Source organism: Erpetoichthys calabaricus, chromosome 14 (genome assembly GCF_900747795.2).
Source record: "Erpetoichthys calabaricus chromosome 14, fErpCal1.3, whole genome shotgun sequence".
In the NCBI taxonomy this organism is placed as follows: Eukaryota; Metazoa; Chordata; class Cladistia; order Polypteriformes; family Polypteridae; genus Erpetoichthys; species Erpetoichthys calabaricus.
The window spans coordinates 81570161-81714339 of NC_041407.2; the positions used below are offsets into that span (position 1 = coordinate 81570161).

Here is a 144179-nt window from a genome sequence, read left to right on the forward strand (position 1 = left end):
TTTGCCTTTCCATCCTTCCATTCCTCCATCTGCCAAACCTTTCTTTATCCTGAGAGGGTTTGCAGGGAAGCTGACGCCTATCCTAACAAGCATAAGAGCAAGGCAGGAACAACTCCTGCAGGGTGCCAATCTATTGAAGAACAAACACACACACACACAATTTAGCATTGCCAGTCCACCTAACCGGCATGTCTTTGGACTGTGGGGTGAAGTTGGAGCACCGAGAGAAAATCCATGTGGACACAGGGAGAACATGCAAACTCCATGAAGTGAGCATCCAGAATGTGAACTGCAGCCCCCTTATTGCAAGGTGGCAGTGCTACCACTGCACCTCCATGCCACCCTACCTTTATTGATTTGCCTGTTTATTTATATACTTAATTTTGGATGAAAAATTCCTCCATGCAGGAACAATCTTAGATCCAGCAAGGCAGGTCATCTCAATCTCAACCCATGTAATTAAATCCATTGTTCCCCACAAAAGTACAGAAATCTGAAAGTCAGAAAGTACAGAAATCTGAGTTAACAAGTCAGCGTGTGGTGCCCTTTCAGACATTTTATTTAATTTCTATACAAAAACCATCTATCCATTTTCTGAAACCCTCTTTATCCAGAGTAGGGTCACTGGGAAGCTGGAGCGTATTCCCTAGAACAATCCCTAGATAGTGTGCCAGTGCATCTCTCCAAGCAGGGTGCAACCCAGGATGTACCCCAGCCTCTTTGTTGTGAGGCAGTAGTGCCATCACTGAGCCACTGTGCCAACCACACCATTCAAGTAGGCATACATTGGACTTCTTTCAGAAGGGAAACCAGGACACTCAGAAAATGCCAATGCCAACAACTGAGAGAACAGGTAAAGTTTATAAATATAAGGGACCAGGAATCTGCTGTTTTAGAGCTGCTGAACAGGGTCTTTGAGAAGATGGAGCCTATCTCAGCCAGCGAGCACAGGGCACAAGGCAGGGACAATCCCCAGATGGGATGCCAGACCATCACAAGGTGGGCCACTGTTTAGCAAAGAGCCACATCATTCTGTGAAGGGGCCTCTGCATATGGAATGGGTTCTTTGGGCTTTGGAATGATTCCCAACATGTGGACAAAACAGAAATCTTTAATATATAGTAGGCTACCTAGCAGGATATGACAGATAAAAAAATTGAACTTTTCCTATGTTCTTCTATGCAGCAAAAGTCCTTTAAAAATCAGGAACCCATTGGTATTTCACAAATCTGTTACGGATCTAAACACATTAAAGTTCTTTCTGGAACCTTCATGTGGATTATTCTTTTGAGAATCAAAAATGGTTCCCCTATGGCAGCACTCTGAAGGACTGATGTGGCATCTTTATTTTGAAAAATGTATGCATGTCTTTGAAGGAAACCAGAGCACCAGGAGGAATCTCAACCGCTCACGAGAAGAACATGCAAACTCCATGCATGTTTCCTGGGACGCAAACCCCTGCCTCCTTGTTGTAAGGCAGTAGTGCTACCACTGTGCCGCCCTTTATACATCCAAGTGAGCGAGTGGAGAACATGCCAAGTGAGACGCCATCCAGTGTTAGACTCAAATTGGGGCCTCCTAAGGTTACAGCTGCCTCAGGAAGCATCGCAGAAGGGATGGGTGCTTGAATCTGGACACTATTTCAAGTGTTGTATATCCAAAATAGTGAAAGCATCTTTCCCCTTTTTTCTCAACACGTGAAATATTGGTAATTTGGTGAGATATAAACTTTTTATTTTCTGCGGTCAACAAGCTACAGTCTGGAGACAGACAGGTAAAGCTCCAGCGATCAAGCTGGGTGAGTGTTTGGTAAGTAAGCCAGGTACCATCAGTATTTATTTGCTATTTTAGGAATTTATTCTAGAAACCCTAATTTTCAACAAATCTAGTTAAAGTTCCTTCCTATTTCACAGCATACTCGTTTATCAATTATTCTCCCATCGGGGGACTGTGGCATTTCCTCCACATGTGTTGGCTCTGTTCCCATTTGTTTTGCAATTTTTCTGGGCTATTGGCCTTTAATCCTCTTTTCTTTCTGTTACTTCAGAGTCTCATCCCTTTTGTGGTTTCTATCTCCATGTCTTACTTCACTCACACCTGTACTGCACGATTCTCAAGTGTTCAATGAACAATTAAATACAAAAGGGTTAATTAGCGTATGTGTGTGTGCGTGTGTGTGTTTCAGTTATGATTCCTCCTCCTTGAACCCAGGGGTCCTCAATCACAGTCCTGGAGGGCCGCAGTGGCTGCAGGTTTTCACTCCAGCTAGTTTCCTAATTAGAAAGCAGTCCATGCTGATAATGAAACTTGGTATTGAACTATTTAGCGTGTTAATGCTTGCAATCATCCAAGAGCAATTTTAATTGCACTGTAGAGTTTCCTTCTGTGAGAACATCATCCATGTGTTTTGTGGTCCAGAATAGATTTAAACTTAATGGTCCTTGCAATTCCCCTCTCATTCTTTCTAAACATTTTTTATCACAGATACTTCATGGTTAGCACATTAGCTGGAGAGCTGCTGGCTTATTGGTGATCTGCGTCTCATTATTAACTAATGTCTGATTAAGAAAGCAGGCAACAGTTAAAACTTAAATGCAGCTGCTAAAATCTAAAATAGGCAATTAAGGGTTCTGAATGGTAACAGGCAAGAGAAAGTAAAATTAAGCCCAAAAAATGTATTGCTTTAGTAGTAAATAAAAGGGTTTTAAAGTGAAAATCTGCAGCCATAGCAGACCTCCAGGACTGTAATTGAGGACCTCGGATCTACAAAGTAACTAAAATTTGTCTTTGATGAATAAATGGCACTAACAAGGCATAGAGTTGAACACCAACTTTCATTATCAGCAAGGGCTGAGTTCTAATTAGGACATTGGCTGGAATGAAAACTTGTACCACTGCGGCCTTCCAGGACCATGAATGAGGAACCCTGCAATAGTGCCAGTTTAGGCATTGGGTAATAATAATGTTAGGGACGGGATGGATAGAATTGGCCTTCCTGGGTTAATGGCTTCGTTAGAAGGAAGCTACAGCCACAGAATCTAAAGGGAGCTTGTGCAGAGAACACACATTGTGTACTAAAGCAGCAGTCCGCTGCGCATTCAAACTGTGGGTGTTCAGCCATCGTGGAATCATTCTACTTGCTACTGTCATTCTTATTTATACCTGCTCTATTTCTTAATTTGGACCATGCAACTAAAAACCCTTAACAAACAATTTCTAAACAGAATTTTATGGTCAACTATTAACTTCAGGTGAAGGATACTTTATGAAAACATCAGTGTTGCAATAAGGCATGAAGTCCACTTTTACAAAGTTGAATGTCAAATATAGGTAGATAGGGAAATTGCAGAGTTATAGCTAGAGGCCTAAAAAGACACAAACATACATATAACAGGAATGATCATAATCGTAAGTATGTTAAAAAGGAACAAATACACATAAAACAAGAATCTAAAATATAAATCTCAATGTGTGTGTGTGTGTGTGTGTGTGTGTGTGTGTGTGTGTGTGTTTGCTCTTTATAGAATCCCAAACCTTTGGTTCAATCTCAACAAAAGTTTGCACAAGTATCTCACTTTGCCAGGAGTGACAACAGACTACTGTTAGCTGCCTAGGAAGCTTGCATTAGTAATCCATTTAGTTAGCCAATAAAAGGTGTCATTTCACCCTACTTTCTCCAGTATCAATGTATGGCTAACACGGTACAACACTCTATTGCAACAGACTACTGCGGAACCCCAAATTTAGAGCCTGGTGGGTACCTTAGCGAAGGTGGGCGGTCCTTTCTATTACAGTGAGTTTTGGGGACAGTACCTTTGGCAGGATTTTGAGTTGTAAAATATATGAAATGAATGCCATTTGTCATTGTAGGTTACACTTTCAGAAACACCATTTATAGAAGTTAGATGATTTACCCAGACAACGCTGAATGCTGCTGCTCGTTATCTATAAGTAAATTAACAAATTGTACGTATCTACTAAGTGTAAAATAAGTACAATTGCTCCTGTTTATTAGTTACAATGTCACAGTGCAGGATATCATGCATTGGCACACAGCATCATTGCCTGCTGAGATGTCTATCAGACCAGCTCAATATCAGTCAGTACGCACAGAACAAGACCACCTCTGCTGAGAAGTGACTCGTTATGAAGCCTGATGGCTGAGTGTAGGAATGACCTTACAAAAAACTCCTTGAAGCAATGCAGTTGTCTTAGTCTGCTGCTGAAGGTGCTCCTCTGTTTAGCCAAAGCCTTATAAATGGGCTGAGCAGCTTCCTGAGAGGTCGTCTCTTCTACTAAACAGAAAGGGGGCCAGTACAGTTCCCTGTGGGACCTCTGTGCTAGTCATGCATATGTGTTCTTAAACCACACAAACTATGGTCTACCACTTAAGTAGTCCGTTATCAAGGACACGATGCTTGCATCATCCCACAATGACCAGATCTTCTCGCCATTAGAAACTGCTATTACTGTATATTACACCAGAAAAGGAACCCATTGGACCTAGTTAATAAAATGATGACACATATTTCTATTTCATTTAAATAAACAGTTTCAGCGGAAAAGAAATTTATACATTTGGTTCTCATTTCTTGTTATTAGAACCTGATAAATTATGTTACCTGTTTCAATTTAATTGAATTAGGTTGTCCCAATTTAATCCAAATATGCAGATCTAACGTTCAACTTTCTTTGTGCATTAGCTGGTCATAAGGTAAAAAGCCGCTCGATTGGTTATTACTAGGTCATTTTTTTTCTTTTTAGAGTTTCCAACCATTTAATGTAGTAAAATTTCTATCAAAAGCTGACCCAAAAAAGGCCGGCAACTATACGATCAACTATACCAAATAATACAATTAGTAGATCTGGAGTGTATAATTTTTTTCCAAATTATTGAAGACACACAAGCCTAAAGTTTCTGTATGAAGCAGAAAAAGAGCTAAGAAAATTGATCCCAACACTTTTTTGAATTATGATTGTGAGTCATATTGTGTCCTGGCAAGGCAAAGAAGATTTTACCTGCAATCTGGTCAATTTGCAATGAGACTTTTGCTGTAATTATACATCCTATTTCCTTCTCGGCTACTTTCATGTTTTAATTACAATTAGAAGTTTATATATATATATATATATATATATATATATATATATATATATATATATATATATATATATATATATATATTCCCCCAAAGGGCACTGTTTAACATCATTCCCTTGGTTTATTCTTTCGGGTCTGTTTATAATATTTGAACTGTATTGATAATAGAAGTCTCTCACACAACAATAGGCTTCATAGCTATAACTCCTGGCAAAATTTGAAATAAGGGTTAAAGCTATTATATGTAATAATATAATACCTTACTGTAAGACTACAAAATGACAACAAAAGTCCAGAAGCCACGTCTCTATGACAAAACAGTGAACTTTGTGGGACTCAATCACAAATTAAAGAGGAAGAAAGTATTCTCTCACCTAACAGGTCTAAACACCAAGATAGTATTTTTACAGGAGACCCACTTATTAAGCAAGGACCAGTTTTGGTTGCAAAGAGATTGGACTGGCCAAAAATTCCAATCCAGCTAAACAAAGAAAACTAGAGTTGTGGGAATCGTAATTCATAGTACAATTTTCATTTGTAGTATCTGATGTAGTATTTGATCCTGAAGGCCAATATGTGATAGTGATGGAAAATTAATTCAATTGTAAAGCGACTTTGATAAATATCTATGCATATCTAACGTATTTGCATTCATTCCTAATGTGAACACTCATAAAATTATAATGCCCAGAGATTTTAATTGTGTTTTAAATCCAGACCTGGATAGGTCTTCAGCTACAGTGGTGATAACATCTAACACTGCAAAAACAATTATTCAGTTTGTAATTGACCACAACTTATCAGACCCATGAAGATTTCTAAAGCCATACTCAATAGCATATTCCTTCTTCTCACCAGTACATCATTGTTGCTCAAGAATTGATTATTTCTTTATAGATACAGTAACAATTTTTTGCCCATGATCAAGACTGAAAATACAACGCTATTATCTCCAACCATGCCTCTCTAATCATGGAGCGCTAATCATTATGCCCCACATACTCATCTCACTGCTGGCATCTTAACCCACTGTTATTAGCTGACAAGAACTGTACAGAACTTACGTATATCCAAGCAAATTGATTTTTTTAGAGACAAATGCATCCTCAGAGGTCTCTGCAGGAATACTCTGGGAAACTCTAATGGCATTTTTAAGAGGACAGACTATTTCATATCTCTCCCACAAAAATACATTGAAAACCACAAAAGCATCAGAGTTAATCAGTGAAATTACCAGAATAGATCAAGAACACTCCATGTTCCCAAATGAGGCACTTTATAGGAAAAGACCGGCTTTGCATTTAGAACTCAACCTGTTGACAACAAAAGAAATAGAACAACTCATTTTTAAATCAAGACATCATTACTGTGAACACAGGGAGAAGGCGAATAAAATCTTAGTTCAACAAATCCACAAGCAGGAAGTTCGCAATGCTATATCAGTAATTACCAACACAGAGACAAAATCATTGACCATGAAAATATAATGCACACATTTAGAGACTACTATAAGTCCTTATATTCTACTCAGTTTAAAGAAGACAAGACACAATCTAATGCATTTTTCGATGCATTACAGATACCACAGCTAGATACTCTCAGTGCAGAGGAATTGGATAAACCTCTGACACTCTCAGAATTACTAGACACTATAAACTCACTTCAGAGTGGGAAAGCAGCAGGTCCTGATGGCTATCCTGCTGAATTTTATAAAAAGAAGTCAATTAAGTTAGCTCCCCTCTTATTAGCAACATTTATAAAAGCCAGAGACAATAAAATTCTACCTCAAACTTATCGGCAAGCATTAATTATTGTCTTTCCTAAGCAAAATAAGGACGTACAGTGGTGTGAAAAACTATTTGCCCCCTTCCTGATTTCTTATTCTTTTGCATGTTTGTCACACAAAATGTTTCTGATCATCAAACACATTTAACCATTAGTCAAATATAACACAAGTAAACACAAAATGCAGTTTGTAAATGGTGGTTTTTATTATTTAGGGAGAAAAAAAATCCAAACCTACATGGCCCTGTGTGAAAAAGTAATTGCCCCCTGAACCTAATAACTGGTTGGGCCACCCTTAGCAGCAATAACTGCAATCAAGCGTTTGCGATAACTTGCAATGAGTCTATTACAGCGCTCTGGAGGAATTTTGGCCCACTCATCTTTGCAAAATTGTTGTAATTCAGCTTTATTTGAGGGTTTTCTAGCATGAACCGCCTTTTTAAGGTCATGCCATAGCATCTCAATTGGATTCAGTTCAGGACTTTGACTAGGCCACTCCAAAGTCTTCATTTTGTTTTTCTTCAGCCATTCAGAGGTGGATTTGCTGGTGTGTTTTGGGTCATTGTCCTGTTGCAGCACCCAAGATCGCTTCAGCTTGAGTTGACGAACAGATGGCTGGACATTCTCCTTCAGGATTTTTTGGTAGACAGTAGAATTCATGGTTCCATCTATCACAGCAAGCCTTCCAGGTCCTGAAGCAGCAAAACAACCCCAGACCATCACACTACCACCACCATATTTTACTGTTGGTATGATGTTCTTTTTCTGAAATGCTGTGTTCCTTTTACGCCAGATGTAACGGGACATTTGCCTTCCAAAAAGTTCAACTTTTGTCTCATCAGTCCACAAGGTATTTTCCCAAAAGTCTTGGCAATCATTGAGATGTTTCTTAGCAAAATTGAGATGAGCCCTAATGTTCTTTTTGCTTAACAGTGGTTTGCGTCTTGGAAATCTGCCATGCAGGCCGTTTTTGCCCAGTCTCTTTCTTATGGTGGAGTCGTGAACACTGACCTTAATTGAGGCAAGTGAGGCCTGCAGTTCTTTAGACGTTGTCCTGGGGTCTTTTGTGACCTCTCGGATGAGTCGTCTCTGCGCTCTTGGGGTAATTTTGGTCGGCCGGCCACTCCTGGGAAGGTTCACCACTGTTCCATGTTTTTGCCATTTGTGGATAATGGCTCTCACTGTGGTTCGCTGGAGTCCCAAAGCTTTAGAAATGGCTTTATAACCTTTACTAGACTGATAGATCTCAATTACTTCTGTTCTCATTTGTTCCTGAATTTCTTTGGATCTTGGCATGATGTCTAGCTTTTGAGGTGCTCTTGGTCTACTTCTCTGTGTCAGGCAGCTCCTATTTAAGTGACTTGATTGAAACAGGTGTGGCAGTAATCAGGCCTGGTGGTGGCTACGGAAATTGAACTCAGGTGTGATACACCACAGTTAGGTTATTTTTTAACAAGGGGGCAATTACTTTTTCACACAGGGCCATGTAGGTTTGGATTTTTTTTCTCCCTAAATAATAAAAACCATCATTTAAAAACTGCATTTTGTGTTTACTTGTGTTATATTTGACTAATGGTTAAATGTGTTTGATGATCAGAAACATTTTGTGTGACAAACATGCAAAAGAATAAGAAATCAGGAAGGGGGCAAATAGTTTTTCACACCACTGTATTACAATTAGCATCATACAGACCAATCTCACTTCTGAATAACAATGTTACGATACTCTCTCTTCTAACCAGAAGGACTGAGAAAGTGCTTCCTTCAGTAATATCACAAGACCAAACTGGATTTTATTAAAGGCAGACACTTAGTTACAATCTTAAAGACCTGCCCAAGCAAATATAAAGATCTTTTCACCAAAATTTTGCTGTCTTCTTGGAAAAACTTAAGCAAAACATGCATAGATGGTCTACCCTCCATCTCACTTTAGCAGGGAGAAATAACAATGTCAAGATGCATATCCTTCCTATGTTTCTGTTTCTATTTTAAAACATCCACATATACATTAAAACTTTTTTTTAAGATTCAATTATAACTTAATTTATTTGGAATTTAAAACATCTACATGTCCAAAGGGCAACCCTACAATGACTTAAAGCAGAAGGTGGCATGGCTCTACCTAACTTTCAGTTTCATTACTGGACTGCAAATATACAAGTTATAAAAACCTGGACATTGACACAAATAGATTAACACACACAAGTTTGGTCCGCAACACAAATAAAATCCTGCAGTACTTCTTTATATTCCTTGCTTTGTACCCCAGTAAATACAAGTTATCATCAGTAAACTAACAACCCAATTGTCCTTCATTCATTCAGAATATGGAACCAATGTAGAAAGCACTTCAAGATAGTGAAGCTTTTATCTGTGGCACTTCTACACAATAACCACCTTTTTCCACTCTCTGAAACTTACACAGTTTTTAATGTTTGGAAAACTTACGTGAATAAATCATTAGAGATTTGTACATAGATAATGTGTTTGCATCCTTACGAACAATTACACTCCAAATTTAGTTTCCCATTAGCACAATTTTTCCACGATCTCCAAATTAGAAACTTGGCTAAATGAAATCTGCCCAATTTTCCTCTCCTCCCTCCCATTTCTATTCCAGAAGAGATATTGATCAGTCTTAAGGGTTCAGACAACATTTCTATAATATATAAAAACATTTTTAAGTCCATTCCTGTCAAAGACCCCAGAGTACAGTGGGAAAAGGATCTCTTACTCAACATTTCAGAAAAGGAGTGGAAGACAGCCATGCACAGAATTCACTCGAGCTCCAGATGTGCGAAGCATACAATTATTCAACTTATAATCTTTTATCGAGCACATCTGTCTCGTTTAAAATTGTCCAAAATGTTCACAGGGCAAGATCCAATCTGTGAACGTTGCAATCGAGCTCTAGCCTCACTAGGCCAAATGTTTTCTTCTCACTTAGAGGATCTGTTCATAACTTTTTTAAAACCTGGCAGGATCTAATTAGTAACATTTTAGAAAAAGCTTTTATATTGGGGAAAAAGGATTCTCTTCCCTCTTTTCTACTCTTAAAGTTTTACTCTGGCTTTTGACCTTCCTCTCGTTCTCTTGGGTGGAGGGGGGTGAATTTAGTTTTGCTATGTTTGACGTTACTGTTTGGAATGTTACATGCTTTAATAATTTCGATAAAAAGACACATTCATAATCACAGACTATCACAGTTTAAACACAGGCAGTAAAGTAGCTGTCCTTGGCTTAAGTCCAAAACTTGTAACTTGTGTCACTTGAAACATACATGAAGACTTTTGAAACCTTATGAAAATATCACTTGTAGGAGCCAAAAAAAAAACAATTTCAGATTAAATATGTTTTAAATGGTCCTCCCCTATTGCTCATGTGTTCAACTGCAGTGAGCTCGTTTTTTCAGGATCTTCTACTCTGGAGGTTGGACATTTCATCTTTAGTTAATGAATATTACCAGCATTCCATATGGTCCTGTGTATGAAATGAAAGATGTTCAAAGTCAGGATATATCTGGCTGTTTAAGTCCCACTGAGACACAAAATGGAAATAATTTTCATATCTATAAATAACCGCTAAAAAAAGTTTATATAAGAAAATTTTAACTCTGATTAAAGTAAGCAACATTCATTCTATGCTTGGCCATGTGAATGTTTTGGTTATTTACATCCCTTCAAACCAGCTGGTAAGACCTGTAGTTTTCATACCACTCGAGCTTTTATTTTGTGCATTTTACCTTTAATGAAACTCTGTTAGACTTCATTTGGATTCCATTTGGACACTCTGTGGATATACTGCACCTTTACAACAGTCTGTAGTAATGGAGTCCTTAGGTATATCAGTGCTCCATGCAGAAGGAAGACTGTTTTGACAGGACAGGAGGGTGGCTTTCATAAGTACATCAGGTGACTGGAACCCTGGGTACTGTTACAATGGGATGGCACAGTTCACTCATTACACAAGACTGAATTACATACCTATTCCATTGAATGGTTTCCAAGAATTCAACCTGTCACAATAGAGCAAGATTTATTAAGCACTGAATAGCTTTAGACTTTTATCAATATATTGTAATTTAAGTACAGAATATCTGGATCAATTCACTTCAAATATTTTATGAGAAATTGACCAAAGGATTCACAACTCATATCTATGAGGATACTTCAGTAACTAAGTAAACTCAACTATTGCTTTAAGACTGAAAATTAATGGCGTCAGGAAAGTGCTTATTCAAAATGAGCTCACCATGACTGAAAAAAGGCGTCACTGGGAGTGCAGCTGGATGATAAATTGGACTGGACTGCCAATACTGATGCTTTGAGCAAGAAAGGACAGATCCGACTATACTTTCTTAGAAGGCAGGCGTCCTTCAACATCTGCAATAAGATGCTGCAGATGTTCTATCAGACGGTTGTGGCGAGCGCCCTCTTCTACGCGGTGGTGTGCTGGGGAGGCAGCATAAAGAAGAAAAAACACCTCACGCCTGGACAAACTGGGGAGTGCATCCTGTTTCCCCTGATCATCCTTGAAATGTTTCTGCAGCTTAATTGGAGTCCACCTGTGGTAATATCAGTTGATTGGACATGATTTGGAAAGGCACACACCTGTCTATATAAGGTCCCACAGTTGACAGTTCATGTCAGAGCACAAACCAAGCATGAAGTCAAAGGAATTGTCTGTAGACCTCCGAGACAGGATTGTCTCCAGGCACAAATCTGGGGAAGGTTACAGAAAAATTTCTGCTGCTTTGAAGGTCCCAATGAGCACAGTGGCCTCCATCATCCGTAAGTGGAAGAAGTTCAAAACCACCAGGACTCTTCCTAGAGCTGGCCGGCCATCTAAACTGAGCGATCGGGGGAGAAGGGCCTTAGTCAGGGAGGTGACCAAGAACCCGATGGTCATCTGTGGAGAGAGGAGAACCTTCCAGAAGGACAACCATCTCTGCAGCAATCCACCAATCAGGCCTGTATGGTAGAGTGGCCAAACGGAAGCCACTCCTTAGTAAAAGGCACATGGTAGCCAGCCTGGAGTTTGCCAAAAGGCACCTGAAGGACTCTCAGACCATGAGAAAGAAAATTCTCTGGTCTGATGAGACAAAGATTAAACTCTTTGGTGTGAATGCCAGGCGTCACGTTTGGAGGAAACCGGGCACCGCTCATCACCAGGCCAATACATTCCCTACAGTGAAGCATGGTGGTGGCAGCATCATACTGTGGGGATATTTTCCAGCGGCAGGGACTGGGAGACTAGTCAGGATAAAGGGAAAGATGACTGCAGCAATGTACAGAGACATCCTGGATGAAAACCTGCTCCAGAGCACTCTTGACTTCAGACTGGGGCGACGGGCCATCTTTCAGCAGGACAACGACCCTAAGCACACAGCCAAGATATCAAAGCAGTGACTTCAGGACAACTCTGTGAATGTCCTTAAGTGGGCCAGCCAGAGCCCAGACTTGAATCTGATTGAACATCTCTGGAGAGATCTTAAAATGGCTGTGCACCGACGCTTCCCATCCAACCTGTTGGAGCTTGAGAGGTGCTGCAAAGAGGAATGGGCGAAACTGGCCAAGGATAGGTGTGCCAAGCTTGTGGCATCATATTCAAAAAGACTTGAGGCTGTAATTGCTGCCAAAGGTGCATCGACAAAGTATTGAGCAAAGGCTGTGAATACTTATGTGCATGGGATTTCTCAGTTTTTTTTATTTTTAATAAATTTGCAAAAACCTCAAGTAAACTTTTTTCATGTTGTCATTATGGGGTGTTGTGTGTAGAATTCTGAGGAATAAAATGAATTTAATCCATTTTGGAATAAGGCTGTAACATAACAAAATGTGGAAAAAGTGATGCGCTGTGAATACTTTCCGGATGCACTGTATGTATTATGCATAACTGGATTCAATGCTCTTTTCAATACATGTTTAAACATGCAAGCAAAAATAACACTTTAGTGAATAAATGTTCTGAAAATTGTAAAAATCAACATACCTGAGCTAAAGACAATTCCACTAATATGCATTAGTTTGCTTTTAATATTATAGTGTTACTACTGTATCTAAACAAAACACCTTCTCTAATGCAGAATATTCCATCACAGTTTATAGATAAAGGTAATTTTTCATATCCTGAACTTTGATGCAGATTATGCAAATCACCATGATGCCTAGAATATCTGTAGAATTCATATGAAGAATCAGTGGACTAAAAATCCACTATTGCGAGCCGATAGAAAGTATGATTAACAACAAGATTTAAAGAAATATATGCCTGCGTTGGAACAACAAACTAATTAAACACGGTATATTTCTTTGTTTAAAATATGATTATGAATTTGCTTGGAATTAAACACCATAAAAAAAACAAGAAAAAAAAAGTGTGGGTCATGAAGAATAGAATTCCTACATAACCTGAAACACGAAGGCAGACGCCTCTTTACCAAATGACTATAGACCAGTGGCACTTACATCTTATATTATGAAGTCCTTCGAGAGGGTGGTCCTGGACTAGAAGAGTCCTCTTGAGGTAGACCACCTAAACCCTCTGCAGTTTGCCTGTCGTATAAAGATTGGAGTGGAAGATGCAATTATCCAAGGCTCACAAGGCTTACTCTCACCTGGACAAAGCTGGCAGCACTGTAAAGATTCTGTTTATTGATTTCTTCAGTGCCTTCACTACCATCCAGCCATCACGGTTAAGGGGTAAAAATCAGAGATACGCAGGTGCATGAGCCTGTGGTATCCTGGATAATTTACTATCGCTCAGGCAGATCACAGTTTGTGAGGCTCAAGGATGTGTTTCTGATACCGATGTGAAACAGAGTATAGGATGCACATAGAGAACTTTGTTTCTTGGTGCAGAAATAACTGTCATTAACATCAGTAAAAGCAAATAACTGATTATTATTGACCTTCACCACACCAAACAGCCTCTATGTCTGGTCACTTTTCAGGGAGTGGATGTGGTGGTGCTCCACATCAATAACAGGGTGGACTGGTCTCATTACACGAAGGAGCTATTTAAGAAAGGGCAGAGAAGACTGTTTTTTCTTTGGAGACTCCATTCCTTGTGACATCTTTCACATCTTCTATAACTCTGTGATGGCCAATGTGATTTTCTATGCTGTGGTGTGCTGGGCTGGTAACATCACTTCAAGACAGGCCCACCGAATCAACATCAGACGTCAGGACATTTTCCACCTACGTTATTGATGTATTTTAAAACATACAGGAATGTTTTGTTAATCAGGTTATTTTATCATTTAATATATTAAAGCACACTACAAATATTTTCCACTTGTGTGGACTACTTGTCTGTAGACACTGTTAAGACAATGGCCTAAAAATATTACAAAAACTGCATACCAGAAACGCAGTACTCAATGAGCGATTCAGACTTCTTGTTGAAAGTGTAAATTGAAACTCCACTGGCAGCATCACACTTCCTATGTAACTAACACAATTTTCAAATTTATAGTGTTATAACAAGTTGTACCAACTGCTTCTTAACATTCTTTACAAGAGGTTCTTATTTTTTTTTAATTTACAAAACACTAATCTTACGATAAATTAATGTACAGTATTGTTTGTTTTAGGCTCAATTTCACAGACTAAAGCATGACTTTCTCTAATGTAACCTCTTGCGTCTTGAAGTCTCTTGGAGGCTATGTAATGGTGTGACTTTAAACCCTTTAAGTAATTCAATGTTTGATTTGTAATAAATGAATAGTCCTGAAAGCTTTTAGTTAGCATGGCCTCATGATACAAACTGTCTTACTTAGCCACATTTCCTGCAGCATATAAAGTGGCCTTCACATCACTTGAAGCATGGGGTGTCAAATTTAAGAAATGCAAACAGAACAGGAGTGAATCGAGTACTTTAAAAATATTTGAAGACGTATTGATTGTTATTTCTGTTGAGCCACGTTTCTCTTAAACAAGACAAGTCACAGGTAATTATTTTAAAAACAGAATACAAAAATGAGATAAAAATATTCCCAAAACCAAACTATGAGCCCACAACCATTTATGAATTGTGAGGTAAATGAGTCACTGAAGCAATCCCTGCTTTTTATTCTAGAGCACTCAGTTCTGAAGTTGATTTGAAGCCATTTTTACCAATTAGCTGTAAAGCAAAGCAATACAATTCCAATATTCTTGCAATGTTTACAACTTTGTAGTGTCCCAGAGTCACCATGTTTCCTAATACATGTCTAGCAAAGTAATTGGGGTTCAGGCATAACGACAACTGTTAGACTTCCCCTTTTGCTGTTTTTCTAGGAATCAGATTTGTTCTCAGCGGCAGCAGAGCATCCACCCATGTGTTAGGCTTCTCAATCACAGCTTTCCATACGTCAGTCTCCTCTTCAGTTGAATCCATCCAGGTCACAGGCTGTCCATAACTAACACCTAATGGTACAGTGAGAAGACATATGAATTCAAAGTTACAAATGCAACTAGACGATAAGGATTTGCAAATTATTTTCTTATTGGGAGTCTAAAAACAGGTCCCATATTTGAGATGGCACTTTCATGACAAAATATTTAAATGTAAACTGAAGAAAAATGAACAAAGCTGATTGTAATTCCTATATTTAAACTACTATCTGGTAAACTAATTAAGAAAGGTACCTGTGCCCAGACTAAGGCGCACACCCCCAAGTGCCTGACTGCTGAAGGTTTCGTGTTCCCATACTGTGAACTCGGCACAGGCTTCCTTCAGATCTTCTGCCTGGAAACCATCATACACCATAGTGTGATTGTAGACTGGGCTCACACTGTTCTTTATTACACGTGTTTTCTGACGGCTATGTTTGCTATCATCAGGAAGCACATAGCTGTGTTAAAAATAAAAAAATAAAAAACATGAGTTAATTCATTTTGCATGGAGCAAGTACCATAGGTGTCATGCAAAAAAAAAAAAAATCAGTAAAAACAAATTATTAATCCGTGTGAATAAATTATTCATCTGTTTGAACGAATTATGTAACTCTTTTAAACAGATTATTTTAATTTTTTTCCTTGACTCTTATTTCAGTAGTATGGTGCTCCGTTCCATATTTTGTTTGAACAGATTATTACTATTTTTCCACCTTGCTGTCCAGTTCTTATTATGGAGCCTGGTACACAGTTCAGTGAATTATAAGTGAACTGTAAGGTGTGTTAACATCACTGAACTGGAAGAGAAACTAGTCGGAAAACCAGTTTGAAAGGGTTCTTTTGAGGAGTCCCAAAACAAGTTTCAAACACAGGAGAAGTTATGGAGAGCACAATGGATTTATGGAATTTTCTCCAAGAATGTGATATTCTGGAGTCATTGGTGGAAACATTAATAGAAGAAAAGGTGATCTTAAAATCTAGTTGATATGGCACTAAACAGAACTGAATAGACTAAAACTTCTGTCTAGCTATACTCCTCCAGTTCTGGTTCACTAAACTGCATACCAGGAAAAAAAATAGCTACTGAAATAAGAACAAAATTAAACAAATAAACCATTCAAATAAATCACATAATTTGTTTGAACAAGTTTAGTAACTCATTGGAATGGATTAATAACTCGTTCAAACATATTTTTTGTTTGTTTTTTTTTTTTGCTTGACACCTGCAGGGCTCCATAATTTTTACTTTGACAAAAACATTTGATTATTTTTCATCAAGAAGAAATTGCAAATGGTTTCATATTCAGTAATCGTATTAGAAAAAAAGTTCTCTTATAGCTTATTTAGTCTGCAAAAAGGATTACAAAATAACTTGCTTTACTCACATCTGCACTTAATTCAGGCTTCTTGATATCTTGAAGTGAAAATTAAAAAATGAATGTGGAATTTAAAGTGTAGCTTTGAATATGGCCAAGGGGTGGCCTGTACTAAGTCAACACCATGTTGGCATTCTTTGCAAAATGTTTTAAATAGTAATTAGTTACTTAAATCTCAAAGATGTTGACATAAAAGTAATCACTAGTAATTTAAGTTTGTAATTGTCTGGTCTTGCTGTTAACGGTCACATTTGCCAGTTAATTTTCATAGTAATCATTGCATACATTTATGTGCCCTTCAAGTTTGTGTGGATAAGCAAAGAACTATTTGTTAAAAGAAAAAAGGCATCCCTCTACAAAAGCCTTAAAACTTAACTTACTGAATATGTCCTGCTCAGAGCAAAGAATTTTGCAGAGTATTTATTCAGATCTCGAAATTGCACACATATCAGAAAAGTATGCATTTAATTTGTTTGAGCAACTATTTTTTAAATTTATTTTTGTATGTCTGTGTATCCTCTTCATTTCTTTCCCATTCTCATTACATAAGAACCTTTCACCCCAGTGCATAGTTACTGGTAGCTAACGTCACGTAGTATAATTTGAGAGTAATCATGGTAATTTTTAATTTTTTAATTCTTTTGCATTTATATAGCGCTTTTCTCACTACTCAAAGCGCTCAGCAATTGCAGGTTAAGGGCCTTGCTCAAGGGCTCAACAGAGCAGAGTCCCTACTGGCATTTATGGGATTCGAACCGGCAACCTTCCGATTGCCAGTGCAGATCCCTAGCCTCAGAGCCACCACTCCGCCTGTGGTATACTTTTTTCCTTGTGAAAATTACATTTTTCAAAGAGTTTAGACAAAAAAAAAAACCCTGATCTCATACTATGTTGCACTATGAAAATGAGGGAATGTCTACCATTACTGTTTAACTTTACCTCGAGGAGCAAGAACACACCACCTGCTAAAGACTGAGGGTGAGAGAAAAAAAGAAAGACTCAAAGAGACAGAAAGAAAGTGTAAAACTCAAAAAGTACATCAAGCTGGAGAACTGGCAACTGGTAGCATAGACGTGGGAGATGTAAAATAAGGCTTACAGAGGAGTCAGACTTGCTACTACTACTGCTGAAAAACACGGGCATATCTATGGATGAGGACTCTTTTTTCCCATGAGGCTGTCGTTTGTGTTACTGACGGGGACAATTGCTCTAGCTATCAGTTACGGAATTCTGCAGACATTTTTACATTTTCAAAAATTAAACTGGAAGCAGCAATCAGAGTCAGAATGACCATTGATCTTGTCAGTTGCGGCAGCACACTGCTTAGTGGTGATGCCACAAAACTCAGTTGACTGTGTGGAGTTTGTAGACAGATGTCTCAGCTTTCCATGGAACTACAATCAGAATGTTTACTTTTACGTGTTATAGTAAGGTGATGGATGGGAACGATAGACACTGCATGTTTTAAATTTAATGTTCACATATGGGTATGTGCATGTGTTTGCTGCCAAAGTCCAAAAAACATGCAGGTTAAGTGGATTAGCGTTGCTAAATTGAATTTAGTGTGTGCATGGGGGTTCTATCCTTTGATGGACCAGCACCCTGTCCAGGTGTTGTTCTTGCCTTGTGCCCTATGACTGCTGGGACAGGCTCCAGCTTCCCCGCACCCCTGCCCTAGAAAAGCCACTTAGGAAGATGAATGATGAATGATATGTGTATGTTCAAGCCATTTTAGCTGAAAGGCTAAATTATGTTAAACAATTACAGATGTGTGCTTTACTTTGATAAATTCTAATTCAGAGCTTCAGAGCTTTTGAATTAGAGCCTCTGATTTAAATTATGGCATCTGTGATATTGGTTGTTTCTTCCATGAATACACTACCCATGGCAGTCACTGAGAACAAGCGGACATGTCAAGAATCTATGATAAAAATAAATAACTTTCAACTGTATTTTGCTGTCATAAATGCATCTCAGAAAAGCAGAAATGATGCACTACTGCCACGTTAGAGTGGACATATTTGGTTCATGTTTATTCTTGTGCCTCCTACAGGGCTATTGTTAGGATGCTGAGAAGTATGCATTTTTTAAAGTTAACATGTTTTCCATGATAGTGAAACAATAATTCCACATTAATCTTTTAACATTTTACCAGTTTACTTATTAAGATGGAATGTGCAACAATCTAACATTCATGGTGGTGCTATATTAAGCTATGCTAAATGTGACATTTCAGAGAGACGCCATCTTTACCATTCTTAAAGAACTCACAAATAGATAGCACCATTAGTCTAGTCTGAAGCTAAATGAAAACGGAACTGTGCAAAACGTCCCCAAAATTCGTTCAGCCACCACTTGCTCAAAAAAATACTCAGCCAGCTCCCTGTTCTCTTTAAATAGAGTAGGAATGCAATGTATTTTGGGAAGTGTAGCTCTCTTTACACACAACATACTGCTTTGTCAACATAATCCCACTAAAGACATAAGGTCATATGATGTTTGCAAATGAGAGCTCACTCACCCCATTAATTTTATTTTGGCTGTAACTGACATGGGGGCAACATCATTTTATAGCAAATGGTAGCACCTTTACAAAGCTTTATCTGTTGGAAGTTTGCATGCTCTGACTTCAGTCAGGTATCCTAGTTTTCTTAGTATTTCCCCAAAGATGGCAGAAGGATTGGCGACGATGAGTTCACCCCTGTGACTGTTAGTGCAGACTGCACATGTGTTAAGATGGACTGTCTAGCATGCTTCTGCCTTGTTCTCTGTGTTATAGCCCAGGGGTAGGCAATGTCAGTCCTGGATGGCCGCAGGTTTTCGTTCCAACCCAACTGCTTAATTGGAAATCAATCCTTGCCAGTCTCAGACATCATTTAATTTTATGGCTTGTACTCGTTAGTCTGCAATGTTACGAGGATCTTATATCGTAGTGTTTTTCCTTTCCAAGGATATCATCCAAATGATTTGAAGCCTAAAATGGATTGTTTGCAGTCTGTCACATTTTTCTCGTAAGTGTTTTATTATGCCAGATAGTGCACAATGAATCCACACAGGTGTGAATGGATAAAATGTTAAATAGAGAACTGCTGGCTCCTTTGTCATTTGCATCTTATTGCTAATGAGGAGCCATTAAAACACTGAATGCAGCTGTTTAAGACTAAAATAAACAATTAAGGGTGGGCAACCTTAACAAGTGAGACCACTAAAAGGAAGCACCAAAATGTCTCTTGAGCTATAACAGCTTCCTAAGCAATAATGGATTTCTCTTTAAAAAACTGGGTTGGAACAAAAACCTGAAGCCACTGACATTGCCCACCCCTGTTATAGCCAATAGGTGCCGTGTAAGCTATGTGTTACACAGCAAATTAAAATAAGTAAGCAGAAGCCTTATTTAGGTTCAGGTGGAGTTTGCTAAATACCAACCTTTTGACAAGAGAATCCAATGAACCTCCTTGCGGAGACACTATGCCTTGTGCTTCCTTCACCCAAATATGAAGTTCACCAGTTTGAAGAAAACCAGTCTCTAAATACAGAGAATGAAACATCATGTAAGACATAATGAAAACTGACTACAGATTGGCAGAATTAAATATTAAACAATACTTTTTGCATAACATTATAGTACTAGGGTGTTAGCCATTATGAATGTAGAGAAAAGCCAAGCAAAATGACACCTTTTATTGGCTAACTAAAAAGATTACAATATGAAAGCTTTCGAGGCAACTCAGGCCCCTTCTTCAGGCAAGATGTAACAAATTCTATTCCCAAAAAAATAACCTACAGTATATATATTCAAGGAGGGTATTTCCGGTCTTGAAGGGCAACAAACGCTGCAGGGATCTGTCCCAATAAATTTCTTACATTAGTTTAATATCAGTCTTGCTGTTTCTTAACTTCTTTGTTCAAATGGATGACTAAATGTAGCTCTCTTTTAGAAATTAAGAATAATGTTAGACTCATAAAGACACCAGCTACTGCCCTGACTTTAGTGCACAGAAGTCTTTTAATTATCTACTTTTTCATTTTGTTACAGTCATTTGCTGGTCAAGAAATTTAAGGTCTTTATTATTTTTTTTTGAAAAGTAACAAGCACACATACCAAAACATTTAAATAAATACAATGTTTCATTCATCAAAAGAAATGGTTTCTAATTAAAAACAGGTCTGAACATAAGACTTGCCTCCTTCAAGGACTGCCTGCCCCTGCTGAATTTAACTCAAAAGCTGTATAATTAACAGGAGAATGCAGTGACTCCATCAGGTGATGGATGACATCAATGCTGTTAAGTAATGAAACCTGAATTTAAGCTGGTTCAATGGAACATGATTTTTGCTTAATCGAGAATGAAGATTAAAGGATCAAATACATAAAATTAGGCACAATGGGAAACGGATTAACAACATATCTAAATTTTACACTGCAGATGATACAGTGTTGAATACTTGATACAATGCAGCAAAGCATGGCAGAAGTCAAGCCACGGCAAACAGGGCTCTACAAGTTAAAAAATATTTTTCCTATTGTAATGCACTTCACCATGTTCACCAGAAGATGGCATCTGGGAGCACAAATGACATGAATGCGTGTAAAGCACTTATTTGGGGAACTTCTCATGAAAATGGGAAATACACAATATCACTCAGTTTGCAGAATTAGTCATTACCTGCATTAATATAAAGGTTGCTTTACTAAACAGAAATACAATTAGCTAGTGAATTCCATATGTTTGATGCATGTTGCACAACATAATACAGTACTGGCATTTAAACATTTTGGTGTGCTAGAAATCTGAGTTATAAGACAGTGGCTACTGTACATTTACATGGAACCTAGTATTTAATACCAGGTCACATAACTCATTTATAATGAAACATCTTGAACTAAATACTGTGATCAGTGTAGAGCATCCATATTAAGTTTGAATAGAATTCAATTCTAATTAAAGAATTAAAATCTAATTGAACTGAAAGTTTATCCATCCAACTCTTATGGAAACCAGTTAATCCCGCCATTCACAGTCACAGAAGCCGGAGCTCAGATGTTACTACGTGTAATTCATCCTACACTTGTTCAGAATGACGTATGGGTTTAAATGGGTAAGGTGAAAGGGGAGTAAAGGACATTTTCAAATCTATCCATCCATTATCCAACCCGCTATATCCTAACTACAGGGTCACGGGGGTCTGCTGGAGCCAATCCCAGCTAACACAGGGCGCAAGGCAGGAAGCAAACCCCGGGCAGGGCGCCAACACACCGCAGATTTTCAAATCTATTAATTACTAATTTAGATCTAGTCCTTAATTGTAATTTGTCCTCCTGAGAGAAGAAGGACATTGGGTGTAGTGCTGCATTGGAAAGGAAACATATAGTCAAAGGCACTACAAAAGATTTATGTGAGAGTACATAAACAGCATGAAAAATAAGAATTCTGAAATTCCATAAATGCATAGCCCACTTCATTATTAAGGGAAACTATTCTACACAGCAGCGAACAGTAATATAAAAAATGTTGTGTAACATTAAATTATTTCATGAACCTGAGCACTGGTTGTAGCAGGTTGCTGTAAATTCCCATGTCCGTCTCCAGCTTCTGCCAAGCTGGCAGAATGCTGTTAATTGGCATCAACCATAGTTTATGCACTGCACAACTAAATATTTAAAGTGTATCATTAATTACTCTCAAAGATTAAAAGATGTGTACTCAAGAAGAAGAAACTGCTTTACACAAAGGTGCAACTGGACTGGGATTTGAACCCAGGTGTTTGGAACATTGAGACCACAGTATTAGCCACTTCCCATAATGCAGTTAAATGTCAATTAGTTACAGTATATTTTATCCTTATACCCATTTACAAAGTGATTACATGAAATGAGCAATTAATGTTAATAAAAATGTTTTCTTATATTTTCCATTTATTTTAATTGTTCTCAGATCTCAGGCAATGTTGTAACAGTGAATTTTCTATTACAGGTATTACTTGCAAAGTGCTTATTTCTATAGTAACTTGTTAAAATCAAGACTGCTATGTTTTACTTTTAAAGTATGCTTTTCCCCTAAAAGCATGGCCTTAAAAATAAAACATGCAAACACAGTGTAGTACACATTTTACAGCATCCCGCAAACCATATACAGTAAAAGGTATGCTCTTAGGTTTTTACATGAAATTAAAGCTTAAGTTTGATATTTTCCAGGTTGAAGTTATTTCTTCACAAACGTGGTATATATGTATTTTCCATTTTATACATTTTTTTTTAAATATTTGCCCTCATTGGCGCTATACAATAGAGATTAATAGGGCACAGAGCACCATCAGGAAAAAAAGTGTAGGCATGTATGGGGACCAGTGCTGTACAAACAGCAAACAATATTAAAACATCTATGAAAAAAAATCTACTTACTTGTGTAGCATAATCTAGTTCTATGCTTGCAATGTCCCACACAAATATATGTTTGCTTAAATATTGTTAAATAAACCACTTCCGGAAAATCCTCTCATGAACTGTTAGGCAGCGCATTCAGAAGGATTGAGGTTTTAAATTAAAGACCCGCCTCTCCCCTAATTTGCTGGTGGTTAAACCACAACGCTGTATTTTTGGATTTTTAAATGGTAGTTTGTGAAACTGCACCACTGATTTGACCTGTTTATTGAAACGCCTCAGATATTCACAAATGCAAGAAACAAACTGATCAGCCATAACCTTAAAACCACTGTCAGGTGAAGTGAATAATATTGATTATCTCATTACAAAGGCACCTGTCAAGGGGTGGGATGTAATGGCTGCACATGAACATTCAGTTCTTGAAGGTTGTGTTTTAGGGAGCAGGAAGAATTGGCAAGCGTAAGAATCTGTGCGACTCTGACAAAGGCCAAATTGCAACTGCTAGACAACAGTAGCAGTGCATCTCCAAAATGACAGGTCATGTGGGATGTTCCCAGTATAAAGTGGTTAATACCTACCAAAAGTATTCTAAAGAAGGACAACCCATGAACCAGTGACAGGGTCATGGGTGCACAAGGCTCATTCATGCGTATGGAGAGTGAAGGCTTGTCCATCTGGTCCAATACCACAGAAGAGCACCATGGGCAGAAATTTCTGAAAAACTTTATGCCGGCCATGACAGAAAGGTGTCAGAACACCAAGTGCATTGCAGCTTGCTGCATATGGGACTGTGTAGCGGCAGACCACTCAGAGTGCCCATGCTAACCCCTGTCAACCTCTGAAAGCACCTACAATGGGTATGTGAGCATCAGAACTTGACCATGGAACAATGGAAGAAGGTGGCCTAGTCTAATGAATCACATTTTCTTTTAGATCATGTGGACAGCTGGGTGCATGTATTTCATTTACCCAGGGAAGAGATGGCAGCAGGATGTACTATGGAAAGAAGACAAGCTGGTGGGGGGCAGTGTGATGTTCTGGGCAATGTGCTAGGAAACCTTGGATACGGGCATTCATGTGGATGTTACTTTGACACATACCACCTACCTAAACTTTGTTGCAGACATTGCACACCCCTTCATGGCAGTGATATTCTATGATGGTGGTGTCCTGTTTCAGCAGGATAATGTGTCATACCACACTGCAAAAATTGTTCAGGAATTGTCTGAAGAACATCACAAAGAGTTCAAGGTGTTGACTTGGCCTCCAAATTCCCCAGATTTGCATCTGATTGAGAATCTGTGGCACGGGCTAGAAAAACAAAATAAATCCATGGAGGATCTGCTGCTAATGTCTTGGTTCCAGATACCACAGGAGACTTTCAGAGGTCTTGTGGAGTCCATGCCTCGAAAGTCAAAGCTGCTTTGATGCTGTGGATGACAACAGTATTTTCTGTTTCATAATAGTTTCACTTGCTTTTCTTTCCAAAACGCTCACCTCTCTTAGACCACAATCTGCAATGCTGGCTGATATGGTGCATAAAGGCAGCCAATGAAGGAGTTATTACTTGGAAGGACTACTGTCTGTGAGATTTGTGGGTGTGTGGTGGTGGCGGGAAGTTTGTGGGATTTTAGATCTTCAGTTTTATGCTTGTTTGAGCATGCACCCCAGCTGTTCACAAGAGATTTTTTTAGTTCATTTAACAATATTTCATCCACAATAGTTGTTTTTGGTAGGTTATGAGCATATGATGACTGGATATCTGACATATGGAATAGGTGAGACGAGTAAATTGAGATTTTTTTCACTGACATTTTGAATATTGTTTGCCATTTGTTCAGTGTTGGTGACCATAGAAGCATATTGTGTCAGGAACATAATTATCTCTCTGTCTTCTTCTTCTTTCTCGGCATGATTTTTTGCTTCTGTTCTATATAAAAATATGACCTTAAATTTTTTTCTTGACCATTACTACAGTTGTGTAAATAACATATAAAAAATAATTAATTTTTGGGTGAAGTATTCCTTTAATACAGAGACACCACTGGTACAAGTACTATGTACACAAGAGAATACACTTGAACTGTTTGACATATGTTGTATCTGTTCTATTAATGATATTTCTGAGGACAAACAATCACTAAAGATGAGATGTCTGAATATATAAAAAAGCATTCAGTAATGAAAAGACATATTCTGAAAAGTATCTGTATCTTGAGAGCAAAAGAGAAATATCTACTGTAGTATAAAACATGATTATTTACCTCCTGAACCAGCAGGCATAAAGTTCAGCGACAGTGAGATCTTTCCTCTGAATCTAATGGCATCCGGAGACATTTGTATCTGCATGTTCATTATTTAGAAAATTATAAAAAGTTAATAATATTAAAACAAACACTTCAACTGAAGAAACATTAGTTAAATATCTTAAACATGCAAAAAAAAAACAATTAAATGCTTTAAATATTGCAAATACATATATATTTAATCCTCTTCTGAAGCCATAATTGCCAAACTTTTTTTGCTACTGCAAAATTTCAAATAAACATTTACAGCTTTATAGCCACTTTCTGGAAAGATGTGTAAACACAGAAACAAAATTAACAAACATTAGAAATTACATAAGAAAGACAAAATGTAAATTTAAACATGTCAACTCACTCGTGGATGTAGATTGTACCAGTTAGGCTGAGTGTCTCTGGTATCCCAATTTGCCAGAGGCACTTCCACCTCCCCCAAAAAGACATTGCGTCCCAAGGATTCGCTGTGCCATACGGAGAGGTTGAGAATCCGTGTTCTGAGATCTAGCATATTTATTTTATACTGTTAAAAAAAACAGAAAGTCTCTTTGAAAATGCACTATCGTGGCTCTCAGAGCATAAGCAGTGGAATATACAAGAAATATCAGCTTCTAGGATTGGTAAAATGATTTTACCACAATTTCTGTACATCTGAATAACTTAAGATAATGTGATGTAAGATACTGTAATACCGACTGACTTAGACAAACTGCAGTGATATATTAAGTTTGCAACTTCTCATTTAGGCACCTTTTCAGGTTGAAATACTGTTATTTGCTGACAGCTTACTAACCCTACAGAGTTGTACTTTACTCTGAATTAATGTGCAGTCACCAAGACAAAAACAATAGTAACAAAACAAGTAAGAAAATGCATGTATGGCATAATATCCAAGTGCATTCAGAGACTTGGGTAACTGTTTTAAAAGTTCACTACATCCTAGAGTTAGAAACCACAATTTTGTTTATCACATATTTTTGTAAATGTTAGTCATATTAAAAAACAGCAGTGATAATAGAAAGTGACTACATGTATCAGTAGATTATTATTATATTCTTTAATACAATTTCACAATATGTGTGCTTAAAAATGGAGACCAAATAGGTTGGGCTGAAATTTCATGAGCTGCAGATCCCAACTCAAGTGATTTGGTATTGTTAGTTGTTGGCTGTGGAGTGCTATGGCCAGATGTACTTCAAATTTCATAACCATAATATTTTTCAAGATGTAGCCAATAGACATTTAAAATCTGTGTTGAAATCTCAAGAAAAAATCGTTGGTTACATCCAAAAATAATAGCAGATCATTGTGGTGCTCTGCCGATAAATTATAGTGTCTGAAAAATATTAAATCATTACCATCCACAGACAATGTAACTGTGAGCTTGTTTTAGTATAATGGGAATATATAAAGAGTCCGCAAACCATGATTAAGGAACTTGTTTCCTCTTTCATTCATTTCTACATAAGTTAGGCAGCTTGAATTTTTTACTTTGTACGCTCATGAATAATGTGTAGAACTTAGGTTCTGTGTCAGAGGTTTATATCATTTAACCACTAGGAGAAGTGAGCTGCTGTGACAGAGGTTTGTGCCGGCTACTCCAAGGCCTCAGAAGCTGCTTTTACAGCTGGTATATCAAACAGAGCACTCTCCTCTGTAGCTGTTGCACTGTTTTGCTCTAAGCAGCTATTGACTGAGCAAAAGATGTAAATATAAAAAAAACAACAACTTGAAGTAATCTCTCTCTTAAAGTAAATTAAAATTAATAAAAAAAGTAATTGGGAAGTCAAGCAAAATGACACCTTTTATTGGCTAACTAAAAAGATTACAATATGCAAGCTTCTGGAGCAACTCAGGCCCCTTCTGTCTGAAGAAGGGGCCTGAGTTGCCTCAAAAGCTTGCATATTGTAATCTTTTTAGTTAGCCAATAAAAGGTGTCATTTTGCTTGACTTCTCAGTACATTCATAATGGCTGACACAGTACAACACCCTAGTACTAAAAAAGTTATTGAAATTGAATGGAATGTTACTATGTTTTAAGATGGGCAAGTCTGAGAATTCGAAAATGTTTTTCTATGGGAAGTTTTGAAATATCAAAACTTTATACAGCACACTGTATTTGAGATAGCTTAATGCAAACTTAACTTTTCCAATACATTTTCTTGAAAACTGAATGTCCAAATAAAAAAAAAATCAGCAGGGAGCTGAGTTATTTCATGTAGACAGATAGACATAGCGACCACAGTAGGTGCCTATCACATTATACTGTATACAAATGCACCTAAATGTATTCTACTAGTTTTGTGCAAGAAGACAAAATCTTACATTATAAATTGAATTACTTTTGTCTGTTATAGGTGGTAAGAAGTTATAAATAGTTTGGAAAATGATTCTTATATTTTGTTATGAAGAGTGTAAAATGGTCAATTGCTTTCAATTGAAAACTAGAAGGAAAATTCATGTACCTTAAGGGTCTCATTGTAGGTGGGATTAACAGTCTTTTTCTTAATGGAGGTTTTTTTCTTGCTTTGAGATGATTTGTCTGGGAGCAGGTAACTCTTCACATAGCTGTCATTTCAAACACACGTATTACTCAAATGAACATAAAAAGTGTTACCAAAGCTCCATAGAATACAACTCAAATATCACTAGAAAGAATAATATACCCCAAGATACTTCCACAACTCTGCTCACAACCAGTAGTATACTTTCCTAGACCCGAGCATTTGTACTCTGACACTCTTTAAAGCATAGTCTTACTTTTAAGTTTATCATTCCATGAGAACATATATGTTGACCAGAATTACACAACAAAATGAATATTATATTAGTATTGGCTGATTGTGAATTTCCCCTTGGGGATTAATAAAGTATCTATCTATCTATCTATCTATCTATCTATCTATCTATCTATCTATCTATCTATCTATCTATCTATCTATCTATCTATCTATCTATCTATCTATCTATCAAAGGGCGTTATCGCCCCTGGATCACTAGATGACAGCCCCCTTGGGTTGCAGAGGTGCCTCGGACTCCCACGGAGCATCATGGGACTTGAAGTTTGCCAGCTCAGCCCTGTTGGGTTCTGTGGGTGCCGCCAGGGGGTGCTGCAGGGACTGCAGGGGCCTACATCACTGGGCTTCTGCCTCACCCAGAAGTGCTTCCGGACTACGCTAATGGGCCATCAGAAGTACACCCGGGTGCAGCATAACAGAAGCCTGCTGCTTCACGCTTCCCCCCCTCCCCTCGGTCCACAGCCTCTGTCTTGGATTAGTGCGAATAATCGCTCCTGCAAGCGAATTGTGATACTTAGCACGACGAGAGAAACTGCATAATTAACCATAATGTTCAAGTAAATTATAGAAAAAAAAACCCGATCTAAATCTGTTAAGTAGTTCTCTCGTGAAAAGCGGACAGACCGACAGACGTTGGAGTTTATATATACAGTATAGAGATGAGAAAAGTAACACTTTTTTACACTTCTGCTCCTAGATTTTTGATCTTTTGAATGTATTCTCGCCTATTTCAATAACAAAATGACTCTTAGACAACACCATATAGTAATGAGGTTTAAAAATCCCACTTCCTAACTATTTTGAACCTTTTTTCCATTCACCAAGCTGTATAGGGAAATTACTAAAACTTTGCAATTCACAAATCATAAAAGGCATCACATTTAATCAAATGCTAATTGAATTTACTTTAAAAGTTATAAAGAAACAAGGAAATCTTGTCTTAAATTATTTAGCATTAAATAAATATGTTCCCTTAAAAGCAACCTTTTGAGGAAATAATATCACATCAGTTTGCTTTCACATTAGAAAATAACCTAGTAAATATGTATTTTACTTCCTGTTGTTAACCTAATTTTTAATTTTATGACTCTTGATTTTTTAACTGCATTTGGGTTAAAGTCTTGAAAAAGACAAAATGAAACAAATATGCCATAGCAACAACTATTTAGATGTAATTTTACTATATAAGTAGGTTGAATAATTTATTGTGACCTGCGGTGGGTTGGCACCCTGCACGGGATTGGTTCCTGCCTTGTGCCCTGTGTTGGCTGGGATTGGCTCCAGCAGACCCCCGTGACCCTGTGTTCGGATTCAGCGGGTTAGAAAATGGATGGGTGGATGAATAATTTATCACTGAGGAAATGATGACCTTTTCATAGTTCACATACAGAAATATAAAAGTGAATATAAAATGTACTTAACTGTGATGTAATCTTACTGTTTACACATATGCCATACAATACAAAGCATCTCTCAAGACCATGTGTACTAATGCAAAGTAGAGTTCAACCTTTGTTCCTATCTCTGTGTTTCTATGCTTTAAATAAACTGCATACTGGAGAACACTGCATATTTTATTGAACTTATGATACTGAACTGTGTTCATGGATGATAAAGACCTCTGAATATTATAAAAACAACTCACACTGATACTGAATGAATAAATGTGCTCTGTCAGTTTAATGAGCATTATCTGGATTATCAGGAAATCTTCCTCCATCATTTCCACCACTTCCATCTTGTGCTGCCGAATAAGTGGTACTGAAGAATACTGTTTGGCTAGAAGTTTTTTAACAACATTAAGAAGACTGGGAACCCAGTTCTAACTCCCGGCCACAGCAGTAGCAATAAATAATGAGACACATATTTAATACTTGAAAAGTAATGTGGAGATAGATTGTAAAATGATTTATTTGTTCAACTGTCCTGGTTTTTCATACTTCATATAGATTCATAATCTGAAGGGCACCATGGTGGTGATGTGGTTAGCGTTCCAGTCTCATAATTCCAGACTCGTGTGTACAAATCCCTACCCAGGAACTGTCTATATGAAGACTGCTCATTCTCTGACTGAACATGAAGGTTTTCTCCAGGTACTTCTGCTTCTTCCTAAACCTTTAATGTACTCTATATGATCTATCAATTGCCAGCTTTAAACTCACTCTATATCAGTGTGCTCTGTACCTGAATAGAGCTGGTCCCCTTTAAAACTAAAGCTGATAGAATAACCCCTTTAGAAGTCATACACATGATCCTTTTCATATGCAACTGATACATAACTAAAAATTATGTCACATGACTGAATGGGGTTAAGGAAAGAAGCTGCTCCGCTTTATAAAACAGTGTGATACCATGTTCTGTGTACAAACAATGTTTCTATTAGGTTTGTTGGACGGGGTAGTTAGGTGGTCTGTTTGTCACTGTAGATACTACTTTTGGCTGACTCTGTGTATGGACAATTTGAGTTTTACTTAACAAGATGTTTTTGTACTATGGCATATACTGCACTAACAGTGGTCAGGATTTACATCATCTGATTTCTACTAAATTTGTCCACAATAATTTGGAACTGTTTTACAAAACAAACATGGCTCTGGAACCAACATGATGTCAGGTGCTGGTGATGAGTATGTCTTTCAACAGTGGTCTCTGGAAAAAACATTTCTTCACACCTTCTGTGGACCCAATGCTTCCCATCACTTTATCCTCAAGAGATGTACCGAAGTATAAGTTAATGTGAGGTTAATGTCACTCAGACATCAAATTGTGGTCTGTATTGTGACAGACAGACAGACAGACAGACAGACAGACAGACAGACAGACAGACAGACAGACAGACAGACAGACAGACAGACAGACAGACAGATAGATAGATAGATAGATAGATAGATAGATAGATAGATAGATAGATAGATAGATAGATAGATAGATAGATAGATAGATAGATAGATAGATAGATAGATGCTTTATTAATCCTAAGGGGAAATTCACATACTCCAGCAGCAGCATAGTGATGCTTACTTTTAACAAAAACAAACTGCACTGTTGCTGCTTGGCAGTCTGCAAACATACGAGTCGATCTTTCCCATAGGTCAGCCTGTGTGGCTCTGCCCCATATACATGAGAGTGTTCCCATTCACCTACCTAATAGTGTGACATGAAGCTCATAGAGGTGGCATTCTACACCATTTAATCTACAGCACCTTGGATAGATGTGCCAGTCTCCTCTCCTCTATGTCTTTGATTCAAACCCTCTCAAAGTTCGACACTTGTACATCAAAGAGTAGGTTTTTTATTTTCAATTATTGATCCCTAAAATTACCTTTTTCAAATAAATATTATTTTTTTACAATATATGACATAAAGGTGAAAAAATCTCACATAATGTGTTTTGATTTTAACATTTTTATCAACAAAGGCTCAAATTTCAAAAAAGGTGCTGTTTTTCATATCCACTGCATAATAAATCTGACAACAATCTAGCCTGCTTTGACATTAAATGTTTAACTTTTTCAAAATATTTAAAATTCTGCTTTAAAGTTCAAAGGCCCTACATTTTTGTTTTCAAGTTTGTGGTAAGCTAAAGATATAATAGATTAAAAAAATACAATATTACTTTTTAATATTGATATATATAATAATAATATTAATATTATAAATTACATTATTTTTACTATATATTAGTCAGTCAGTCATTTTCTAATCCACTTAGTCCTGAACAGGGTCATTGGCTTCTGTTGGAGCCTAACCCAGCTAGCATAGTGAGCAAGGATGGAACAAACCCTGGATAGGGCACCAGTCCAGCACAGGGCAATCACACACACACACATACACATTAACCCCAACCACACACTAGGGACAATTTAGTATCACCAATTCACCTAACCTGCATGTCTTTGGACTGTGGGAGGAAACTGGAGCAACAGAAGAAACCCACACAGACACAGGGAGAACAAGTGAACTCCACACAGGGAGGACCCGGGATGTGAACCCTGGTCTCCTTAGTGCAATTAAAATAATATTTAATATTACTATAAGGGACTAATGATGACAAACTGCAATCTTTGAATCTCTTAATGTGTATGCTTTTGTTTTGTAGTTTCTGTTTTTTATGATAACGTCAGTTGGACACAATTTATGCAAAGCATCATTCAAATTAGCCTTGCCAGGTGTACAAGGATTCTGCTTATTCTCAGACATATGTCCTTTTTGTGCAGGATTTCAACATTCTGGTTTTTCAGCTACTAATTGGTATTATTTAAACAACACTAAATTGTTTACAATAAATGTCAGAGTATTAAAAATATAGCAGGAATGATACTCTAAAAAGCATTGCAAATCCTATGCTGTAGCATTTCATTTGGTACTAGAAAAAATTCTTGTAACCTGATTACTTCATCCACTGTCACAACAGAAGGAGATGTAAGGCAGAAAATAGCCAAAGACACACCCAACTCATTCACAACAGGACAATTCTGAGTTACCAATCAACCTAAGCAGCATGTTTATTATTTGAGAGGAACCAGCAATAACACCCCATAAAAAAACAGTTCTCTGAGGCTTTCTGTATTAAAATAATATTTCAGACCATTCTATGTAACTGTAAAGGTTTCTTGCCCTCGGTCATTCTGTATTGAACCACATTGTGATTTTATTGTAACCATAAGCAAAAATTACTTAACGGCTACTTTTTTGTCGTTTTAAGTTATTAGATATCCAAGGCAAACTCACGGGTCAGATCTTTGTTTCTTGGCCTCAGCCAAATCTTGGCAGCGGGCTACCTCAATATGGAGCTCCTCTTTGGTTTGGTCATACTTCAGTGCAAAAAGTATGCTGCCCTTTACCTCCAAGGTACCAAACTCTCCAGAGCTAAACAAACTCATCATGCTGCCACTGAGCTGAAAGAGAAATAAAAAGACAGTTACTAATAAAGTGAAACTGCTACAGCATGGTTCCTGGATACTTCACAATCTATGCACATTGGTAAAATAAATAAGACTGTGAGAACTGTACACAAGCAAGTTTCTCCTTATGACAACTTAAACATTTGCTAAAAGTTAAGTAATACCAATATGTTCAGAAATAAAAGTTACATAAAATAAGGGACTAGGATTTTCTATTAAAAATTTAGAATAGAGAATTCAAGGGCTTGCTAAAGGGTATATCTACTAGTCACTCATTAGTAAATAACTAATTATTAATTTTAACAGTAAGCAGATAATATATGCACTTTGGAATACCCTATTTTAAAGCATTGATATTACCAATGTGTATGTCTAATTAACACCAAAGCCATTTGTTAAGGTTTTGTTAAAAACTTTACTAACGATTAATGCATGTACCTGTGTAACCCTCTTCTACAGTGTTACCCACATACTTTTGTGAGCGCAACATAAAATAATATATTTACTGTAAATAGCTAAACAAACATGGCTAGGCTTACCGTATTTCCAGGCTGTAAATTAGATGTGCTACTGTTCATCAGTGGCTTGGCCTTTTCTGCCAGAGTAATTTTAGAAACTGGTTGAGGCGTTGTTTCACCTTCAGAATCAGAATCCAGCTGGAAGGGATGTATGAAGTATCAGCACAAAAAAGTACGACCCTTTGCAAACTTGTACATATAAACCAGTTACACCATTAAATAGATGGCTGATATTACAACATAAATGCTTAATGTACCTGTATAGACACAGTTGGCTCAAGCGGAGGAGCTCCTACCCTCTGTTGTTGGTCTTTCTGCTCAGTAGCATTGGTGCTAGGATCTTGGGTCTCTAAAATATGAAGATCAACAATTTTTTTAAATACCGTACACTTGCAACATTTGTAAGAAGTAATACTGTTACAATCTTTAAAGAAAGAGAAAAAACATTTTCTATTTGGAGGTGTTTCTATGTTTCCCAGAACTCTTACTTTTTATATTGCATCTTTAACTAATTGAGTATATTAAAAGGTATTCTATGATGAAGACAGTGAATTTATCTATTTTGTACAGAACTGCAGTGGCAATAGTTATCTTATTTGTAAAATACTGAAATTATGGCTTGCTTTCTTGAAACCCAGGCTTATGTCATCACTATGTCTATCAGCACCCACAATATTTTGAGCTAATGAACAAATTCACTGAGTTTTATATTTTACATAGAAGAAACTGCTAATGTTTGGAAGAAATTGAGTAGCACACTATTACCACTACCATTACTACCACTCCTAGTGCCTTCTCGCTGGGCATGTCATTGAATCAACTGCCTGCTAGTACAGTGGAGTCAGCTTGTTCATCTCCAATACTCATACGTAAGTGATGTGAAATCAAATACATTTTTAGTGTGTGGTCTTCAAAAACATACAGAAGACTGTCTTTAATTAGTAAGTATCTAATAAAATGTGTCAAATCATTCAAATATAGTGCTAAGGTTAATATACTGGGGCTCACCTACATTTCACTTAAGGTAAGCAACAATTCTATCACAGATTGCTTTGCCAACCAACTGAAAGCACTTTTGTGTATTAAAAAGAAAACATATAGTAACACAGTGTACTAATTCATTCATGGTGATGCTGTGTAGTTAAGTAAGTCAACAAAGTTAGGCTCAAGAACACATTATGAAGTGAATATGTCCAAGATTAGGTGAACTGGAGATGCTAAATTGGCCCTAGTGTGTGCTTGGTGTGTTTGTGTGTGTGTCCTGCGGTGGGTTGGCACCCTGCCCAGGATTGGTTCCTGCCTTGTGCCCTGTGTTGGCTGGGTTTGGCTCCAGCAGACCCCCGTGACCCTGTGTTCGGATTCAGCGGGTTGGAAAATGGATGGATGGATGGATATGTCCAAGATTAGGTGAACTGGAGATGCTAAATTGGCCCTAGTGTGTGGTTGTGCTTGGGTGTGTTTTCACTCTGCGATGGAACAAAATCTCTGTTCAGGATTTATTCCTGCCTTGTGCTGTATGCCAGCTGGGATAGGCCCCAGCACACCCCCACAACCATGTTCAGGATTAAGCATGTAAGAAAATGACTAACTGACTAATGTCCCACTGTAACACCACTCCAGATTCTCTATGAATGAAGCCTCAACTATCTGCTATACTTATCCCAGTCAATGGTAGTAATATTACTGATGCTGAACTTTGTCTACTAATATAACTTTAAACCTTTAAAAGTGTTTTACAGAAAACTTATCAATCACTTGCTTGATTACTACTTCACTTAACTGATTAAATTAAAAAAACAAAAAAATATATTTTTAAATTTAAAAGCATGAATTTTATTCAATACATAAAAATGCCAGTGGTATTCCTCATCTTGCACAATGCTGTCTTTTACACAATAAAGTATGTGTGTGCGTGTTGTATTTTATATATATATATATAAATATATATTCACAAGCCACTTTATCATTCATTTATTAGTATCTCAATGTGGAAACTAGAATTCATATTTTTTTTCCAGTTTGCTCATTATGTCTCAGAATATTGTATGTTAAGTTATACATATACAGTATGTGTGTATATGTTTGTGCATGTATCCCTCCCAAGCACTTTAACCTTACTCCGAGTTTAATTTAGATAATGTACTTTATTGCTTTTCTCCCTTCCCTCCCAGTAGCTCAAGAAAACTATATGTGCACTCACTGGCCACTTTGGTAGGTACACCTGTTCAACTGCTTCTTAATGCAAGTATTTAATCAGCCAATTGCATGGCAGCAACTCAATACAATTAGGCATGTAGACATTGTCAAGATGACCTGCTGAAGTTCAAACCGAGCATCAGCATGGATATGAAACATGATTTAAATGACTTTGAATGTGGCTGTTGGTACCAGATGGGCTGGTCTGAATATTTCAGAAACTGCTGATCTACTGAGATTTTCACGCATAACCATCTCTAGGGTTTACAGAGTATGGTCTGAAAAAGGGAAAATATACAGTGAGTGGCAGTTCTCTGGGTAAAAATGTCTTGTTGATGACAGAGATCGGAGGAGAATGGCCAGACTGGTTTGAGCTGACAGAAAGGCAACAGTAACTCAAACAACCACTCATTACAACTGAGGTATGCAGAAGAGCATCTCTGAATGCAAAACACGTCGAACCTTGAAGCAGATGGGCTACAGCAGCCAGAGACCACACTGGGTGCCACTCCTGTCAGCTAAGAACAGGTAACTGAGGCTACAATTCACATGGGCTCACCAAAATTGGACAACAGAAGACTGGAAAAACATTGCTTGGTGTGATGAGTTTTGATTTCTGTTGCAACATTTGGATGGCAGAGTTAGAATTTGGCGTCAACAACATGAAAGCATGGACCCATCCTGCCTTGTATCAATGGTTCAGGCTGGTGGTGGTGGTGGTGTAATGGTGTGGGGGATGTTTTCTTGGCACACGTTGGGCCCCTTGGTATCAATTGATCATCACTTAAATGCCACAGCCTACCTGAGTCTTGTTGCTGACTATGTCCATCCCTTTATGACTGTAGTGTACCCATCTTCTGATTGCTACTTCCAGTAGGATAATACACCACGTCACAGAGCTGAAATCATCTGAAACTGGTTTCTTCAACATGACAATGAGTTCATGGTACTCAAATGGCCTCCATAGTCACCGGATCTCAATCCATTAGAGCACCTTTGGGATGTGGTTGAACGGGAGATTCACATTATGGATGTGCAGCCGACAAATCTGCAATGACTGCGTGATGCTACCATGTCAATATGGACCAAAATTCCTGAGGAATGTTTGCAGCAACTTGTTGAATCTGTGTCACAAAGAATTATGACAGTTCTGAAGGCAAAAGGGGATCCAACCTTGTACTAGCAAGGTATACCTAATAAAGTGTCCAGTGAGTGTGTGTATACTTATATATAAAGAGCTACAGTAAGGATTTTATGAAATGCATAGCATAGGGTCTTTTTTATTGTAATTAAAATCTGAATAATGAATAAAGGAAAACTAACAGAACGAGTTTCAGCAGTAGTCAAGGCGCTGGATTGAGGTGATAAAATGATACTGTAGGGCATTTAGTGCAAACATGTTAACAACTTCAAATGCTAAGGATTGTCCTGCTCTTTTGAGCTATGCTGTCTCCTGCTGACAGCAGCCTCCAATGATAGTGCACGTCTGGTGGGCTTTCTTGCCTCCTTATCCATCTATTAGTGCAAGAGATTTCCTTCCATCACAACATTTTCCTTGACAACACAAAAGAGGACTTTGTTCTTCCAAGGTTATCCAAGATACCACCATTTTACACCTCGCTATTCTCTTAAATACTACTGTAGGTGCAGCATCAGGAAAAGGATCTGCCAGAAGAGAGGATGGTGGCTGGCACTATTTTAGTCACTTACGTCGAGACGCTGATCCTGTGGTCTTCTTTTCCCGGAGAATTCCGGTTTGCATAAGGAAGACCTCCTTAAGTGTTAAGTGCAAACAGAAATATAACAGCTAATTGTTATTTTACGTATTGCGTTGCTTTATCATCTCATATCTCTGAAACCTCGGCCGAAAACGGGAGGCAACATGAAACATAAGCATCTACATTAGTCTTGCGGGGCGCAGGGAAACAGGAACACCGCTCAAGTTTAAAATCAAATCTGCTTTTTCGTGTCTGTATAGTACAATTACATTTTTAAGTACATACCTCCCGCTGAGTCAGACATACAATGCCAGCAACAGGTAATCAGTACAACGATCATAGTTGACGATGTAACAGCAAACAAAGGAGAATTCATTTGAAGTTTTGCCTCTACGCAGATGAGCAATTATTTCTGCAACAATTGCTAATTTTTAAAAGTTTCAATAAACGAGCTTAGTTAGTTTCGATAAATACTTAAGTTTAAAGCCGCCACTACTTCTATCCTTATATAGGAATCAAATCTAGGAAATTTTCTCCTACATGCTGGCCCGCACATTTAAATAGTACGCTTCCGGTACTTTTATACAGTTATTTTAAATGATGTAAAAAGTAAAAATGGTATAGTTTGCTTATAAACTGCTTTGGACATCTTTTGGGCCGGGTCGTGGAATCAATTATTTGCAGGGTACGGTGCAGTTTTATAACTGAAGGTACGGGGTTGATGCCGTTCTTGAAAACGCAATTCGTTGTTTTCCTTTTTTGTGTATCTGTGTAGCGCTAACAGTAATAAACTTACTGTGCCATAGGACCAACCTGCATCCCCTTCGGATGCTCACGAGATCTGCCTTGCACATTTTGCATCACACTGTCATCTCAGAACACATCAGAGTGTTCCCATACTTCAGACAAATGGGGTTCTCAACCCTCTTATTTAACTGCCGCTTCGCTATTGGTTCAAATGTTTCTGAAGAGGGCGCGCGTCACGCAGCTAGCTAGCTAATCCATTTCAAAATTCGTTGTAAGTAATAATTTATGATTAATGTGCTTAAGTCATAGCTTTGTTATTGCTACTCTAATTATATATTGCATTATGTTTATTTTTCAATATTATTTTTTGTGTTTGTTCCCTTACTATGTATGTATTTAATGTGTAGTTTGCTGGGCTCTTAGAAGTTGGAAACAAATGGACAGATGTAATTATAATACTTAAAATTTAATTTAAAACAGAGCATTTCTCAAGCACCTTACTCAAGACATGTTATTTCTCTTGTAAGGTCACTTTTAGGAAGTCAATCGTTATTTTTAATGTCCATCCTTTACCATTTTAGTAGAACCTTACAAGTACTTTTTGTGAAAGAAATTCTTGAATGGTTAGAAACGTTTTTTTTTTTTTAAACTATTGTATTCAAGAATCTCATTGTTGAGCAAATGTTAACAATGACTGTGATATACAAAATTTAGTAGCATTATAGTATGGGAATTCATTTTATGGGACAATCTAAATATTAGATTGTTAGATTATATTTAGAAGGGCAGAAAATGTTTTAACTAAAAATCTGAACAAAACCCATAATGGATACATTTTGAAGTATAATAGGTCATATTTCTTTCACCTTCTTTTCACACATACTGTAAGTTTAGTTGGTTGTTTGAATGAAAGTGCTTACTAAGGATATTTTAAAATTACAGTGGCAAAACAGGTACTGTTGTTTTTCAGTGCCTAGACTCTAATTCGAATACCACCTGGTGTATCTTCAGTTTGTACATTCTCCAAGTAATAATAATAGTTTTTAAACAATAAATTTATCATTTTCTAACCCGCCTAATCCAGACCAGGGTCGTCTGGGCTGCTGGAGCCTATCCCTGCTAGCACAGAGCTCAAGGCAACAACAAACTCTGAGCAGGGTGCCAATTCATCACAGGGCAAATGCACACACCAAACACACACTAGGGCCAATTTAGCATGACCACTTCACCTAACCTGCATGTCTGTGGACTGTGAGAGGAAACCGAGGCACCTGGAGGAAACACACATACACACAGGGAGAACATGTAAACTCCTCACAGGAAGGAACTGGGACAGGAACCCTGGTGTCTTTGCTGCAAGGCAGCAGTGCTACTACTCTGCCACCTTTATAGTAAACTTCATACAACAAATATAGCTCAAAGTAATTTACACAAAATATTATTTATCAGATTTATAAAGATTTTCTCAAAGGAATGTGATTTTCTCAGAGTCCATGCATATGCTGTAAGATTTCAATTTGTTGAAGTCAAAAATCTCCACCTAGATCTTTTCTGACAAATAAAGAAGGGATTTCTAGGCTGAGCAGGAGGAAGAGTTCGCTAGTCACCTGAGATGTTCAATCCTAGTTACTCCATTTCACAAAACTTTGTAAAAAACGGGGCTCAATGAGGTGGGCATGTGGAGTGTTGTTTTATGCTATTTCCAGGTTGCTGATTATGAATATGATAATACTGTATTTTTGATATTTGATTCTTTATTGGAAGTCCTAAATCATTCACAGCCACTCCCAGAAAGTTAAAAATGACAAATTTCAAACATAGCAATGTAGGGTATCATTTTAGACTCTTTCAAGATCATCCATCCATCCATCCAACCCACTATATCTACAGGGTCACTGGGGTCTGCTGGAGCCAATCCCAGCTAACACAGGGTGCAAGGCAGGAAACAAACCCCAGGCAGGGCGCTTGCCCACCGCAGGTCACACACACACACCCACACACCAAGCAGACACTAGGGACAATTTAGAATCGCCAATGCACCTAACCTGCATGTCTTTGGACTGTGGGAGGAGACCGGAGCACCAGGAGGAAACTCACGCAGACACTGGGAGAACATGTAAACTCCACGCAGGGAGGATCCGGGAAGCGAACCCGGGTCTCCTAACTGCGAGCCACTGCGCCACCATGCCGGCCCTTTCAAGATCAGTGATTGCAAATAAAATGTTCATTACATTTCTTATAAGCACCCCAAATTACGGTGCCTTACATTAATTCAGACTTTTTATTTTTGTTTTTGCTGTTTTCTTTAAAATTTTGAGTTATTGTTTATTTTTAGTATTATTCATGACTTTAAGTCAACACCATTTTCTGCTGTTTTTTCACACAGGCACTTCCATGTAGGTTTAATTTCAGATGGCCTTTGTCATGTTTTTAATAGACAATAAGACAAGTTGAACAGTGTATCATATGTTGGGGTTGTCTTGTACTGATGAGTCAGTAGGCGCCAGACAAAAAAACTGAAATGACTTCAAAATTACATTTTAGCTCCATGCAAAAGCCTTTGCTTCTTGTCTCTGTCATGCCATGCCACCTTTTCTGTTTAGGTCTAATTAACATCAGTTACTACTTCCATTACTACACCTCACTTACTTCTTCATACATTGATATCATTGTTAATATTATTGTCCATTTACCTTTGATGCATCTTTTTGACACTGTTGTTAATATTTGTATTGATTCACTGAAACTAACAATGCACTGCATAATAAGCAAAATATTTACTACAAAATTATACATATCTAAAGATGAAACCAGTAGCAGAAAAATTTATCACATAGAGTATAGTGCTTGATAATACTCGTACCTTGTTGCTTTGTAATCTCATTGAAATTCTGAGGAGCAGCATGGGCCTAAAATTTAAATAATCATAATTTAAGCACAACAAAAATGTCATACTTCACACTATAGAAATTAGAAATAAATAAAAGATATTTGTAGACATTATTTGAAATACATATTTTTTGACATTTATAGCAGTTAAATATCTAAAATTGGATTCTGGATAGAAAAGCTGAAAACTAAGAAAAGCAATGATACAGAAATTCAAGGTAACAAAGATTTAGAAAATATAAATGTTCACCTGCTTTTGAGCAATAAGAGTTACCTCATATTATTCAACTTAAACAATTACCTACATACTGTACCTGAATAACCCTTTGTCCAGGAATTATTTCTTCATGAACGATTGCATCAACCTGCTCCTCAGCTCTATAAATAAAATGACACATTACTGTTAAGTCTTGTAAAAGCAGCAGGGGATTGACAGAATGCAGTCAAACTTGAAAAAATAATATATACTCTCAGCTCCTCACATATTCATTCACTCTCAAATGGATATTCCTTGTGTTCATAAGTCAGAGTAAACAACATAAAGTTTTTCAAAGACAAGGGAGACAATTTAACCAGTCTAGCTCATTAGGGTAGCAAATCTCTAATTTGTCTCAATATGTTATCCAGACATATTTTTAAGCTGTCAGAATCCATGCTTTATCTATATAGCAAAACATTTCTATTCACCTAATAAAGTCATTTTAATTATTGAATCAATTTTACAATAGTTTTTGGGGCTATAAATCACACAATAAGACAGGCTTTGGATGCTGAAGTTTAGCTCATTAGAAACCTGCACTGCCAACATAAACATAGAGGATGCATCATATTCTGCCTATACTTTACAGAAAAGGATAAAAACTGTAATAATTCAATAATATCTGACCTCTATATGGTTATATTAAAGAGAGAAGGGTCCACTCCACCTGGAGTAAAGACATCAGAAAGTTTATGTAGAGCTATAATATTGGCAAGGGAGCTTAGTAAGCACTGTGTTTTTTCATTATAAAGCAACTTTCAGTGCTGCATTGGAGTCTGGGGCCTGAAGACGCTATTTCTGTTCCTGAAGGTAATACACTACCCCAGAAATTAAACGTGCATGGGGTGTAAATGGACAGTCTAGGTGATAAAGCATGTAATATCACTTTGGCAGGATATAATTAGTATGGACAATTTAACATGATAATGAGATCAAGTACTATTTTTTCCATTAAAACAGTCAAATACATTGTAATCCTTAGAGATAATGAGACCACAGATTTGTGAAGTGTGCAATGTCATTTATCATTTGCCTCTAGGTATAGTCCCTTGTCTGCATATGTTTACTTCCTGTTAAAAAAATATGTCAAGTCAGCAGTGGACAACGTTACTGTCAATGTCCTCCTGTTCCCCAGCTCACTTCCTATCTCCTATCCCATAGCCAACATGAGGCTGTATGTGAAGCCTCTCGCTCAGATTTCATTCAGTTCTGTTCCTCCACTGTCGGTATTCTTCATGCTGATCGTCTGAGGCGTCATCTTCAGCCAACTTCAATCAGGTTAAGAGCCTAATCAGTTCCATTTCCTATGCAATCATGTACAAAACTGTAACATTCTTTCTCTTATATGACTCATAATATTATAGCATTCTTCTTCCCTCAAGACTGTTGACTCTATGAAGATAGTCTTTTCCATTTATGGTCCACAGAATCTGGCCTTAATTTATTTATACCACCGCAAAAGTCTATATACGTTTTCTATTATCATCCAATGATGAATGTTTGTGTATGACAAACCCATTGATTTTTACCTTACCTTGTCATAACAGGCACTAGACAGAGAGATCTAGACTTTTGCCAGAAAATGTTTGTCACCCAGAGTATTGCATTTCCCATAAAGGCACCCAGGCAGTTGTCTCCTTTGGATGATGTTTGATATGGTTCTGTAAGTTAATCTCAATGAGTATGTGCCCCTTAGTGATCAGCAAGTGTTGCCACCATTGTTTTTTTTTCATCTCAACTCTCGCTGCATGCCTGCATAATGCTGCTCCTTAGTGTCGCTGGAGAATATTGAACAATTCTACCCAGGTTAACATTCTTTCACTTTTGTGCTCATACTCCTGTTGTTGTCCCTAACTGTTGCCCCTTGTGGGTTAGCACACATACATGGTGTACTGCCCCCTAGTGCCACCTGTATGCTAATCAGGCTGCACTTCATAATCTATACTAATTAATAAAAGGTAAAGCCCTCACTGACTCACTGACTGATTGACTGACTGACTGACTCACTCATCACTAATTGTCCAACTTCCCGTGTAGGTGGAAGGCTAAAATTTGGCAGGCTGATTCCTTACAGCTTACTTACAAAAGTTAGGCAGGTTTCATTTCGAAATTCAACGCGTAATGGTCATAACTGGAACCTCTTTTTTGACAATATACTGTAATGGACGGCAGCTCGATGGCCGTGGGAGGCGGAGTTGAGTGCCACGTCATCACGCCTCCCACGTAATCACGTGAAAAGACTGTGAAAGCAGTAGGGAGAAATGAAGGAAGAGCCGCAAACAGCGAAGAACAAAAAATTCATTAAACAATTGAGAAGGGAGCGAAACAATAAGAAGCGAGCGAGTTAAGCATACAAGCATGTTCATAAGGGAAACAAAGCACGGTGTAAAACATAAGTTTAAATTAAGTTTATAGAAACGCTCCCACTGCGGATTGCAATAATATATTCGCGAGATAAAAGTTTAATGAGAAGACACGAGGTATAAACGAACCACACGCCGTAGCGCAACGTTAGGGGCAACAGTTTCAACCATTCTATGATCTGCTTCTCGCAACTGAAAGACGGCACATGGCGGATGTTAGCCGACTTGCTGACCGCAACGTTAGGGGCTTCAACTCTGGCGCTGACGATAGAGATTCGATTCCCGAGAGGGGATGCAGTGAGTGTGTATGCCTGATGAGCCCAGAATTAGGGAGAAACACGTGTCGCATACTCTTTGCATTATTTGAAAGTAAACTATTAAAACCATTCTATGATCAGCTTCTGGGAACAGAAAGAGGGCACGTGGCGGATGTAAGGCGACTTCCTGACCAACCACAAGCGTAACCTGGCAGGTAACCACCCATACAGTCAGATTGTGATTCAGAAAACGAATGCCATGAATGTAATTACCACGATCTACATACTGTCAAATAAACGAAACACACGCCGTAGCGCGACAGCTGTGAAAAGCGAGGTTCACAAAAAAACAGATCCTTAATAAATTGTTATTGGTATATTTTCGATCCGTTTAAAAAGGTTTTCTTTTCTTCTTAAAAAATTAAAAGCAGTACTTCGCCGCAACGAAGCGCGAGAATTTGGCTATATATATCTGCTTCTCGCAATTAAAAGAGGGCACGTGGCGGATTTTAGACGACTTCATGACCAAACATAAGTGTTACCTGCCAGGTAGGGTTACCACTTTTAATACAAAAAAATAAGGGACGCATACTGCAGCAGGTGCCACATCCCAGTGCCAACACTTTGCAGACTCTACTTAAAAGACCCGCCCTCCTCACTGGACAGTTAAAAAGACCAATCAAACTAACGATGACATCAAGTATTACCCAATCAAAAGTAGGAAAGGAGGCATCTTCATAAAATGCGTGTGGGATGATTTGCATGAGACGCTGCTTTAAAAAAAATGATAAAAAAAATACGGGACAAATCCCGTCCCGTATTGATTCAAAACGGGACGCGCAATTTCATTCTCAAATACGGGACGCTTCTGTATTTTAAAGGACGGGTGGCAACCCTACAGTGCCAGGTAACCACCCATACAATCAGATTGTGATTCAGACTAGGAATGCAATGAATGTAATTACCCCGATCTACATACAAGGCGAAAGTCTTGCAACATTCAAAGATGATGGTTTGGGATAAGTACACCATAGAACATAAAAGAGCTTATGAAGCCTTGAACCGAAAAAAGCAAGATCTCAGAGATCGTAAAAAAAAAAAATAGGAGGTAATGTCGTTTAACTCGCTGTAGATTTTAGTCAGACATTACCAGTTATTCCACGAGGGAGACCAGCAGATGAACTCAACGCGTGTTTAAAATCCATGCTTCTCCCACGCTCGGTTATATGTCGCGTGTTCTCGGGTAGGTACACCAAAAAATGTATTCATTTAAGCATGTAATGGGCAAACAAAAAATGAGGTATACCCGAAGGCACTGCAGTAGTACTTAATGTAACTTTACTTCTTAAATGTTAATGTTTTACTGTTTAATAATTTATACGCTTCTTATATGTTGTTCAAATTCTTTTATCAAAATACCAGTGACAGCGCAATGCACGATAACGTGGAGTGAATACACCATACGCATCCGCCCACGGCCGCCCTGGTGTGCGCAGATAGGAGTTGATTCTACAATAAAATAAAATAAAGATAAAAACAGTAATACAATCATCACCCATAAAGCGGATAGTAGACGTGACGTACTATATGTGTACCAGATTTCAAGTCAATAGGTGAAACGGTTTGCGAGCTACAGGTGATTTAAAATCCTGGACAGACAAACGAATAGCCACGGTAGCAAATTACAGAAGAAGATTGTACTGTTTAATAATTTATATTTATATGAAATGTGCTTCTTATATATTACTTCATATTCTCATATGATAATGATGTTAATGTTGTTTATATTGATTTCTATGTTATTGAAACTGCGTGTATGTGTGTATATGTATGTATATATATATATATATGTGTTTGTGTATACATATATATGTGTATATATATATATATATAATATATGTGTATGTGTGTATATATATATATATATATATATATATTAGCAAAATACCCGCGCTTCGCAGCGGAGAAGTAGTGTGTTAAAGAGGTTATGAAAAAGTAAAGGAAACATTTTAAAAATAACGTAACATGATTGTCAATGTAATTGTGTTGTTATTGTTATGAGTGTTGCTGTCATATATATATATATATATATATATATATATATATATATATATATATATATATATATATATATATATATATATATATATATATGTGTGTGTGTGTGTGTATATATATATATATATATATATATATATATATATATATATATATATATATATATATATATGTGTGTGTGTGTGTGTGTATATATATATATATGACAGCAACACTCATAACAATGACAACACAATTACATTGACAATCATGTTACGTTATTTTTAAAATGTTTCCTTTACTTTTTCATAACCTCTTTAACACACTACTTCTCCGCTGCGAAGCGCGGGTATTTTGCTAGTAAATAGAATATTTCTAGACAAGTGTAGTATTGTTTGTCCATTAATGATAGTGCTCTATAAAAGTGTACATTGAACTTAACTACTTTTTCTATCATAACGATGTCCTGAAAGTTAATGATACAGCAGTTACATTCCATTCTTTTATTAAGGACATTTTTTGAGAAATTTATTACTCAGATTACAAGAACTGAATTGTAAACTAAATATACCCAAGGTTAAAACATAAATGATAATCACAGGACTTCTAAACAGCACACCTGAAGTATAAAATGCATTTAAAGTGATTCACATTAAGCAGATTAAGCACTCTGGAGTATGTAATGCAATTCAAATTACTCACTGCTGATCTTTGTCTGACTTCTGCTCTTCTGCTGCCTTGATAACATATGTAGGCGTGGTCCCATTTGGCAAAGTCGGGCTCTCTTGGCTTTCTTTGAGTTTAGCAACAATTGTCTTTTCTGGTTCGCCTTTTGCCATTAAAAATATAATTTGTGAAGAAGAGTATTAATATCAAATACCAAAAATGTAAAGCACCCAGCCATCAAATATTGAAATTGTTTGCTAGTGTGCCTGCACATTTTCTCAATTACTGCACCAAAAATAAAAAGATAAAAAAAAACAACAACAAAATCAGCAACTTCATGCACAACATCAAAACCTACAAATAGAATTTTTCCCCTTTGTAGAGTACTACTTATTTTAAAATTATACTTTCAAGAAATAATTTCCCAGCCTGGTAGCACAGTAGTGGAATGATTAAAGCTACTGTCTAACGGCTCTAGGAGGCAGGCTTTGATTCCCTGTTTAGCTACCTGCTACCTGCACTTCAGTGCATTTTGCACATTCTCCATTTGCCCAAGTTATTTTTTTTGTGGGCGCTCCTGTTTTCCTCCCATGTCACAGAGAGCAGTTCATTTCACTATCAGCTTTAAATTGGTCCAGTAGGAATATGTAAGGGTGTACTGTATGTGTGTGGCTGTGTCCTGAAATGAACTGACATTCCATCCAGGATTGATTCTTTCCTTATGTCTGATGTTGAGGTAACCCAGGCTTCTTGTAATCACACAACCTGAAAAGTGGTTTCATTAAGTGGATAATTGGATGAATGATCTTCTGACAAGCTTCATATTTTAAAATGCAGATGTTGAAAAAATGAAAACAGAGTATGAAGTTCTAAGTTTAGAATTCAATGCTTTGAACCCGAGATTAGCATATTTAAGATAAGAGAGCTGAACTTGTTGTGGTGCAGTGACTGCTACTTCAGTGCCACAAACCCCACTATCTCAGCTCAAATCCAATACTCATTCGTTCTCTATCTACAGTTGTTCTGCACATGTCTGCATGGATCTACAGTTTTCCTTCCACATCTTCAAATATGTGAGTTTAACATTAAGTTGGCCCTGTTTAGGTGTGTGTGTGTGTGTGTGTGTGTGTCACTGGCCCCATGCTGGACTGGTGTGCAGTCTATGACTGGGTATCGACTTTCAGCCAGTGCTCCAGAAATAAGCTCTTTTCTTCTGCAACTCCTAGTTGGATTAAGTGTGATTGAGAATGATACATGTGATGTTACATTAACAATACGTCCTATTAAACTAAACTTTACAAATCATCTAATCATATTTTGAAATATAAAAGCTAAATCTATTCTGGTCTATCTAAATGTAATCTGATTTAGAGTCACAGGGAGCAGGAGTTAATCCTGGCAGCAATGAAGGGGATGCAATCCTGATTACAACAACAACCCATTGCAGGGCACACTCACATACACACTTAAACTAGGTCAATTTAAATTTGCCAATAAATCTATTCATCTTTAAAGAAACGGGAGGAGCTCATTTAACTCAAAGAAAAAGTCACCCAGACATGTGTAGAAAGTGCCAGCTCCATCCAGTCAGGAACCTGACTGTGCCTCCAGACTGGGTTCATTACCAAGCCAAGACTATAAGATGTTCTGCCTCTGCAGTGAATTTCTAGATTTTTCATCAACTTTTCAATGATGGCAGAAAACCAACATGTGACAAAATGCAAATGTCTACCAAAACATTACCTTTGGGTTTTTTTTTCCGCCGTATTGATGCTCGGACAATATCTGAACCGAATTTCTCATCTTTGTGGTTTTTGGACCGTGCATCGTTAAACCAGTCGCCTGTCAGAACTTTTAGCCTCCTCTGATCTGAAACAGTACGTCTTAAATGTCTGCAGAAAGTTGAGACAATGGAGAGTGGCAAGATTTGATCAGAAAAAATATCAGTGTTACAGTAAAACATAATAAAACAGTTTTGTAGTTGTTTATAAAAAAGTATAATCATTTAGCCTTTTATCTTCAGGTTTACAATTTCATACTACATTTCTCACCTTTGTAAATATTTACAGTGAGAGGAAATTACACTTTTTATTTTGATTCAATTCAGTACTATGTGAAACGTTTATGCCACTTAATCTATACAATGACAGACAATGCACCCATGCCCCATACAACAGTGAAACATCCACCCATTGCCTCCAAACCCAAGTCATTTAGCAACGTAAACAAATACTAAATTATATATCTTAATACAGACAATAGTCTTCATTCAGAGAAATGCACTCTCCAGGTGAAGTCTCTTTAGAACATTAGACAGACAATAAAAAGCAGGTTTATCAAGTGGCACCTCATTGTTGAAAGTTATTGTAAATACGATTACGGTTTAATTATGAAGAGGAAGTATTCTCCTGAGTAAGAAATTACTAATAAGGAGCTTTTCAGCTGGATACAGACACACAGTGCATATAATTATGTCCACTCTATCCAATCAGTAAACACATGTCCACTTTTGGATACTACGATTAATCTCAGACAATATAAAGTATGTTTTATTTGGCAAAACTGGCACTGTTAAACCAGGTACAATTAAAATAACGTGCAGACAAAATGTTACACAGTACTGTAGTTTTAATTTGCTGCTTGAAGGTTTTTGGCCAGCTTTCCAAATAAACAGAGTCAAGAAACTGTCATGAATGTAATATAAATGTTGGAAGATGACATTGTTGCAATACACAGATATCATCAAAAAATGCAGAAGTTTGATGATCACATTTTTATTTTAAATAGTATATATTTCATAAGAAACTGGTATGAAAATTGGTATGAAAGTATTTAAGTCAGGGGCAGCATGGTGGCGCGGTGTTAGCGCTGCTGCCTCGCAGTAAGGAGACCTGGGTTTGCTTCCCAGTCCTCCCTGCGTGGAGTTTGCATGTTCTCCCCGTGTCTGCATGGGTTTCCTCCCACAGTCCAAAGACATGCAGGTTAGGTGTATTGTCGGTTCTAAATTTCCCTGGTGTGTGCTTGGTGTGTGTGCCCTGCAGTGGACTGGCGCCCTGCCCAGGGTTTGTTCCTGCCTTGCGCCCTGTGTTGGCTGGGATTGGCTCCAGCAGACCCCTGTAACCCTGTGCTAGGATTCAGCAGGTTGGGAAAATGGTGTGGCATTTAAGCCAATACTGTCAGTGGGTGGCAGTTTGCAAAACTCTTTGAGGAGGAGTTTAGAATGAAACTAAGATTTTCTTTGATTATTAATTATGATGATCCAAAACAGTAACCAGGAACAAACAGTTTCACTAGAAAGTAGATTAATGGGACCAAAAATTACTGTTGTTTCAGTCGAGGAATTTGCTCCTTGGTGCCACCAGCTAAACACCACTCCTCAGCCATGAACTGTTTACGTTAGGGTTATAAAGACACAAAGAAGATTTTACAACATGGAGAGTCAAAGAAGAAACTTTTTCTGCAGATGGAACACCTTCTAAGCTGAAAGCAGAGTGTGTACAACATCAGACCATCTCTCTCTCCCTTTCTCTGCCAGACTCGTGTCTCTAGGCACACCACCACTCTGTTACATTCACAACATCTCCTCAATTTGCAGTACTATTTGTTTTAGTCTCAGAATTTGCTCTGTGGCTAAATGCTGCACCTCAGTCTCAAATTGGCGACCATAGACTTACAAAGACACAAAGAAACATTTGCATAGCTGAGAGACAAAAAAAAAAAAATTGTCCACTTTGTGAATGGGACAGCTTCTAAGCTCCAAGCAGCATGCTTTCATGTGTATGAATTAGGCTATCTCTCTCCCAGCCCTGCCACTCCTACGTGCACTATATAAGGTAACAGTCATGATCCAAGCAGTGAGTCAAGACACCAATAAAATTAACAATTAAAGCAAAATAAATTTTGTCTTAATAACAAGGCTTTCAAAAAACAACCAAGAGCAAACACAAAATGAACTGTGTGCCAGTCTTATAAAACTCAGCAACTGTGATGTCATATGCTACAGACATGCTCGCATGTGATTGACAATTGTCTTCACAAAATAGTACCAATGATGATGTCACCAAGAGAAACTGAGGGAAAAAAATTCAGATGTGAGTGTCAGTAGGCTTTGTGTCCAATGAGTCACCTGAACTCTTCTGTAACATTTCAGTAATTATTTACTGCTCTGATGCTGATCTTTCTGATCATAAAATAGGTAATTATGACAGGAATTGGTGAGAAGAATTCATAATTAAATGCAGACTTACGGTATTTGAGGGTTTCTCTAGAGCACCTCTTTCTCTTGCACGATTTGGCTCAAAAACCAATCAACACATCATCATCTCACAACAAGCTTAAGTTTCGCGTTTGGTATTTTTCCATCCAGCCCTTGTAGCTCTAGACTGTCCTCAAGAAACTGTGACACACAGACACACACACACCCATCATCGAGATATCAATGTTTTTGGCATCAGGGGACCATAAAACATTGTTGAGAACCGGAGATCGAAATTTTGGACGAGTCTAAAGCTTTCACTCATCAACCATACAAAAAAGGTTATGGTGGGGGAGGGCTTCAAGCAAAAATAATTAAACAAATTACTTGACATAAACAAATGGTCCAAAACTATTTAAATCTTGGCACAGTCTCCTAATACGTGGACTCAAAACAAGCTTGTTTGGTTGTCAATGAAACAGTTGATGGTACTGCATTAACAAAAAGAGGGGTATGAAGCTAGCCAGGACACAAGAACAATCCCAAGGACAATATGCTTTCCAATGGACCAAACACTGTACTGTAAATCTCAAACAATGAGAGTACAATTGTTTACAAATGACTGAAAAGATGATGGTATATTAACATGTTAATAAAGCATTACTAGATACTGTACGCATAGTGCCCAGATCCAGTGTTTTTCATTCACTCATTCAATTATTAAAATGCAAAAGCTCCATATATTAATGTTAGTAAAAATGGTTGAATTAGCTGAACAAGAAAATAAGTGCTTAAAAACAGTGAATGGTTCTTTTTATTGCTTTTTTATTTATATTCTAGTAATCGAAACATGGATATAAGAAGCCATCTTTCTGGTACCAGTAGGTACAACAAATCATTATCTCTTAAATGTAGACTTCCATTGCTGCTGGTCTACACAGGAAATACACCCTCCTCTTGTAGTTGTGCCCCAGACAATCACAGCTTCAATGCAGGGCTGGCTCTACCATTTAGGCAAACTAGACACTTGCATAGGGCGGTAAAATTTAGGAGGTGGCATTTTTTTAAACAATACAAACTATGACTTACGAACACTCCGACTCGATGCAGCTGTCTATCTCCCATTATCCCTATTATATTGTTTCACATTATTTTTGTGTACAGCATGCATCAAATGTAAGGAACGGCACCTGGACACAACATCAGCCCATCACAAGGTAAACACACACACACAAAAAGGCAAATTTAGCATCGCCAATCCACCTAACCTGCATATCTTTCAACCAAATAATCTTGACTTGTTCCTGTAAACCAGGAAATAATCCATTAAAAAATAATTGCGGTTTCTCGAAATGCAAACCTTTCTTCCATAAAATCAGCTCTCTCTTTTCCCAAACAAACACTAAGTTTGTTATTTTTTAACCCAGATTATTCTAGAAATATTTTAGGCAATAAAAGGGTTTAATCAGAAATGACATCCTTTCTTTCTAGCAATGCCTAAACTTCATATTTAAAAGAGTAGTCAGTTCATTTATTTCCCCAGAACCTACTGCACCTCATCAGTGATCTACATTTTGTCATGGCCTTGGCAGGGATCTGTCCTTGGCTTTAGTTTTTTTTTGTTGTTCTGTTGTGTTTGTTTCCTTTGCCTTTGTAATTGTTTTTTTTGTTCTTTTTGTTAATGAAGCTGTTTTTGTCGCTTTCTTTCATTATATTATGGCTTTAATTAATCTCTGTTTATGTTCATCATTTTATAATTTTCTTATATTGCTTTTGTAGGTGTTCTTTGTTTTGCTTTTTTCCTTTCTCTCCTCATGTGGTGCCCAAGCAGCTGGCCCTATCAGTGCTGTAGCTATGCAGCTAACCGGTCTAATCGCGGAGATCTTATTTAGGAGGTAACAGGCCCCAAGCTAACTGCTCAGGCAATGAGAAAGTTTCTGAGTGTCTTTGGCTCCCTCTTCTCTTTATGTATAGGGGGGTAGGTTTGTACACTGCTCTAAAAATTAAGAGATCACTTAAATCACACAGTGGATCTCGATGAACAAAATATTCAAGTGGAAAATCTGTATTGAGTAATATTGTGTAATTTGTTGAGAACGAAATGATGCAACAACCGTCAATGGAAACCAAAAACACCAACCCACTGAGGGCTAGATTCAACATCACACCAAAAATCAAAGTCAAAAAGTTGGACAAGATCCAACCTGCGAACGCTTCAATCAAGTCTCAGCCTCACTGGGTCACATGTTTTGGGCCTGCGCCAAATTAACATCATTTTGGACCAAAATTTTAAGTGCCTTTCAGACAGCCTTGGTGTCCCAATTCCTCCTAACCCATTAACAGCTGTGTTTGGTGTTCTTCCAGATGGGTTTAAATTGGAGAAGGACAAACAAACTGTGCATTCACTACACTTTTGGCACACAGACTTTTTTTGCTAAACTGGAAGAGTCCTAACTCTCCTCTTTTAAGTCAGTGGGTAACCGATGTTTTATACTATTTGAAATTGGAAAAAATCAAATATGCAGTTAGAGGATCTGTACAGAATTTTTTAAAAACCTGGCAGGATATACTCAATAAAATTTTAGAATAAGCTCTTAAAGCACAGAGGATGCAATTATCTCCGTATTTCTTTTTCTCCTCCATTCATCTCTACTAGCCTATTAAACTCATTAATTTAGATATGTTTACAAGCCTTAAGTTTTACCCCATTGGCCATGCTCTCTCTCTCAGGGGTGGGGGTCGACGTGTTTTTCAATCCTATTTTTTGTAAAAATTGATCGATTTGTATGAATGATTACAATAAAATTAATAAAATTAAAAAAAAAAAAAATTGAAATCACAGGCTGATCCAGTTTGCCTGAATTTCATCACAGCAACTCATAATGTGACTCAGTATTGTGTATGGCCCCCTCATGCCTGTATGCAGTCCTGACAATGTCTGGGCATGCTCCTGATGAGACAGTGGATGGTATCCTGGGGGATCTCCTACCAGATATGGACCAGAGCATCAGTGAGCTCCTGGACAGTCTGTGGCACTACTTGGCGGCATTAGATGCACCGATACATAGCATTCCAGAGGTTCTCAGTTGGATTCAGGTTTGGGAAACATGAGGACCAGTCTATTGCATCAATGTCTTCATCATCCAGGAACTGCCTACACACTCTGGCCACATAAGGCCGGGCATTGTCCTGGACCAGGAGGAACCCAGGGCCCACTGCACCAGCATAAGGTCTGACAATGGCTCTGAGGATTTCATCCCAATACCCACCACCAGTCAGGGTACTGTTGCCTAGCACATGGAGGTCTGTACAACCCTACAAAGATATATATGCCTTCAGTTCTCCAGCAAACCGGTCATGCTAGATGCTGGTGCTGGCTGCATAACGTTCACCACAGTGTCTCTAGACTCTTTCATGTATGTCATATGTGTTCACCGTGAACCTACTCTCATCTGTGAAGAGAACAGGGTGCCAATGGTATAGCTGCCAATTGTATATTCTCTGGCGAATCCCAACTGAGCTGCCCAGTGATGGGCTGTGAGCACAGGTCCCACTACTAGGACCACTCTCATGGAGTCTGTTTCTGACAGTTTGGTCAGAAACATGCACACCAGTAGCCAGGAGGAGGTAATTTTGTAGGGCTCTGGTAGTGTTCCTCCTTGCACAAAGAAGCAGATACCGGTGTCCTGCTGCTGGGTTGATGCCCTGTCTGGCTCTCCTTGTGTAACTTCGATCTCTTGTTATCTCCTCCATGCTCCTAAGATTGTGCTGGGAGACACAGCAAACCTTCTTATGACGGCATGTATGATTTTGATATTCTGGAGGAGCTGGACTACCTGTGTAACCTGAATTGGTTGCAGGTACCACCTCAAATGACCAGTTGTGACAGGGACACTAGCAAAATGCAGGCAGGAAGGATACGGAGACAGCAATTGTCTGTGGCCACCACCCGCAATACCATTTACTTTACTTTGTGTCTTGCTGTTGCCTCTCTAGTGCACCTGTTGTCACTTTCGTTTGCACCAAAGCAGGTGAAACTGACTCACAATCGCTTGTGCTTCCTAACTGGACAGACTGATATCCCTGAAGCTTAAATGACTTGGTGTTAGACTGTGATGTTTAAGTGTTCCCTTAATTTTTTGAGCAGTATATTTTATGGATTTTGGCATTTGTGACTGTTGTTTGGTCTGTAATCGCCTTGGTATTTTTATTTAGGTAAATTTTGGTCTTTGTATTTTGATCTTTTGGAATTCCAGATCCTTAAAATTTTACATTTAGTATTTCTTGGCTTATTTTTTAATACTTGGGCGTATCTTCTTTGTGGTATTTTTTAATAACCTGGCCTAACCTTGTTTTTGCATTTTGAACCACTTATTTTGTATTCTTTGTTGTATTTTAGAATAAGATCTTGGTTGTCCATTTCATTTTTTAGTTCCTCTATTAAACAATTATTAAATTAATAGGAAATTGTTTTAAAGTATATGTTTGCCATATAATTAAAAACATAATTGATAATTGATTATTCACTTGAAAAAAGGGCAAGCTGACATTGGTTTAAGAACCCTATAGGAATCTCAGCCCCCTGTGTAATGTTTTATATTTGGAATATGATGTTCTTTAAATAGCTGGCTCCCTGCCCAGGGTTTGTTCCTGCCTTGTACCCTGTGCTGGCTGGGATTGGCTCCAGCAGTCCCCCGTGACCCTGTGTTAGGATATAGCGGGTTGGAAAATGACTGACTGACTGACTGACTGTTCTTTAAATAACAAGAGCAGCAGTTGCTCTAATTGCTTCCTACATGTTATCAAACTCTATTAGTTGTTTTAATGATGAAGTGATTTAATTAATTGAATTTGCCTGTAAGACAACTATTTTAGAATTAAGTTTCTATACAGTATATTTCAGTCACTCATTCTAAAAAATCTGCTCTTATGTCAGGCTGAGAATAAGAGCTTTTTAGAGAACTCCAAGGGAGTGGGAAAATACAGTAAACTTTTCATGGATTGTTAATTAGAGACAAAACAGCAGTCATGCAGACAGGGTCAGTTTAACAAGCCAGCTGATTAACAAAACCAAAAGGGTCTATTCAGATCAACTAAGTTCCCAATCTGCTTTTAGCTTCACTTGGTTTAACAACTTTGAGTTTATTGTTTCTCCATGTACTTTAGTCTCTGTTCTTAGTGTATGAGCCTCTGCTCCAGCTGCCTATTTTTGTTATATGCCCTTATATGAAAAAGAGAAAAATTAAACCTTATCTATAAGGATGTGTATGAAAGGTCCTAACTGGTCATGTCACCTAGAAGTAAGCAAATTGAGTGTGAAGTTGGAAGAATGGTTCGAATGGAGAGGCCAGAGAAATGACAGAGACAAAAGGTGAAAAACAGAGTGACTGGTGTGATACTTGGTGCTGGGAAGTTAGGTGAGCCACTCCACCAGGCATACAGAGCTTCAAGACCCTTTAAGTTAGACTTAAAGGGACATCACGGTTTTGGTTTCCTTTTTATTTATTTGTACTTAGAATTATTTTTGTGATCATAACTCTCTTGAATTTATTTTTGTTGAAAAATGCATAATGTAATATTTTTGCTTCCTTACCATAAGCACTTTATCCATCATAATCCATTGGCAGAGTATTAGAATTAGCATAAAATACTTTATTGCCTTTTTCTGTTTTATTACTTGTGGTTGAAAGTCTAATTATGAGCAGAAAATTGATGTTTTCATCCAGCTACAGTATGTTGTTAAAAGAGAGAAGCATTACAAAATTATTATTGTTATTATTATTATTATTATTTTCCATCCATCCATCCATCCATCCATCCATTGTCTCCCACTTATCCGAGGTCGGGTCGCGGGGGCAGCAGCTTGAGCAGAGATGCCCAGACTTCCCTCTCCCCGGCCACTTCTTCTAGCTCTTCCGGGAGAATCCCGAGGCGTTCCCAGGCCAGCCGGGAGACATAGTCCCTCCAGCATGTCCTGGGTCTTCCCCGGGGCCTCCTCCCGGTTAGACGTGCCCGGAACACCTCACCAGGGAGGCGTCCAGGAGGCATCCTGATCAGATGCTCGAGCCACCTCATCTGACTCCTCTCGATGCGGAGGAGCAGCGGCTCTACTCTGAGCCCCTCCCGGATGACTGAGCTTCTCACCCTATCTTTATTATTATTTTCATCTACTAAATTAAAACAGAAAACAACTGCTGTTCTTCATTCCATTACAAAATAGTAACTACTCTGTAACTAGATCACGTTTTCACCAGCTGAGACACTAATCATTATGGATAAGCAGTGAATTTTGCAAAAGGGTTTTTCACAGTAAATACGCTGTGCTTGTTGGTGAACTTATTTGCTGAAAAGTTTCCTGGAAATTCACTGTGTGGCCAGCTAAGATTCACTTTTTTTCCCAGTGCTCCATGATGCCTTGTGAGGCCAGAGTGACATAACAGAGTTATAGCAGACTATGTTGGATTGTACAGCCCTCCAAGAACATAATGCACATCCTAGAAATGTGCTAAAAAATAGCAGAAAACCTGCAGATGCATTTAAATACAAAACACAAACACAGAAGGGAACTGGGGATGTGTCAGTGTATTTGTCTTAAATTTAATGTCTTTTTGTATGAAATTGCATATGACCTTTGTGTAATACTGAGCCTACCAGTTTAATAGTATTACCCAGGGTGCTTTTTACTCCTTACCAAACGATGATGCAAACACTCACAACATCCAAGCATTTAAAACTGTTGTTCAGAAGTGTGTAACTCTTGCAGCTCTCATTCCCAATGATTTTTTCATATTATGATGTGCATATAGCTCACAGTTGAAATGCATAAAAAAATCTGCAATACCTGTCTGTTATAAATATTATGTTAATCCTTCATACAATAACTGCATCTGAGCATGTAAGCTGAAACAGTGTGAGAAAATTTGCTATAAAAAATAATACATCTCCATCCATCCATCCATCCATCCATCCATTATCCAACCCGCTATATCCTAACTACAGGGTTACAGGGGTCTGCTGGAGCCAATCCCAGCCAACACAGGGCGCAAGGCAGGAAACAAACCCCAGGCAGGGCGCCAGCCCACCACAGGGCACGCATACACACACACACACCAAGCACACAGTAGGGACAATTTAGGAATGCCAATGCACCTAACCTGACATCTCAATAAAGAAAAATCCAAATTCTTTTTCATTTGGTGAAATTTGTTTCTGTCACCATTTTAAATGAATATAAATTTTGTGCTGAAATAAGTAAAAAAAAAAATTTAATAGACATTCTTTCACTCGCTATAATGACACATAATTCCATGTCAGAATTTGATGGCAACCAAGTGTCATAAAGTCTTCGTAAACATTACTTTTTCAAAGTATATCTGTATTTATAAAGCACAACAGACACAATATGAACATTAAACCAGTGAAAAGTACATACATCAATTCCCCACTATTAAAAGTAAATCTCTATGTAATCAGCTTTACCTGATTCTGCCTTCTTCGACACCACGAAGTTCATTGTCTCTAACAAGAACACGCAAGATGCAGTTCTGCTCTTCTTCTGACAGGAAGCTGAGATCTAGCAGAGGGTCTAACTTTGGCTCTGAGACCATTGTGAGAATTGCAGTGTTCAGTAAAAAAAACTCCTTTATTCACACCTCACTATTTCAGTTTGCATTCCTTGGTTGCACTCTGCTAGAGCTATAGGTTTCTTCTTTTAATAAACAAACAATGACCTGGTGATTCAGGATCCCAGAAAACCATCCAGGTAGAGATCAGCATCCTCTATGATATTCTGTAAATGGAAAGTAAAGAAAGTGAGAACAAAAGAAACTGTAGAAACAAGAAGTACCTATTCAATTCAGCTAACTTGTTTTGTTGGATCACAAATATAATGCAGAACTATTTTTTCCTATATTCGGAAAACAAATTAAAGAAAATTTATTAATAGTTATATGAAATCTGCACAACATCTTCTAAATTTTCTTGAAATTCTAGAAATAAAATCTGCAGCAAGCCTGAACACAAGCTTTCCAAGTTTATAGTCTGGCAGACTAGGCTGTAGCATCATAGGGCAGACTAGCTGGTTCAGAAACAGTTTATCTGGAAGCAGAGTGAGATGCAAATAATGGGGGCAAACGTATTGTATGTCTGTTACTTTTTACAAAGAGCTATCCTTTTGGCTCAACTGCCACCCCTCCTTGTTCTAACAGGATTGCTCTTATTTTAAATTCTTGTCCCAACTAGTGTCTGTGACGTAGTTATTTAAGGACTGCTCAAATCCCCCAGTCTGCTCCTCAAATTCCAGAAACTATACTCATTCCAGCCAGTCATCTTCAAATAGAATACAAAAAGTAACATTTTTCATTAGTTAAAAGTAAAATTATGATTTAGTCTTTGGAAAGGGTAGCAACAATAATTTCAATTATTTAACTTTTTTTAAGGAGAGATTGCAAAAAAGATGTTCTTTGTTATATTAGCTGATTTCTGAGTTCCTATAGCCCCCTGTTGGGGAAACATCTTAATTTATTACAAAATTACATCAAAAATTCAGAAAACTATAACCTTTTAATATGTATACTGAGCTGTCATTGTCATTTTAAATGCATTAAAGAATATGATAAAAAACTTGACACGAAGCATGGGTTCTTATACAGTATAACCAATCAGCCTGAAAGATTATCAACAGCCTTAACTGTTTACCAGTAATGTTACAGAAAACCTCTGAGTTTTCTATAATACTATAGAAGAATTTCTTATAGATTCTGAAGTTTGGAAGTTGGTCCAAACCTGTACCCAGCATGCAGTGTTAACAGGAAAAGCAAAACACTCATAAATGCTTTGCACATTCACAGAACTAAAAAGATGAGGCCAGCTGTCAATAGGTTTCAAAACTACTGGCACAGCCTTGACAGACAACAAGGGCTCAGGCTATAATCATCAACATGGGGGTCCATTAAGAAATGTTACCTTTTGGTAGAAGGAATGCATAATGTAATACAGTAACATAATGCCTCACTATGACTGAAGCAACCAAGTCAAAAGTTTTCTTTCTTTTTAATGTTCTTGCTTTATAGTCATTCAGGTCTGTTTTCAGACCAAAGTGTGTGTGTGTGTGTGTTTATTTATTTATTTGTTTACCTATTTATGTATTAATTCATTTAAAGAACTAATGTAAAAAGCTAAATTAAGTTATTAAATTAAATATTTTTTTACAACAGCCAGTATCAGCAGTAAGTTAAAATGTAATTGTCTAAGTAAAGAAAAACACAATAGACTAGCAACTTTACTTCATCAATCCATCCACCCACCCATCCATCATTTTTCACACCTGATAATACCCTTTAGGGCCACAATATGTATTTGCTTTTTTAAAATTTTGTTTAAAGGTATTGATATTATTTGAAGAAAACAACATTCCATACAATCATGTCAAACTTAACAAACCATAATTGTAGTTGCTTTTTCCAGACAACACAGGGTGCAAGGAAGGAAAAAACAGATAATTATCAGTCGAATAAGATTAAAGAAAATAAAATTGCTGTTTATTCATCCCTTATCAGCACCCAAGAGTACTATAGTTTTGTTTATTGATTTATTTTTTGTTAATTTGCAAATCTGAAAAGTGTTCCATTCTATGTTTTAAAATCAGAAAGCAGGAAGTAATTCATTTCATTGATACTAAAAAAAGCTTACAACAATGGGTAATGTAGATGAATGTTATAATTGCATTCTTTAAAATGCACAGCATGTGTAAAATCTTATTAATGCTAGGGTGTGGAGGACGTGGTGTATTTCACTTAAAATCTTGTATTGTGAATAGGAATGGAACTACATTAAATGTTCACCATATGCTCAGCCTTCATAATAGTTTATTAATCTAAGCATTTTTGGAAATCTATTCTCAACTGAAGTGAATTAGCAATTCAAATTAGAATTGGGCTTAGAATCCTGATTAGTAAACTGTGTTCATGTGATCAATAAAGTAATATCTATCTATCTATCTATCTATCTATCTATCTATCTATCTATCTATCTATCTATCTATCTATCTATCTATCTATCTATCTATCTATCTATCTATCACTGCTCTGTTTTGTTTATATTTTTTTAGGAAACAAACAAGTCTTTGCTGGTTCATGTGTTAAGAGTTATAACATAACATTTTGTCTTTTGAATGACTGCTTATTTATTGATTAGCTAATTGATGAACTCATTGGGAGCAGCATGGTGGTGGTGTTAGCTCTGCTGGCTCGTCATAAGGAGACCAGGGTTCATGTCCTGGGTCCTCCCTGCATGGAGATTGTATGTTTTCCCCATGTCACCATGGTTTTCCTCCAGGTGCTCAAGTTTCCCACCACAGTCCAAAGACACATAAGTTAGGTGGATTGGCGATACTAAATTGGCCCTTGTGTGTGGTTGGAGTGTGCATGTATGTGTGTTCACCCTGCAATGGACTGGCACCCTGCCCAGGGTTTGTTCCTGCCTTGTACCCTATGCTAACTGAGATAGTCTCTAGAACACCCCCATGACTCTGTTCAGAACAAAGTGGTTTAGACAATGACTGACTGACTGCAACCATTGGTTGGTTTTAATGTAAATAAAATTGCTTTAATTAACTTAAATTACAACTCAGGATCAGGATTTTATGACTATTTGTTTTTTTTGAATTAGCCTTTTTTTAGATTTGTTACTTTAACCTTAGCTAGGGATAAAGTTACATTTCAGAGTCATGAGATAAGACACAGCAAAAAAAGAAAGGTAGCAAATATTAGCTGAACAGACGACAGCCAGATATGTATTATATAAACTAAACTCACTGCATAGGTAGAAAATGAACAAAAGAAGATAGCTAAATATCCCCTGACTGAACAAAATGTCAGCCACATAGTAAAATTCTTAAAATGCCTCCGAAAAGTGCTGTAAATAAAAAGTGTCACAAGAGAAAAAGCAAAATAATTTTAAAAGAATCATCATAAAGAAGCATATGAATAGAAAACCATGACACAATTTAAAGTGATCCATTCTTCCATTACAACTGACATACTCCAGTTTTAGTGTTTTGAGGACTGGAGCTCATCATCATTTAATCAAATATAAAAACTTCAGACTCATTCCAAAAGTAAACCGAATTGCTATATAGCTTAAAAAATGAAACCGTACAAGAGCACAGTATTTCTTCACGCTGACTAATATGTCATGAATATAAACTGGCCTTGCAACCAAAGCCTGCTCATCAGGTTGAAGCAACATGAAACATAGAAAAGCACTGCTGTTATCATTTTAAAGGACTACTCCACCCCAGAATAATACTTTGTTTTTTTATAGGTTATTCACCCCATGTAGTTTGAAGTGGTGGCTGGAAAAAATGTTTAATCTCATATTTTCATGGAGAAAGTATGTAACAGAGATTCTAACAGAACGGGACCCAATAGTGACCAATGCTAGACAACAGCAAAGAATGTGAAAAACGTCCATGGGGACAAGAAAAAACAGTTCTCACATACAGTAATTCTTGTCATATAATCCATATGTCCATTATCCATTCATTTGCACAAAACATGCAAAACCTATACATTTTTTGCTGAAATATTATTAATACATCCAGAAAACTTAGCCTACAATATCAACAGGAAAGGTGCATCGCCATAATACAGTGATTTTGAATTGAAAACAGCATTCTTGAGCAATTTCAAAAGCACTGTATCAAGCAAAAAACCCTACATTTTGCACGTTTTGAGCATAAGAATGTAGAACAGACATGTGGATTATACAACACAAAATACGGCAAAATTTTCTTTTTCTTTGTTCCGTGGATATTTTCATATTGTTTGTCATTGTCCGGTGTTTCTCTATTGGGTCCTCTTCTATTAAAATCTTTGTTATGTCCTTTCTCCACAAAATCAAGAGATTAAATTTTTTTCTTGGCCTCCACTACAAACTACATTGGGTAAGCCACATCTCTCATTTCATCTTCTCATCCCTTTTCCAGGTGAGAGTCACAGTGGTAAGTAACACTTTAAAAAAAATACCATTTTGGGTAAAGTACACATCACTTAAAGATCTGTCAAACATGGGAACCAATATTGCCACTGATACTAAATTCAAGGATTAATATTTGGAAATTAATACCCAGTTGTATTAAAGGATGAGTTACCAGATGTGTAAACACAATCAGGACACACTCCTTTATGATTCAGTGTGCACAATATTGCAACTTCCAGGTCTGACTGACGATTTCGAAATTTCCTTTGATCATGTAACAGTTTCCCCAGCTTTATAAGATTTAATAAAAAAAAGAAATGAAAAGGAGGATTGTGAAAGCTGTACCACATTCAACAAACATGTTTAGAATATGAAGACAACACCCCATTCACATCTTGAATGAGGAAAGTAATTTTTGATTTTCTTATATTGAGTTATTTAAGTTGGCATTTTCATTTATTGTTTGCCACGTTTGTAATTGTGATGTTATACATATTATTGCACTCATTTAACAGAGTGATTTACTGTATACTGAAATTTGTAAAGCTAAATGCTATTGTTTCTTTAATGCATGGTTTTGTAGTTTAGCAACTAAGCATTTCACTACATATTGTACTGTGTATGCAATTGTATGTGACAAATAAAATTTGATGTAAAGTGTTATATAGGTCTTCAGATTTTGTTTCTTCAAATTCATTTTGCCTCAAGTCAAAGATACATCAACTTTACTGAAAACCATGACAGTCACCAGAATAAAGAAAATAAGGTACTATTATTTATTTTTATTTCACCGTATACATTTTCTTGTATTAGGAATTTGATAGTTTTTGCATGCCCCTTGGGGTCAGAGTGCAGGGTAAGCCATTGTACAGCACCCATGGAACAATTGCAGGTTAAGGGTCTCGCTCAAGGGCCCAGCAGAGTAAGATCTATATATATATATATATATATAAATATATGTAGGCCATCCAAATGTTTCCACAGTGCCTAAAATGTCTGCTTGTGTAATGAAGGTATAAAATTTACTATGATTTAACACAATTTAGAAAAAAAAAGCATACAATAAGTTTACATTGTCTCTGTTATACAGTAAATTTACTTAGTGATTAAAAAATATAATTTGACTTGTATCTTTTTTTAATCGAAATGAGCAACACACCATACAAAACCTGCTCAGCCTAATTTAGGGTCACAATATTGAATGACTAATCAATTTTAATTAAAAGAGCAACGCACATTTCAGTGTAATATATTTTTTGTTTCTGTCTTATTTATTATTTTAATAATTCAATATATGCTATATGTTGTACATTTTGTCATGCAATTCTGGAAGGTGTTTTGATGGGTATATTGATGGACTGATAAAATAGGAAAAAAATAAACATGCTGAGATGTAGGTTTTTAAATATATAGTCAGATATTTAAAATCAACAAAGTAGACACAATAAGGACATTGGCAAGACAGATTTGCTAATACCTTAGAACAAATGGATCCCAAGTCCTGCATCAGCAAAGTAAAATGCAGTAAACAAACGTCTAGTAAGAATAGTGGAGGGTCCTCTGTATAGTTTAAATTTGTCTTGGGGACAAATAAAGTACATGTATATCTAATCTAATCTATTGATACCATACAACATACATTTTATTAAAAACTGCCTTATACATCATTCATGTGATTATTTCTTTAAATTAATCTTCAGGGCACCCTGTTAGTTACGTAATTAATGGTTATTGATTTGTTCTTCAGTGTCTTTAACAGACAAATTCACATCTTGAACAAAACACACCCTGATCTCACTAAATTTGTGCCACTGTGTTCCTGCACTTGCTCCATATTTCGTTACCCAGCTATTGTTTTCACTTTTTTGTTTATTGAAACCTGAAATTCAATACAATCTCTCAGTTCACAGCATGGCATTACTCTCCTGCTACTAAAAGTACATGCTTCTCACTAATCTTTTGAAAGCAGCATTCCTCAATTATGAAAAATCCAATTCTTCAAAAGCACCTAAATTTGACTTCTTCTACAATATATATTACTACCTGCTACCCTCATAATTGTACAGTCCTAGGTTCAATTATGACAGACACTGAGTGGAGTTTCTCTTTGGTACTCTCCTTTCTTTCCCGATCCCAAAGATATGCATATTGAATTGAATGGTAACTCTAAATAGGTAAGTAGGTAGACTTTATTATTCTAGAGGGAGATTTATTTGCAGCAAGATAATCCAAAAACAAGACATCGTCACACAAATACAAGAAAATAAGCCAAGAGACAACAGCTGAAAACTAGTGTTAGCGTAAATCACCTGGCAATAAAATGAGTTCTTAAACCTGTTGCTGTTTACCCTCAGAAAACTAAATCTACAGCCTGATGGAAACACCTGAAATTTAGAGAAAAGAAGATGGCTCCTGTCTAACAGAACTGGGGTGGCCTTCTTCCTGGCCTGTTAGCAGTACAGGTCCGCTGCAAACCCCTAATCTTACTGCTAGTTTTTATAATGCTGTTAAGACAGTTTATATTCTTAATGCTGAGGTTGCCAAACCAACAAATACAAGCAAATGTCATAACAGATTCAGTAAAGGACTTGTTAAAAAGTGTCATTATGGTTTTATCCACTTTAAAACTACTGAATTTCCTAAGAAAGAAAGACAACGTCTGCCTTTTCTTACAATTCTGCTGTGTTATGATTTAAGTTTAGTCTGTTATCAATGATTATCCCTACATATTTGTAGTGATCTACCATCTTCATTATTTCCCCTTTTATTAAAGCTAAGACAGCGGAAGGAGGGGTGCACTTGAAATCTACAATATTTCAGATATATTTAGAGAGAGACATTTAGATGTGAAAAGGAATGATCACAGCTTTGAACAAGCTTTGATCACAGGTGGCGCAGTGGTAGTGCTGCTGCTTTGCAGTAAGGAGACTGTGGAAGATTGTGGGTTCGCTTCCCAGTTCCTCCCTGTGTGGATAGTGCTTTGAGTACTCAGAAAAGCGCTATATAAATGTAATGAATTATTATTATTTATTATTAAGATCATCTACAACAGGTCCATGGCTGTCCTCCCTCTCTTACAGAAGACAAACAGTGACAAAGATGTCAAAAACAGGTTTGAGAATGAAATGTACATGAGTATGTATGAACATATAAATGAGAACCCTTTGTTCAAAAACACACTGTTGACTTTTTAATGTGCAGTACATGTTAATATGTACATTAAAACGGCTCTGACTTGCTCCCTTAATAACCACTGTTATAATTTTAAATAGAACAATCAACAGTTTTTCTTAAATATTTATGTTACATTTTCATCAGGTACTTTAATAACATTCTATGTGTTTATGACATTCTGCAAAGAACAAAGGAAATTATCAAACCTAACGGCTAATGTTTGCTTTGTGGGCGTAGTGTAAAGGAAATGTTAGTTTACAGAAGTAATTACGTGGGGGAACTTCACAACTCAAAAACCAGGTTCTTATCAATTCATTTTAGAAATCACCAGGGTTGTCTTCATAGTAAACAGGGAAGCCAAAGTATAAGGGTTAAAAAGAAGGGAGGGGGGGTATGAAAAAATTTGCAACATTGATAAATTAGACAAGAATCAACACATGCATTCAATTTCGGGCATGACATGTATATGGTCATTTTGCAGCCAAAATAAATGAATATGATACAGATGTAAATTACAAAAAAAAATGCTACAGCCTGTTAAGTGACTAGTCTGATTTTGGATTAGCTGGAGCCTGGATGACAATTTTTAGTACTTCACTCTATGCAAACATTAATGCTTTAGCTACTGTTTGTAAACTAGAGACATCACAAACATTGTTCTCAGTTTATAATGAAACTATTATACTGTGACCAGGACAAGAAAAAGCATTATTATTACACAGTGTCTGTTCTTGTTTTTTTTTTCCTTCTTTTCTATTTGTGAAGTTGGCAGGTTTATTGTTCTAAATTGCATGTGCTGATAGCATAATGTTTACCAAATTGACTTTGTGGATTTTCAAGAAAACAAAAACTCTCTCCTAAATCTAAAGAAACCTACAACATACAACAAACAGGATCAAAGTGTGTCAATACAGATGACATTGTAGTAAGTGCTTCATCAATCTGATTTTGAAGTTTTTATTCTGCTTGTCTTCTATGTAAGCCCCCACAAAAGACTATAAATAGATTTGTACATATAATAATGTCATCGCCCTCTTTGGCTGAAGCTGATTGCATTCAAAAGGAAAAATATTCTTGTAAACCACACTGTGCTTCACATTAACATCAACAAAGATGCTTGTGGTAGATAAGCACCCTAAATGTTTACATGAGAATAAAAAACATACCTTTTCTAAATCTAGACTACTTAGATAAGCAGTTTAAATCAATAATTTACTTTTTATGAGCAAGAAATGTTAGGAGAAAAACTTTCTGAAACAATAAAAAATATTTTACCAAAACTATACTTGTCATATCATGTTCCATATTTGATGTGTTTTCACCTTGTTTTTACTTCTCAGGGTCCCTTTAGAAGTGGTCCAGATTTGAGCATAAAGATCTGTCAAACATATGAACCAAAGCTGCCACAGAAAGTAAATTCACGAATTACTATATGGAAAGTAATACCTAGTTGTGATAAAGATTGAGTAGACATGGTCAAACCACATAAACAGTCCTTATGGGGATTAAACAAAGTTAAAGAGAGCTGGCAAAAGCAGGGAAGATGTTCTAAAACATACCAATCAAAAAAAAAATGTCTGAGCAAATTATTTGGTAGTTAGGCAGGAAGCAAAGGTCAAAAATAAAAGAAACTAGAGAATTACAAAGGCAAACATAAAGAACTCAAAGGCACTGGATATAGACAAAAAAGCTTGTTTAAATAATGACACCATCTGAGGTAAAATTAGCTTTAGGTGATGAAAGGAATGATTGATTTCTGCATTTATAGGCAAATAAAAGGTGAAGCCAGAAGCACACAGCTTGTAAAAGGAAAGGACAAAGAAATGGTGATCGGCAAAGTAATATACTGGGTATAGCCGTAATCATGGGTGAAGGAGGAACAATCTAGTGCTGATTGCTCATTTAATTTGTTAAGATACATCAATTCCTGCATTTCAGACCTGTAACACATTCCAAAAAAAAGTTGGGATGGTAAAGCATTCACCTCTTTGTAAAATAGCCACAACACTTAAAAAACAGTATGGCACTGAGGATACCAAGTGATAAAGTGTTCCCGGTGTTATTTTGTCCCATTTTTCCTGCAAACACATCTTAAGATGTGCAATAGTATGGAATTGTCATTATCACATTTTTTGTTTCAAAATTCTCTGCACATACTTTATTGGGGACAAGTCAGAACTGCATGCAGGCTAGTCCAGTACTTGTACCACCTTTGTAATATGTGAAGAATTTGCTAATGCATTGTCTTATTTAAAAAATATATGGATGTCCCTGAAAAAGATGTCGTCTTGACGGCAGCACATGTTGCTCTAAAACCTCAATGTACTTTTCTGCATTAATGGTGCCATCATAAAAGTATAAATTACTTTTGCCAAGGGCACTGACACAACCTCATATCATGACAGACCCTAGCTTTTCGACTTGTTGCTGATAACAGTCTTTGGTACAGAGTGCATGGTGTCCATTTTTTCCAAAACAGATCTGGAATACTGATTCACCTAACCACAATACACGTTTTCACTGTGCGACGGTCCATCTCAGCTCCGCTTCTGGACATGGCAAACATAACATATCTTTTTTTGCACAGTAAAGTTGCAAGTAGCATTTTTGAATACAACTCCATATTGTTGTGCTTGACAAATTTTTGCCAAAGTAATCCCTTGTCCATGAGGTGATATCAGCTACTGATGAGTGACGGTTCTTGATGCTGTGCACCCTTGCCCTTTATTCACTGAAATTCCTCCAGATTCCTTGAATTGTTTAAGAATATTATGCACTATAGAAGGAGAAATATGCAAATCCATTCCAATCTGCCTTTGAGAAACGTTTTTAAACATCTAAATAAACTTCTCACGCATTTGTTGGCAAACTACAGATCCTCTGCCCATCTTTGCTCTACAAAGACTCTGATCACTACGATCTGTTTTGAGTGGTTATTCAACACACATAATTAAGTCCAAAATCCCAGTGCACTTGACTTATGTCAGTTTGCCCAACACACAAACAGATCCTTGGAGGACACAATTTCAACAGCTATTGACACTAAACTTATTTCACCTTCATAAAAGAAATACTCAGATGAGAGTAACATTTATAGTCTTAGTTTCAACATTATCAACTGCATAAAGCTAGTCACAAAGCTTATGCACTTTGAGATAAACCTACCCTCTGTATCTGGATATAGAACTTCCTGACTGGTAAACCTCAAACTAGGCTTAGAGAACACACATCAAATACATTCTGAATTATATTAGAGTATACTGTGGCACTGATGGGTTTTGTGTTCCATCCACTGTTGTCCCACCTTTTCTATCATGGCTATTTTGCCAAGTGTGACACAAGCTCCATTAGATAACACAATAATAGTGTTGTTTATTGCCAACAAGTCAAAGATAGCCCATAAGGAAGCAATGAAATTCCTAGCCAACTAATAGAAAAACTGCATTCTTCAATATTACCAAAACAGATGAGCTGATTTTCAACTTCAGTTAACTGAAATGATTAGAAAACAGTGAATATCTTCAAATTCTAAGAAGTCTTATTTGATCTCCCATGGTAAAACAACCATGAGAGACCATTTTCCAAAAGAAGAGGCTGAGGAAACACAATCTACTCGATGTGTATGGATCCTCAATAAGCTCAACAGATACACAGTGGTAAGCATACTGATTAGAAGCATCCCAGTCTGTTATACTGACTGCACTGTATCAGACCACAGCGAGTGAAAAAAAGGGTCCATCTATTACTGTGGGCATACTCCCACCAAAAACTAGCCTTTTTGTCAGAAAATATCTGAGAAAAGCACTCTCCATCACGTTTGACTCAGCATACACCAGCAACAGTTTCTGCCATTTAGTGAGTAAAACTGAATTATGCAATGCTGCATCGCCAACTTTAACAACAATTCATACTGCTACTTGATTATATAAAATCATATACTCAGGACAATCTGAGAATAAAGACCCCGACTTTATCACCTACTTTACTATCTCATATCACTTCTGTCTTCAGCCATAGTTGCTTAAAATTATTGATCACTCTTCGGGTATTTATTCTATGCTTATAATCAAATATGTATAACTAATTCAATTTTTTTTCCATAATTATATAAAATAAGATCTGTATCTGCTGCACTATATTCTTGCACCATTTAGTAGCAGTCTCACTTCAAATTCAATATTTATGTCCTTGATGGACTATTTATAAATGTATTTTCACTGTACTGTATTCATGTATAATGACAGTATATGTATGTATACTTTTCTACTTTTATTTTTTATTTTTCTATGTTTATCAGTATGCTGCTGCTGAAGAATGTGAATTTCCCATTGGGATTAATAAAGTATCTATCTATCTATCTATCTATCTATCTATCTATCTATCTATCTATCTATCTATCTATCTAATTGTATTTTTCTTGAGCACAAAATCAAAAATCACTTACAATCATTTTATAAAGATTAACAAATTATTAGAAAATTACAAAACATTGTGACAAGAACAGGCCATTTGAACTAATAAACTCTCCAATCCTATTCACCTCCATTCACCAAAATAACATCAAGTTGAGATTTGCCCTTAAAGTCCTACTCTCTGCCATGCTACCTATGATGCTCAAATGTTCGTACAGTACATCTGTGAAGTAATATTACAGCGAAGATCCAGCAAACATCCATTAATTTTCACCTGCCTATACAGTATGCATATCCAGAACCTAAAGCTTAAAAATGTGTTCTGAGGAAATTACTTTCAATTAGTTATTGTTGGTGTTAACCGTGTTTATGCCAAATAATAGCAAAAATTAATTTTCTACAGTTTAACATTTTGTCTATGGACAGTTTTAAATATAAATGTATAGTGTTAAAAAGCAGTGGTAAGCATAAAATTAACATCGTAAAGTCTCTACTATGTTTCAACTTTCAGGTAGAGTTTTCTTTAAAATTCAGACAGATAATTCTGCCAAGATTAATTATTTTGAGAAGCTGACTACTCCTGCTGCCTAGATTTACTTAAGACTTCCTTTAATTTCTAAAGGGGAAGGCAGTGAAAAGGTACCAGGCCTACTGACCTAACCTATCAGTGTATTCTGTTAGTAGTGACTTCTAAAAGAAGACATCTGAGATTCTTCTTAGCAGAGTTGAGGTGCAACCCACCACATTGTACAAAAGAGGCAACAAAACACCTTCAGTAGTCTGATACCTGGAAAAAAAGCCTGGGAGTTACACACAGCCTATGGCCAGTCTAGAGCTACTTTGTATTTATTGTACCTGACACAAATTTTATTAAAACTGAAAGACCTGGGTAAGGTCTCAACTTTTGTTTTCTGATTTAGCCTCCTACTTCGAGACAAAACAATCTGAAAAATAAAATGTACATGCTTGACGTATAACTGTGGTGCAGCGGTTAGTGGTTATGTCTCACAGCTCCAGGAGACTGCGTTTGAATGTCAGCCTAGTCATTTTACATACATAGGTTGCACCTGCCTTGTGCCTGATGCTGTCATGTCAGTCTCTTGTCTAGTGTGTCTCCAGAAGTAGTTAAAAAAGATTAAATAATGGAGTTTGTGCAATTTATATTTTGTGCCACTGAAATTTTAAAACTTCATATTTGTTGAAATAGTATTAAACATATAGCCAAAAATCTGGATGTGGATATTTTTGCTATGCTCAATATGCTTCAGTTTAAAATAAAAAACACTTCCTCTCATTGATAAGCATGAGCATTTCAAAACAGTCAGATACATCTTTAAAAAAGCAGAAGCAGGCACTGATCCATGGCAAAGTTTTAGCAGCCCATATACATTTAGCAGTCACTGCATCTGTTTTACAATGTGCAGGAAATGAAGCACCAAGTTTGACCGCAATAAATATTCTCTGAGTTAACCAAGCACAGGTCAGATCAGAAAACAGGAACAGAGATATCAGGTTCACCTCTGCTTAAACACCAGTGCTCATTGCTGTAAACTGCTTTCTGTTTCTGAAAGTCTAGCAGTGAAACAGTTACTTCAGAGCCAGCAAAATATTACATCTTTACTGCCTCAGAGCACAAACTAACATTTTATCTGAATGTCTCCTTCAAAGTAAAATTATTATTTCAACAAAAAGAATCGCTAAAAAGTCACATCCTTTTGCTATTTAAAATTTTGCCACCATGTATTGTAGTGCAAAATAAGATTTTTTTACACATTTTAGAAGTTGAGAAAGATTTACAAATAGAAGGCGTAGAATACAGAAAATAAATTCTGCACTTATTAAGAAATTGCTTGTCTGACTACCTAGAGAAATATGAAGGTTAGTTCCTGCAAAATTAAGACTACACATTCATAAGATTCCACAATACCACACTATGTACATCTGATATTGTACAATAACAATAAGTATCCCTGTATATCTAAAAATCCTTACCTCTTTTGATTGGCTACTTAATGCACAGACACGACTAAAGTGTGAAGCACATCTCTGTGCCTATTTCTGAGTGCTTCCTTATAACACTGCATTCCTGTGAGAACCTCATTGTGTTTCTCTGCATCTGCATTGAGGAGGTCTACGCAGCCCCCACATGTGCAGTAACAATAATGCCCTAAACTATTTCAGTCATTATCATGCAAAAGACTTAGCAACAATGTTTATATGGGTGGGTTGCAACCGCAATAGCACAAATATTAAATTATTAACTTATGAACTATATGTAAAAGCAGATTTGACAGTAGTAGCTATGTTATCAAAAATTTTTGTATGTGCTATTAAGTATATAACAATATTCAGGGTAAGGTAAATTTAGGCATGAAGTTACACGTTACAGACTATAATATAAAATTCATTATGCTGTTACTCTATAATTAATTTTAAAAGCTTTATTCAAAATACAGTATGCAATTTTTATCAGTGTATTACATGAAAGATAAAGTACCTTGTGTATATGTATATATATATATATATATATATATATATATATATATATATATATATATATATATATATATATATATATATATATATAATATAGATAGATAGATAGATAGATAGATAGATAGATAGATACTTTATTAATCCCGATGGGAAATATATATATAAAATATATATATATATATATAATATATATAATATATATATATATAATATATATATATATAATATATATATATATATATATATATATAGTATATATATAGTATATATATATATATATATATAATATATATATATATATTATATATATATATGTATATATATATATATATATATATATAGTATATATATATATATATATATAGTATATATATAGTATATATATATATATATATATATATATATATATATATATATATATATATATATATGTTTTTCTGTCTTTTACTTGGAAAACATACAATATCCACATATAGTGTTTTATTTTAGACTAAGCAATTATATACAGTAGTTCCCTGTAACTTTGCAAGGAAAAGTCAGTTTAGAAAATAGATGAATTCAAACTTTAAGTCACCTTGGAAAAAATCTGAACGTAAGTGTCACAGGCTTTGCGACCTAGGAACCAAGATACCCAAGATACTATTCGAGTTTGGTATTTTTCCATCCAGCCATTTTAGCCTAGACCATCCTCAAGAAACTGTGACAACCACACACACCCATCATTGAGATTTTGATGTTTTCGGTATCGGGGACCCTAAAACATCGAGATCCATTGAAAACTGGAGATCGAAATTTTGATGAATCTAAAGCTTTCTGTCCTCCACCATAGATGATAGGTTATGGTGGGGGAGGGCGCAAAGCAAAAATGTCAAACCAGCAGGTAAATGTAAAAGCATTTATTATCATCCAAAGAAGTGATTGTGTATGGACTTCACAGGAGGCACCATAATCTTCACAGGTGTGTGATGGTCTCTAATCTCAGAATGTGTCATGAGCGCAAGATACAGTAGATAGCCTCTTTGTTTCATATATATTTATATGACCAGGTGTGTTATGCTCATAAATTTTGAAACAAATGGAGTTGTTTCAAATATCACAAAAAATAACAAATTGAAGGTTGACAATTTGTTGCATAGAGTTGAGTTACAAGTTAAATTAATAACATGTAGTTACACATGCGGGGTGCCACCATCAAGAGAGCTGTGGAGAGAGCAAACCAGATGAACAACTTCTTTAACAGGTTTGACCACCCTAACCCACTCTCACCTCAGAGTACTGCACCCTCCACCCATCCTTCTGCTGATAACAGCATAGGAGAGAGTTTCCCCCCACCCACAATTACAGCAGCCCAGGTAAGCAGAGAGCTGAGGAGACTTCGTGCCAGCAAAGCAGTGGGTCCAGATGGAGTATCACCACGACTGCTGAAGGCCTGTGCACTGGAGCTGGGGAGTCCTCTACAGCGCATCTTCAACCTGAGCCTGGAACAAGGAAGAGTCCCGAGGCTTCCGAAAACATCCTGCATCACCCCAGTCCCAAAGGTATGATGTCCTAGTGAGCTGAATGACTTCCGGCTTGTCGCCCTGACGTCACATGTGACGAAGACCATGAAGCGGCTGCTGCTTCACCATCTGAGGCCACAGGTCCACCACACCCTCGACCCTCTGCAGTTCGCATACCAGGAGAAGGAGGGAGCGGAGGATGCCATCATCTATATGCTATACTGATCCATCTCCCACTTGGACAGAGGCAGTGGCGCAGTAAGAATTATGTTTCCGGATTTCTCTAGCGCCTTCAACACCACCCAACCTCTGCTCCTTAGGGACAAGCTGACAGAGATGGGAGTAGATTCATACCAGGTGGCATGGATCATGGACTATCTTACAGACAGACCTTAGTATGTGCGACTCGGGAACTGCTGGTCTGACATTGTGGTCAGCAGCACAGGTGCGCCACAGGGGACTGTACTTTCTCCAGTCCTGTTCAGCCTATATACATCAGACTTCCAATGCAACTCGGAGTTTTGCCACGTGCAAAAGTTCGCTGATTACACTGCTATCGTGGGCTGCATCAGGAGTGGGCAGGAGGAGGAGTATAGGAACTTAATCAAGGACCCCGTTAAATGGCGCAACTCAAACCACCTACAACTGAACACCAGAAAAACCAAGGAGCTGGTAGTGGATTTTAGGAGGACCAGGCCCCTCATGGACCCCGTGATCATCAGAGGTGACTGTGTGCAGAGGGTGCAGACCTATAAATACCTGGGAGTGCAGCTGGATGATAAATTGGACTGGACTGCCAATACTGATGCTCTGTGTAAGAAAGGACAGAGCCGATTATATTTCCTTAGAAGGCTGGTGTCCTTCAACATCTGCAATAAGATGATTCAGATGTTCTATCAGACGGTTGTGGGGAGCACCCACTTCTACGTGGTGGTGTGCTGGGGAGGCAGCATAAAGAAGACGGACGCCTCACACCTGGACAAACTGGTGAGGAAGGTGGGCTCTATTGTAGGCACGGAGCAGGACAGTTTGACATCTGTGGCAAAGCGATGGGCGCTGAGCAGGCTCCTGTCAATCATGGAGAATCCACTGCATCCACTGAAGAGTATCATCTCCAGACAGAGGAGCAGCCTCAGTGACAGACTGCTGTCAAAGTCCTGCTCCACTGACAGACTGAGGAGATCATTCCTCCCCCACACTATGCGACTCTTCAGTTCCACTCGGGGGGGTAAACGTTAACATTATACAAAGTTACTGTCTGTCTGTATACCTGCATTTTTATCACTCTTTAATTTAATATTGTTTTTTATCAATATGCTGCTGCTGGAGTATGTGAATTTTCCCTTGGGATTAATAAAGTATCTATCTATCTATCTATGCATACCAGAGGGTCATCTTACAGGTTCGCCTAAAGTAAGTATTATCACCGCATTATGAGAGGGGGTAGTGTCACTAATTGTCTTGTCTCCTTTTCTCCCACAGCCTCAAAAAACTGCCCCATGAATGTAACGAAGCCAAGGAAGCCTCGCTCCTGGTAGGCCGTGTCTCATTCCTATGCTGACTTGCTAATATGCAGACTGAGTCCAGAGCTTGCTGCCAAGTGATTCCTAAAGGGAAATTGTCCCTCACAAAAACCACACTCAACTGAATCCTATTATTATTATTTATTATTTTTTTTTTTTACTTTTGTTTGAATTAAACAGGGTTTTGCCCAGTTGGCAACCCAAACACTTGGCTTTGGCCCTGACCCTTCATTTGCCCCACTACAATATATATACAGTATATCTATTTTATTAGCTGCATGTGCAATATATATGTCGTTGGCTGTGCAATGCTATTCAGCTTCTGCTTTTGTCACATGTACATAGATACAAAGTTACATAATACATAGATACACATTGAAGAGATAGATAGACAGACAGACAGACAGACAGACAGACAGACAGACAGACAGACAGACAGACAGACAGACAGACAGACAGATAGATAGATAGATAGATAGATAGATAGATAGATAGATAGATAGATAGATAGATAGATATTGATCACATGAACATTGTTTACTAATCAGGATTCTAAGCCCAATTCTAATTTGAATTGCTAATTCACTTCAGTTGAGAATAGATTTCCAAAAATGCTTAGATTAATAAACTATTATGAAGGCTGAGCATATGGTGAACATTTAATGTAGTTCCATTCCTATTCACAATACAAGATTTTAAGTGAAATACACCACGTCCTCCACACCCTAGCATTAATAAGATTTTACACATGCTGTGCATTTTAAAGAATGCAATTATAACATTCGTCTACATTACCCATTGTTGTAAGCTTTTTTTAGTATCAATGAAATGAATTACTTCCTGCTTTCTGATTTTAAAACATAGAATGGAACACTTTTCAGATTTGCAAATTAACAAAAAATAAATCAATAAACAAAACTATAGTACTCTTAGGTGCTGATAAGGGATGAATAAACAGCAATTTTATTTTCTTTAATCTTATTCGACTGACAATTATCTGTTTTTTCCTTCCTTGCACCCTGTGTAGTCTGGAAAAACCAACTACAATTATGGTTTGTTAAGTTTGACATGATTGTATGGAATGTTGTTTTCTTCAAATAATATCAATACCTTTAAACAAAATTTTAAAAAAGCAAATACATATTGTGGTCCTAAAGGGTATTATCAGGTGTGAAAAATGATGGATGGGCGGGTGGATGGATGGATGAAGTAAAGTTGCCAGTCTATTGTGTTTTTCTTTACTTAGACAATTACATTTTAACTTACTGCTGATACTGGCTGTTGTAAAAAAATATTTATGGAAGACATTATGGGCTTGTGGCTCTAAACCACAACATTTTTATTTCAACAGCCATATATTATCTGTAAAGCACCTTGAGGTAGTGGTTACTGTGAAAATGTTGTATATTAATTATGTTTGACCCTTTTTTTCTTACTCTCGGCAAATAAAAACATTACTCTTTGACATTGTTTTTGTTTTGCTGCGAAAAGAATTTTGTAACTTTTGTAACCTGCAGCATGAGCTCCCACTTGATAAACTGCTCTGAAAGAACAGCTGTGTAAGATGAGGAAATATAGAAGTGGCAGATTAATTTCAATAAAGTGAACCAAGTAACTTTCTTCCTGGTTACCAGTGCAGCTCATATTAGAAGAAATAGCTGTAAACTAAAAGGAAGTACATTGAAAACAGAAAAGAGAAAGAACATTTTCACAGAAAGCAGGGCCAGATTCTGAAATAAAATATGCAATCATGATGTTAAACCACATACCACTTGTCAATTAAGGAACAATGGAGGTAACACTGAAACAAACTAATGAACTAATGGAGGCAAATAATAGTGGTGTGGGACACAATACCATTCTTCTCACATTTCCAGACGGCTGTATGGATTGTGGATGCACTCCCTGAATCTCTTTGGGTTTTTCTCTAATAACCCATTTTGCTTCCAGAATCACTAATATTTGTGAGTTAGCTTAACTGGTGACTCCAAGTATGAATGATTTTTTTTTATGTGTTGAGTGTGCCCTGCAAAGGATGATTGTGACATCAAGGTTTGGCTGGTGACTTGTGCTTGAAGTTGTTGGGATGGGCACCACAGCACCAGAGCCCCACTAGCTTTATACGAATGAAGCAAGACTGATACTATATGGAGTAATAATAATAATAATAATATAGATCACTTACTAAAACAAATCTCAACTTAAAGGCTTTATTTTCTTCTTCTTCTTTACCTGCTGACAACAAAAGTGTTAAGAAGCTACAGGCAGTGTGGTATAGTGTTTAGGGCACTGGCAATAAAACACAAGATTGCTGGTTCAGTTTCTGTCTGTGCTCCAACTCTGAAGAAAATCTATAAGCAGATGTAACAAATCATGTTTTTATACAATCCTTGTTTCCAGATGTCTGTCAAATACACAATAATAATAAAAACCAGCACATCCATTTTGTAAATAATGTATGTATGGCTGATTTTGTGAGACTGTGTCCTATGATGGACTGCTCCACAACTCCAAGGATGGTTCCTGACTTATAGGTGCTTTTGTTGGAATAGGGTCTGGACCCTGAGACCCCGAATTAGACAGTGGGATGGATTCTGTGTACTTCACTGGCATACATACACACCATGTTTAACTCCTTCACTCCTGTGCTCTCTGAGAGAATAGCAATCCCAATTGCCAGAAGACTTTTTACTTATGTTCAGTCATGCAGTTAGTTACAACACATCCATGCGTACTAGTGCACCCAACCAAAATAAGAATGTCCCATAACCTCTAGTTGAGACAGATCAGGCTGTCGTTATCAGCACAAGGGATTCTGTTTTGTTTTTGGTTTTTTATATATATATATAAAATGTGCCCTAACTGCTCTGCAAAGAAGATTTAGGTCAGTACATCTCCTAGGGCACTCTCAGAGCAAAACGATTCTCTTTAGCCATGAATCCCTAAACAAACAAACAAAAAAAAGTAGCTGCAGAAAGTTAAGTAGTAGATTTTGCAAAGACTGATTCATTCCGTTTCCACCCGGTTTCCAAAAAAACAAGAGTTTCCTCCAGACAGCATTGAGACACAGGGATGGGCAACAGGGCCACCCTGTTCTCAACAACTGCTCACACCCATGTTCGGTGCCTCTCCGAGGGTGCGGTGTGTTTACTTTCGCAATATGAACTCCTTGCTTAAATTTGCATGAAAGGTATTCTTATATCAGTCTGTTACATGTTAACGAAAATTAGCCACAGCAACGATTACACTTATTGCACACTAGTGCCCAGTTTAACACCCTCCGCTTTCCAGTATCGTTATGAGCCTCCAGCCCCGCGCGCGCTCGCTGCCTCCTGGCAGGTGTGCGTGTCTGCAGTCGTCGCAGCGTTTGGATGGAGGAGGTGACATTCCCATACCCCGCTGCAGAACCTGACCCACTTCACCGTGTGATAGCACTGCAGTTAGCTACACAACTCTTGTAAGCAAAGAAGACACCAAAAGCGTTGTGTTTTCTATCCCTGTGAAGGAGGCCGACATACAGGTGCACCCAAGAGTTTTAAAAACAGCCACTCTGGCGGCAGCTGCAAAAAGCATGTAACTTTCAGGTGAGAGTAACTTAAAATCGGAGACCTCTTTTACCTGCCTGCGTTTGTCACGGTGTTCCTCTCAAAAGAATCATCGTAGCTTGACAGCAAAAGTCCAACTTTGACAGAAACTGAAACACTGTGTTCGAAGATACTTCTACGTTTCGCAGACCAGTACAGTATTAAGACGCTTACAAAATGCGGTCTGGAATCCTCGGCGGAGTCCTTTAATGTGCTCACTTCGCAGGTGAGTCATTCCTCTGTAAAACGCGGAACGGATTTCGGCTGAGGTGAGGTTTGATTTTGCTGGTTATTCATATATAAGAGAAAGACAATGTTTAAGACGGGTTTGCATCGGGTTTGTGCCGTTAAACACACATTTTTAATTGGAAAGACAAGCCCGCCCCAGTGTACATTACGAATGACTATTGCTGGCCTTGTAGGGGGACCAAAGTAGCAGAAAGAAAGCAAAGATTCTTTTCCAATATCTAAAGTGTGAAGTCAAGCAAAAGGACACCTTTTATTGGCTAACTAAAAAGATTACAATATGCAAGCTTTCGAGGCAACTCCGGCCAAACACCCTAGTACTACAATATCTAAAGGAAAGTTTTTAAAACTATGTCAAGTCACTTTTTTCATTACATATTTCCTACTTAGGCATTCAAGTGTTAAATCACATTATAGTTTTTCTGAGTACAGAAATGGAAATAACATCAGTATTATTGCATGAAATCCAGTTTCCTTAAAAAAATTAACCCTGCTTTTAAGATGGGCAATAATTTTCTATAAAACTTTTTCAGTTTAAAGTATTATGCCATGAAGGTTCAAATGAACTCACTTTTCGGAACCAACTTAGTTCAAATCAAGATTGCATTAAACTGGGGTTATCCAAGCAAAATAGAGCTGCAAAGCATGATCAGCTATGAATGGAAGGATAGTCGTTAGTGAACATGTCACAAACATACACACACTCATTCCCTTATAGACTTTTGGGGTGTTAACAAATACAGTATGTAAAGTGCTACATGTCTGTTAACAATGTTGTATATCTTTTTAAAAGCAAATTAATGCCTTTGCTTGTTTCCATTGATCAGTTCATTTCCGATAACATTTGTCCAGTGTAGTGTCAATAGTGAGTTTTTATATCTTCTTGCTGTTTCGTCTTTCCAAACTGCTTCAGGTGTCTGAATATATCAATTTTTATCTTGATTACTGTATATTACTCTTAAATTTTATGGTTCTAATGAGTTTCATTTTGATATCTGATAGTAATGTTAATTTTATTTGCTCTGTAAAGTTTCTTCTTGTTGTGTATTCTGTAAAAGGGATTTCATCCATCCATCCATTTTCCAACCCGCTGAATCCGAACACAGGGTCACGGGGGTCTGCTGGAGCCAATCCCAGCCAACACAGGGCACAAGGCAGGAACCAATCCCGGGCAGGGTGCCAACCCACCACAGGACACACACAAACACACCCACACACCAAGCACACACTAGGGCCAATTTAGAATCGCCAGTCCACCTAACCTGCATGTCTTTGGACTGTGGGAGGAAACCGGAGCACCTGTAGGAAACCCACGCAGACACGGGGAAATGGCATTTCATAAAATTTATAAAGTTTGTAAATATTAATATGAGCAAAGTATGTAAAATGATCATTTTGAGATGTAAACTGTCAAAAGGTCACAAAACAAACAAAAAGTAGGAAACAAAAATACTTTACATTTAAAACTGACAAGTATAGGAACTGTCAATCTCAGATAACAGCAGAATTTTTATTTTAGAAATGGTAGGATGTGGGTTGCTGGTAAAGCACCCTATATATTATAACAAAAGAAGAAATTCTCAAAACAGATTCAGAGACCTAAATGGAAAAAATAGAGTTTAATTGCTGTTGGCAGCATTGAGAAAGAGTTCAAGTCTCTTTTTTTGCAAAAAGATATTCTGTTTGCAGACATGAGCCCTCCAGAATGTCAATCTAAGTAATGACAGCCACCTCCCGTTGAGGTCTTTCTTTTATGTTTTGGCGTCAGAACAGATGGAACTGGAGGCAGAGTGGATGTGACATAATGGCTTATGATTTGGATTTTTCTCCTGCACACTATGTATGGAAGCAAAAGTCTTGTCAGAGACTATGCAACACCTTCCCCCTTACTCCCATACACCCTTAAATTAGTTCCCATAACAGACTGACCAGGATCATGTGTTTGATTATATACAGTATACATGTAAACATATACATGTTTCTATACACCTTCCCAAGCCCAACACAGACAGACACAGGCACAAGTGTAGCACATGCAAGGATATCTATATTGTTTCATGGGAAACTGTTCTTTAAACAAGCATTTCCCACAGCACTAACCCAAGTACAGTCACAAAGCTCCACACAGCAACTCTGTCTTCTCTTCCTCTTGCTGCCACTGCCACCTTGACTTTGTCTTCTTCCTCCCGACTTTGGCTTCTGGAGCTGAGGCAGCTGGCTCCTTTTATGCAGCACCCAGGAGTACTTCTGGTATCCCGCTAACATGGTCTTTAAGCACTTCTGGGTGAGGTGGGAGCCTGATAAAATAGGGCTTAGCAATCCCTGCAGCACCCTTGGAACCCAAAAGGGCTGAGTCAGCAAACCCCACATCCCATAATGTCCTGTGGGAATCTGGGGTACTGCTGCAACCCATGGAAGAGTCGTTCTAACGATCCAGGGGAGATACTGCCCTGTGTACACTCTCTCCCCAGGTCCTTCTGGCATGGAGGGGTCCCAGACAGGAAAGGGACCTAGTCACCTGCCACTATATATATAAGTTTATATAAACAATATACTAGTGGGAACCTAATATGCAGAAGTAATTGAAAATATGTATATGTGGTCATAGAAACAATAGTTAAACACAGATGACTCCCTTAACTATTGATTCAGCTGTGTACACTTGAGCAGTACCCATCTAATCGTAGCCCACTGTTTGCTTAAAATGTGTTAATCTTTGAAGCACCATTCTGCCTAAGTCAAGTCAAATCAAATTGGGGAGCATGCACTGGTACAGTGCGTTGCCTCACCCACTACACAACAAAACAACTCAGGATCGCAGTTGGCAACTCCCCAGGCAGACACGCGGTCCAGTCCCACCCTCCGGAAATGACCCTCTATCTGCCGCAGCCAGGTGTTACATCAGCGACCCCTTGGCCTGGTCCAGCCACTCGGGTCCCCAACAATGAGGATCTTATGAGCTGGATCACCCTCGGGGAAATGCGCCACATGGCCGTAGTGCCGTAACTGACTCTCCCTCATAATGCAGGTAATGTGCCTCATTCGGGACTCCATGAGCAACCACTCATTCGACACAAAGTCAAACCATCGGTACCCAAGGATTCTCCAAGCAGACACAGTACCAAAGGAGTCCAAGTCTTCATTTCAGATCACTGGATAGCATCCATGTCTTGCAACCATATAGCAAGACAGGAAGCACCGGGACTCTAAAGACTTGGACCTTCGTCCTTTTGCATAGATATCAGGAGCACCACACACTCCTTTCCAGTGACCTCATGACCCCCCCCATGCTCTCCCAATTCGTCTACTGACTTCATAGGAAGAGTCACCAGAGACATGAATGTCACTGCCGAGGTAAGTAAACCTCTCGACAAGGTTGACACTCTCTCCACAGATAGACACACTGCTGATGGCTTTGCCCAAGAGGTCATTAAAGGCCTGGATCTTTGGTTTTTATCAGGACACTTACAAGCCCAGACACTCAGACTCCTCGCTCAGTCTCTCGAGTGCCCCAATCAGAGCCTCCATTGCAAAGATCACAGCATCGTCAGCAAAGTCAAGATCCGTGAATCTTTCTTCACCAACAGATGCCCCACAGCTGCTGGACCCCACGACCAACACCTAGTCCATACAAGCATTGAACAGAGTAGGAGCAGAACACACCGCTGACGAACTTCAGAATCAATTGGGAAGAACGCAGAGGTTCTGCCTCCACTCTGCATAGCACTCACAGTACCAGTGTACAGGCCGGCCATGATATCCAGCAACCTCGAGGGGATCCCGCGAACCCTCAGGATGTCCCACAGGGCAGCGAGTGTCTTCTCTTAATAAAAATTAAGTGCTCAGAGGAGGGGCTGCATTTTAGTTTATCAATTTATTAATCATGTAGTGTCTATAACGTACCAAGTCCATATTTTAAAATGTCTCTTTATTAATAGTGACAAAATGTAAAGGTTATAAAGAGTAGATTATGATTTGAAAGCAATTGGGGTGTTTTAATCAGTTCATCCATTGGTCAAATTTTTAGGAATAACATAACAATCCCAATCCCTCTTAATCCATTTCACTGTCACAGAAACTCTGCACCCATCCCAGTAGCACTAGACATCACTGGGCACAAACAAGGACACTTTCATAGATAGGATAGATCAGGACTTGACAATTAGCCTAAAATACAGGTCTTTGGGCATGTCAGAGGAAAACCCCTGAAGACACAGAGGAAACGAACAAAATCCTCATAGACAACATCCAGGCATTTGGGATGGACATAGGGGACTGGATCTTTGAGACTGTAACTCTAACCAACATGCCTGCCCTGTAGTGTGTTTTGATATGTTACACATTCAAATAAAACATAGAATGCTACATATACATTATTTTTAAGTTTATTATCTTATATCCTTAAATATCTATCAACAGTGAAATTTTTAAAGAGACCTTGAGAAGTATATTTACTTGTCTTCTCTGTTAATCATTGTAAGTTATGAGGATAAGATTAACATACTAGACCTTCTAAAATCAACATTGTTTCATGTATTATTCATTTGGCAGACACTTTTACTCAAAGTGACTTACAAGATTAGGATGCTTTACAACTGTTTAATTTGCTATGACAGATGGAGAATATACAGATAAATTACTTGCTTAAGGTTGCACAGCAAGGCGAAAACTGAACTAGTAACCTGGTGATATCAAGTTCACCGTCCTAAGCAGTAAGCTACATTGCCTAGGAAAGCAAAGACTTTCTACATATTATAGCATTCTTCTACTATGAACCCCATGCAAGGTGCTTCCCAGGTACAGTACTACTTTGAGCCAGTATTTTTAAATTTAGAGTGCAGTACTTTCTTTGACAGTACAAGGTTTTGGATCAAATATCTGAAGTCTGTTTAAATGTCACTGCAGTGCAACCGTGAACACAATTCTAAAATGATTTCACCACCCTCAGAAAAGCTTATTACAGGGCAAGTGGCATTCCTAAATTAAGATACCACGTAACATTTCAAGTTATTTATTGATACAAAATCATTCTACAATAAAACAAAAATGTTTACAAACAGTTAATAAAATGCATGTGAATCATGCTTAATAACAAACTGCATACAGTGAATGACAAATTAATAACTCAATATGCACAGAAATTCATATATTTCATGATATAGTATAATGAACACAAACCAAAAGAAATCCATACTTGTGTATGTCCCTATTCCAAATAGTATTTCAAATACTGTTTGATTGCCAGATATTACACTGAACTGACCCAAAGGTGAGAGTACATTCTAATTTAAGATACAATGAATAATTGTGACAGACAACCCCAACTCCACTCTAATATACGCTGAAAAGATCAACACCAATTTGGCATTCCCACAAGCAGCCTCCCCACTTTAAACAAATCATAACATCTAAAGAAAAGAACATCACAGCAATTAGCTCACAATGAAAACTCTGCTCCTCTAACAAAATGCAGCCAATTTAAAAGACTATGGATACCAGCTACACCTCAGATCATCAGCTGCAACATCGTACTCACATCATCCAATGTACTTAAAAAGACCACATATCTTACTTGTTCACTAGCTCAAACAACATTAGTATCTAAAAATCATTACATTTTTTTCTAGAGTTCAGAATAATGAATAATCAGTGTCTCAGTTTCTATGAGTTTACTTTTCTTATGTAAACATACAATTTCTTTACATATACATATACCATTTTATAGAAACAAGCATTTTAAATAAAGCCAGGTTCTAGTTAAGAGAAATAATGGAGCTAAATGGCAGGGAAAATTTTTTTCCAGAAATTGGCAAAGCATAATCTTTCTAGTATGGTGTAATAGATGTAGGTGAGGCAAGATGACAAGCTGGTTATCTGTCTGTCTCTATTGAATAGAAACGTAATGAGAAAAACAGTACAGATTAACTGCTAGAAAAATCCTATTGGAGTATAAAAGAGCAGATACTACATGTCCTACAAAATACATAACCTATTTATGAATAAAGAAGATACTTCCTAAACATAGACAAGTATACATGTTGCCACACTCAATGTTGACTCCTGCTTCTTTCAACATAACAGGCAAAACTGGTAGGCACATGCATGCTAACTGTAGCTTCAGAGCTTGAATCTGCATGGGCCTTACAGTGAAGACAGGGAGTATGGTGACACCTTGTAAATCCTGACAAAATATAAAAAGCCAAAGTAAAAATACTGCCCCGGAAGACCCACAGAAAACATCACAGCCATGGACAAACCTAGGTGAAAAGTAGAAAATATTTAATAAAGTCAAAAAAGTAGTGTCAAAAATAAAAAAAACTGTAAAGAAAAGTCCCTCAGTAGCGAAGCACAGAATAGTTAATCCCACCAAAACACTAGATAAAAATAAAACAGATTCCAATAATGCAATGTTTGGTGTTAAATTTACTCAAAACACTAGACATTAGACATAATCTAAAAAGACAATATTTTATGTTAAAAAACTTATTCGAATAACACAACACAACAGAACAGCTCAACTCAAGGCTTTCACAAGGCACAATGCTAGACTGAAATTCTTCATCCAAACTCCCTCTTATGCTTCCCTTGCTGCTCTTGTTAAAGCATAATTAGTGCTACTGGGCAACATAGGATATTTTTTCAGGAACTTTTGCAGCATTCCCACCATAGGAACTTGGGCTACTTGTAGTTCAAGGTAGGTAGTTCCTGGTACTTCTTTTAGCTCCTACTCCAGGGTATGTACTTTTTGTTCAACCTGGAACTATCACTTTTGGGGTTTGGGTGATAAATTGTGCTGATTGATTAACCAGAAGCACTACTGCCATTTTACAAATCTGTTAGTAGTTTGGACTTTGGGAGTAACCGGCAAAGATGGAGCTCTGCAATTTGCACTGCATCACTCTTCATGGCTGCCACCCTGCTACACCACATCATGAGATAAATCAAAGCAATAATCTTACTGGTGAACTCACAATTGCTTTGAAGCAATAAAGTGCAATGGTGCCCCATAACCATCCAATCACACTGCGCTTTGCACCACATCACTCTTCTTTGCACGTCATATACTTTGCATAAAGAAAGACTAAAGAACTCATTGGTTCTTGAAAACATAATTCCTGTAGTCGGAAAACACTGATAGATAGATAGATAGATAGATAGATAGATAGATAGATAGATAGATAGATAGATAGATAGATAGATAGATAGATAGATAGATAGATAGATAGATAGATAGATAGATAGATATTTGTATTGGGGAGTGTATTCCAATATGCAGTGCATCTTTTTGGTAGAGGTATGTTTCTTTCTCCAACATGGTTTCAGTTCAAGTGGAAAATAAACAATTCACATTTCCCAGAAAGGGTGAGCCCCCTGATGAATAGATAGGTACTCAGTCTTTCATTGATAAAAATATTCAGTTATGAAAGTAGCATTTGGTTTTCATGTTATTTGATTCATACATTTTGTGTTTAATAAAAAAAACTGCCTATTAAAGTTTAAAGTGTGATTTTCTGTGTTGTCTTTTTCATGAGAAAGCTTTAACCTCAGAATAGGAGGAGCTGATTTTTATACTGACTGTATCAAACTCAACTGCAAACTACAAAAGTGTATATAAGAAATGATTCTGAGATAAGGCAGATGGGATAACATCATTCACAAAGAAAAGAAATGCACCCCTCTGGCCTAATATTGTTCAGGCTAAAGATATATCTTAATCATCTGAAAATCTACTTTGAGAGGGCTGACAAGACAGACTAATGGTGATGTTTTAAATGGATTTCATATAATATAAAGCTTTTGAAACCTTATTCAAATAATTCAAGGAATCATGCATCCCCGCCACAAGAACACAATTTTCTTGCTGCACATGCTACAAAATACAATGCGATAAGTGGTGCCCATAGGTTTTCTCAAGGTCCATAAACTCCCTTTGGTCCTCCAGATATCTGTACACATATACACATAGGTCCACAATTTCACAGCCAGAACAAAGACTTTTCTGCTCCTATTGAATCCATATTTTATCTAATTATCTGAGAACCATTTTTCAGCACCCTAACATTAGCTTTTCCACAGTAATCCCTCTGCAACTGAATTACAAAGTTTCTTTCACCTTTTCAAGAATGGGGCTGCTATCCATATCAGTTAATTCAGACTTATTATCACCACCTTCCACAATACATTAAACAAGTAAGTTAATCAAGACACCTTAACAACAATCCATCGTCACTTTTGGCATTGTTGTCCAGATGTCATGCATCCACAGAATTTTGCCTCAGTGTTGCTCTATGAAGACTTCAGTGATTTCAGTAATGGAAATTAACTGAACCCCTTAAGATTATTCTGGCTCTGCCTCCTCCAGTTGATTAGTCCCCCAAAATAATCATTCCACATCCTTACAACATATCAATTTGGGATTGAATTTTCACCAGCTTTTCTTTGATCAGTCTCAGTGATATGTCTATACCTACCTTTTCCAAGGCAAAGAATTATCTAGAACTTCTTAAAGGTCTTCCAAAATTAATTAGTTAATTTTTAATGATTTGATCAACGTCCCTTCCAACTTTTTAAGCTGACAGCTTACCTTTTTCATTGATCTCCATTAATAGATTCAAGTATAGATGGCATGTTGTAAACAATTTTATTGCTCCTTCCAGTCCTCTCCGTTAGTGTGGTATTGAACCTAGTCCACTAAGAGTTAATGTTTCTGACCTGCAAGTAAATAATGTGGAAGGAATCTCCCTTGGAAGTGAAAGCTGCCTCACAAACAGAGGTGTCTATTAGGCATTCTCAGCATGCCATAGCTACATAATTGGGTCTAAACTAATTGCAGCAGCTTAGTGAAATACATATGGATAATACTACAAAGGTAATAAGTTTGTCAGTTACATTCTATTCTCTTTGTCTCCCATTTCAGATCTTTAGTTGTAGCACTGAGATCTGAATACCTTATCTCTGCTAAACAGAGGAAGACGCTATCTCTGTGATCCTGTGGAGATGACAGAAATAATTTGTGAGGTCCATGTGGAAATAGTCAGAATTGGCAAGAAAGGCAAAGACTTACATTATTTTTATTTTTGTGATTGACAGAATTTGTCTTTAATGAAATGTTGGTAAACTTTAACTAATATGATATTTTGAGCTATGTTGTATTTAAAAGTGTAAACCATTAGCTGTAACATTTAACACTGGACAAATTGAATGTGTTTGTTCCACATATCAGATGGAAGTTTTTAACACCATTAGAAAGTAGCAAATGACCAGAGTAGTAAATGCCTGATTCTTATATAAAGCACTGCTAAGCCAAGTGTCAGGTCAGAATAATGACTTAAAGTTTGACCTGTACAATGACATTACTAAGGTAAGACTCATTCGCTATTACAATGATTTGATTTTTTCTGCATTACGTTTAAAAAAATTGAGATCTTTTTTCCTTTACATTGACTATTAACAAGTTCCTTTGCTCTCACCTAGCATTTTTTAATTATGCTTAATTTGATTATTTTCAAAGGACTTTAAAGAAATAGGAACTGTGAATGAATGGCTGGCAGAATATAAAGAAAGCTTTATCTGAATAAAACACATAATTTCCTCTTTTTAAACAGAGCAGTAAAAATGCACTCATGCACTCTTTTTTTGAATTAGTCATTCCTTTTCTGAGGTGTGGGGAGTTAGAATCTGCCCCAAGAATGTTCTGGCCAAGACAGGAATTAAACCTGAATGGAACACAGGGAACAGTAGCACAGACTCACTCATACAAGGCAAATTTACAGATGCCAATTGATCTAACACCCATGCTTTTGGGTTGTGCTAGCACACTAGAGTACCACAATAGAAAAGCAGAAAGGTGGATAATACTCTGCTGCCGGCAGAAACACGTGATGGGTTAAATTGCAAAGTGTTAACATTCTAAAAATCATCTAACTGTAGAAAGAAAAGAGAGTTTAATTCCTTTTGTGTGTACTAGCACCATAAGTTAAAAAGACTTTCCTTACAGGCTCGAGACAAAGACTGTGTTTTTATACTGTATATCCAATTGTAAAATGTGTTTTGCTCTACAAGATGTTATCTGTCAATAATTTGCAGGATCCAATCTGTCTATGTTGGATTTGACTAATGTCAACAACAGATAGACAGATGTTTTTAGATGCTTAATACGAAGTAACTTGGCAACCTCCCTGAACGTATCCGAAGTGAAGGGCATACCCTGGTCCATAAGGACTTCTTTGGGTATGCCCACTCGGGAAAAAAGTCCTACCAATTCCAGTGCAATATTTTTTGTATTAGCGGCTCACAGGGGAACCACCTCTGGGTACTGAGTTGCGTAGTCGACCATAACTAATGTGTATTTATGGCCTCGCACCAAAGGCTCCAGGAGACCTACCAGATCGACACCAATCCTCTCGAAGGGTACATCGATGAGGGGAATCGGGACCAGAGGAGCACGGTCCCACCTGGGTATCTGAAGTAGCTGGCAGACCAGGCAGGACTGACAGAAACATCGGACCTCCTTGTTGATCCTAGGCCAATAGAAACGGAGTTTCACTCGCTCAGGGCTTTCTCGGCCCCGACATGGGCGCCTAAGAGGTGGGCGTGAGTCAGTTAGCAGACCTCCTGCCGGTAGGTCCACAGGACTAACAACATCTTCTGCACCTTGCCTTCGTGTTCCGCTACTCGATACAACAGATCATTTTCCAAAACAAAGTAGGGTCCCAGTGGTGGAGAATCTTCTGGCGACGTGCCATCGATGAAAACAATGGCATTCTGGGCAGACTTCAGGGAATCATCGTTCCACTGTTCTCTTTTAAAAGAAGCTGCCGTAGAGCGGAGCTGATAGTCTATGCCAGTGAGCGGATCTTGTGGAAGGACTGGGTTAGTGACCATTGTTTGTACTTCCGGGTCGAGGTCCGTCACCAAAGAGAGCTCCTCCTGTTGTCTACGTCATCTACAGTTGCCGAAGAGCACGGCGTGGGAGCAGCTGGGAGAGTCCCTTGTCCATCCATAATCAGACCCAACCTAGGTTTAGGAATAGTCCCTGAGCTACCACGTTTACTTTCTGACCAGTCTTGTCCCAGTATAACCGGAAAGGGGGGCTCGGGCAACACAGCAACGAGCAGTTGTTTCGGATCCCCCTTCCAGGTTATGAAGCACCTTGCGGACCTATACGATCTGGTCTCCCCATGTACACAAGTCATGTTCATTTTTTGAGCTACCCACTGTCACGGTAGAACATAATGGCGAGCAACAATGGTGATATTACTCCCGGAGTCGAATAACGCCACAACCGAGTGTCCATTCAGTAACACCACTCCTGGAGACAGCCGGGGATTCAACAGAGCACAGTACCTTTCTCCTTTGGCCCAGGTGCAGTCCATCGGTTCTACGTTTAATGGGCAAGTGGTGAGGATATGCCCCAGCTCGCCCCTCTTGAAACAGCATGGCGGGGCGGGCACCCTGTCTTTCGGTTTCACTGGAGCCTCCACAGCGCAACGGGTGGGCTCAGGGGTAGCAACACGTCCCTGTCGGACCCCGCGAGCCAACCTCTCTGACCCCCCCGATTTGGGTCAGCACCAGCTGGTGCTCCAAGACCTCCAGAAGGCCATTCATATCTTTGTATGGATGTCTACGGACCTGCTGGGTGAGGTAGTCAGACATGGCATTAACTAACCCCTCACAGGCTACCTGCTCTACCACCTGGTGAACCTGGTTAATGTCTGGCCTTAGCCAGCACCCAAGATAGCCCCAGAACTCGAATGGCTGGGCTCTAGCCAGGCGGTCAGGGAAGAATTTCCAGTGCCGTCTTTCCCTCGCCTGCTGGCCCGAGGTTACGCCATAGCGATTAAAGATCTCGGCCCTCAGGAGGTCGTAATTGGTGACTTCCTCCTCAGGTAGATCGTGATAGGCCCGCTATGCAACGCCCTTCAAGTATAGTGCCACTATGGTCACCCATTCCGCCCTCGGCCATTGGTTCCAAGAGGCTGTCCTCTCAAAAACCGAGAAATACGACTCAATATCATCCAACTCGGCAAGCGGGACGATTGGAGGTGGTATCGGCCGTACGGGCTCCGGCTTTACCGCTTCTGCTGCCGCCAGCCTTGTCTTGGTCTCTGCCAGCTCCGCCTTTGTGGCTGCCTGCTCCAGCTTGATGGACTAGAGCTCATTCATCAATGTCATTAACACTGTATTCAGGTCCTGCCCTTCCGACATTTTTCGGGCTTTGTATCCTGCCGACTACGCCACTGTAAGAAAGACAACAAACAATCATAAAGGTTTGGGGTTTCTGTCCCCGTACATTATACTGTAAAGCAATCACGGTCAGTTAGGTTCTTGTACAACATAACAAACAAATGAGGGGTTGACAGGCGGACAATTTATGAGGTGGGAACGGAAGTGAACACATGGGATGCTGGGAAGAAATCATGGTGGTGGATGGGAGAAATTACGTCATCAGGAGGGGACCAGAGGAAAGGAAGGAACCCGGAAGTGGCTGGTTTCTTTAGGAGTCCGGGTAAACTCGTGGCGGCGGTGCTTCGTTCTTTCTGAGGAAATAAAGAAAGAGAGGTTAGTACCCCGCCGTTGTCCCCTGGCACGACATGTCGCGGTGCACATTGGGCCCTTAAGTCCTTGTGCATGACTATATATCCAATAGATTAATAGAATATAATCCAATAGAATATAAATTAAATATTTTGGTTAATTGCATGGTATGCTTCAGATGTGAGTGTGTTCAACTTTTCCCAACTAATTAGTGTTGTGGCTTCTTAAACTCCTCTGAAATCTAAAGTGTTTTATTTCACATCACATAGCAGTTTTAAATACATTAATTTATGTAAAGTATTTACAGTATTGTGATGTCCTGCAGTCACCACTGTGTTGGAGGTAAAGCAAATAGGCAGCTATAAATAACTGTCAACATTAGCCTCAGTCTACTGAAGAAACGCTTTTGGTGGGCAATGGGTACTCATGAATTTGCAGTAACGGGGTTTCACATCTCACATAATCATGTTGTAACAACAACCTGGTTCTAACTTTCCAATAACTCATTGTGAACTTCAGGAGCTGCTGTTGATTATAAAGGATTTGGTGATCTGGCTTGCTCAACTCAGTCATAAATATAACAAGAACTTCTCTACTTTCTAAAGAAATCCTGGATGAACAAATACAAACTTAAAAAATATGAAGGCATCACACTATACAAAATGTCCAAACTTGTGGTGTCAAAGTTTGAAGTAGTAGCATAGCCATAGCAGCCATTTGGAGGTTATGAGGCTAGCTTCTACATGAGTTGATTTAAATCAACGAAGGTCTAACAACAAATTTTTAGACATCAAACACTGGCTAAATATTCACATGATTTCAAACATCATATGCACATTCAAGGAGATAGTATGCATCATCATAGGACAGATGTCCAAGTACAGAAATAGTTTTTACCCTGAAGTAGTACTTCTGTTCAATAGTTAAATATACCCTGATTGTCTGACTGCTATCCACAATGCATACACATGTTATCACTGCATACTGCACATTGTTGTATACTGTTATTTATTATATTGTTTCTATAATATATACAGTATTTTATGAATGATTGTAATACTCATATACCTTTGATAGTACTATTTGATATTATTTGTCTCTCTACTTTCTAATAGCTGTGCATCCATATTTTTGTTTTCTTTCACAAACTCCTATGTATTTGTCACAAACTTCTGCCATACTGCAGAGGTAGTAGAAAAATTCAAGTTCCTAACTAAGTATCCATATTTCTAGCACTAGAACACCATTTTATACATTAATAATGATCAAGAAAGCTCCCCAGAGGATGTCCGTTTTGAGAAAGTTGGAAAAGAAAACAATGATTATTGTCTACTGTATACTGCATTGTCCATTACTTGAAAGTGTTTTTCTATTTTAGCTTTGAATAGTAATCTTTCTGCTGAAGACAAGCAGCAGCTATTGAGGATGATGTGCATTGCTTCTAAAATCAATGATCAACTCCTTCTGCTGAGCTGTTTAGTCTTCTTCACCTGAATTAATTTTCATAATAACTAACAAAGCAAACTTTATGAATAGAATGGCTTCTCATTTGCCTAATCTCTTGCTTTGTAATTAGTATTTGAAATGCCTTAACTTGAACCAATATGATAACAATATACCATGGCCTCTTGGCCCTAATCTTTATTTAGTTTTCACAAACATTCTCCTTTGTTTTTTATTTTTTTATTTTCCCCTAAATCTACTTCAGTAATTGATTTGTATGTTTGGAATTGTATTTGTCATGTTACAGCGTCATACACACCACATACCTGCTTCATCTAATTCAGGATCATGAAGAGCCACAGTCTGTTAATGTCAAAGCAACAACCAACCCAACACAGGGCACACCATGTCCATACCTGGTCAAGCAAGCAAACCTAGTGGCACATTTTAGTGATGAAGGAGAAAAACTGGGGAACCTAAAGGAACAAAAAACACAGGAAGAAATATGCAAACTCCACACAGACAGTGACCAGACAAAGATCTGAATGCAGGTCTTGATCTGTGAGGCAGAGGCGACTAGCCACTGTACTACCCTGTGTGAATTTCCCCTTGGGATTAATAAAGTATCTATCTATCTATCTATCTATCTATCTATCTATCTATCTATCTATCTATCTATCTATCTATCTATCTATCTATCTATCTATCTATCTATCTATCTATCTGTAATGATCCAATCTCATTTTATCTCATTCTCAAAGCTGCTTAATCAATTTAAGAAAGCATAGTAAAAGTCAAGGGAAGTAAATTTCAGATTTGCTGCAATTTAATTGTTACATTTTCTTTTGCTAGCCTTATGTGCTTCTTTATAATACAGGCAGCATAGGCTAGCCATTAAACAAAGTGACGGTAAATCCAAATCATACTATTATAACTTTCAGCTTGAAAAATAATTTGGTATTAGAGCTAACTGCAGAAAGTATTATAAGCTTATAAAACCTTATTCCAGTAAGCTCAGGTTGATGTTAATGATTCTGAATCTGCAGCTGTACTGTTCTGACTTTATACTGAACAATAATGTTTGACAAGTACGAATCACTAATGTGTGTCATTTGCTTTGTGTTTAGTGAATGAATTATTAAGAAGTGTTAGGCCTTTAAAATATGTAAAATGTGTTTAAATTAATAACATTTACAAGAGTTTAATATAAAGTACACTGTGAAAAGGCACCAATTCTGAAGCAATGTATGTGAAAACATTTGAAATGATTTTTTTTAAATGTAATTTTTGTATAGCAGTCTTCACGGAGTACAGTTGCAGAGCGCTGCGTAAAATTCTTGGGTAAAATACACATATAGATACATCAAATTACTAAATATAAACCTAGTACATATAAAAATGCTGATTTGTTAAAACACACAGAAATCAAAGTAGAAAATGATTAACACAAATTGAAATCAACAGTTTCTGTCCATTAATTAATTGATGGAATATGTCAGCTGAAGAGAAAGCTGCTAAAATTGCAAAAGAGAAGGTCAAAGACAAAGGCAGACACAGTCAGAGTCCTGGAGACCTTGGCCAACTGGTCACCCATCCCCTCCAGGGCATTCTAAAGTGGAGTCTGTCCTTGGAATCCAATCTGATGACAGGATCTTTCCATCAGATGACTCCAATGGTCCTTTATCTATGATGACTGTTCCATATGCAGGAGAACAGCTTCACAGTTCAGCAGTGGCACCAAATGCCACATCAAGATACCTAGAAGAGAAACAGAATATAGGAGGGTTAGTAATAGTTTATAAATATTGTATTATTTATATTTGTGTATTGCCTGTAGCATTGCTATTGTAGCATAACATAACATCCATCCATCCATCCATTTTCCAACCTGCTGAATCCGAACACAGGGTCACGGGGGTCTGCTGGAGCCAATCCCAGCCAACACAGGGCACAAGGCAGGAAACAATCCTGGGCAGGGTGCCAACCCACCGCAGACATAACATATAACATTCTCCTACAATTATGGGTCACAGGAGACCACAGCCTATCCTGACAGCATTAGGCAAAAGGTAGTAACCATCCCTGGACAGGAAGACAGTTCATTGCAGGCTCCACTCACACACATACCTACGTGAGGTGAAGTTAGATTTTACAGTCAACCTAAACAACTTGTTTTTGGGGATGAGGGAGGAAAATCCATTCAGACGTGGGTGGAATTTGCAAACTACAAATGGATAATGCTTAGGTGCAGAATTTGCATCTAGGATGCTGGACTTTTGTGATAGAGGTAGTGCACCTCCATGTCAGCTCATTACTATTTTAATGGAACTAAAATTTTTCTTGGATCAACTTCCCAAATTCTTGTGTTGTGACACCAAAGAACTGGAATGTAGAAATTATTTTCTACATCATTTGAAAAGCTGGAAATTCAGTGTTTTTGAACACTTTTTAGATCATTTCAGCACTACTGAGAATTCAAAAAGTTGACTACCTACATATATGTTGCGAGTTTTAGTTCATACTGCCTTAAATTCCGATGAAGTCTGGTGAATTTGGTTGGCCATCAGCTAGGTTGCCATTGAACACAGTTTGTTTTAGTACCTCCTTCAGAGGGGCAACAGTCAGTTATACATTATGCAAGCAAAATATCAAAAAGCCCTTCATCAGCAACCACTCCAGAGATCTATGCATCTGTATCTTTATACCTTTCATTTTAAGAGTAGAAACTTACCACCAACATTTAATGTCCTGCGAGCCTAGCATATCATGTCATGAAAATATCCAGTGCTTCAGATGAAGTGACAGAAACACTCACAGTATCTCGGTTTTGCCTTACAAATGATGCAAATGATTTCCTGGAACTGCAAAATACATGAATAAAAAGTGTCAAGCTCAATAAGTTACTTTTACCTTCAGGGAAATTTTCAGATAGTCTAGACTTAGTAGACACCTTCTGTTAAAAACATGTTAGTTGAATTGGGCATATTGTGTGTTTTAATTGTAATTATCAGCTAAGCCATTGATATATGAAAATTTAATTTAGCATGGACTAGCTTCTTGCAAGTTCAGCAAAAACACCTAAGCATGTGAAGTGAAAATCTAAAATAATCTATCATTGTGCAGAAGTAGACATGCTGTTGTTGTTGTTAACAAAATACATGAGTAAAATTCCTTGACAAATGTGACTTGCTAGATAATCAAACAAGTCAGAAGGGCCATCTCTGAAGGAAATTCAATGTTTGGCCATAAACAGATCTAAGAGAAGAAAAAGTGATAAAAATTTCCTGGGTACTGAGAGTCAGGGAGGGCGCATGAAAGCCCACTGCTCTTTTCACTTTTGCAGCATTTCTGGTGTATGGCTGTTTACATCTAGGTACATTAATCCACTGCTCGGTCAGGTGCAGGCCCTTTTCTGAGGACATACTGTAATTCATTCTGCAATGAACAGCAATGAGTTACACATCTTTTATTCTTCTCCCGGAGCTGGCTCGTAATATGTGCTGGCGGATCAGTGCAGACTGAGGTCAACGTAGAAACAATCAGCCTGTTCCTCTATGGACCTAACATGGTTGCTAGGCAAATTTTGCTAGGCAGGCTCATCAAGCAACTCATCAGCTAATGAAGTGAATGTCCACTTAACTCAATGTAACGTCAGCAATACTGGACAGTTTGTCCAGTTTAGGCTATTTTGCAAGACAAAAGCCTACAATGCTATATGAAATCCATCCATCCATCCATTTCCCAACCCGCTGAATCCGAACACAGGGTCACGGGGGTCTGCTGGAGCCAATCCCAGCCAACACAGGGCACAAGGCAGGGAACCAATCCAGGGCAGGGTGCCAACCCACCGCAGGACACACACAAACACACCCACACACTAGGGACAATTTAGAATCGCCAATCCACCTAACCTGCATGTCTTTGGACTGTGGGAGGAAACCGGAGCGCCCGGAGGAAACCCACGCAGACACGGGGAGAACATGCAAACTCCACACAGGGAGGACCCGGGAAGCGAACCCGGGTCCCCAGGTCTCCCAACTGCGAGGCAGCAGCGCTACCCACTGCGCCACCGTGCCGCCCGCTATATGAAATGGTTATGGTAAATGTGAACTAGTTTTCCAATCATCACTATATTCCCCAAGCAAGCCATTATGATAATGATGTGATTTATAACATCACATATCAGTTTTACAGTGATAGACTAATCATAATTTGCTGAGTTCATGCATTGCTTCTTTTCATTAGTTTTATCTGTTGTTTAGGAAATGTTACTACTGGCCCATTGCATAGGTACTATAAATGTTTGCCTAAGGTGTGCTACTAAAGTGATTTATAGTGTAGGTAATTTATATGGTCACCTGGAGGGTGTCACCTTGGTGAAGTAGTACAGATAGAATACTGCCAACTGACATAAACGGCATATAAAACCATAACAGGCATAGGGTGGCCTCATGGGAATATCACTCAAGATGAAAGACACACTTCCTATGATTTTTTTATGGACAAACATGTAAATTACAAATTATTCATCAGAAATACTCAATCAGTATTTTAGTGTCCTTATTCTACAGATAGGATGTTCCCCAAGACAGGAATGGCACAAAAAATGAGGGAAGCTTTTAATTACTATAAGTGATCTCAAAAAAAAATCTTAAAGTTATAATGGCTGCGGTCAATTAGGACATTCTACACAGCATGGTGGTGGATAACTCACCTGTGCAAGACATATAACCAGTGCTGTTTCCTTACATAAACAAGCTAAGTGACTGCATTGACACTCTGCAGTTAGTGGCGACTCCTAAACAGCATAGACAATGCACCAGAACAGCTACCTCAAAATAGCACTGTATAGGGCTATGGACACAAAATAGTACAGAAATTAACCTGCATTCATGTATAGAAATCTCTGCTGCAAAGACACTCGTTTTCCAGGTGCTGTTCTTCCTTGATCTTTCAGACTAATCTTTGACAGACAGCTATTGACCTTTCTGGTTCTTTTGATTCTGTTCCTCAATTGTCAGTCACTACAAACAAGTTTTTCCAGATACTTCACTTGCTGTGCTCCATTTAGCCCTTTCTTCACCTCTCTGCTCTTTCATTTTAATTACTCGAAATCTCTGTGATATTAGAGTGTTGTCTTTTAACTTTTTCAGGTGTCTTATATTAATTACTTGCCATGTTTTACCCATCTATTTCCTAAACCTGCTGTATTCTGTTCAATGTTGTGGGGAGTTGGGAATGAAAGGTAAGAAGCGGAAATCTGTGTTTATAAATGGGACACAGAATATGTTTTTAAAAATATTCATTCAACATCCCAAAGACATGCGGCTCAGTTAACTGGCAACTGTAAACTGATACCACATGTGTGAGTGCCAGTGTACTGCCAGGACAGGCATTGTCTCCCTATTACCCTGAACTAGATAAGTGGCCTTTTAGAATTGCTTTATAATTGTAAAAAAGTCAGTTGTAAAATAAAAATAAAATATACATATATATCTGTTTCCCCTTGGGGATTTACCAAGTGTGCCTATGAGGTTGCCCGGATTGCAGCAACTACACTGGGATAACACTGTTCTCAGTGCTGGGTAAGGTCTTTGCTAGAGTCATCCTCACTAGGATCCATGATCACTTGCTCACCTACCAAAGACTGGATCAGTCTGGTTTTATGCCTAAGAAGTCTACCATTAAACGCATTCTGGCATTGGGGGTTCTCATGAAGCGCAAACACAAATATCGGCAGACGTTCTTTGCAGCCTTTGTCAATTTTCATAAAGTGTTTGATGCAGTTGATCAAGCTGCCCTGTGGGACACCCTAATACTTTGCAGGATCTCCCAAAGTTGCTGGATATCATGGCTGGCCTGTACACTGGTATTGCGAGTACCGTGCAGAGTGGAGGCAGAACCTCTGCATTTTTCCCAGTTTGATTCTAGGGTTTGTCAGGGATGTGTTTTGCTCCTACTCTGTTTAGTGCTTGTCTGGACTGTGTGTTGGGCAGAGTCCTGTGGTCCAGCAGCTATGGGGGCATCTGTTGGTGAAAAAGATTCACCGATGTTGACTTTGCCAAAGATACTGTAACCTTCACGGAGTCAATGGAGGCTGTGATCAGGGCTCTCGAGAGACTGAGTGAGGAGTCGGAGTGTCTGGGCTTGCAAGTGTCCTGGATAAAAACCAAGATGCAGGTCTTTAATGACCTGTTGGGCACAGTTATCAGCAATGTGTCTGTCTGCGGAGAGAGTGTCGACCACCACAAAAGGTTTACTTACCTCAGCAGCAACATTCAAGTCTCTGGTTACTCTTCTTATGAAGTCAGTAGATGGATTGGGAGAGCATTGGGGGGTCATGAAATCACTGGAAAGGGGTGTGTGGTGTGCTATCATTGCACCCATGGTGACATTCTTATATATCGCATCGAGCAGTATGTAAGGGGTCCAAAGCATTACCAGAAAAGACATGTAGAACTGGGCTCTAAATAAAAATATATTTGCATGCATCTCAATATTTATATAAAATGCAATATTTTACAGTTGATGGCTAAGCAATCTTGTGTCTTTCACAACAGACCAGAATCTTCCTTTGCATGTACACACACCCTGGCATTTCACATACTTTTTTCATTTTTAAGTTGACGTAATTACAGACACATACCTTTCTAACAAGTCATCTAAACAAGGCAAGCTACTTTAAAGAAATGACTTGGTTGAATTAAAGAGACAGAAAAGAACAATGAAAAAGCTTTACAATCCAGAGGCTTAAGAACTTTGAAGTGTTTGTTACTGAAAGTGTTTTTAACACAGAATGTTAGCTCAGTAAAAATCATTGGAAAATGTGTCATTATTTAATTTCCATGGCTTTTTTATTTTGCCATTAAAACCATATCTTAAATATTGTTCAAAACAGAGCATTAAAATTATGACAAAAGATAAATTTCTTTTGTGTGCAGAAACAAATAAGCACACTTTATTTTCTTTACCACTTTTCTACAGTACAATGAATACAATTTCCTGGTACACCATGAAACGTTTTTTTCTTTTTAGCATATATGGAAAGTTCAAGATTTGATCATCATTTAAACAGTCTCTTTATATTAAGTTAATATAGCAAACGTCATGTATCATTTACTTTTTGTAGTCAATTGTAGAATTTATGTATACATTGTATAAATTTATAATTTATGGGAAGATTATTGTTTTGTGGAGGAGGTGCACATTGAATCTCATTGTACTGTGTACAATGAAAATAAAGGAATCCAATTTAATTCAATTTAAATACACATACAGATTTCACATTGGGAAAGGCAAGTACACGCCTATGTTTGTGACTAACTCAGATACCTAAAATTAGAATCAGGGGCACCAAATCCTGTCCAGAAACATTAGGGCAAGGTTAATGTTTTCATTCATTTCATCAATGTTTTTCCAGAGCAGGCAAAAATAGTGTTAATTGGCCAAGTATCATAAGACATGTTTGGCTAAAACCAAATATGGCATTTTATTAGAAGAACCTGATACCAACTGTAAAGCATCTGCATGGAAATGTTATGGTTTGGGACTGCTTTGCTGCATTAGGTCCTCGGCAGATCACTATCACAGAATCCATTATGAATTCTTTATTGAACCAGATGGTGCTCAAGGACAACATGAGACTATCTGTCAGAAGATTGAATCTCAGCTGAAAGTGGACTTTGCATTATAATAACCCTAAATCCATCAAGGACTGGATAAAAGGAAAGAAATGGAGGGTTCTGGAATGGCCAAGTCAAAGACTAGATCTGAATCCCATCGAGATGGTGTGTGGGGATTTCAGACTGGCTGTATGCAAAAGATACCCCTCAAACATCATATAGCTGAAAGAATTGTGCATGGGGGAGTGGAGGGGATTTGGGGCAGAAGCCAACAAAAAACAAAAAAAACCCCACCTTACTCCCAGTCAATGTTGGAGACTGCTAGACAGGTATAGGAAATACCAACTTGAAGTTGTTTCTGCCAAAAAGGGGAATGCCAGCAATTAGAGGCAAGGCTGGGTTTGTTATGTATATCACCTTTATTTGAAGATATTGTTCCAAGTAATGATCAAATATTGATGTATCCACATATGTTAAAAAAAAAAAAGCATTTCAGGAGGTGGTTATTTTTTTTTGTACATAACTGCAGCCCTTATAGGATAAATAACCTACTCAAAGTGATAAGACCAAGTCAGTTGTGCAAATTTGAATCCGTAGACCTGTGATTTAAAGCCAAGTTCTTTAGTAAATGTAAAGAATATAAAATACTGTACATCTTTTATTACCTTCTAGTGTTAACAAACCACAGAGGCATCGATAGATTAATTGTAAAAACCTGATACTGTTTAATAAAATTCTTTTACAATGGGTAGCAACAACTAAACGGTTTTGTATTTTTAAACACAATAGTTGATTTCTTCTCTAGAAATGTAAGATTTCACTCCAATTTTTCCCCCCCAACATATTAAAAAGAAAAATGGAAGCTCTGCAACAAAAATGTTAACATTTCACTTCCACAAATAAAACCAAAAAAAGAAACTTGCAGACAGCTATAAGGAAAATTTTCATTATTCTCTCCTTATGTGTTAGTCTGCACATTTTTATATGTAGCAAACACTTCCTACCATAGAGAGATCTTATGATATTTAACTCTTTTTATTAAATGTGGTGCCAGCTGATGTCACATTTCACAACTTCTACTCGTTGAGTATGTCAGACTTACAAACTGCAGTTGCTGATCTCATTGCTGGACCACGTCATTTTCGTGACTAAAGAAAGAAAATCACTGGGCATGTCAAGTTTAACGACTGCCTGCCAACGTTCCAGCATGTGATGGAGCCAATGCTATACAAAGAGTTAAGAGGTTCAGCAAGAAAAGCCACAAGCTTGACCCTCTTTCTTTTTTGCATTCTGTTGTGGTATGTAAAACATGGCATCTGACAGATGAGTTTCTCTTCTGTTTGTGAGGCCCTAAACACCTGACGGAATAGTTGTGTAATGTAACATGGCCTTAAGTGATGCCTATTCAATGATAAGTTGTTTTGTCAAAGCCTTTTAAACTATCCAAATACGTTGGTATTGTTCATTCTCTTGCAAGATACAGGGTGAGAGATGGATTACACTATTCTCTTAATTTTGATTGGTGTAGAAATATACATTTTACAGCTATGCTATGCAAATTCTCAGCTTTTATAAGCTCAAGCACTTCCATACCCTTACATTTTTTGAAATAAAGGATGTCCATCGGAACCGCTGCAGTGATCTCAACTTTTACTTAAAAGAAACTTGGCCACTACATGCTGTCCAGTTTATTAAGTAAATTTATATTTATATATATATATATATATATATTATATATATATACACACACATATACACACAGTTCTGTGCAAAAGTTTTAGGCAGGTGTGAAAAAATGCCGTAAACAAGGAATGCTTTCAGAAATATAAATGATTGTTTATTGTTATCAATTTGCAAAATACAAAGTGAGTGAACAAAAGAAAAATCTAAATCAAATCAATATTTGGTGTTACTACCTTTTGCCTTCAAACCAGCATCACTTCTTATAGGTACACTTGCACAAAGTCAGGGATTTTGTAGGATTCTAGTCAGGTGTCTGATCAACCAGTTACACCAAACAGGTGCTAATGATCATCAATGTCACACGTAGGTTGAAACACAGTCATTAACTGAAACAGAAACAGCTGTGTAGGAGGCTTAAAACTGGGTGAGGAACAGCCAAACTCTGCTACCAAGGTGAGGTTGTGGAAGACAGTTTCATGTCATGGCAAGATTGAGCACAGCAACAAGACACAAGGTAATTATACTGCATCAGCAAGGTCTCACCCAGACAAAGATTTCAAAGCAGACTGGGGTTTCAAGATGTGCTGTTCAAGCTCTTTTGAAGAAGCACAAAGAAACGGACAACATAGAGGATCGTAGACGCAGTGGTCGGTCAAGGAAACTTCGTGCAGCAGATGAAAGACACATTAACCTTATTACCCTTCGAAATCGGAAGATGTCTAGCAGTGCCATCAGCTCAGAACTGGCAGAAACCAGTGGGACCCAGGTACACCCATCTACTGTCTGGAGAAGTCTGGCCAGAAGTGGTCTTCATGGAAGAGTTGCAGCAAAAAAACTATACCTCCGACGTGGAAACAAGGCCAAGTGACTCAAGTATGCACGAAAACATAGGAACTGGGGTGCAGAAAAATGGCAACAGGTACTCTGGACTAATGAGTCAAAATTTGAAATATTTGGCTGTAGCAGAAGGCAGTTTGTTCATCGAAGGGCTGGAGAGCGGTACAATAATGAGTGTCTGCAGGCAACAGTGAAGCATGGTGGAGGTTCCTTGAACGTTTGGGGCTGCATTTCTGCAAATGAAGTTGGAGATTTGGTAAGGATTAATGGTGTTCTCAATGCTGAGAAATACAGGCAGATACTTATCCATCATGCCATACCATCAGGGAGGTGTATGATTGGCCCCAAATTTATTCTGCAGCAGGACAACGACCCCAAACATACAGCCAAAGTCATTAAGAACTATCTTCAGTGTAAAGAAGAACAAGTCGTCCTGGAAGCAATGGTATGGCCCCCACAGAGCCCTGATCTCAACATCATTGAGTGTGTCTGGGATTACATGAAGAGACCGAAGGATGTGAGGAAGCCTACATCCACAGAAGATCTGTGGTTAGTTCTCCAAGATGTTTGGAACAACCTGCCAGTCAAGTTCCTTCAAAAACTGTGTGCAAGTGTACCTAGAAGAATTGATGCTGTTTTGAAGGCAAAGGATGGTCACACCAAATATTGATTTGATTTAGATTTCTCTTTTGTTCATTCACTGCATTTTGTTGATTGATGAAAATAAATGATTAACACTTCCATTTTTGAAAGCATTCTTTGTTTACAGCATTTTTTCCACACCTGCCTAAAACATTTCCACAGTACTGTATATATACACATACGCGTGTATATATTTTTTTTTTTACACAATGTGAAGGTCATAATAAAGAAAGTTTCATTAAATGTAATAATTATTGTATGTTTTTGAGTATCTGTTGTACATACAGCACAGTGGTACATTTCTGGATAACAGGTACACATCCCACAATATAATTTTTCAGCTGCCATGAGATGCAATGAGATACAGTACCTTAAAATGGATTGTAAATAACAGAGCTGTGAAATGCTGTGAACCATGTAAGTTTGCTGCCGTACTTTGAGATAACACAAAGATGTAGATCACCTAGCACAGGGGTGGGCAAATTCATTCCTGGAGGGCCGCAGTGGCTGCAGGTTTTTGTTCCAACCCAATTGCTTAATAAGAAGCACTTATTGCTCTAGAAACACTTCTGCTTCATTTTAGTTATCTCCCTCATTAAGATTTTGAACCCTTATTGCTTATTTAAGTCTTAAACAGCTGCATTCTCGGTTTTTAATTGCTCCTTATTAGCAATAAGATACAAATGACAAAAGAAACCAGCAGTTATCCATTTTGTTTGTTACCCTTTACACTTGTATTTATTGTGCACTATTTGGTTTAATTAAATACTTGGAAGGAAAGAGAAGAGAAAAAAGTGAAGGATTGAGAATTACTCATCCGTTTTACACTTCAAAGTATTTGGATGATATCCTTAGAATGGAAAAAAAAATCTAGGATATGAGAATGACTTGACATAGCAGAGTTAAAGCACTAACAAGCCATGAAATGTAATTATTGGCAAGGATTGTTTTCTAATTAAGCAACTGGGTTGGAACAAAAACCCGCAGCCACTGCGGCCCTCCAGGAATGAATTTGCCCACCCCTGACCTAGATCATTTAGAAGTCTAGTCGGTCTTTAAAAATTGATCCAGTTATTTATAAAACGATATGCTTTTAGTTATGTGCCAGGTTGCTTTCCAGAAAAAGAAATCTGATCTCCTATAGACTATACAACATCCTCTATATATAAAACTGAATGAGGTAGACTTGGTTAGTCACATTTTTTTTTTGTTCTTTATTTCGTCTTATACGATTTCTCGTATTAGAAATTTGTTAGTTTTCGCATACCCCTTGGGGTCAGAGCGCAGGGTCAGCCATTGTACAGCGCCCCTGGAGCAATTACAGGTTAAGGGTCTTGCTCAAGGGCCCAGCAGAGTATGATCTCTTTTGGCAGTGACGGGGATTCGAACCGGCAACCTTCTGGATACCAGCGCAGATCCTTAGCCTCAGAGCCACCACTCCACCCCAAACATTTATGCGAAGCTTTCCTTTAACAGGTACCGTTATTACGGAAATACTAATCACAGTGACATGTCTAGTGCAGCAGCTCTGCCTGATTTGGCCTCAAAGGTGAATTTTCCACTTCAGGGCAGGCACTTCCTCAGATAAATTATTTATTTTTTTTTTTTTTAAAAAACCATTCCTGAGAATTTTAATATTTTACCTCTCAAATTATTAATTTTCAGCACCAACAGATACTCGACACAGGTCTGAATGGCAGTTCTGTGCCTAAATTAGTGCCATGGGTGCTGAGGGCCTAACTTTATTATACTGTAGAAAGACATGTTCACCCACCATATCAAACTAGGGCAACTTGACATAGCAGGTTTAGGTTGGTAAACATTTCAAGTGGGACCTGGCCAAGACGGGGGAAATCGGTGTTGTACAAATTATCTAAGCGAGTCAGTCCATTCTGCTTTTATCTAATTGTCATTAGATTTCAACTGTAGGCCAAATTCCCTGCAATGTCTATACACTTCAATAATTTTCCTAACAATTTCATCTAAAAATGTAACAAAAATTCTTTGAATTTTGATAGAAAAAAAGTTAGGGGGTACCTGCTTAGAACACATAATGACACCCTTGGAAAGCATAATGAAAATTCATCTTACATTAAACACAAACGTCATTGAATGCAGAGAAACTAAATAAAAGGTACAGCTGCAGCAGACTACGGAGGCAGATTCAAATGCTCTGGCTAATACAGAAGTTATACACGGCTAAGATTGTGACCCCTTTATAAAAATAAAAAAAACAACAACATGATGCCAAGAAAAGGACTTAGTTATCTAAATACAAAACACCACAGGCATTATTAAGTCTGTATATAATGGTTTAATTATTTCTTTATAAATACCATTGTATGGGCAAAAACACTATAAAATAAAACATACTGTACAATGAATTAGGGAGAACATTAAAGGAAGAAAAGTGAAAAACCTGAATCAATGAGGTAGTTAAAGGATTCTCTGTGAGATCACGAACAGGAGGGATTGTAAGGTGTATGGACTTTGCACAAAACCCTATATTATATTCATATATAATATACATACACAGCAAATACAGATATGGGTTGAAATATGTAAATGTGTGGTAATGCCTCAGTCAAAAAAAAATGGACTTCTGTGGTAGACCAGTTCATTAAAACATGAATGTTTTACCTACAACATCCAAGAACTCTTAAAAATGACTGATGGTCTTGAAGAAAATATGAATTAATCATTGAAAATCCATACTACTACTGCATATAATATAAATATGAAAAATTCATATACACAGCTAATACAAGAAAGTTACAAAACTTATCTGATCCACTGATGAGGCAATCAAAAACTGTCCATTAAATCTGTTTCTGTAAAATAGTCCACACCCTGCTGCATTCCCTCCAACCGCTCAGAATGACACATCAACAATGGATTACACAGCAATGCTGCATGGCAAGTCACTACGGCAAATTATTTGGTCTTTTTTCTTGCATAACTTAGTAGTAAATATATATATATATTGATTGAAAGACAAAAAACAAATAAAAAAATTGTTAGGAAAAAGCACTCTTGAAACATATATATAATATATATATTAAAAAACAAAAAAGGAAAGAAAACGTTCTAATTTTAAATAAGCAACCCTCATTTAAATAGCTTTCCCAGACAGTGAACTCCCTAGAAAAGAGAAGCATCCCTAGTTCCCAAATCTCACAGTTGCAGACCCAGAACTGCACTTCATACGGATGAATACACCTACAGGAGAGACCAGACAATCATGGGACTGAAAGCACAAAACTCATGCCCTTATCTTGGCATGACCCAGACTGGGTGCACCCAAATTCACTCCTAAAAACAGATGAACATTTTGGAACACTGCGTAACAGCCAAGTGATACTGCACTCCCAAAATGCAAATGTACGGATGCGAATTTAATCTTTGGGATCTTGACACTGGCTGCAGTCCTGCATGTCATCCGAGTAGTTCTCTACCTGGATGGTAGTGGTGTGAAAGTCAAACTTGTTTTGCAGCAGTTGATTTGCTTCCTTCAAGACCATCTGTCCATCAGCATTTTCCACTGAAATGAAAGGGTGAGAACTGTCAGCGGAACAAGCAAAGATTTTGAATGGCTTCATTTGTAAACTACAAAACAATTTAATCTAAGCAAACAGTCACAGGCATATTAAAACCAACATGGGTGTTTAGCTCTTACTAAACTCACTGGTCTTCCCTTTTATATACTTTTTAATCAAAAGTCTATTCTTGCAGTTAATGGTTTGTGTCACTTAACTGGACTGCTTGCTCCAACTTTGACCTGTGCAGTCAGAAAATCCTACTTTGCTTACTTTTTAGAGAAAAATGATTTAAAAGGTCACAAGTGTCAGACTGGAGAGTAACCGGTTAGTCCTTCATGATTCACCTCTGACAACCACATGTTCCTTTACTTCTTTCTCTCTGCACATTTCAAACAGCTGTTTTAAGAGGTGCATTCATTGAAGCAAATGATGTTCAATTCTGTATAACTGGAGTGGGACAGGAGCACAGAGGTGAGCATTGCTGTCACACAAATCCAGCATTCTGGGCTTGAATCTCCCACTATGTCGCAGCCCATGTAGAGTCTGCAGAGTCATGTCTGCATGGGTTTTCCTCACACATTCCCAAAGATGTGCATATTAGAATAATTTGCAATTTGAATTCTAAACTTTGTGTTTGTGTCTGTGTGTGACAGAGTATGCTCTGTAATGGACTGGTGCCTTATCCAGAGCGGTTTTCTGCCTTGCATCCAGTGCTGTCAGGATCAAGTCCTAGCCCTAACAACCCTGAACTGAAATAAGTGGGTTTGGAAAGTTTGTGCTGCATTTAAGTGGCCTGTACCATAAACCATTGACTTAGGAGAAAAGAGAATAAAAGGCTCATAATTATAATATTCAAGTGAACCCATTACAAAGTAAGAAGAACCATAAAGGTTAGAATGGCAGTGATGTTTTCTGTGAAAATGTTAACAGTAGAAACTGACCTGAACTAAAAAAGAAAGGATTGTATAAAAGCCACCAGCCACTGCAGCCTTGCAGGACACAGCAATCTCACCCCTGGTGTATATAAAAATCAAAACAGAGAATGAATCTTTCACAGCATAATTGCTACAATGCTGAATCTTTGGGAAAGATGTGCTTGATCAGAATCATAGTGCTGAGACTCTGTTGTAAAATAAAAAAAAGAATAAAATATTATGCGTAACATGCAAGACTACTTCATTAAAAAACTCCTATTGCAGTAAAGATCAGGAGGCATCAGGATTCCTGTAGACTGGATGTGCACAATTTGTACCATGCAAATTATGCAAGCAGAACACATGCAGCTAAAGTTTTCCTCATGGAAAGAAAAAAAAAACTATTGTTTGGTCAATAAAGATTAATTGGGAAATAAATCTATAGTGGAATTACACATAGTTGATGAAAAGGTCACACAGCAAGAGTAGACAAAATGCTACAGAACAGTAGTGTCCATGCTGGGGAAATAGAATGGATGGAGATAAATAAAGGGCACTATACAAAACATGAACATAAACATGAAGGGTACTACACTAAATACAGAAACTTGATTAATCCAAGTCAGGGTCTACAGGGTCCGAGGCTACACTAGCAGCATGAGGCTGAAGTCCTTCACAATACTATGCCCAGTAATTTAGGGCCAATATCAACCTAAACAAGTGTTTAGAATGCAGGAAGAAAACTCCAAAAACATAGGAAGAAATAATGAGGGAGCTGTACACAGAGCACAACCGAATGAAGAATTTGGATCCAGGATTCAGGATCAGTAAGGTCCAGTTCCACCTCAGCACATATACAACCTGAATCTGTGACTGGATCTTCTGCATTGCAGCTCCAGAGTCCTGGATTTAAACCCTAGCCTGGTTACAATGGCGAGTCTGAACAGTTCTCCCATGTCTTCATGGTTTTATTTATTTTATTTTATTTTTTTCAGTAACACTTTGTTCTGCCACAAACCTCCAACAAGTCCTAATATTATACAGATTAGTAAATGTGCAACTCTAAACCGGCCCCAAATGAATGTGTAATTAAAGAGTTTTTCATCTGCCGCCGGTTTCTGCCTTGTACCTGTGGTTAGTGAGATAGGTTGTGCATCCTGTGCTCTTGAAATAGGCTAAACAAGGAATACATGAGAACTTTTGATTTTAATATGAGATACTGTAAAGTGGCTTGTTTTGTGCACTAGTCAGTTTAAGTATTTTTAATACTGTTGTTTGCAAACATTACACTGTATATTTACATATTCTAGATGTGAAAGGTACATATTTGATATATATTTATTGATTGTCATATGTACTGTATACTGTATTATAGGCCAGAGTGTAAACCATTCACAGTTGCAGCAAAGTAATGCTGCGGTGCAATTGACTCACAAACTGATATGGAATAAGTACTGGCTGATAGTATTCTTGACTAAAGCTATACAAAGTAAAGACAAATAGCATTGTCTAATCAATCTTTTTTCCTTACAGTACGTTCCTCAACGTTTTATTAAATATTAGTCTGTTACCTGTCAAAGACAGGTAATAGAATAAATTTTTAAAATATTTAATATCTTTGGGCCTATGTGTAATTTCAATGTCTTTTCTCAGTATTCTCTTTTGTCTCACTCTCTTGACACATTCCCCTAAAGCCTGCTTGTCAGACCCTGTCATTTTGAGGCACACTGCTCGTCTCCTATCCACTTTTATACTTCCTGTTTTTGAAGGCAACTCTCTAACCTGCCTCCTACGTGTTTAAGAGTGTGAGACACACAAGGAGAAATATTTTCCTTTTTGATCACATCACCAAGTCAAAGCTGACCAATCAGATTGCTCACAGAGACCAGACACACACACACACAGACCTTAGCGTTTTATTCTATAGTAGATCGAGGAGGACAGCGCATTAGGGTTAACCAAACAGATGCAGACATGGTGTCGAGGCCACAGAATATCACACTGAGAAAAGGGGACACAGATGTAAAGGATTTAATAGGGCCTTTAAATTCTGAAATGCATCACATTCATGTAAATATTTGATAAGTTAATAAACCAACAGCACACCAACAAATTCTGTTAGACCCTGACCTATAAGGGACAAAGAGGTGATGATTTACTGACACCTTGTGGTGAAAAAAATAAGCACAATAAAAAACCTTTAGCAAGGGTTTTTTTTTTTTCTCTTTATTTCTTCTTATACAATTGAAGATGTGAGTTCCAAAATCTGCTAAATACACCTTTTGGTAAAATTTAGTGAACACGTGATTGTGACTTTTCATGCTTTAGTGAACACGTGATTGTGACTTTTCATGCATTTGGTCATGCGCCGAAAATATGTTTGAGCTTCAAAACCTGCTAATTGCAACAGTGTAGCACTATAGTTTTAGGGATTTAGTTTCAAAATCTGCTTACGGACCCAGATTTTCCTATTTATCTCCAAAATTTATCTTTTGTACTTAGCTGATTTTGGAACTGAACTCTTCAATTTCTTGTATTAGGAATTTGTTAGTTTTCACATACTCCTTGGGGTAAGAGCACAGGGTCAGCCATTGTACAGCGCCCCTGGAGCAATTACAGGTTAAGGGTCTTGCTCAAGGGCCCAGCAGAGTAGGATCTCTTTTTGGCAGGGACGGGGATTCGAACCAGCAACCTTCTGGATACCAGCACAGATCATTAGCCTCAGAGCCACCACTCCGGCCCCCATCAACTTTGAAACTCTATAAGCTATTTAAAAATAGAAATTCTAAATTAACCATAAGATGATCATCCATTCATGTTCTAACTCACTTCTCCAGTTCAAGGTTGCAAGAAGGTGGTACTTAACTATGCAATACCGGACACAAAGCAGCAATCAAGTCTGGACAGTGTCCCAGTCCACAGAGAACTTATTATTTATTCTGTTAAACATGGAATTTAACACAGTCCTCCACTTAATGGACTAGTCTAAATGTATTCCTATGCATTTAAGGAGCTTTTCAATAGTTCTCACTTACTGATGGCAATATGTACAGAAAGCACAGCTTGGTTGACTGTCAAGGCCCAGATGTGTAAGCTGTGAAGTGCCTTAACTCCTGGGATGGACAAAAGAGTGTGCTTCACTTGGTTAAAGTCCATTCCCTTTGGGGTGCCTGTAGAAGCAAAGATCAAGACGCTGATTAATAATTAGTATTATTAATTGAATACCTACACTAATTGATCATTTTTCTTAGCATTTGACACCCGTTAGAGTATAATCCAACTCTGTATGCCAGTCAGCCCCAGCACAGGAGCCATCCTTAGAGGATGGAGAAGGCTAGTGATGCCCTGTATCTTCCCACTTAATGTAAATCAGAAACAGTAACAGTAGCTAAGCAGATTTGAAGTAAGGGCCACTGGCAGGGACTTTTAAAACTGGAAAAGTCAGTTTCGAAAAGGGAAGCAAATGTTTTATTACTTAAAAGGTACATCAATTATATTGCACAGTTTTTACTTCCTTAAAATTGGAAATGTGAAGTAGAACTACATAATGTCTTCTTTATTAAAGCTGTGAAGAGAAACAGAAGGTTGTCCTGTTGCACAACCAAAGCAACTATTTCGCTTAATAAAATGTGGACAACAACACTCTGATGCCCAAATACTCTGAAATGGAGAGCATTTATTAATAAAAAAAATGAAAAAAAGTTACTGGAAAGATGTGGTTAAATTAAACACAATAAACTTCTATAGTCTAATAAGGAATTAACTGTACAAATTCTGAGTGCCATCCTGCAGCTGATCTGTTTTAGCTCTACAATCTTTATAAATACTGATCTCCTCATCAGCTTGACATCCAGCTCTGTGCTAGAGAACACACAAAAACATTAAAAGTAACTTATAATGATTAACATGGAGGCTGCAAAAAGTATGCAAATAATACCAAGAGTCTTCAAATTCAGTCCTTTTAGTAGCCTGCTGGGCCTGTTGATTTGCCTTCTGTTTTCTTAATGACAGATGTTAGTTCTTGCTTTTAATTTATAGGGTCAAATATTATGACGTACAGAGTACAGTGACATTGCTACGTGAATGTATATTATTCACTAAAAATGGAACTATGAGTGTCAAAACTTTCAGCACAAAGTCCTTTCCACATGAGTGCCACTGAAGTTAATGCTGCCACTTCTCAGCTCCCAAGTTCTGGATTTGTTTGCTGCCTTAGTCACTGCCTGTAGAGTTTAAAAACTCTCTCCAAGCCTGCAGGACATTTTTTCCATGTGATTTGATGACCTCCATACACCTAAAGATGTGCAGTGTAGGTTGATGGACCACTCTAAATTGGTCCCGTGTGAATGGCAGTGTCTTCTGCAGTGGACTATCCATCCATTTTCCAACCCGCTGAATCTGAACACAGGGTCACGGGGGTCTGCTGGAGCCAATCCCAGCCAACACAGGGCACAAGGCAGGAACCAATCCCGGGCAGGGTGCCAACCCACCGCTGCAGTGGACTAGCATACCTCTAATTATAATTAGCTGGCTCTTTCCTTGCACCCAATATCAGGAGAATAGTCCCCTGATTTCTGTACTGTAACCCCAAAGAGGTATTAGGCGGTCCACTTTACTGTATTAGACACCTTGTTTCCTTAAACAATAATAAAACAAGTATGGACTTAAATGGGAATTTGTCCTTGGACTGCAGATATTAATTCAGGTTCATTCATGGCCCTGTCCTCATCATCAAATGGCTTCTTTAATAACATACATTTGAAAATACATTAGACAGTAAGAGTAAACAGGGAATGCAAATCAGTTCTTTGATTAAATCCTTAAATTCACACCAAAAGTTTTTTTTTTTTTTTGATTGGTAAAATAAATGCAAAAAACAAAGATCCAATGTACACATTGACCATTGCTCGATTCTACACATTACATAAGCTGAGCAAATACCCCTCACATAACCTCCACAAGTCAATAGGATTTAATTTTTAACAGAATACAGCAAAGCAAAGCTCAGAGAAAGACTAACCTTCCATCAACACCATCAGCACATCTCGCAGGATTGCAATCGTTGTAATGAGAACCAGCACAGAAAACATGAAAGTGCAAATTGGATCAATAATCTTGTACTCAGGCTGCAAAATAGAGGTGAAGATAAACCGTTTAGAATGAAACTAGCCCAGAAAGAAAGCCTGAACAAGTCATGCTTATATTTTCATTAAATTAAAAAAACATCAAATGTGTGAAGATGAAAAGGTCTGAAATGACTAGAAGAGCAGGCTGCACGTTAACTGTCCAAAGCAAAACAGAAGCTTAGTTATTTAGGGGAGGCACTTATCCAAACTGGTAAAAAAAATTAAAAAATAGATGACTTATTTTTCAATACAGTAATGCTGTATAAATCACTAAAACCATCCTTATTCTAATTTGACAACTGGTGCTCTGGGACACATACAATAGTAACTCCAGTCTAACACCTTAAACATGAGGCCACACTGCCTGCCTCTGTCCAAAGTGAAGTCCACATTTTAATCTCGCCATATTTCACACCACTGTTGTAATTTGGCGTTATGGAGGCCAAGGATACAATGAAGGATGCACTATCTGTTTCCCCACAGACAGCCAACTGCACTACCATGCATAAATCACAGAACGGTTAATAATTTCTTTAAATCACTAGATAAGGAAAAATTGTCACTATAAAACGATACAAGGTATGCATTTATAAGAAAGGGAACATTGAAATTAAATTCATTCAATTTGCTATTAGGTTTCTAAGGGCATTTCCAAAATGGCCTTCATTTCAGTTACGGGTCTCCTTTGGTTAATGCAATGCTACTTATACACTCGCTGGCTGCTTTATTATTAGGTACACCTTGCTAGCACTGGGTTGGACCCCCTTTCGCCTTCAGAACTGCTGTAATTCTTCGAAGACACAGATTCAACAAGGTGCTGGAAACATTCCTCAGGGTTTTTGGTCCATATTGACAACACAGCGTCCAGCAGTTGCTGCAGATTTGCTGGCTGCACATCCATGATGTGAATCTCCCATTCCACCACATCCCAAAGGTGTTCGATTGAACAGAGATCTGGTGACTGTAGAGCAGGGGTAGGCAACGTCGGTCCTGGAGTGCCACAGTATGTGCAGGTTTTTGTTCCAACCCAGTTCCTTAACGAGAACTCAATTATTGCTGATGAAGCACATATTGCTTAAGTGACATTTTAATGCTTCATTTTAGTGGTCTCGCTTGTTAAGGTTCTCCAACCTTAATTGCTTATTTCAATCTTAAACTGCTGCATTCAGTGTTTTAATTGCTCCTTATTAGCAATAAGATGTAAAACAGGGGTAGGCAATGTCGGTCCTGGTGAGCCGCAGTGGCTACAGGTTTTCATTCAACCCAATTGCTTAATTAGAAACCAATCATTGTCAATCTCAGACCTTATTTAATTTTTTGGCTTGTTAGTCTGTGCAATGTAAGGCTTTTATATCGTAGATTTTTTTCCTTTCCAAGGATATCATCCAAATGATTTGAAGCTTAAAACAGATCATTTTCAGTCTGTCACATTTTTCTATTAAGTGTTTTATTAAATCAAACCGTGCATGATGAACACACACAGATGTAATTGGAAAAAAGCTAGCTGGAGAACTGCTGGCTGCTTTGTCTTTTACATCTTATTGCTAATAAGGAGCAATTAAAACACTGAATGCAGCAGTTTAAGATTGAAATAAGCAATTAAGGTTGGAGAACCTTAACAAGCGAGACCACTAAAATGAAGCATTCAAATGTCACTTAAGCAATATGTGCTTCATCAGCAATTGAGTTCTCGTTAAGGAACTGGGTTGGAACAAAAACCTGCACATACTGTGGCACTCCAGGACCGACGTTGCCTACCCCTGCTGTAGAGGACATTTGAGTACAGTGAACTCATTGTCATGTTGAAGAAATTAGTTTGAAATGATTTGAGCTTTGTGACATGGCATCATATCCTTCTGGAAGTAGCCATCAGAAGATGGGAACACAGATGTCATAAAGAGATGGACATGGTCAGCAACAATACTCAGATAGGTTGTGACATTTAAAGATGTTCAATTGGTACGAAGGGGCCTAATGTGTGCCAAGAAAATATCAGCCACACCATTACACCACCACCAACAGCCTGAACCACTGATACAAGGCATGTTGTTGACGCCATATTCTGGCCAAACAATCCAAAATGTTGCAGCAGAAATTGAGACTCATCAGACCAGGCAACATTTTTCCAATCTTCTGTTGTCCAATTTTGGTGAGCCCATGTGAAATGTAGACTCCGTTACCTGTTCTTAGCTGGCAGGAATGGCACCCAGTGTGGTCTCCTGCTGCTGTAGCTCATCTGCTTCAAGGTTTGACGTGTTCAGCATTCAGAGATGCTCTTCTGCATACCTCATTTGTAACGAGTGGTTATTTGACTTGCTGTTGCCTTTCTATCAGCTCAAACCAGTCCTGCCATTCTCCTCTGACCTCTAGCATCAACAAGGCATCTTTACCCAGAGAAATAACACTCACTGGATATTTTCCCTTTTTTGGACCATTCTTTGTAAACCCTAGAGATGACTGTGCACGATAATCCCAGTAGATCAGAAGTTTCTGAAATACTTAGACCAGCCTGTCTGGCACCAACAACCATGTCACATTCAGAGTCACTTAAATCACCTTTCTTACCCATTCCAATGCTCGATTTGAATTTCAGCAAGTGATTTTGACAATTTCTACAGGCCTAAATGCACCGAGTTAGTGCCATGTGATTGGCCAATTGGAAATTTGCAATAACAAGCAGCTGAACAGGTGTACCTAATAAAGTGGCTGGTGAGTGCATACACAGTTTTCTTGAGCTACTGGGAGGGAAGGGAGAAGAGAAATTAAGTACATTACCTAAATTAAACACAGAGTAAGGTTAAAATGCTTGGGAGGGGTACATGTACAATTATACACACACATACTGTATATGTATAACTTACAGTAACATACAATATTCTCAGACATTATGAGCAAACTGGAAAAAAAGATATGAATTCCAATTTACACATTGGGACACTAATGAATGAATCATATTATCCATTTTCTGAATTTGCTTAGACTAAGAGATTCCTGGCAAAGCCAGAGCACATCTTGCCAGCTTCAAAAACGAGGCTGTAGCTAAGCGTCTATAGGACAAAAATCCATAGTGGAAAGAATTATATAATGTTGTATTAAAAGTGCACAGTATTCATCATCAATGGGGTGGGAGTTGTGTAATGTTAACACAATTGTGCAGACTCTCATGCAAGCTTCTTTCATCCTATACCAGATCCCAGCATCTTGGTTATTTCTCACTTTAGTTTACCCGTTTATGCAGCTACTCACCACACACAAATCTGTCCCATCTATACCATGCCAAAGCCTACATAATTGTATGCCTCTACTATTCACTTTCAACAGCAAAATTATTTCTCACTGGAAAGTCTGAGGGGAAAAAGTAACAGACCCCCCTTCCATAGGTGGAATGAATGGGCAAGTGACAAACAAACATTACCATAAAATAAATGATGTAGGCAGCAATGAGCACCCCAACGCTCTGCAGAAGATCTCCAACCACGTGAATGAATGCCGCACGAACACTAGGGCTCTGTTGGTGATTAGACTGGGAACCATGAGAGTGGCTTGAATTTGAAGAGCCATGGCTGTGCAGATGGCTGGATTGTTGCAATGTGATTCCCATTCTGTAGAAGCAAAGTGGAAACAATTAAGGAATTATTTGCCTGCATTTTACATATCCATCACTGTAAAGAAAAAAAAAATACCACACACACGCAGATGAATTTCTGCTCAGTACTATCGTTGTATTTAATGTAGTGATATTTTGGTTTGATTTTTTGGTCCTTTATATCCAGCAGTTTCCTTCTTGGCTGAACACATCAGAAAACTAAAACTATGCTTTTATTTTCCTGAATTCTTTTCATTGCGGGTTCCATAAAATCAATTTAATTAAAGTAACCTAATGATGGTCAGAGAACAGTACATTGAGTTAAAAGATGAGATAATGGTCAAGAACAGGACAAAAGAGACATCCTAAACTCCACATTTTTAAAGCAGGGGTGCTCAGTCTCAGTCCAGATGAGCAGTAGTGACTGCAGATATTCACTGCAACCAGTCTTTTAGTTTTTGTTTATTCCTGCATTGAAATGAACTCCGTGTCTGCCAATACTGAGCTATACTTTTAGTTAAAAAAAAACTAAAGGAGCTTTAAAAAGCTGGTGATGAATAAGGGCAGCTATGACTGAGCATTGATACAGATGCACAGGAAATTGTGCAATAGCATTCCAGAGTCAGAGTAAAGTACCTCAGTTTTAAAGCATCATGGACTCAACAGTTGTTTTTAAAAGTGAAACAAGCCCACGCTGCAAGCTTTAGCGCTTCATCACATTAAGGGTTGAACCCCGACACCCAGATATACATTGAGCAAGCTCATCAAAAAAATAATGTACGACAAATTGGAACTATTCTGGATATTGCAGCTTTATTCTTCCTAACTTGCTTGGATTAAGTGGGTCTTAGGACGTTATTTTCTGTAATTTGTATCTACTTGCAAACTTACCCTGACCTCTCCCCCTCATTTCTCTGAATAAAAAGCACACAAATATTCTAACACAACAAATAAAAATCCTTTGTTCCATGGCAAAGGCTCACAAAGTTTTCATTGTCAAAAACTGTACCCAGAATAGTATTTTGCAATCGTGTTTCATATGAAACAATACAACATGCACTTCAGGAGTTTCCTTTGCCTGTCATTATTACAATTAAAATGACAGCAAATCTTTCATTGCGTTTTTTACAAAATGAGCCGAAAACATAAAGCAAGTGCGTTGTACTCTGCCAAACATCTAACATGATATGCAACAAACGAGAAAAATGAAATGTGTAAAGTCAAAAAAAAAATCGACAAGAACAAACATAACACACAAATGTAGTGTAAGAACTTAAAATGCTTATCCTACTTTATTTTTAGTCTCCATATACTGCTAGCGTATGAACTTACTATCCAGCAGTAAATTACTTCTGTTTTATTCTGAATTATAACAGATGAGCATTGTTTTAAAATGGAGAACTGCAATAAGACATAGTAAACCAAACAAGTTTGAGCGATCATATTAGGATTTACAGACTTGCCCTCCTTCTCGCTCCCTCAGATCCTCATCTGCAGCTCTACTTTCTGAACTGCACATCAAACTCTGCTCTATGGGAGCTCCAGCATTCTCTCATAGTGCTCCTCAACTCTGGAATTCTCTTTCTTCCCTCTCATATCCGTCAACTAGACAATAAAACGTTTTAAAACTGGCTTCTCTTCAAACTAGCATACCAATTATGAATTTAACACTGTTACTGCCTGCTATCTTTCATTTTTGTTACTAACTCTGTACCTTATTGCTATTCGATTTTACCATTCTCTGTTTATATATCTTATTACTGTTTAATTTCATCGTAAGGTGACCTTGAGTGTTAAGAAAGGCACCTATTAAATAATAATAATAATAAATAATAATACGTTATTAATAGAAACACTACAAAAGAAGTAGAAAATGAAACTTGGTAGCACCTTACATAAAACAGAGCTTTGTTTCGTTTCAGGCAATTTTATGCAATTTTAGTAAACTCCTTTTTGTGTCTTTTTATCCAAAAATAATCCAAGTACATATATTAGCAACAATGTTATTTAAATCTATGTAATTTAAAAACATGTTAAGGTGTTAAAAATTACTTGGTGCCCATTACTAGGTTTATAAGAGAAAAGACTTAAATACAAATTCAGACCAAGATCATTTTCACGCGTTTATTTTTTTCCTGCTTTACCACCAAAATGGCATACGTCACCTCTGGAGAGTTAAGAACACAGGTGGCAGAATGTTTCCTTTAGCCTAACTTTATTCTGAAGCATGGAAAGTTCTTCTTTTGTATTTACTTAAAAAAAAATTCTTAAGGATTCATCCAGTGAATAGGGGTGTGTAATGTTTTTAGCGATGGTCTAGATGGTTAGAGAGAGTTTGTGTTCAGCCTGCCTCTTTGGAAATTAATTAGAAGGGAAAACTGGCTTCTGTCTTTCATATTGCCTAGACAGCTTTAATAAAGGTTTAATAAAATCAATTGTTATATATAATCCAGTTACCTTAATATGTATTGCAGGAAAATTAATAGAAGCAATTACTGATGAAATACATGTCAAGTATGGGCATATTAGCAAACACAGTAACATTTGTCTAGATAGACAAGATTGTGTTGCGCTAATATTCTGCAATTGTTTGTGGAAGCAACAAAAGCTTATGATCATTTATGACTCAAATTGAATTTGACACATCTTGATAAGGTACCACATCAAAGTAGTGATTACATTAAAAGAAGTTGAAATTCAATGTGCAGATGAGTGCAAATTGGATCAAAACATGAAAGCAAAGGCTATGGGAAGGGAAACCATTTCCTAATTGGGCATTGTTAAACCTGGCATCCCTTGGCAATCATCACTGAGCCCACTGTCGTTTTTAAGTTTATACTCATGAGGTAGGGAAGAATGTAACTAACAAGTGAGTTAAACTTACAAATGACACTAAATGAATAGCAGCAGATATGTAGCTTGGAGTCAACAAAATCATTACATGTGAACTCATTCAGAATGTTAGACTTGAATAGTGTTACAGGTAATTACAATATACTGTGACAAGACACAGCAGAAATTAAATCGAAAATGAGACAAGTGTTTTAACAAGCCATAATAAAGCCGAGAGGCAGACGTTTTTAGAAAACAGCTTGAAGCTGTAAGAGGTAAAGAAACCTGGGGGTTGGCTTTGGAAGACTGAACCAAAAGGTGAAAACTATGACAGTCAAGATCAGAATTAACATTTTACACTTCTGTCCTTAGTGGATTAAAATATTTGTGGAGACAAACAGCTTTATAAAAAAAAAAAAAAAAATAGCATTCTGGGAGAATTTTGAAACCTACTAATAAGACCGTAAGAAACAGGTGACCACATTATGAAGATATCAGCTTTGCCTTGCTCTGCTCCTTGCTTTTATACCATTGGCTAATCGGCAAAAGAAAACTGGACTGACTGTTCTTACTGGAAAGTATAAGCAACCAATATAAAAACAAACAAAAAAAAACTTAGAGAGTTATATTACATTTTCACTGACAGGAATGTTTTCTGGTATATTTCAGGATTACTATTCCATAAGACATTGTTTCCAAAAGAGCTAGTATGTGATACCTGAAGTTTAATACTGTATAAATAAGTGTAGAGAAAGGTATTCTTTCTAAATAATTCTAAATAAGTGTAGGTTTTTACACATAAAAAATAAAAATTAGACAATACAGAAAGTATAGGTAAGGCCTATACTATAGGTGTGACAGTTCTGCTTTTCTATGAGGTAAGGCCTCACAACAGAGTGAAGACAAGACCATACAGTAGGATGTAAATGAGTACGTGTCCAGCAGCTTTGCCGATCATTTCTGACATCAGACACACCATCTACACTTTAGAACAGGAAATCCACCTAAAACTAAGCATATTTGGTCCTGTCTAGCACTTGGATAGAAGATCATCTGGGAGAAAGCTTTGGCAACTACTGGAACAGGCGTTAGTGGGGCCATTAGGGGGGCGCTTACCCTGTGTTTTGTGTGTGGATCCCAATGCCCCAATGCTGTGACAGAGAAACTGTGCTGTAAGAACTGGCACTGTCTTTCTGAAAAGATGCAAAATTACCCCTTCACCACCTAACAGCTAATGTGTGGTTGTAAATGATTTACATCTTGCCTGAAGAAGGGGCCGAAGTTGCCTCGAAAGCTTGCATATTGTAATCTTTTTAGCTAGCCAATAAAAGGTGTCATTTTGCTTGACTTCTCACTATTTTTGTTCAGCTGGGAACTTTGCATTATCATGGCATCATTACATAACAAAGAATACCTCTCTCTAATCCTCTTAATCCAATTCAAGGTCACAGGGGCCCCGAGACTACTCCAGTAGCATTAGGCACAAGGTAGAAGTGAGCCCTGGGCTGGATGGCATCTCATTACAGGACCCACTTATAAATACACTGACTCTCACAGAGAGGGCTAATTTAGAATTGCCAATCAACCTAAAAAACACACGCTTTTTGGAATGTGAATGTACACAGTGAAAAGCCCAAATACACATGGGGAGAAAGTGCAAACTCCACATAGACATTGACTGGTCAAGAGATTCAAATATAGGATGCTGGATCTATGTGGAATTTGCACTAACCACTGCAGTCATGCCTAGTCTTTCAGTATGACATACCTAATACAAATGGCATTTGACTTTAGTGAAAAATCATGTGAAACACTAAACTATGCTGTAAATGGAAAACATGAAATAGACAGAGCAGGGGCCTCATGCATAACGCTGTGCGTAGAATTCGCACTATAACATGACGTAAGCACAAAAGCCGAAATGTGCTTACACACAGAAAAATCTAGATACAGGAATCTGGGCGTACGCAAACTTCCACATTCTTCCACTACATAAATCCCGATCAGCATGAAAAGTAACACTCGTGCACGCGCCTGCTGTCCTGCCCCAACTCCTCCCAGAATTACGCCTCTTTGAATATGCAAATCAATATCAATAGCCCTTAAGCTCAGTGTTCTGTAAAAAGACAATGGGAAAAGCAAGAGGGAAAATGGAAGAATTTCAGCGAATACCAAGTGGAGGCGAGGAAAAAAACGTACTATTTGTTAGTTTAAACAGTGATATAAACAACAAAAGGAAGCTAATCGACTGACATAGCGTGTCGGAGAAACTCGAAAGCTCAAGTTCACAAAGTCACACAGTGCCCGAAATAAGTTGTCAGATATCAAAGTCGCCATGAAAAGGCGAGACGTAGCCCATCATCTGAGTGTCATATGAAAGCTTATTCGGGTACAGAGGAAAAAAAAAGGCACACAGTGGAGAAAAAGCACGAAATGTCAACTTCAATCTCGAAATTTCCACTTTAATTACGTAGTTTATTTTGTCATTAATGTAGAACATCATAAACTTCATCTTCAAATCGTTTAACCAGTTTCTCAAATCACATCGTAATTAAAGTAGCACGTTAAATGCTTTGTTTTGTATGTGTTCTTCTATGTGCTCTGTGTGTGAATCACTACGTGCTTCTTAAACCGGCTTTCTCTTCCTCCGACAGGACACAGAATCCATTACATTTGTGATATTACAGCTCTCTGAATAAACTAAAATACTGGGATGTATACGTGATATCATTTTCATGATGATAGGAGTTAAAGCACGTTATTAAACATGGGAACACGGTGGCACAGTGATTGTGCATGACCTTCGATGAAATAATTTATTGCAGCAGTACTCAGGGGTGGCTCTAGGCTTGTGGCGGCCCTGGGCAGAGAAAGAATCGGTTGCTCCTTCACCCGCCAATGTCAATATGGTATCTTATGCATGGCGGATGGCCACATCCGTTGCGGACACTGCATAGCTGCCTCGTGCTCATGACAAAACCTTTAACTTTTGCCGAAATTTGCCGCTGCGTTTTTAGCTGTGTCATTATTTTCTCTTTGTTTTATATGTCCCTGGGATTTGACAGTCCTGTGCAGGTGCACAGTTTGCACATGCCTAAGGCCGCTGCTGCAGTTCTGTCTCTTTCAAAAGTACTAACCTCCAATTCCTGTCCTTCCTTTTCTTTCTCCAAGTAACTGATTGCCACACAATCAGCTCTGTAATAGACGTTAAGCCATCTGTAAGCTTATAACACCGATTCTTCAAAACTTTTAAGGAACATTGAAATATCTTCGTAGTACATGTTTAATTATTCCATCGTTCACGCCTGTCCCAGTGAAGCATACAGTGCTTTTATCTGTATAATATTACAAACATATTTTGCTGCATTTCATCTTAAAAATTATATCGTCCTCATATGTAAATACGCGCTTTATAAAGTGGCTCAGGTTGTGCAATATTACAACTGTAGTGCAAGTTTACAGTGAGGTGATTGTATTTATAAGTCCAAACAGTTCTACAAGGAGCAGTTGATGGACTGATTGAGTGCATTTAGAGCTCTTGGGATAAAACTCTTTCTGAACCGCGAGGTCCGTACAAGAAAGGTTTGAAGTGTTTGCCGTGTAAGAAGCAGTTCATATATGAAGCATGGCAGAGGCAATGTGTGCTTGATGCTGTATGCCAATAATTCTCTTTCCGATCAACTGCTCCGAGTGGTGCAGTGAGAGTAATATGGAAAAAGATGATCTGCTGTGGCAACCCCTAACTGGAGCAGCTGAAAGAAGAAGGTGGTGCAGTGAGAGTAACAACGTTAAAGCAGCTATGGTATTTGGAATAGTTTCACCATTCTGTGGACCATTATATTGTTACTGGTTAATTACAATCAATCAGATGCATTAAACTAATAAGCAATATGCGGTTAATTTCAGTGTATTTATAAAGCCGCGTCAGGGACATGGATCTGAAAAAGAATGATACACCACACAGGAACAGTAGCACTGCTTTGACGCTGGGTGCCGCCAGTCTGCAAAACCGAGTGGAGAACTTGCATACAGTATGACAGGATATGAGGTACCGTGGAAATGTGCATGGCTTTACGCCAAGTTTAGGTTTTATACATCGCGATTTGAACGTGGAAACGTTCTTACGCAACATTTCTGTGCGTACACACCGTTTATACATGAGGCCCCAGGTGACAGTTTACGATTTAAAAAGAAAACACTTACATAATGTTAACAGCCACTGCACAGCCAGATGTAATCAGCATGGTCCCACCTTCGATTTCATAATTGTTTGAGATAATCCTTTGTACGGCCAGGTACACCAAGACGCCGGTCACCACCCAGATTGACAACACAGATACCAAAGCTCCCAGGATCTCTAGAAAGACAAAAGAGAAATCGGTGTCTGTCATGAAAATATTTACACACGTGGTAAACACATGCATGTGTGTTCAAATAACCCCCTGCTGACTTGTGATAGATTTGTTTAGGAAAAAGAATTGGATGCACAAAAACACTTACCAAACCATGTCATTGTCACAAAGTGCTTTATAAAGCAGTTTATTGCATTAAAGAAGAATAATACCTTATTAAGGTTAAGAGCCCTACATTTTATGACTGCATTCCCACTACAATTAAAGCACATTTTTTGATCAAAATGTTATTAATAGAATGAAACTGAGTATCTCAGATATTTATGCAGCAATAGCGGATTTTTTAAAATATTTGCTTTAATTTCTCATTGTCACTGCAATTACATTTTTAACATCCCAGTATCTCATGCATTTGGTTCACAAAAGCTGTCAGCTTGCCAGTTTCAGTCTTGAATGCATTTCCCTTTACAGCGATTGCCACGAGGTTCCCTTGAGTGCACAAGTGACTATGTAATTGTGAGAAATTCTCCTGAGCTACTGTTGAGAATTTTGATCAAGGATCAATGTGCTGCAATATTAGTTTTTGTGCTCTTAACTATGAAAAGTCTAGACCTGAAACAACTTTAAAAGGACACCATTTATTTTGTTAGAGAGGCCTCTTGCCTGCCTGTCCTTACTTGCCTAGTTTTGAGTTTCTATGAATCAAGCTGCAAGACAAGGTCATCATGCTCTCTGAGGAAGCAAGCAGGCAAACTTTGTTTTTCAAAAATTCAGGAGTGGAGCTTTTCTTTTTAGTGATAGAAGACCAAACAAACTGCATGCAATGCTTTTTGCCTGTGTGAGTAAAGGGCAAGCTCTTAAGCTAGCATATAAAACATACAGTATAAGCAATTAAATGGCATTTAGCAGCATCAGAGTTCATCAATACCTTAGGCAATAAAATTAAAACACAATGTATGATGATATTAGTTAGTTTGAACACTATAGGGGCTTCAGAGTTGATTATTGAAAGTTGGGGGACTTTTTCCTGAACATGTGCCATAACATAAGCAGTAGCTTGGCCTCTGTCAGACCACTGGGCAGCTGTGTGCCATGACTTAACAGCACCGCTGTCTGCGTTCAAGGGCTTTTATATTCGCACACACATATATGTTTTACAGTAGCATTTAAGTTTATATGGCAATGTTTCTTTATACAGCTTAGTGATAATAATAATAAGACATAGTAGCATATATGAGTGAGCTTAAAGCAGCAATTGTTAAAGGCTTGTCTTTTCTCTCAAGTGTGAAGCACTGTGCCAAGGTTGTTTGCAGCTTGGCCCTTATCAGTGAAGCTGTCACTCGCTGCCACTCGCTGGCACAGTTGCCTATTATGTTAGCCTTAGCCTTACAGGATGCTAGTGCAACAAGTAATCATTTATTGAATTATTAATTATGCAGTCCAGTTTTCATCTATGGGTCCTTCTGATCTCAATTTAATTGTTTCTCAACTTAATTGATTAACAACTGAAAGGCCATCGATCTTAACAACTCAGGATGAGGCCGTAAGAATGAAGGAAGGGGTAATCAGGAGATGCTTATCACCAGATGGCAAATATGTCCTGCTAGCAAAAATATTGTTATGGAAAGAAGACTGTTATGGGGATGTCTTCAGGGGTAATAATATTGTTATGAGACGGTCTGGAACACCAGGGGCTTCATGCATAACGCTGTGCGTAGAATTCGCACTAAAACATGGCGTAAGGACAAAAGCGGAAATATGCGTACGCACAAAAAAATCCAGATGCATAAATCTGTGCATTCACCAACTTCCATGTTCTTCCACTCCATAAATCCTGTGAAAAGTAACGCACGTGCATGCGCCTGCTGCCACTCCCCAAACTCCTCCCAGAATTACACCTCTTTGAATATGCAAATCAATATAAATAGCCCTTAAGCTCAGTGTTCTGTGAAAAGGCAATGGAAAAAACACAGGGGGAAATAAAATAATTTCAGCAAATATGAAGTGGAGGCAAGGAAAAACAAACTATTTGTTGGTTTAAACAGTGGTATAAACAACAAAAGGAAGTTGATCGAGTGACAGAGTGTCGGAGAAACTCGAAAGCTCAAGTTCACAAAGTCACACAGTGCCCAAAATAAAAAAAAGAAGTTGTCAGATATCAAAGTCACTGTGAAAAGGCGAGTCGTAGCCCACCGTCTGAGTGTCATATGAAAGCTTATTAGGGTACAGAGAAAAAAAAAATAGGCACACAGTGGGAAAAAAAAGCACAAAATGTCAACTTTAATCTCGAAATTTCCACTTTAATGACAAAATTAAACTACGTGATTAAAGTAGAACATCATAAACTTCATCTTAAAATCGTTTAATTTACTAGTTTCTCAAATCCCATTGTAACTAAAGTAGCACGTTAAATGCTTTGTTTTGCATTTGATCTTTTATATGCTCTGTGTGTGTGAATCACTACGTGCTTATTAAACGGGCTCTCTCTTCCTCCGACAGGACACAGAATCCATTACATTCCTGATATTACAGCTCTCTGAATAATTAAAATACTGAGATGTATACTTGATGATAGGAGTTCAAGCGTGTTATTAAACATGGGAACACGGTGGCGCTGTATACAGCGTGAGGCAGGGACAATCCGTGAACGGTAGCAGCACTGTGTCCTCACACATTTAATTATTAACAATATAGTTTATTTAAATTAAGTTAAAGCTTTATCTGTATAATAAACATTTTGCTGTATTTCATCTTAAAAATGATATCGTCATCATATGGAAATACGCACTTTAGAAAGTGGCTCAGGTTGTGCAATATTATGACTGCATCGCAAGTTTACAGTGAGGTGATTGTACTTAGAAGTACAAACAGTTCTACAAGGAGCACTTGATGGACTGATTGAATGCGTTTATAGCTCTTGGGATGAAATGGTTTCTCAGCCACGATTAAAGGCTCTGAAGCGTTTGGCAGATGAGAGCAGTTCAATAGACAGCATGGCTGAGACAGCGTGTGCTTGATGCTGTATACCAAAAATCTCTTTCCAATCAGGTGCTGTAGAGCTGTGATTCCCCACTCAGATACAGTGATATAAATACTCCGAGTGGTGCAGTGAGAGTAATATGGAAAAAGATGATCCGCTGTGGCAACCCCTAACGGGAGCAGCTGAAAGAAGAAGAAGAAGAAGAAGAAGGTGCAGTGAGAGTAACAACGCTAAAGCTGTTATGGTATTTAGAATAGCTTGACCATTCTGTGGACCATTATATTGTTACAGATTAATTACAATCAGATGCATTAAACTAATAAACAATATGTGGTTAATTTCAGTGTATTTATAAAGCCGCGTCAGGGATGTGGATCTAAAAAAGAAAGGGAAACCAGACAGGAACAGTAGCACTGCTTTGACACTGGGTGCCGCCAGTTTGCTAAACCGAGTGGACAACTTGCGTACGCCAAGCATTTAGCTACCGTGAAAATGTGCATGGCTTTACGCCAAGTTTAGGTTTTATACATTGTGATTTGAGCGTGGAAATAGGCTTACGCAACATTGTTGTGTGTACGCACCGTTTATACAGTATATGAGGCCCCTAGTGATCGTTATGGGTAAAGGTGCTGAGTGGGGAAAACATCATGGGAACCTCTATACAGTAGATGTTGGGAAACTAGTCTGGAAGGGGGGCATTTTGAGATAACAATTGTAATATATTCAGGGCTCTCTGGACACTCGGGGCTCACTTCATGAATTGAGACAGGCGTTATGTGCTCTGCAATTGTTTTCTATGCTGTGCAATAAAGTCTTAAATTCTGACTGCCTTTCTGAAGGCTCTGCTTGTTTTTTCTGAGATTGCTCCACAACACTACATTTACTGATGTTTTTAGAGAATTCCACAGATCTGAATAAAGTTCTGAAATCGCCTTCTCTGCTCAAGACATCAAAAGCTCAGTTTTGATAGCTTGTCAGAGGAGACTGCAATTTAACCAGTGGGGCATTTGGTAGCTAATCATTTCACCCTTTAAGTGCTGCCCTTTTTGTAGCATATTAACACAGTATTTCAGGTACAACCCTTTCAGCACCTTAAAGAGCTGCAGTGTAGAATCTACCAGTTTTTTTTCTAACAGTTATGAAGATTTACAGTAACATTTGATCAATGTTATTATTGCAATGCAAGAATGAGAATATTGTTGCAACCTAAATCAGTCAGTCAGTCATTTTCCAACCCGCTATATCCTAACTTATGGTCACGGGGGTCTGCTGGAGCCAATCCCAGCCAACACAGGGCGCAAGGCAGGAACAAATCCCCAGGCAGGGTGCCAGCCCACTGCAGGAAACACACACACCCACACATCAAGCACACACTATGGACAATTTAGGAATGCCAATGCACCTAACCAGCATGTCTTTGGACTGTGGGAGGAAACCAGAGCACCTGCAGAACATGCAAACTCCAAGCAGGGAGGACCCGGGAAGTGAACCCAGGTCTCCTAACTGCGAAGCAGCAGTGCTACCACTGCGCCACTTTGCTGCCCTTAACCTAAATCCCTATATTCTTTTCTGAATACATCAGCAAAAGCCAACTAAGGTATTTATCCATCCATCCATTTTCCAACCCGCTGAATCCGAACACAGGGTCACGGGGGTCTGCTGGAGCCAATCCCAGCCAACACAGGGCACAAGGCAGGAACCAATCCCGGGCAGGGTGCCAACCCACCGCAGGACACACACAAACACACCAAGCACACACTAGGGCCAATTTAGAGTCGCCAATCCACCTAACCTGCATGTCTTTGGACTGTGGGAGGAAACCGGAGCGCCCGGAGGAAACCCACGCAGACACGGGGAGAACATGCAAACTCCACGCAGGGAGGACCCGGGAATCGAACCCAGGTCCCCAGGTCTCCCAACTGCGAGGCAGCAGCGCTACCCACTGTGCCACCGTGCCGCCCAAGGTATTTATTATTTCACCTAAATGTAGAACTTTGCTCTTACCTGGATTAAACTGCATTTTCCAAATGTTTGCCCACTTTTGATTATAATAACCTTCCAGCTTCTTTTAATGCATTCTCAGTATTTGCACATATATACAGTCAAGTGAAATCATTAGTATACCCTGTGGAAACTGTTGACTTTTTCAAAATATTTGAAAGGACAAACATTAGATCTTCACATCAACAAACACCTACAGATAAAGGTGACATACTTGAATAAATGACATATAAAACCGACATGGTGTATTCAGTCTCAAATTAAGAAGAATGCAGATTTGAAAAGTAACTACACCCCTACATTTATCACCCGTACAGATCTGTAAAATTAGAATCAGGTGTTCCAGATTAGATGCCAATGACTAGCGCCTCCGTAAGGTGGCACACACGTGGGCCCAGTCTTATTTAAACCACAGATAGAGTGTCTGCTGTTCTCTTTTCTATTGACGTCTGTGGTGTCATCAAGCCAAAAATCAAGAAAGCTCCCTAATGAAGTCACAGTCAAGTTTGTCAAATAAACACAAGGCAGCATGGATGAATACACGGATTTATACTATTTACACCAAACCCTTAACCTACCACCTGCATATTACAGCAGAAATTAAGATTTGCAAGACTGTAGCCTCACTTTCCTGTTCATAGCCGACAAGAGTAGAGCCTGGGGTGGGCTTCTACTGCTGAAGCCCATCTACTTCAGTATCTGACATGTTGCGGGTTTAAAAACGTTCTTTTGTACACCATGGTTATAAAGAGCTGTTCACTGGCAAGCCTTGCAATTCTCCTCTGACTTTATTGCTAACAAGATGCCTTTGTTAGTAATAGCTGCTGCTCCAAATTATTTATATTTATTTATATATAACTATATACACATACACACAAACTCTATATATAAAATCCTAAGCCTAAAAGTGCAATGGCGATATTTTTATGTCACTTTTTTGTTACGCTTGAAAATCGGGCTTATTTTAAAACCTACATATATATTTTTGGTATAAATCATTTCAGAATTTATCGTACTTTAATGTGATGTTTTTAGATTTTCAGATTCTTATTCCATTTTTAAATTATAAACTAAAAAATATCAAGAACTTGCGTCTCGCAAGATGGTCCTTTGTGCCAAAAGATTTAACCACGCCAGCGGCCAGAAATAAAAGACAAAGAGTAGGACAACTGCTGTACAGGCTTTTAAATGTTTGAAGCGCCGCTCGAGATGCAGATCACATGGCATGGCAGCAGCTGATCAAGAAAATAGGAGGTAAAAAAAAAAATTATTTGTTTTCCATTCTATCACCGTTTAAGAGGAGGTTTGGTAGGAGTGACTGCGTCTCCTTGGGGTGCGTTCAGCCCCCCTCTTCCCAACACCAATGGCAGAAACACGAAGTGACTGGTGAGCGAAGCAAGCAGGGGGGAACCCCCTAGTGTGTATGTGTGTGTGTATTTTTTTATTACAGCACCATTTTCTGTAAACCCTTGAGACTGCAGCGAGAGAAAATCCCAGGAGTGAAGCCACTTCTGAACTGCTAGAATCTCCACATTTGGAATGATCAATACATCAAAGTCACTTAAATCAAAAGTCTTCCCATTGTAATCAACACTAACTCAACTCGTCACCATGTCTGCTTTGATGGACAGATTGCTCAACTGATACGCCAAGCTCCTGCCACATGCCTGACTATTTGGAAGAGCAGGTTACTCCCAGTATGACAACAAGCAGGTGAACCTAATAAAATGGCCAATGAACGAATAAACAGGGTGTTTGGGAGAGCAACATTCTAACTATCCTGTGTCAACATCATTCTGGAAAAGCTAATGGCGACAACTTCATTTGGATAGTAGAGGTCTGTCACGTGTGATGATGCATCCAGTTCTGAGAACTGACAAAGATTCAGCATAGACATGGTATGTAAATAGAAATACTGATTTAAGTAACTGTCCTACTTGCTTAGTAAATCAAAAACACCACCAAAAACTAAAAATGCAATGTCACTGCTGCCTTGTTTAACCTTTAGCTCAATATTTTGACATACTGAACCAGCAGCCAAAAAAAAAGGAAACATTTGGCAAAGTGACTGACATGCAATTCAAGAATGGTTAGACAGGATGAACGACCTCTCGGTTATCAATTAATCTTCGAATGTTTGTTGCCAATTCACTTACTCTCTGCCAATTTTTTTTGGAGATTTATCTCTTAAACAAAAAAAAAAATATGCACTGGACTCCAATACCCAATAAACAAAAGTGATCTTCCTTTGGAGCAGAGGTTTCACTATGTTAGATTTAGAGATTAGAATCTTTGAAGAGCAAACAGGGGCACATTGCTTATATGCAGGCTATCCATGGAATTCAATAGCAATTGAACATGTCAAGGGCACTGGGAGTAAAACCACAGTTAAGTAATCTACAAAACACAAACATTTACAAGTCAAGATGCAATAAAACCTCAGAGTTTGGAGGGTTTGCTCACTTAGGGAATAACCTGCAAATGTGAAGTGAGATAAAAATGTCACAATCACTGCAAAGAAGATGTGCTGACATTGATATGAGTGAGCCAGGTATTAGAGGCGTGTAAAAATAAAATCAATAAATGCCTATAAGCTAGCTTGATCATTGTCAGAACCCTTTTTCAAAAATTTAATTTTAAAAGTCTGTGGAGATTTGAAAGATCTTAAAATAATGGAACTACTGTACATCCCACCTAAAACTGACACTCTTGAGCTCTGTTAATAATGGGAACCCATTTGTGCTGCATTCCTGTTTCACCAGAATCGCAAGACTTGTGCCCGAGACTGGTCTGGTGGAAAAGCCACTTTATGAAACGTACAGGAACAGTAAAATGGGAGTAGCATGCACCTCTGCGTGTTTGCTTATTCACACTTTGCTCTGCTAAAGCAAAGTATCTGATATGCTTGTTTGTGTATGTACAGTATATCACATATGCAGCTTTAGAAACAGAATAGCTCTACGTCAAAAAGCAATAAAACTAATAAAGCCGTTGACAATTGCTGTACAGATGTCAACTTTCTTATGAAGAAGTACAACTGTGACATTTGCAGTCCTGGATCTTTTACACACGCTTCAGAATGCCTACCATTTTATCCATGACCATGATAAAAGAATCTTCCAGGAAAAACGATTTGTGAATGAAAAAAAACACTTCACAGAAAAAGACAACTCTATAGAAACAAACAGGCCGTCACCAGTGAAAAATACGAAACAAAAAACTGCACAAATCACGTGAAGAGCATATCACTAACTTTGACTGCAAGTCACAAATCAATGGCTGCAGCAGTGCTTCAAATGCCAAAGTCTCCACTGGCGCTCATCATGAATGGACATTACATGTGTTTACACTAGAAGGTCAGCTGTAGTTAAGACGCTCCAATAGTATCACTTGATTTGGACAGGATATTACAGTCAAGGTTCATGATCTGGACCACAGTGTTCATCCTCATAAGGCAGTACAGATCTGGCACGGTCTGCTCCGGTGACGTTTGATCTGCAGAGGATCATGACAGCTTGCTTTTTGAACTATGAAGAGAGGACGTTCTGCATTCCAGGATGGCAGAGTACACAAATTAAAGCAATAGCGAGGACTGGGATACAGGTCAGGTCGGAGATTAACCTAATACTGGGTCAAGTTTTTACCTGATGATGTGCTCGGCGTTACAAGATTATGTATCTCACATACATCTTTCTCCAGTCCTGTTCAGCCTATATACATCAGACTTCCAATATAACTCAGAGTCCTGTCACGTGCAAAAGTTCGCTGACGACACTGCTATCGTGGGCTGCATCAGGAGTGGGCAGGAGGAGGAGTATAGGAACCTCATCAAGGACTTTGTTAAATGGTGCGACTCAAACCACCTACACCTGAACACCAGCAAAACCAAGCAGCTAGTGGTGGATTTTAGGAGGCCCAGGCCCCTCATGGACCCCATGATCATCAGAGGTGACTGTGTGCAGAGGGTACAGACCTATAAATACCTGGGAGTGCAGCTGGATGATAAATTAGACTGGACTGCCAATACTGATGCTCTGTGTAAGAGAGGACAGAGCCGGCTATACTTCCTTAGAAGACTGGTGTCCTTCAACATCCACAATAAGATGCTGCAGATGTTCTATCAGACGGTTGTGGCGAATGCCCTCTTCTACGCAGTGGTGTGCTAGGGAGGCAGCATAAAGAAGAAGGACACCTCACACCTGGACAAACTGGTGAGGAAGGCAGGCTCTACTGTACGCACAGAGCTGGACAGTTTGACATCTGTGGCAGAGCGACGGGCGCTGAGCAGGCTTCTATCAATTATGGAGAATCCACTGCATCCACTGAACAGTGTCATCTCCAGACAGAGGAGCAGCTTCAGCGACAGACTGCTGTCACTGTCCTGCTCCACTGACAGACTGAGGAGATCGTTCCTCCCCCACACTATGCGACTCTTCAGTTCCACCCGGGGGGGGTAAACATTAACATTATACAAAGTTATTGTCTGTTTTTACCTGCATTTTTATTACTCTAATGTTTTTTTTTGTTTTTTTTTTTGTATCAGTATGCTGCTGCTGGAGTATGTGAATTTCCCCTTGGGATTAATAAAGTATCTATCTATAGGGTGGTCCAGATCTAATTATGCAATTATTGCATTGCATTGCATTAAAAGTTGCATAGTTAGATTCCTATACATACAGTTAGGTCCATAAATATTTGGACAGAGACAACTTTTTTCTCATTTTGGTTCTGTACATGACCACAATGAATTTTAAATGAAACAACTCAGATGCAGTTGAAGTGCAGACTTTTGGCTTTAATTCAGTGGGGTGAACAAAACGATTGCATAAAAATGTGAGGCAACTAAAGCATTTTTGTAACACAATCCCTTCATTTCAGGGGCTCAAAAGTTATTGGACAAATTAAATAACTGGAAATAAAATGTTCATTTCTAATACTTGGTTGAAAACCATTTGCTGGCAAGGACAGCCTGAAGTCCTGAACTCCTGGTCATCACCAGATGCTGGGTTTCCTCCTTTTTAATGCTCTGCCAGGCCTTTACTGCAGCGGCTTTCAGTTGCTGTTTGTTTGTGGGCCTCTCTGTCTGAAGTTTAGTCTTCAACAAGTGAAATGTCTGCTCAATTGGGTTAAGATCAGGTGACTGACTTGGCCATTCAAGAATTTTCCACTTCTTTGCTTTAATAAACTCCTGGGTTGCTTTGGCTGTATGTTTTGGGTCATTGTCCATCTGTATCATGAAACGCCACCCAATCAATTTGACTGCATTTAGCTGGATTTGAGCAGACAGTACGTCTCTGAACACCTCAGAATTCATTCGGCTGCTTCTGTCCTGTGTCACATCATCAGTAAACACTAGTGTCCCAGTGCCACTGGCAGCCATGCACGCCCAAACCATCACATTGCCTCCACCGTGTTTTACAAATGATGTGGTATGCTTTGGATAATGAGCTGTTCCACGCCTTCTCCATACTTTTTTCTTGCCATCATTCTGGTAGAGGTTGATCTTGGTTTCATCTGTCCAAAGAATGTTTTTCCAGAACTGTGCTGGCTTTTTTAGATGTTCTTTAGCAAAGTTCAATCTAGCCTTTTTATTCTTGAGGCTTATGAGTGGCTTGCACCTTGCAGTGCACCCTCTGTATTTACTTTCATGCAGTCTTCTCTTTATGGTAGACTTGAATATCGATACGCCTACCCCCTGGAGAGTGTTGTTCACTTGGTTGGCTGTTATGAAGGGGTTTCTCTTCACCATGGAAATGATTCTGCGTTCATCCACCACTGTTGTCTTCCGTGGACGTCCAGGTCTTTTGCATTGTGGAGTTCACCAGTGCTTGCTTTCTTTCTCAGGATGTACCAAACTGTAGATTTTGCAGTTTCTCGGATGGGTTTTTTCTGTTTTCGCAGCTTAAGGATGGCTTCTTTCACCAGCATGGAGAGCTCCTTTGACCGCATGTTGTCTGTTCACAGCAAAATCTTCCACATGCAAGCACCACACCTCAAATCAACTCCAGGCCTTTTATCTGCTTAATTGATAATGACATAACAACGGACTTGCCTACACCTGCCCATGAAAAAGCCTTTGAGTCAATTGTCCAATTAATTTTGAGCCGCTGAAATGAAGGGATTGTGTTCAAAAAATGCTTTAGTTGCCTCACATTTTTATGCAATCGTTTTGTTCACCCCACTGAATTAAAGCTGAAAGTCTGCACTTCAACTGCATCTGAGTTGTTTCATTTAAAATTCATTGTGGTAATGTACAGAACCAAAATGAGAAAAAAGTTGTCTCTGTCCAAATATTTATGGACCTAACTGTATACTGTATAAACGCATGTGTGTGTGTGAGCATCAACATGCTGTCTTACAAAGGCTATCAGTATGACTAAAGATCCCAGCCATCCTACACCACTATAATTCTTCTTTCTTTTCTTTGGGACCATTAGCACACTCGCCACTAGATTTAAGCATTAAGAAAACTGTTTTTAAGGTCATAAATCTGCTTAACATCCACTCACACAGACAAATGCATGAGTTTTTCTAATATATTCTCTGATGTTGTCATTATTGTAAAATGTTGCATAATGTAGTCTTCACTACTAAGGTAATCCAATAAAGAAGAAAGGTCTCGTGTCCCCAGTTATCAGCTACCATACTGAATATAAACATCATAACAGTATCATTCTATTTGTAAATGTTGTGGTACCCTGAACTTAACATAGCTGGTGAGTTACGTATGTCTCTGGTATTGTAGCATTGAAAATGCGAATGATACAATATGCTATGTAGAGAATAGCTGCACTGCAAGAATACTCACATCAACAAGGTTTAGCAATATGCACAATTAATATCCGGATATTACAAAGAAATGCTGGGAAACCAGTAATGAATCACCCAATCTCCCTCCTTAGCTCAAAAGTTCTTACCAGCTCGATGCCAGCCAAAGTTCATGGTCTTTGTAGCAGGCCTTGATGCCATCCACAGAGAAAACAGACTGATCAGCAGGCTGGCAAAATCAGTCAACAAATGAGCAGCATCTGTCATAATGGCCAAACTGTGGGCCAGGTAGCCACCTAAAGGATGATACAAGAATTGATAGCTTATCAGACACAGTACCAATACATCATCAAATGAGGCCTACTTTGTAGCCAATAAATAAACGTAAAAAAATTGGACACTGAGAAAATTCAAGAATCTAAGGTTTATTTTAAAAGAGGCTCCATAAAACTATCAATAGCAAAGACAACATATGGTGCTTATTTCAATAAAGCATCGATGACTTAATAAAACCTGAGAAAATAGCCCAAATGTTCAAGAGACCTCAGGTGGGCCTATATGGTGCAACAGGCGTCACAGGAAAGTGCAAAACAAACAGAGCTTTCTATTCCTATTTGCAAGAGGCATGAGATGTAGACAGAAAAAAATATAGACTTCATTCTGTCTCATCATGGCTTTGCTATGGCAAATATTTTGCCTTCCAGACCCCAATTTCCTCTGAACTTTGACCTGTGCAGCTCAATGGGCATTTACCAAAGAATACACAATTGGCAGCTCTGCCACTGGCATCCCATTCTCTTCACAGATGAGAGCAGGTTCATATGGAGCACATGTGACAGATGTGAAAGAGTCTGGAGACGTCGTGGTGAACATTATGCAGTCTGCATCTTCATCCAGCATGACAAGTTTGGTGGTGGGTCAGTGATGGTCTGGAGGGGCATATCTTAGAAGGTCACACAGACCTTCACATGCTAGGCAATGGTACCCTGACTGCTGTTACGTACCGGAATGAAATCCTCAGAACGTATGCTGATACAGTGGGCCATGGGCTCCTCTTGGATGATGAAGGCATTAATGCCACTGACAGGAAACATGTACCCCAGACCTGAATCCAACTGAGAACCCCTGGGACGTTATGTATCAGTGTATCAAACGCTGCCAAGTAGCTCACTGATGCCCCGATTCAGGTCTGGGTGGGCATCCCCCAGGGACATCATCACCGTCTCATCAGGAGCATGACCAGACATTGTCAGAAGTGGATAAGGCACGAGGAAGCCATACACACTTCCGGGCTCAATGGCACGATTTGAATGGGCTTCTTAATAGTGCAGGTTTGGAATACTATTTGTGAGGTGAAAGAATTGCTGGTTCATCTTAATATTAGGCTAATGGTGCCAATATACCCAATCCCATGCCAATCATCTCCTACCCCCGATTTCTGCAACTCTACTCATGTTTCTCTTACCACATATGACTTGCCTTGCTCTAAAAAGATTTTTCTTAGCCCACTTCACTTTAGGCTGTTGCTTCCCTCCTCATTTGCCTCCATTTCGGAGAACACATGAAATACTAGAAGCTACTGTATTGGGAGTATCTGCTGCAGGCCACAATATAAACACATGCAGAGTGGAGTCACACCTCACTTAGTTGTTGACATTACACGCAGACTATGGACATCACAAGCATCCTTGGTGTGAAGGGTTTTTGTGGGCCCAAAGTAAGACTTTCTAAAAATAATATTAATTCTAATTGGTAGAGGAAGAAACACACAATTGTGTTTAACATCAAAGTGCTTTTATTCCTATATTCAAATTCAGCAAGACTTCAGACTAACACTATATCTCTATGCAGACATTGCTAAACTGCTCAAAAAAATTTAAAGGAACACTTTGAAAATACATCACATCTCAATGGGGAAAAACATCCTGCTGGATATCTCTACTGATATGGACTGGGTAATGCGTTAGGAACAAAAGGATGCCACATCATTTGATGGAAATGAAAATTATCAACCTACAGATGGCAGAATTCAAAGACACCCTGAAAATCAAAGTGAAAAAATGATTCAGCAGGCTAGTCCATTTTGCCCAAATTTCATTGCAGCAACTTAAAATCGTACTCTAACTTGTATGGCCCCCACATGCTTGTATGCATGCCTGACAATGTCCTAATGAGACGATGGATGGTGTCCTGGAGGATCACCTCCCATATCTGGACCAGTGCATCACTGAGCTCCTGGACAGACTGAAACATAATGTCCCAGAGGTGTTCTCTTGAATTTAGGTCAGGCGAGCGTGGAGGCCAGTCAATAGTATCAATTCCTTCATCCTCCAGGAACTGCCTGCATACTCTCGCCACATGAGGCCAGGAATTGTTGTGCACCAGCAGGAACCCAGGACCCACTTCATCAGTATAAGGTCTGACAATGGGTCCAAGGATTTCATCCCAATACCTAATGGCAATCAAGATGCCGTTGTCTAGCCTGCAGAGGTCTGTGCATCCCTCCAAGGATATGCCTCCCCAGACCATCACTGACCCACCACCAAACCGGTCACACTGAACAATGTTACAGGCAGCATAATGTTCTCCATGGTTTCTCCAGACCCTTTCACATCTGTTACATGTGTTCAGGGTGAACCTGCTCTCATCTGTGAGAAGCACAGGGCACCAGTGGTGGACCTGCCAATTCTGGTATTCTATGGCAAATGCCAATCGAACTCCACGGTGCCGGGCAGTGAGCACAGGGCCCACTAAAGGATGTCAGGCCATCCTCATGAAGTCTGTTTCTGATTGTTTGGTCAGAGACATTCACACCAGTGGCCTGCTGGAGGTCATTTTGTATGGCTCTAGCAGTGCTCATCCTGTTCCTCCTTGCCCAAAGGAGCAGATAAAGGTCCTGCTGATGGGTTAAGGACCTTCTACGGCCCTGTACAGCTCTCCTAGAGTAACTACCTATCTCCTGGAATCTCCTCCATGCCCTTGAGACTGTGCTGGGAGACACAGCAAACCTTCTGGCAATGGTAGGTATTGATGCGTCATCCTGGAGAAGTTGGACTACCTGTGCAACCTCTGTAGGTCCAGGTATCGCCTCATGCTACCAGTAGCGACACTGACCGTAGCCAAATGCAAAACTAGTGAAAAAACAGATGAGGAGGGAAAAATGTCAGGGCCTCCACCTGTTAAATCATTCCTGTTTTGGGGGTCGTCTCATTGTTCCCCTTCTAGTGCTCCTGTTCTTAATTTCTTTAGCACCAAAGCAGCTGAAACTGATCAACGTCTCCCTCTGCTACTTAACTGACCAGATCAGTAGCCCAGAGGTTTCATTGACTTGATGCTATACTCTGATTAAAAAGTGTTCCTTTCATTTTTTTGAGCAGTATACTTTATTGCCATTCTGTCTATCCTTTTACTCAGCCTTCCCAGAAAATAAACTCTTCATCCATTCTTACCTATTACTTCGCCGATCATGAAGAAAAGGCACACCAACGCTGCAACATACAGCTTTCTGCGGGCCTTTTGCTTCTCCAGCTCACCTCTACTGGTCTCTCCCAGCTTTGTGTGGCAGTGCTGCTGCTGGAAGCTCTCCATGTCCAAGGCGCACATGAATCTGGGGGAATCTTGCACCCTTAAATCTCTAAACACAGATAAATTATTAAACATTTCATGGTATCTTAAAAGTAACAGAGCAAAACATTCTCAAATGGATCATTTGTATGGTGAGCCATACTAAACTTTAGTGAAGTAATACAATAAATGTTAAGATATCTCAAAGCCATACCTGACATATTAATTATTAATCTAAGAATCTATTCCCTTCACCACTGGGCACAAGTCAAGGTAAAACTCTGGATGGGATTTCAAAGTTGCTTTAAGAGAAAGTGTGCCTTTGCTTCATTGGGTCTTTCAGTCATTTTATCAAATTCACGATCTTGTACTAAATAAGTGATTCTGAGAAATCAAAAATAAAAACATAAAAAATAATACTGGCCTATTGGGACCTTGAGGCAGTAGTATTATATGTTAAAAATAGCTTTGCAGACATTTCAGGGTGGGATTGGGTCATATTTGAATGCAACTCCATATTTTGCTTCATAGATTATCCTGGTCAAGAAAAACACAAGCATCAGTGCCTGATAAGAGGTGGGCACACACGGACCGTGAAACTGTGCAGTATGTCGTGAGACCCTCTTTCTATTACTATTAATGGCTAGTAAAGAAAAGCACCCAACCCTGGGGTGTGGGCTGATGTTTCTAGTTATCTATGGAAACATTTATTGTTTAGCTCCTGTTAGCTTTTTTTATTTTTATTATTGAGGGTGGTGCCTCATAGCGGTTAGACTACGGATACATTTTTTCCGAGAACTGGTTTCACCACTTGGTCCAAACATGTGTAATAAGATCAATTTCAAACTAAAAACTGGCCCAATGTGGGAAGGGATATTCAATAAAGATCTAATTTAACACTACACACGCTACTACAATGAGAATCCTGAAAATCATTTTGCATCCATTTTCTGAATCCACTTAATCTATTAGATGGGTACAATGGGTGAAATGAGATGTGGATAATAATGGGGGGTTACAGATGATGTTCATATACAAAGTGAGTAGAGTCATTAATTAGAACATGCCATTTAACCCAACACAGCTCACCAGTCCTATCCACTTAATTCTTAATATTCCACTTGTCTCTGGTTCTCGGTGTAAAGAAAAGCTTCCTAATGTTTGTGTGAAATTTACCCTTAATAAGTTTCCACCTGTGTCCCTGTGTTCTTGATGAACTCATTTTAAAGTCGCAGTCTCGGTCCACTCTACTAATTCCCTTCATAATTTTAAACACTTCAGTCAGGTCTCCTCTTAATCTTTTGCTTAAACTGAAAAGGTTCAGCTCTTTTAAAGTTTCCTCATAACTCATCCCTTGGAATCAGCCTAGTCGCTCTTCTCTGGACCTTCTCTAGCGCTTCTATGTCCTTTTTGTAGCCTGGAGACCAAATCACACACAGCACTCCAGAGGAGGCATCACCAATGCAATATAAAACTTGAGCAGAACCTCCTTGGACTTGTACTCCACACATCAAGGCGCTATATAACTTGATATTCTGTTAGCCTTCTTAATGGCTTCTGAACACTGTATGGCAGTTGATAGTGTCAAGTAAACTATGACTCTTAAATCCTTCTCATAAGGTGTACTCTCAATTTTCAGTCCTCCCATTGCGTATTCAAACCTAACATTTTTACTTCCTACATGTAATACTTTACACTTACCAACATTAAATTAATCAAACATGCATATGTCACACATAAGGGAGTACATGGAGTAATCCCACCAAAATCATTCTTTTGGTTCACTTTCTTAGAAATATCAAGAAATCATTTCCAAACCCAAGTATTATTCCAAAAAAAAAAAAAAAAAATAATAATTTTGGTAAAAATATGATTAGCGCCTTTCAAATGTGAAGATCACACTAGACATTTCAACAGAACAAGGTCAAATATATAAATAAAAGCTAAACTCCTAAAGGGGCGGCACGGTGGCGCTGCTGCCTCGCAGTTGGGAGATCTGGGGACCTGGATTCGATTCCCGGGTCCTCCCTGCGTGGAGTTTGCATGTTCTCCCCGTGTCTGCATGGGTTTCCTCCAGGCGCTCCGGTTTCCTCCCACAGTCCAAAGACATGCAGGTTAGGTGGATTGGCGATTCTAAATTGGCCCTAATGTGTGCTTGGTGTGTTTGTGTGTGTCCTGCGGTGGGTTGGCACCCTGCCCAGGATTGTTTCCTGCCTTGTGCCCTGTGTTGGCTGGGATTCGCTCCAGCAGACCCCCGTGACCCTGTGTTCGGATTCAGCAGGTTGGAAAATGGATGGATGGATAAACTCCTAAAGTTTGCTTGGTGCATTGTGAAAAAAATATCTGCAAACTGGACACAATCTGACATAAGGGAGCTCCCCTCAGGAAGAAAACACTGGAGAACATTAAGAGATGCATCAGCATACCAGTGGACTCCATCACATCACAGAAGTCCTGAACGTGTACAGTTTAGTGAGACATGGCTGGGGTTAGAAGCTCAAAGGGTCTGTCCCATGTCATGCATGGATGTAAATAGGCCTATCAAATCACATTAAATACCCCTAAATCCGTCATGATTTACAGAATGGGAATTTAATTCTGAAGCACATTTTAAACTCGCCCTTAGTAGAACAATCGGCAGCAACAGGTGCAAGACAGGAATGCTTTACAAAAGTCAGTGCAGGGTATAAATACAAGCATCCACAGGTTTCCTTTTTTGCAACACTAATAAAACTTGTCTTTGAACTGCAAAAAGAAAACAAGTGTTCCCAAGATAAAACTTACCAACACGTGGGTTAAAAATTCAAATCCCACATGGAAAGCACCATAGTGGACAATCAAACATGGAGTCCGAAAGTGCTGCTGCTGTTGTGAGGTAGCAATGCCACTCGACACACCACTTGGGTTATTTTCATTTAGGCTTGTCTGCACTTTGATCCTTCTTAAAGACTATAAAATCGGAAGGTTTATTTTTCTACAAACTCTGTATTAGCTGATGTCTGCTTCCATCTCATCTGTTGCTTTAACAACTTTGAGAGAAGGACTGTTAATGTATGAACGCCCTGTAGGTATGCATGATAATATATATATATATATATATATATATACTGTTCATATTTTACTGTATTAAATGTACATGGAAGTTCACTACTTAATGTCTAATGAATTAACTGGAAGCTCTTTGCAAAGTATATTAAACTTTAGTATGGTTAAATAGTTCTTCAAAAATGAACAAATATAAAGGGACAGGATCTGAATGTACAGAAAATTGCAAGCAAGTCCAAGTTTATGGTATAATAAACAGAATAAGGTGATGAAACTGAATTCTGATTAACATTTAAGTAAAGGCTATAAAAAAGATTTTCATCCAAAGATTTTCTAAACCTGCTTATCCAGTACAGAGACGCAGCAAAGACAAGCTGAAGGCGGCCCAGCATCTCGGATTTAACACGCACACACGGGCCAGTTTAGCATCGCCACTCCACCTAATCTGCATGTATTTGGACCGTGGGAGTTAAACCAAACAAACACCGGGAAGAACATGCCAACTGCACAGGGCAGCATCCCCATGCCGAACTCGAAGGCAAGACGCTGGATCTGGGAAAGCTACGGAATGTGCCACCTAGCCGCCCTCCCATTGCTGCAGATGTAATTGGAGACCAGTCACACATCAGGTAAGATCTAAATAAAAATGGAGCAGAAACAGTAAACACACATAAGAACATCCCTTCGGCACAGGCCAGTGTATCGTGTGCGTTCAATTAAAAGACATAATATATAAACTCTTAATATACTCGAATGGATTTTCCCTTGAAGTCCTATTAATTTGTTCACACCAAGGATGCATGGAGTCCTTACTTCAGAGCATACTAAACTTAATCCGATTTGCAGAAATCGCATTCAGAAAGCCTTCTCTGCCTGATTTAGTGATAGCTTTACATCTTTCACAATACTTCGATATCCGTCTC

General features: G+C 38.3%; 2 protein-coding genes across 3 annotated transcripts in view; both read right to left on the bottom strand.

Annotated features, from left to right (window-relative positions):
• Positions 1-14454: 14454 nt before the first annotated feature.
• On the bottom strand, positions 14455-79725 carry sytl1 (synaptotagmin-like 1). Its single transcript, XM_028818682.2, has 15 exons — positions 79574-79725; positions 58352-58661; positions 48421-48569; positions 46714-46840; positions 41410-41473; positions 41070-41115; positions 33803-33894; positions 33567-33683; positions 32855-33021; positions 27791-27893; positions 25687-25848; positions 25290-25368; positions 20067-20166; positions 15517-15722; positions 14455-15294 (listed from the first exon to the last, which is right to left on the bottom strand). The coding sequence occupies exons 2-15, from the start codon at positions 58477-58479 to the stop codon at positions 15137-15139; spliced, it is 1698 nt and encodes a 565-aa protein (XP_028674515.1). The 5' UTR covers positions 58480-58661; positions 79574-79725; the 3' UTR covers positions 14455-15136.
• A 27115-nt stretch (positions 79726-106840) lies between these two features.
• The window catches only part of LOC114665202 (zinc transporter 2-like), a 40142-nt gene continuing 2803 nt past the window's right edge, over positions 106841-144179 (bottom strand). For both annotated transcript variants that reach the window (XM_051919057.1, XM_028819633.2), the window contains 7 exons: positions 140097-140281; positions 136797-136943; positions 124750-124903; positions 117544-117730; positions 114023-114128; positions 112038-112172; positions 106841-108090 (listed from right to left, as the gene is read on the bottom strand). In XM_051919057.1, the coding sequence (XP_051775017.1) occupies positions 107945-108090; positions 112038-112172; positions 114023-114128; positions 117544-117730; positions 124750-124903; positions 136797-136943; positions 140097-140281 (1060 nt within the window). In that variant the 3' untranslated portion in view covers positions 106841-107944. The remainder of the gene's footprint in view (positions 108091-112037; positions 112173-114022; positions 114129-117543; positions 117731-124749; positions 124904-136796; positions 136944-140096; positions 140282-144179) is intronic.

What these genes read in the sequence shown, in the direction of transcription:
- sytl1 (XM_028818682.2), bottom strand. Translation starts at nt 58,479, where the DNA reads ATGGTCTCAGAGCCAAAGTTAGACCCTCTGCTAGATCTCAGCTTCCTG. An exon ending in GTCGAAGAAGGCAGAATCAG is followed by an intron (nt 48,570 to 58,351) that starts GTAAAGCTGATT and finishes AACTTTCTGCAG; the next exon opens with ACATTTAAGACGTACTGTTT. An exon ending in CCTACAATGAGACCCTTAAG is followed by an intron (nt 25,849 to 27,790) that starts GTACATGAATTT and finishes TTTTTTTAACAG; the next exon opens with TATAAAATAAATATGCTAGA.